Source organism: Anastrepha obliqua, chromosome 4, assembly GCF_027943255.1.
Source record: "Anastrepha obliqua isolate idAnaObli1 chromosome 4, idAnaObli1_1.0, whole genome shotgun sequence".
In the NCBI taxonomy this organism is placed as follows: Eukaryota; Metazoa; Arthropoda; class Insecta; order Diptera; family Tephritidae; genus Anastrepha; species Anastrepha obliqua.
The window spans coordinates 72,659,614-72,789,659 of NC_072895.1; the positions used below are offsets into that span (position 1 = coordinate 72,659,614).

A 130,046-nucleotide genomic window follows, 5' to 3' on the forward strand; every position below is an offset into this window, starting at 1 on the left:
AGTTACGAAACCTCCAATGGCATCAAAGTCGAAAACGCTGGTTACTTGAAGAAAATACTAGTGCCAAAACAGGAATCCACCGATGGTCAGGTGATTGAGGAACACGAAGAATTGGTGTTGGTGCAGACAGGCTTGTACTCCTACTCGGACCCAGAAGGAAATATCATCACCTTGCATTACGTGGCCGATGAGAATGGGTTCCAGCCCCAAGGGGATCACTTGCCAGTACCACCAGTTTAAAATCAGAAAGTGAATTGGATGAGAGTTAATTATTTGCTCCGACACACTCAAGCAAATACAGCTCAAAAAGAGAAAGTAAAAACAATTAAGTTGTAAGCAATAAGTATTACATTTAACTAAGTTAATTAGAAGCAAAAAGGTTAATAAACCATAAGTCAATAGTTATATAAATTTAAGTTAATTAACAAACGACAATGCTGCCATTTAATGATAAATAAAAAATATGAAAAATAAAGTTTGGAATCTATGAACCTATGTATGATGTTGTTTAATATAAATATGTCTTACTGTGAAAAGCAAAGTATATGCAAGACCGGAACAGACTGGCACACATACCTATTATGTAGACCCATAGAAAAAACTATAATTCCGTTTTGACCAGTTTTGTCCACTTTTCCTTTGATTTCTTAATTTATATTAATTTTGTATAAAAACATGATTCAAACTCCGCTTTGATTTTTAATCATTTTTCTCTCTGACGGAGTTATGCATTTTCTCCATATAAAAATGTTGCACATTCGTTATTATTATTAAATTAATGAAAATTAATAAGAGGAAAAATTGTCAAAAATTATCAAAATGTTGTGGTACTATGAATGGTATTCTACCAATTCAATTACTACCCTCTATTTTTTGTTTTCAACAAATATGTGAAGGCTATAAAATAATGATCAAAATGACTTAAAGCAAAAATTTAAAAATAAATAAAATTAAAAGTAATTGCAAATCAAGGAAAGCTTGAAAGTAAAAAAAAAATTATTCCCGCTAATTTTTTTAACCTTCAACAACAGACTACGGTGCCTATAACCTTCAGCACTGACTCATTTCTTCTGATTCAATTTTTGGATAACTATTAAACTCGCATTACTGCAAATAATCTTATTAAATTGTCCTTGTTGTAGCTTTTCGTGCCATCTTCGTAAACTCATAAGCATAGGCGCGTTATATTATTGTAAATACATAAATTACTAATAAATTAAAAAAAATAACCGCAATAATAAATACGCATATTTACATATGTGTATGTGGCTTGTAGATGCTTCCCACACATATCTATTCATTCATCGAGTCAACGGCATTCCAGCGAAAAGTGCGGCACGCACTTTTCAAATTACCTTAAAATAAATCGCGTGCTTGCGTTTTTTTTTTTTGCCCTTTTCTTCTCTCTTTTTTGTACTCGTATTACGACCACAACCAAAAGGCCAAAGCTAGTAGAATTGTCGATGTGGGAGCAAATGTATGTTTATATCTATATTGACAATAATCGCACCACTTAGTAGATTCAATTAACAGCGTTCATAAAGCATATGCAAATATGTATACATCTATGTTTGTGTATGTGCTGCTTTAAGCATCTTGCTGTTGTGGCTTTTTCGAAGTGGGACTTTTCTGCATTTGCGGTAAACATATTTTATTATACATACTTATATATATGTATATTTCAGTTGAATCGCCCATTTTTTGCTATTGATATGTCATCTGCCATTGGATGCATCAGTTAGTTATCGAAAAAATGGCACAAACACATTAACATTGATGCAAATAAACGTATACGATTTCGAGGTTCCCAGCGTGCTCTTGAGTATTAAATTGTAATTATATATATTATTATTATTGTTTTTTTTTAATTTCAGTACAGATGGGCCTTTCCAAATTTTCAAGTTTTTTGATCGGTACAAAGCCTATGCGGTATGTTCATACACCAAACTCGTGACCCAGTGTGGGAGGCTGAAACAAATTAGCAGTTTTTACAGATTCAACTGGAAGAATCATCTATTTATCCCGATTCTGGTGGCGCTAACATCGAAAGTCAAAGGCATATCTATACAACCCTCATGTGTCTTATTATCGTTTTCACCGCAGCTTACTTTTAGGTTTGCTACCGAAGCACAAACACTTGCCAACTCCCAAATAAATATTAAACTCAAACTCATTTCAAACCCCTCTGTCACAGCGTGCTATGCTGAGTTCGCATACATTTTTATATTAAATGGTGGAAAAAGTATTTGTCTAGGTGATTTCTTATCTTTTGTTATTGTATCCGTATCCGTTTTTAAGTAATATGTTTTCCCCCCACCGTCTATTATTTTAAATAATACGTAATATATTATACAGCATAATAATTTCAATTTTATGAACTAATTTAGAATTGCAGCAATTTGCACTTCACGATAAAAAAGTAAACGAAAAAATTACAAATTAAACAGCATTTCCATGAAAAATGCAATGGAAACATTTGACAATTCTCTCAATCGCAAAACCTGCACACCCAGAGTTTGTCTTCTTTGGAAATGTACTATTACGTGCATAATTATAGTGATATGGAGCTGGTCAAACCTGCCTTAAATTATTTGAAATTTCTGAGCTACTGAGCGCAAAGACGCCCTACAGTATGGAATCAAAAGCTACTCTGAGTGACCACCCTCTAAAATGAGTTCACTCGATGACCTTTTTTATACCTAGAAAAGAAATATGTTTGTGAATCCCCCTATTTGTATCGAAATAGGTTACCACATCCCTCAACAACTTAACTCCGGCTGCCTTAATTCTCGTGATCCCCCATATATCTGAAGACCGTTCTACACAACCTCGCCAGACAGTCACACCAAAAGTACTGAAAACACTTTTTAATCTTAACAACTCCTACATAATTCATTGTGTAGTGCTTTGAACTTGTCAGCCAGAATACCAATAGTTCGGGTCTGCATTATAAGTAGTATGGCCAAATGAAGCCGTATTCTATAAAAGTTTTAGTCAAACTTAGTAAGTTCGCAGTTCCACATTTGTTAAGTGCCGGTCAAAGTGGATGCGATTCTCTTCAGCCCCTGTTAGCAGCTATTTGAGCTATTTTCTCGGTAAGATCGCGTTGAAATCTAAATGAACTTGGGCTTAGACCATTACTCTTTAGCACAAAGTAGAAATTATTGTAATATTAAGGTCTTAAACAAGTTTAAATCACGCCTGGCTTTCCACAACAAAAGTGAATAGTAATGTCGAAAAAATGTGCTACAATTACACTGCGTTAAAAAAACGAACTTTTTTTCGGTCCAATGAACCAAGTATACTTTTTTCGGAAAGGGGAGAAAAAATAAAAATACATGTATATCGGCGATTTTCATGTACACGTCAGAATTTTTTTTTTCGGTGTCGTATCAAATTTTGTTAAAAAACTGGATCGTGAGGGCGAGGCGATTGTAAGTTTGCGCAATATTTTTCTGAAACTGAGCGGCGCAAAGATTCATGCAGGTATTTTTTTACGAAGGCTTTTAGTAACTTTATTTTTTTTATGATGTGTATAATTTAAGGTGTTTTCGGTGGTCCGCAGATAAAAAAAATGGGCATATTAATGTCGCTAAAGATCTATTTGCTTCACAATCATTTAGATTGTTTCCCTGGTGATTTAGGAGCTTGTAGCGATGAACATGGCGAAAGGTTCCATCAGGACATTGCGGCTATTGAAAAGCGCTTTAAAGGACAAGACATTACGCATATGCTGGCGAATACTGCTGGACTATTTGTCGCAATACTGACACAAATGCTTACAAACGCAAAAATAAAAGGCCTTAGTTTCTTTAAAAGCATTAAAATTTTTAATGTAACAATTTTTAATTTTAATATAATAAAATTAATAAAAAAATTCGGGGTTTTATATCTCTATTGTAATGCGGAGTGAAATACCTTTCTTTTGATACCCACATCGGCATATCTCATGCAATTTTTTTTTTTTTAATTTGTGAGTGGCAACACCTAGGTGAAAAGTCGAGAAATGTGATACACTATCTATGTGCCCAATTTCATTCAAATCCGTTAAGCTAATCCTGAGATCGTGTGGCTATACAGATATGCATATGTACAAGAATTGCTCGTTTAAAGTTATAAAATACAAAAAAAAAATTGTGACCTGTACATGAAAATCGCCGATATACGTGTATTTTTATTTTTTATCCCCTTTCAGAAAAACTATATTGGGTTGATAGGACAGAATGTGTGTATCGCGGTGTTATCATTCAGTTGAAAGCGAAGGCATGTCTTCTATCCGTTACACACATCTGAGGAGCTTAGGTTAGTTAGCTCGGCTTATAAACATTGATCTCGCACACAGAATTGGCAACTAGTGTTTCCAAGTGAAGGGGTGGAGGCATAGTTTCCAAATATGAATTCTAGTGCGATTCCTTACGCCCCTTGATCAGCAATAATTCTCAATTAAGGAAAGAAGGCAAAACCAAATTCATTAAGTCGCTGTTTTCAGAATACTAGCCAGTGACATAAAAGTTATTCCAGTATACCCTCGACGACAATCTCAATCTGTCCTGTGCATTTTTCATTTTGCAGCAGTTCCAATTTAGCCCCAGAGGTGGTGTAATACATTTTCTCGTAAAGCAAATAAATTAATAGTTTGCTTGTACTATCCAAGTCTTGAAGTTTAAAATGATAATTGGTTATTTTCTTCTTGTATGCAACTTCAAGGAATTTACCTTCTTAAATAACTTAGCGAAGTAGATTTGTAATAATAAGCGGTATAAGTTGTTATACTAAGTATTTATAGACAGATACCTTGCTTCTTATCCAGGATCCTTGAGTTCAATGGGATCATTACTTCTAGAAATAAAACCATTTTGTGAACTAGTAAGCCTTGAAAATTCATGGATAGTCGCTGAATTTGGTTAATTGGGTAGGAAAGAAGAGCCTCCTTGCTCACGCCAGACAGATAGAGCTTCCACTAATGTTCGACATTTCCGAGTTCTCCTCCGTCACGAACAACTTACTCTACTAGCTTGCATCCCCAGTGGCCAGTGCTTGTTCTAGTCACTTCACAAGGAATAGGCTCCCCATGTAAATGCGATGGTCAGATTTTTTCTTAACAGTTTGCGGCCTTTTGTTTGCCTCTTCGATGAAGTTAGCTGTAAACTATAGTAGAGTTTTTAAGCAGTTATCGGTACGCTCGAATTACGAAAGGCATTGATAGAGGTTCACATATGGAAATACGGCTCCTCAGCAATTCATCCGCTAAGCAGTTAAATGCTATATATTTATGAACTGGCCAGTTCACTTAAAGCTAGTGAAAGCCTCTAAATGCAGTTTTATCCTTGCTTTCCACCACGAAGTATTCTCCTAGTCTTGGCTTTTCGTGTGTTTGCTTTCATTTTTTCCGTTCTGACATCACGGGTGCTGGATGGCACAATCTTTTATTCTACTATTCTTAAATTTGATTGATCTGGTTATAAGTTGCGGGACAGTCGTAGAACTTTTTCGAGCGCTTAAATCTTAAGTTTCCCAATAAATATATAAGTTTCTATGGTTCCGCTGTCTTCAGTGATAGCCAGGCTGCATTGAAGGCCCTGGAGAACGCGAAGCAAACCTCAAAGATTGTTCAAGAATGTAAGAAGAAGCTTAATTCCGTCGCAAGACAAAACAGGCTTGTACTTATATGGGTTCCGGGACACTCCGGTGTTCAAGGAAACGAAGTTGCCGACGAATTGGCCAACGGTGGATCAGCGGTGCCCCCACAGGGGCCAGAGCCAATAATCGGAATCAGTCCCGCAGGAATCAAGAATTGGATCAGCGATTATGTAGGCAATCTACATAAAGAGCGATGGTCCGGTCTGGAACGCTGCAGAACTGCAAAGTGTTTTGTGACAAGTCCGAACAGAAACTGTCAAACTTTCTACTTTCATCATTACAGGACACAACCCATGGGGTCAGCATATGATCACCATTGGAATCATCGAGAACCCGGTATGCCTGTCATGCTTGGAGGAGGCGGATAGCACGGAGCACTTTCTCTGTGAGTGTCCTGTCTTTGCTAGAGCAAGGCTACGAGTATTGGGTTCCGATGTCATGAGAATGAGAATATTACTCATTATTATTCTCTAAAACTGGAGGATATTTACAGATTTGCCTAGCTCTTTCTCTGATACTTTTCTCCTTCCCTTCTTGACTATCTACCCCCTTTCCAGAGCTATTAATACAATGGACTCTTTAGCCTGAGTGTTTTAGGAGCCACCAAATCTCCCGGTGCTCCTTGGCTCGACCTTTTCAAATTTCAATTTTCATGGTTCCGCGAGGGCACAAAAGGGCCACTGTATTGAGTTTCACAGCTTTATAATTTGCCTGAAGTTTTAAATATAGTATACCAGGGCGATAGGTAAAAGATATGTAAGGTTTCGAGAGCTTTCGTCGATGTTAAGTCTTTAATGTAGAATAATATTAGGGGTATTACTACTGTATGCCTCCACCCAGTGAACTATGTGGCACCCTAATTTTCTTAATGAACTTTCAACTTAGAAGCCCCTTCACAATGGCTGCATTGTCATATGAAACACTTTATACTTAGAGAGATTAAGTCTTACGCCCGCAGTGTTCTATATCGATGTATTTCCTAAATAACCGGTAGTTGTATCCTCTAAACCTTACCAAGTGCTTACGAGTGGTACTGAAAGATACTCAACGTTTATTATGAGAATATTAAGCATTTTATTTATCCTTAGAGTACTAATGTAAATATACTTAGTAGTTTATACTTTCTAGCACATTTTTTTCATCACTTTGGCGATCACTTTCAATTTCGTGTAGTCCCAGTTTCCGATGTTTTGCTAGTAGTCATATCGTAGCAGAAAGTGTTGTTGTTCTGTAGTTATGAAGCTCGTGTTAGTCAATCCGCCTAATAATTAGCATTCACGTAACTTTTTATCTTTTTAGAAGGTTGTTGTTTCCATGTTCATGAGTTATTCGACCATGATAAAAATATTGTGCGGGATAACAGCTGAAAGACAGATTTAGCATATTTGCTGCTTGTCTCACACTCCCATTTCCATTGTTTGTTGTTCCATTTAAATAAAACAGATCAAACATATTTTCATGAAAATCTACTTAATTCCTTTTACATGACGATAGCATGCTCCCTGGTGAAAGGCGTTATAGAGCTGGTAAACTTCAAAAAGAAAATTAAGGGGTAACACCACTGTAGAAATTTCAAAAAATTGATTTTTTTTATAAGCTTAAAAAATTCTTTGAACCTTTTAAAATACAGAACAAAAAGTGTTATACGTTACCGAAGCTTATTTCATAAATATTTGAAGCTTTTAACCAAGCGTTAGTGACTGCTACCTAACGACTTCTCCAAATTTCCAAACTTTAAACGCATTTTTCTCAAAACACGTTTTCTGATATTGGCACGCAGCATAACTCAAACAATTTATATATTTTTAATCAGGTTTTTCACTACGTCTGTATAATAACCTTCTTAAGAGAAGAGCGTAGGGGATTTTCGATAGATTAATTTAAACGCTTGTTATAATTATTTAAGTGCCATTTTTTTAGTCCAAAATAGAGTGTTTTCCTTCAAATGCTTGTTAATTCCACAAAAATAAATATTTTTTAAATCCCCTACGTGTTTCTCTAGCTATTCTTATCTAGATTAGGAAAAAAATGTTTCTTTGTTCCAGATTAAAATTTCCACCCTCTATGCTGCGTGCCGCGGAGCTCCTTCAAGAGAAACCACATTACAAAAATGTCTCCAATGCCGCCATTTTGTAAAATTTTTGTAGTTTTGTCTTTTAGTATATAAGTAATAACTTCCCAAATCAGAGTGATTGTTTTACCTTCCCTTCTAAACAAAAAAATTCTTTAAAAATCGTGTTTATTTTACGCGTGTACAGTGGTGTTACCCCTTAAGGTTCTTCATTTGTTTTCAAATATTCTACTTACACAATCGTATCATGAAGAAATATTAGCGAAAAATGTAATCAAATAGCGAAAATTTAATCACACATGTAAGGTTCTATCGTAGCCGTCGTTCACCAAATGCAAAAGCATCCTAAATGTAGGCAACACTTGCTACGCTTAGCTAAATCAAAAGCTTCGTGTCAGAAATAAACAAAAACACTAACTGTAAGCAATTTTAATTTAAACTCATGTATTAAAGTTTACGTACTGACGAACAAATGTTCAAAACCTACCCAAAAAAAAATGTTGTAAGCTTCTTGCTCATCTGATATACGTTTGGTAAAAATTCTTTGGCACACCATTAAAAGTCCAACGACCACCACTGTAAAACAACTACTCAAAAGCCAACGCCCAGCAGCCAAACGGACAATTCAACCAGAATCTAGAAGAATTTAAGCAATAAAAGCAATCCAACTTTTTTGCACGTGTTACTTTTAAATATTGTGTAAATATGTACATACCCGCCGGCATGTGTGCGGATGTCTGCATATGTTCTTAGGCAACGTGAGTGCGCCACTTTCGTATGCAGTTGGCATTTGACATTAACGAGCATTTCTGTTTCGATTCCTACACGTGACTAGTATTAATTATTAGTTATTGGATAGCAATCTTCGTACTATCAAACGGTAGATTTGATGAGCATTTACATGTCACTAGGCTAGCAATAGCAGCGACAAGAAATAATTTTCATATACCTATACATATGTATATCCCCATCACATATGGTATACCATCACACTACATTTTGTAATGCAGGTATATACAATATATATACTTATATATATATAATTGGCGCGTACACCCGTTTTGGGTGTTTGGCCGAGCTCCTCCTCCTATTTGTGGCGTGCGTCTTAATGTTGTTCCACAAATGGAGGGACCTACAGTTTCAAGCCGACTCCGAACGGCAGATATTTTTATGAGAAGCTTTTTCATGGCAGAAATGCACTCGGAGGTTTGCCATTGCCTGCCAAGGGGCGACCGCTATTAGAAAAATCTTTTTCTTAATTTTGGTGTTTCACCGAGATTCGAACCAACGTTCTCTCTGTGAATTCCGAATGGTAGTCACGCACCAACCCATTCGGCTACGGCGGCAGGTATACATGTATGTAAATATGTATGTGTGCACAGATGCCAACTATATAGTTGATATGTCACGTTGATTTATATGAAATGCAGTAAAAGTTGAGGCGGGAACTACGCCAGCGCAGGCAGCGCTAAAGATGGTTGTGATGGTAAAGCTGGCGTTGTCTGCGTCAAGTTGTCATCTACAAAAGCACCAATAGGTGCAGCAACTTTTAGAGCAACAAGATATTTCGCATGTGTTGCTGTTGCTTTACTTAGTTAATGAAATGGAAATTGTATTGCGTGATTCCCGGCATGAAATTCTGTGACGCCTAGCTTTAGTTGGTGAATGAGTAGACTTCTTGAAAGCCAATGTGTTTGTCTGCATGACGAAAATCTTAAATCGTGGAAGGTCTTGGTATTTGCATGCACTTGTTGGTTTATTTAAGTGCAACGCTTGGGAACTTGTCGGCAGCTTTGGCTTTGCGATAACGCATCTGGTGTCAGAATGTCACGGAGTGATATATGAGATGCCTTTACCGGTGTATTTTCGCAGAACGCATTTGAATGTAGTATAGCACATTTTCTCCCTTTATCAAGCCAGGTTGGTTTTCAATTCTGTGAAATATATATCTTTAGAAAAGTAAAACAAAATGTCCTTGTCAATGTTGTCAATAAATTTTTAATAAAGCAACCTTTCCTAAGCTTCAATGAAGAATATAAAAGAGTCTTGAGTTAACCCCAAACACCACCGCTCATGTAAAAGTAACAATACGGACTTTGATGAAAATATTTTACAGTTGTTACTTGAAAGCGCCGTAATTCGATTGTGAATTTCAAAACCGACTCATTTTTACCTTGTTGCAACCCTCGAGGTCAGAGTGTAAATCCCAAAAATAAAACAAGATCTCTATTTACCATATCATTACAAAATAATATCTTAAATAGTGTACCATAGATGATAGTACAGATCCTGGATAAGAAATTTAATAAGGGTCATCGTCGACGAACCCACCTTCCAAATTACATAAGAACTTTGAGAAGACATAAAATGTTTACTAATATCGTCACGTAATTCATTGCCCGCGGACTAAAAATTTGTATAAAATTAGGCTCAATAAGAGGCCCGATGTGAGAGTGGCACACGATTTAATGCAGAAATGTCACGAAGTCGATCCATTTTTGAAGCGCTTGTAAACAACGATGAAAAATGTGTCACATACAAAACTAAAAGCTGATCTTGGCGCTGTGCCGTTCCAAGCGATTGGCAAGGCGGGAGTAACGAGCAAATAAAGAAATGTCCACTTTGAGCTGCTCCAACATCTGACTAGATTTAAGCAGCTAATTAGAAAAAAATTAACGAATAGGAAGTAAGTTGGATTCTATCAAGATACTGGCAGGCCGCACAAATCTTTGACGAGGGAACGGTCGTTTGCATCTGTCCTATATTTTAGATCTGACACTAAGCGATTATTACCTACAAGTATTTTAACAATTTTTATAATAGTACAAAATTTTCCTCAAGATAGGATGGTGAAAATAAACTGGTAAACTTTTTTACCAATAGGACAAGGACTTCTTTCATCCCGGCATTTTAAATTTTTGTCCAAATGGATTAAAATTATAGAACAAAGGACATTATATTTGATCACTTTGAATGAAATTGCATTAACACCACTTTCTTCATTCATTTTACTAATCTTAAAATCTGATAATAAGAAACTTTTCTAAACATACAGAATGATTCTTAAAAGTTCGTATTTTGCTTGTTACAAATATATGTATCAAAGGATAGGAGCATATATAGTATGTACATAATAATCAGTCGACGCTTTGGAAATTGTTTGCTATTTTCGAGTCTCCTATTGTGGAATTCAGCCGAGAAGGAGGATTGTTATAGTGTTAGTGGGAGTAGGCCCCACTTACCACTGCTGGTTTGAGGATGTTTTTGATATTTTTATTTTAACCTCCATAAAAAAAAGACTGCCTGTGTATAGTCTCAGTAGCTTCTTTCGATCAAAGCCCAAAAGGTATTTAAAAGCTGTTTATGACTTGGCATTCATGCATTAGAGTTTTGTGAATCGCATATATCTTGAAATTTACTTCAATTTACACTTAAAGGGTGATAATTTTAGAGGCATCGGATTTTAAAATGAAATAAAACAACGAAAGTTCAAATTTATTGTACAATCTTTACTATTTTTGTGTAGAACCATTCGTCACATTTATTTTTTTAAGATAATCCATTTCCCTTACGACGCCGCAGTAAATCCATTGTTTCGCGGGCTGTATGGCAAGTAGCACCGTCTTGTTTGAACCAAATGTTGTGGAGATCACGGGCTTCAAGTATCAAGGAGTCGTTTATCATGGTGCGAAAGCGTACGCCATTCACCGTTACATTGGCGATAGCCTAGTGATTGAAAAAATATGGGCAGATGATTCCTCCAGCCCATAAGCCCTGCCAAAAGGTTGTTTTCAAAAGATTTAATGGCTCTTCTTGAATGGCTTGGGGTCGCTGTTCAGCCCAAATATGGATATTTTACTTATTGGCGTAGCCTCATCAATGGGCCTCATCGCTATACACCGCTATGTCCTCAGCGCGCGATGAACACTTTTCACGGAGCGCCGAATTTTGTAATATAATTGTACAATTTGCAAACGTTGTTGAGGCGTACGTTTTTCTATGATCAAATGTCAATGAATACTGAAAAAAATCATTAATTTAGTTTGACAGTAGTCACGCGTGAACTGTCAAAAACCTCCTATTGGAAAGAGTACCCCCAATCTGATATACGAGTATAAGATATAATACGAACGTAAAATCTTGACAAACTTTCAAAATTTTTTTTTCTTGTTCACTCCTCTCGGGAGCATAGGGCCTCGCCAAGACTCAGTCTTGCTTTGGTTTCGTTAATCCATTTTGTTTTCTGACAGGGTAGGTGATTAGACTGCCGTCCAGTCCTAAGTAGTGGAAATGCCCACCTGTCGTTGCTTAGAAACACAACGCTTTCTTACTGCTTGAAACGCCATCTGTGTTTTATTTTTTTCTGGCGGAAGGATCGCACAGATGGTTGATGACTTCGCTAAATTTCGTGTGTTTGCGCTATTACCGCGATCGCCCGCTTTCTCATGCTGGCGCCACTTATGGAATGTGTAATTGTGTGTTTTTCTTTCGTTTTGCTTGTTATAGCAGCCACAATTCAATTAATGTGTTGACTATTGTGCGGGAGTATCGATGGAAAGGATAAGTTTTTGCAGTTGAGGAATGAATTTTTATTTTTTTTTAGAGTACCGTGCTTTACGTGGGATTCGAAACCACAACCTCAAAACTTCGAATAAGTTTCACTAAATTTTTAATTATATTGACTATGACTCGTACTCCCCTCGAAACCTCATTTGCGCTCTAACTACAAATTTATTTATTTTTTCCCGTTTCTTATCAAACAAGTTTAATGAATCGAACGTCAAAAACTTTTTGTAATGGTATTTCTGCTGCTGAAATTAGTTGTGGTAGTAATTCGTTTTTAGCTTTTCCAAAGCATAGTAGCTAGAAAACTATTCATTGTAAACATAATTAACTACCGAACGCAAAATATTATGCCTTTTTTGAGATACATTTGCTTAAACTAAGCTGTGCTTCTTACCATTTTTGCCGCCAATCTGCTCTATTTGATTTTCTATTTTTTGACAGTTTTTAACACTTTTTCTGGAGACTTTGATGACATCAATTCATAAGCTCTTCACCTTTCGGCTCTGAAGAAAGACTCTTCATGATCAACATTAGGACTTCTCCTGTTTTTGTTTGGCTCCACATCTGCATCCTCCTTTGAAAGCTAAACTATGTGTTCAGCCAAGCACAATTCTTCCGTTTATATAATCCTTCCATTTTAAAGAGAATTTCATAACCATTTAGTAATTTGAAAGCTCTTCATTCGCTCTAATTTCACACCAATGCCAATAACTTTTGCAGAGGACCTTACTTATGAAAAAAAAAATATACTTGAAAGTTACAATTACCATTACCCATTTGTCTTTTTTGCTTTGGTTTATAGCTTTCCTCAAAGGCGATTTACCATAAGAATGTGCAGATGGGTGAAAAATGAACCCTCCCTTAAATAAATACATAAAGTACGTAAAGTTTGCTTGAAATAACTTTAACTTAACTTAACATTTATTGTTGTGCCTTCTACGTTTTAATCAGCTGGCATTTCGTCACCTATATGACGCATTACAAAAACCGAAAGCAAGCCACGGATCGCAATTGTCATCTTGGCAATACAGTTGGATTAATGTGAAAAACTGCAGATTGTAACTGATGCTATGCTCTCTAGCAGAGGGGTTTAAGCAAACGAAATATGAAATATGAAGAGTTTATTCCAAAAAAAGTTTATTGAGGATTAATAGCTCAAATTAAAAATAAAGAGTCTCGAAATCCATTTTAGAATTTTGATTCTATGGCCGATTTTGCTCAGAGTACACATATCTATGTGTACACATTAATGCTATTTAAGAATTTTTTGTATGAGTCTTCAAAATCCTCTTCTGAAATTCTATTTCCTTATTACTATCGGAAGACTACTGCATTACTTTGAAAGCTTGGTGCTGCATAACCATAAGTTTTCTTGCTTTAACCAAGTCGAAATATATAAAAATAAAAAATGTCTTGGAAATAAAAAATTGTGTAATGAAAATATAGTCATAAAATCAATTTAGTGCATCATTTAACACGCATCATTTATTTCACGCTACCAAAACCACACTGCTGATCTCAGCTCTAAGAATTCCGCCAGCATAAGCAATAATAAAACCAAATTTGCGGATCTAATTGTAGGTGGTCATTGCAAAACCGTCGTCCATAAATAAAAAAAACCTGGGGTAATTTCAATATTTTCCATTTAGCTACAACTACTATGCATGGCAAATCAAATAAATTGGCAACGCAAGTTATTTATTTTATGGCAATTCAATAAAATGCTAGATGCATATGAAAAACACAAAAAATAACACAAACAAAACCATAAACAGAACAGAGCTTTTGATGTTGCCATATGTACGTCTCACGCGCTCGCTTCACCTATGTTGCGCCAAAGTGTGGTAAATGAAGAAAACCATTTGCAACTAGCAAAAAAGCATTTGCTAACGAATATCTAATAAAATTAAATAAATTTGTTTGTGATCGCGACGCACAGAATGGCATTCCGTAAAATGGCAACGCCCCAAATCTTGAAGCAGCCTCATCGCAGCAACAAATGTCAAACGTGAGACGCCTGCTGCTCGCTCAGGCTCAACGGCATTATTTGGAATTCGCTTTTCTACAAAGTACTCATTCAATGGTAAAAAATATACACTTTACAAATCGCTTGAATAGGAAAAAAAGATAAAAATGCCTATATAAAACGTAATCGGCAGAAGGCTTGTTAACCTAGATTTGTAGACAACTTCCTATGCTGACGGTAAAGACTGCAGACTGTCGGCTTACACGGGTTGATGCACAAGTAGAAAATGCTACATCATCAAAGTAGTGGTGAGGTCTGACAATAAAATTTACTTGTAAATTGTTGTCAGTAAGTGCTTATGCGAGTACCTATGTATGTATATAGCTGTAATATACCTTTGAAAAAAATTCATATGAAACACACACAAATGTATTTCCACTTACATATGATAATAACGAGTATTTACAGTTGCAGTTACTGTTACAGTTCAAAAGTGGCTTTGAATTCTAATTTACTTTTGCCTTTCAAAACACCAAAGCGAAAGATGTACTTACATATATAAGTACATAAAATTATGTATGCAAGAAAATAATCGTAGCTTAGCTATAAAAGTACGAGCGTCCTAATTTGATTTTAAATTGTGAAAGGTTTCATAAAGAATCTGGTTTGTATCATATAAACCGTGTTATAGAAACTTTGGCAATTGAAGAAACGAATATCCATTTTGGAACTCTGCTTTATTGGAGAAAAAATATACGCATCTTTAAAAGAAACATTAATTTTTATAAGTTCTATGAAAGATGTTAGTGCTCGTCAGTACACTGAAGAGGGAGGGAGTATGCAGATTTTGCCTTCTCTGTTGCAAAACGTTACAAAAATTATTTTAAAAGTTACCTATGGCATGTAAGCAGATTCTGATATCCTCAAGTATCACTCAACTGATAAATGCAACCTTGAAGACGGACAGCAGATTGATTGGTTGATGTTGTAACAGCATAAAATATTCAGACATAAACTTTTTGCGCATGCTATTGTAGTGCCAGCTCTTCTCCGGATATAAATCCAGACTGACGTACGAACGGGGTCGTAACTAGGTTTAGTCAGCTGATAATCTTACCAGCTGTTTCTCATTTACTGGGAATGCCTGATGGTAAGTAAATATGATTTTAGTAACTAAATTGGCTTGTCTCGGTTCTCATTCGATTTTTCTTGATTGGATTCGATCCTATGTAATAAAGAGGTGTAGTGCTGTATTATCGATGTGGTTTCTTCGAAACAGTTTATTGCCACCTCTGGTGTGCCTTAGGATAGTATTTTAGAACCTTTGTTATTTGATTTGTTTATTAATAATATCTGTTCGTGTTTTTCCTTTGCTAATTTCCTTCTCTATGCTGATGAGCTAAACGCTTATGCTGAAATAAGAAATTCTAGTGATTCAGCCGTCTTACAGCTGAATATTTGTTTTCCTGGTGCCTTATGAATACAGGGTGAACGATATGAAGTGTTACCTATTCAAAACACCATAACTTTTTTGTGTGAAATTAGTTTTTATTGATTTCAAAGACAAAATAGTTCAAAAATGATAACAATTTTAACATATATTCACTTTAGCTCGATATGACCACCTTTTGCCTTGACTATAGCCCATTCTCGTATAATCGCTTTTTTCAGCGCATCCATACTGGCATATTTTTTAGTCCTCACCTTGCTCTCCAAAATGGACCAGATGGAATAGTCCATCATATTTGCGTCTGGCGAATTCGAAAGCCATTGTGTGGACGAAATGAAGTGTGGAACATGATCTTTTAACCATTCTTGGTTCACACGAGCTTTATGACACGGTGCCGAGTCCTGTTAGAAAGTCCATGGTCTACGACCGAAATGTTTGCGTGTCCACGGCTCTAAAGCAGCTTCTAAAACATTTTCCCGATAATAAGTCGCATTCACTTTAACACCAGGCTCGATAAAAACGATTGGAGAGTGTCCATCAGCGGTCACTGCGGCCCAAAGCATTACTTGCATTTTTTTCATCAGAAAACACAATGTTAGGAAATTCGCCACGTTCGTGCAAGCGCAACAACTCCTTTGCTCTTTCGCACCGAACTTTTTTTTTGCTGGGGTGAAAGATTGTGTACTTTTTGGAACTTGTAAACCTTGACCTTGAGCTCATTTTTGAATATGCGTCGAATGCTGTCTTGTGATATTTTCAGTTCTTTGGTCATTTTTCTTCCACTTCGACGTGGATTTCGTTCAAATCGAGCCTTCACTTTCCGAACGATTTCTGGCGTTGTTGCGGTTTTTTTGGTCCATAGCATTTTGCACTTCTACCAGTATCATTGTAACGTTTTATAGTGCGATACACAAACATTTTATTCACTTTAAGGTGACTGAGCTCACGAACAATGGCTGGTTGTGATTTTCCAGCCAAATATAACGCAATCACACTATTATGTTTGAGTTCCATCACAGAAAAAAAAATTCATCAAAACTGAGACGCAAATGCTTTTAATGGCTTATAAACAATATATTGAACTGCCATTAGAACAATTTTGACGTTGATGTCATGAGCTGTTTTACAGATACAAGCAGTGTGAACTTGGTAACACTTCATATCGTTCACCCTGTAGTATATTCTTAATATTGAAAAATGTTTTAAAAAATATAGTTTAATGCTCCTAGCAGAAATTTTCCGCGATTTAAGATTTTTCGCGTTGGCTTTAGTAGGAGATTATATAGTGCACATGCGCCACTCGTTAGAACGTTGTCTGAGTTGAATTATCTCTCAACTTTTTTGGATTTGGACCTTTCTGCGACCAAACAAGTATTTCAAATGCAATTAAAAAATTACTTTCCATAAAAAAAATCAAAGTAATACTTCGTAAGTTTTGTTAGGTTTCGTTTTCGTTGTTTTGCTATTAATTTCGTTAAAATTCAATTTTAACTTATATATATTTTTAGCATTTTAAGGGTTTCTTATGTTGATAATCTAATTGTCCTGCATTTTTTAATCTTAAATATTGTAAAATTTGTATTTCAGCTTTGAATTAATTCTGCATTTTGTTAGACATTAATGAATAAATAAAAAAGTGAAAAAATGAAAAAATGGAAATTGAAAGTGGCCTAGTAGCTTAGCCCAAGCAGCCACGATACCCTTGCGTAGTTACTGCTACTCCATCTACCACTACGTTTATCGTTAAAATGTAATAGGTAAACTGCTGGGGCTATCAGCTGCATGCTAACCTGTCGGTCTTTAAATATTGATGTTCTTCTTCGGTTCATATATTATATACTAGAGATGTAAATGGAGCGAAATGCAGTGAGATGCTAAACTGTCTGAGATTGCGATTAGGTTGTATTTTCAAGATTAGGTTGCCATAAAATTGAGCTTGAATGGCAGGAATATCAGCAATTTGTGGTTGCATTCTCTTATTTGTAATATAAGCAATATTTTCCGCTACTTCCAGGATCGATGGAATGAGAATTACTTTCAAAAATCAGACAATGTTTGATTTAACCTTCCCAACTCTCGGATAACTGATATTTCTCGGCTCAAAACTAATGCTAATCATAATTTTTTATTTATTTATAAATATTGTCTCTCACATTTTAATAATTTATTACAATAATTTTTGTAACAATTAGGCGGCCGCCGTAGCCGAATGGGTTGGTGCGTGACTACCATTCGGAATTCAAAGAGAACGTAGGTTCAAGTCTCGGTGGAAGATCAAAATAAAGAAAAAGTTTTTTCTAACAGCGGTCGCCCCTCGGCAGGCAATGGCAAACCTCCGAGTGTATTTCTACCATGAAAAAGCTCCTCACTAAAAATATCTGCCGTTCGGAGTCGGCTTGAAATTGTAGGTCCCTCCATTTGTGGAACAACAGCAAGATACACACCACAAATAGGAGGATAATTCATTTAAATATATAGGGTTTTTCAGTAAGAGCGCTTCAACTTTTGAACTTTTTTGAATAAAACACAAACGGTTTGACTTTTTTAACTAATTTTTTTTTTTATTATCGAGTTTGAATATATACATTTAAGTATGCGTGCACCACCGCGTGCACGTTTTACGAAGTCCAATCGTTGAACCCAATTTTCAACCACTCTTTTGCATAAATCGGCCACTGTACCTCTTTTTTTTTGCCGCTTGCTGCAGTGTACAAAAATTGTATCAAAACATTAAAAAAAAAACAAAATTTTTTTATACACATATTTAATAACATATCAGAAAATCAAACCGATTGAATTTTATTTTCCCTTCCAAAAAATGTCCCAAACATGGCCTCAAAAAACGTGTAAGTTACCAGACTACTACCTTATGTCTGCAATGTTGCATTTCCTGATGTCATTCAGATATTTAAAATATAGCTCCGTAGCATTAAAACATTGAACTTCAACGATGTATTTCCAAAAATGATGAATCAATAAGTCTTACAAGTACGAGTATTATACCTGCTTTCGCACGGTCCTTGAAAAAACTTCGTAAAGCTGTTCCCAATGTGTAGATTTATAATTAAAATTTATTGCTTTTGGGTCACAAAAATCGATTCTTTAGGCTTTACCCTTGCGAGTAACTATTATATTTATTGCGGGATATTCTTATTGTTCTCTTAAATTGTCTACATATATGTATACATATGTTAGGTTAAAGAAAAGAGCAAACAAAAAATAGAAAATTTGTTTTCTTATATACTTTTTACATTATAAACAAAAAATTTTCATAATTTTGCAAAAAGAAGATATTTTTTTTTACTTTGTTATTATCTTTTTTATTTAGATTATTCATTTTAGAGATAAGATAGGCAATTAAAAATTACTTTCGCTTTCGTTTATTTTTGGTGTTGTTAATGGCATTGTCGACTGTCCAGATCTACTTGGGCGGATAAGTTTTAATGTTCCCCAAATAAGTATTCGCAATTTTTACCCTTTTTATGGGGAAGGTTTTAAGACTAAATTTGCCATTATTAAATTCATTATATAATATCAGTATGCTTGATTTTGCTTTATCTAGATCCAATGTGTAAAAAAAAATTAGTTACTTAATAATGTATTTATTATAGTTGCCATATTTGGTTTGCTTTTCTTTACATTTGTGTATACTCCGTAAGGTAATTTGTCCTGTAGATTATTAAAATAAATAAATTTAATTATCTTCAAATTCATATATCACTTATTATGTTAAGTTAACTGATTCTCCAGATATTGAAAATTTAAATGGTCTGGTTCTTGAATTTTTTGACTGTAAACTAGTTTTATAGGCCAATATTTTCGCAACCTACCTACGGTTGCTGAGCTGATATATGTAGCGTATGCATTATAATAATTAAAAAAAAAACTCAATTAACACTGAGTATGATTGATAACTGAGTGTAATGAGATTGTGCCAACTGAAAGCTTGACCAATTCCGGTATTGTTCTATTTATTATAAAATAGGATTGGATAGATTTGTCCTCCCTACATCTAATCAAATCATAATTAAGTCAAAGCCATTTGACTTCGTTGGCCATTAGGAAAGTGTTATTCCTCCGTTTACTACATTATATCCTTTGAATTAATTTTTGTAGGTTTTAGCAGTTTTTCCACATCTTAAAACAACTTTGGCAAATAAATAAGAAGTTGAATAACCACTTACCGGCCTAAAAAATAAGTTTGGTCATTATGCAGTTTCAACTTTTTTAACACTCTATAATCAATTGTAACAAAACGCTTATTTTTTTATTTTATTGATGTTTAAACTACTCCAACAAACATCAGAAGCCACCACTACTGAGGCGCAGTGCGCAACGATGAGTTGCAAAAGCTTTCAAGTTGGTGTTGTTTCTTAAATGATGGCGTTGAAGTTGCTAAACTGGCTGGAAACCCTCTACGAATGAAACAGCCCAGCTGCTGCCAGCCAGCCAGTCAAATATCCTCCACTTCATTGAACTATGGCTACCTATCCACTCGCTTTGTTATGTTAACGAGCATCTTCCGCACCCAAACGAAAGACTTAAGCCAGCAACCCGCCAGTGCTAAACAAATTGCAGCAATCACTTCAGCAATGAAAACAAAAGTAATAACAGTTTTAAAAATGCCTTGCAATTGTTGCTGACTCATCTGACTGGTAGTACAATAACTGGATTTTGTATTTCTGTCAGCGCCACTTCGTTTGTTTGCCACTACATGAGCATCTCTTACTTAGCGACTGAGTTCAATGCGCGAGAGCGCGTTTTGTTCACATTTGCCCTAAATAACGTCTTCTGGGATTCACTGGGTAGTACCAAAAATCATGTATTGCATAATATTTTTCGCTGTTAACCAGATTACCGAACTGAAATTTGTATATTTATACTTGCTTGCATTCGTTAGGCTGTTTGCTTTTCTTTTCTTTTATTCCTACCGAATACGAAATACATATTTAGAAAGAGAAAGAAATGTTTAAACCTTATTAATGTTAATGCAAATCCTTGCTATGTTTGGCTCAAATACCCAACATCGTCAGCAAAATAATTGTCAGCACAAAATATCCGGTTCAAACTTATATATATACAATATATATATATATATAATTGGCACGTACACCCTTTTTGGGTGTTTCGCCGAGCTCCTCCTCCTATTTGTGGTGTGCGTCTTGATGTTGTTCCACAAATGGCGGTTCAAACTTACTCTTTATTATAACAAAAAGACTATTATACTTCTAAGGACTAAAAACTGCTGACTCGAAATATTTTTAAAAATTCTGAAAGACAAATGTGAAATTTTTAAAATTTTTTTACTGTGCACATAGTTTGAAACTTGGATTTATATAGTTGATATGGTATATTTTTTAGATTTTTAAATAAGAAGCAAATGAGTTGTCAAAACTCGTTAATAAGTCCCTAGATAAGAAACTCATTGTTTTGATAATATTCAATTTCTGTTCAAATAATACTCAATTACTGCGATCACTATCATTATTTGCTCAAGGTTAATATTTATAGGTTCAAAATATCTCTAAGACGTCTTCGGTCTAATATAGTATTTTCCAACAGAGGATCGCGAACTTTCGCCTTGTTTTAAGCCTCAATATACTGTATTACAGAAAATATTATTGAAATCTGTATTACAGCTCTATAAACTTAAACTGGTTTCGTTAAAGTTTACAGTTTACAAATGGACCTAATCAGCCACAAAATGAGATCGTTCAAAAACATGGTTTACTAAGGCTTAAAAAAATATAATTCTTGACATGTGCATACATACATAGCGTAGGAAATTTCAGTCTATATCAGTGTAAAGAGCATCACTTAAAAATTACTACATTTGGGTGTAACACCCATTTCAGCCAAATTTTCGTGTTTACAACTATCCGCAATGTCAACCACAATGTCACATAGCAATTCCCTATAAACGTTCTGTCAAAAAGCTGCCGGGAATCTGTAAACAAAACAAAGAATGTTTATTATTCATTCAAATTTACCATATTATCGCTAAAGTAGGTATCTTTCGTAACAACACCCAACGAATAATACAACCATGAAATCATTTTTCAAACGTATTTATTGGAATTGAGTTTAGTTCTCGTCGCGAAATTCTCCGAAGTTCTCTGGAAAGAAAAAAGTCAGCGAAAGTCATATGATAAATGTTTGATCATACTTTCTGAGTTTTGGTCCAGAAATTATTTCACTGGTCGATCAGGCACATTCAAGAGTTCCTGAAGAAGACTTCTAACAGAGTTCGAAATGTCACAATAAATAAATTTGTTGTTTTATTTCTTTATTGTTAAACCGGGCTCGAACTTTCAAAACAAAAACACAAAACCTAATTTTTGGGTGCAATTAAAACTTTTTAAATCATTTTCCATTTTTTGGTGCGAAACCTTTCAAGAATTTGAAACGTTGCATAATGCGAAGAAAATAATCTATATTTGTTGTCTCACTTTTTCCTGTTTTGGATTTTAACAATACCTTTAAATATACTTTTAAGTATATAATAGAATGGACGGCTTAAGAATAGACGGATCTGAAAATGTTAACAGTTATACAAATTTAAATTTAAAGAAAAACACAACACAGACAAGATATAGTAAAGGGTGATCAATTTACAGGTATCGGATTTTAAATTGAAATAAAACAACGAAAATTTAAATTAGTTGGACAGTCTTTATTATTTTTGTGTAGAACCATTCATCGCATTAATTTTTATTTATTTAAAGATAATCCCTTTCAAATGTCGACGGCAACTTTGCCGTAATTCGGCCATCCCTAAACGGCAATCGGCATCTCGTGAATAACTTTAGTAATGTTGGCTTTCAATGCCTCAATTCAAGCTGGTTTAACCACACATAATTTGGACTTTACATGCCCCCACAGATAAAAGTCCAAAGGTGTGATATCACACGATCTTGGTGGCCAATCCACTGGTCCGAGACGAGAGATAAATAAAAACGATGTGGCGGTAAATCCCTTGTATCCCGGGCAGTGTAGCTTGTAGCGCCGTCTTGTTGGACCCACATTTTGTGGAGATCACGGTGCATATGGGCCACACTAAAAGGGTGTTTTCAATGTATCTAATGGCTGTTCTTGAATGACTTCAAGTTGCTTTTCAGCCTAAATAGGGCAATTTTGCTTATTGACGTAGCCATTAAGCCAAAAATGGGTGCCATCGCTGAACGCTTTTCACAGACCGTCTATTTTCGTAATACAATTGTACGTTTTGTAAACGTGGTTGAGGCATACGTCTTTCCATGATGAAATGTCAATGTGTACTTAAAAAAATTTGTATTTATTTTGACAGTAGTCACACGTGATCTGTCAAAAACACCATATTGGAAATAGCACTTCCAATCTAATCACCCGTTAGAATAAGAACTATGTAAAAATGTGTCGGTATTTCTGTTGAAAAATTAATCACTGACTCCTCAGTCGCTCAGCTTTTATTTAACATTAAGCGTTGTTACTAAATATCACACTTACAAGTTTTGCTTGAAGATGTCTATACGGCTATATGAATTTTAAATTTAAAAGTATTTTTGTATACCAAATTTGTATTAAAATTTGGAAAAGGATATCAAAAAAAATTACAAACCTCTAGTTTTTATAGAAATTTCAATGTTTTCTACATTATTGAAAGGTCAATGACATTGTAATCTTATTAACCAAATTTGGTTTGATTTAGTATTTTTCTCTTTGTCGTATTGTAAAATTAGTTTTTATCGCCATATGGTCACTTGATTTCTGTTCATTTCACATAACAAAAACATTGCAAAAGGTAAACAAAAAGTTACCATAAAGCTTTGAAATAAGCAAAACAAATCAAGAGCATCGTATAATTAAACAAACAAGCATACACATATATGTATACATTTGGATATGTAAACAGATACACACGTTCAACATACTGATGCACTCATGCGACAAATGACCAACGGGGCCTTGAAAGTAACTTCGATTATTATCTTTTCTTGGGCTTGTTTTCATTTTCGTCTCCTTTTTATCGTGAATTGGTGTCGTTGTTTGGCTTCACATGTAACATGTAATTTATAGTTGTATGTAGGCGCAGACTCATGACACTCATGCTACTTTCGTACCGTTCATTGTACAGTTTAAATATTGCTCTGCTTGAGATCTATGTAATTTCGAATTAATAGGAGAGTAGATTTGAGAAGTTCAGAGACAGCTTGCATTGCTTCATTGCACAAAGATACTTTCCCAGCTATGCTGAGGGAAATATTCATTTTCTAGGGCGATATATGTATGTCAGAAGAGAGAAAATTTTGAATAAAAGAAAGACAATCAAAAAACATCCTCCCAGTAATATCATTCATAAAAATTCATTTCAATTTTTTTATTTTAAATGATTCTCTTGCGACTTATGATGAGAACCGCAAAACCAAATTTTTCGTGGCACTTGAATTTCAGTATTTTGGTATGAAAATTTACCAAAGTATTTTTAAACTGTTGAATAATTACTGAATAACTTTATTTAACCAATTAACCTAACCACATCTTTAAAAAAAATACTAATTACAAAATATTTAGATGGATAATTTTATTTTACAATTAATTCATTTAATTAATATAATATTGTGCTTGCAACCACAAAGGCCTAGTTAGTTTGTACGTAGCATATACGCAGTTTGACCTGAGCATGAGGCAGACAATGCCAGACCTACGAGTGTTTTTTTGCAACGAAAAATCTGAGAAAAATGTATCTTCTATTAACCAGTGTCATCAAAATGCAGATCCCTCCAACATCAGGAGCCACACTACAAAATTAGAGAAAGGAAATTGAAGGCGAAATTTGACTTGGTATATTTGTCCGTTATTATTATTATTACGTATATTAATAGTCGAAGTAATTTATGTTCCCTTTTTATTCATTTTAATTATTTTACAAGACCATCTGTATGCATATCTGTCAAACTATTATTGTTATTGTTGCTTTATTTTATTGTTTTCCGCATTAATTAAGGTACCCAGTGTAAGCGCCAAAAGCACTTGCTCAATGGAAATGGTGCCCATGTCAAAAGTTGTCATTTGTCGTCACCTCTGACACCAAGTACCGCTAATTGCATTCCTCTACTTCAACGTTGGATATGTGCAACATACAAATGTTAAGCAGATCACCCAAGGTGTGAGAAGGAAAAAGAGGAAAATATAATTTAATTTTTGTTAGTAAAGTTAATAAAAATATTCATAAAAACAATTAAATCTATTGAGAAAACTCTAAAACGTTCTGCAAATAATTTCCATGTTTCTATTTTAGTACAGAAGTTTTAAATCAAATCCAAAATCATATTTTGTAAAAATATTAATATATCATTTTAAGAAACGAAGAAAAATCAGAAAATGTGTTTTTAACCTTATAAATAATCCTCTGATCAAAAGTACTAACCGCCTGAGTCGACTTGAAAGAGAACTTAGTTACGCTATTCCACTCTTTACATGAAATCTGTACCTCCCTTGCAATTTTTGTTTTCAAATTATTTAAAAATATGGGCTTCAAAACTGTATACAAAAATACAATGTGTTGGTTCTCGAAGCATGATTTTCAGTTTAGGCGGGTACCGATCGCTTGGGATCGCAGCTTTATTACTCATCCATCCTACCGCAATTTTTTTATCTACCATTAAAGTATGTAGGTATAATCAATAATAATGTAATCTTCAATGACTCGCCACACCAAGATCCGAATCACTTATGCGCTTAAAGTTAACAGAAAATTGGCGGCATGAGTTTTTAGCAAATCTGCAACCAAACATACTGCGACATTTCTCAGTTTTTTCCTTGGAAATAATAATAAAAACTTAAAAAAAAGTTCAAAAATAAAATAAATACTTAAAAAACTATTGCAAAAAACCCGCGTAGGCTTTCCGCACCTTAAAACAGTTTGCAACTGTAAATAGATAAAAAAGAAGCGTTTAAAATCTGTATTTTTTTTCAACTTGCAATCATGCAGACAAATACACATATACACACACATGCATGTTTTTAGCTGCAAAAGTATAAGCATTACAATTCAGCATCTTCTTCAATTGCACTTATGTGCATTCTCACACAATCTCATTTCAAGTTGCACACACAAATATTTATGGAATTGTATGAAAAGCTCAAGCTGCACAAAACCAAAAAACTTGCAAAGCAACAACAATGCAGTTAATTTAGTTCAGCATAGATGGCATCTACTTGGCCACAACTGGTTGACGGTTGAGATGAAAAAAGTCTAAATAAAAACAAACAAACGACCAGTTTCACTTTTTTCTTGCAAGAAATAACGGCATTACACTGATGTACAACCACCATCTAACCAACCATCATCCAGCTAGCCGGTTAGCCAACAAAAGGCTCTCGCAAATTGAATGCCCACATATACTTCCATACATTGTAAATATGTTTGTATGTAATTACATGCACACTAATTTGGTAGACTCACCATCGTATTTTGCATCGATAGTTGCAAACAGTCGAATGAACGATCGACTAGCAGCATTTGGCGATATGTTAAAAGTTCCATTACAGTGTGAAATGAGCGAAGTAAGGTGCCTCTTATAGGAAATTTTTGGGATTAAAATGGATTAAAGAAGAACAGGAAATCAAAGTTCGGATGCAAGCAACTATTAAATGTATACTATATATAAGTACACTAGAATGGCCAAAAAATACATTTTTATTGATCTCATAATTTAAGTTTTCTTCATAAATGTCCAAAAATAAGAATTTATGAAAAAATAAGTGTTAACTATTTTTATTAGGACCCTGAAAAATTCAAAAAATGTTGAAAATGAATTTTTCCTGGTCCTTTCAAAAAATAGTTTCATATATGGTATGTAAAGTAGCTTGTGGAGGGAAATTAAAAGAGGGGTTTAAATGGTATCGACATGCATAGTATTATACCAAATTCACAGGAAAGTAAATTTTCTAAATTTCGAATTCAATGTCAAATTTCAAAGCGTTAACGGCACGGATAATGTTACAATAAACAAAAAGAAAAGTAAAAAAAGGTGTCCAATTTTGTTGACCATAGAACGAAATCATGGGATAGAATCAGGGAAAAATATTTTTTTGCCATCCCTATATGTATATGTATGTATTAATTATTATATACACATGCACATGTGCTATATAGCTACTCAAAATTATCAATGTGTCAATTTTGTAAATTTTTGCACAAATCTTTTTCGTAGGAAGTTCTTAAGATTAATTGGCATGAAACTCATTTCAAAGTTTAGCACTGCAACTCTACTAGCCCATAAATAATAAAAATCTGCTTTGGCAGCAAATTTCTATTGAGTAAATTTCTGTAGGAAAAACGTTGACTCCAAGAATGATACATTATAGAATTCCGCGATAGGAATAAAATAAGTAAACAGTTGGGTTAGGTTAATATAAACAACAAAAATAATAGGAAAAGAGAAATTTTTTGTCTATTTTATTTGTATCACAAATAAACTTTCACAATTATAATATATCAGCTCAACGACTAATTTCAGCCGTCTTCGATGTGTCATATACCTGTATTAGCGAGAGGCGAATTAATGTAGCAACTGGCAAAAACAAACATATGTTGTCAACACTGAATAGAGCTGCGAAAATGCCATTTGTTTGGAAGCACTTAGTAAGGATTAGCGAGCAGAGAAGTGGAGAATCAAAGACGGCTTCTGTCGTGTCCAGAGAGAGAGAGAGAGAGAAAGAGAGAGAGAGAGGTAGCGCGATATGCGTAACCTACAATATTCTCTCAACCATGTCTTGGCTCCAGTACTATGTAGTTTGGTATATACAAGGTGAAGTCCAAAATAAACAAGACTGAGCTAAAATAGAAACGGCAGGAGCTTTATTCTGATAACTTCGAGTTTATTTATTAAAAATAGTCCCATCTGGCCTCGATGCACTGTTATGCGCGATCCAAAAGCTTTTCGAAACAGTGTTTCAGGTCATTGGCCGGAATCTCCTTCAGGATGTCGGTACAAGCCTTTTGGATGGCATCTACGGACGCAAAACGTTTTCCTTTCTTGGCCAAATGCAATTTTCCGAATAGGTAGAAGTCACAGGGAGCCATATCAGGCGAATATGGTAAGTGACTGATAGTTACAACGCGTTTTCTAGTCAAAAAATCAGTCACAAGAGTGGATTCATGAGATGGTATTCAGGGCGAATTCGAGGAATGCGATGCAACAAACGCTTCAAAACGCCAAGATAGAAAATTGCATTGAAAATTCCATTGGCCCGAACTGTTTGTGGACAACTCCCTTGGAATCGTAAAAACAAATGAGCATCGACTTGACTTTTGACTTCTCAAAACGCGATTTTTTGGGTGGTGGCTCGTCTGGGCCCTGCCATTCGGCATTTTGACGCTTAGTTTCATGTTCGTGTTGGAAGCACCAAGATTCATCACCAGTTATAATGTAAAGGAAGCTCTTGTCTTTTCTCGCCTCTTTAATGAGGTCTTTCGAATGTTGAATTCTGAGCAATTTTTGGTCCTCAGTTAACTTGTGCGGAATGAAATGTGCACAGACCTTTCGAAAACCCAAATGATCAGTTAAAATGCCATAAATCGATGTTTTGGAGATATTCAACTCCGATTCCATGAATTTCAACGATGATTTCGGTTCATTTTTGATAAATTTATGATCAATTTCGATGGAGTTTTCGGTGATTACAGATTTTGGGCGGCCCATATGTTCATTGACATTTATGTACTCACAACCATCTTTGAAACACGTAGAGATAGACAATACTCGCCGTGAACTTTTTTCATCTATTCAAATGTTTCGGTAAACGTTTTGCCGATTATAAAACAAAATTTGATATTAGCTCTTTGTTCAAATCTCATTCTCGAGGCATCGTCCACAAGGAGTTTGTACCTCCAGGAAGCACTGTAAACGCGGCATTTTACAAAGAAGTGCTCCTTCGGCTGAAAAACCGCGTCGCCCGGGTTCAGCCCACCCTCGTCAACAATTGGGCCCTTCATCACGACAATGCGCCGGCGCACACCGCCTTCCTCTGCACCTCTGCATTGGCCAAGATGGGGGTTCCGGTGCTTCCCCACCCTCCCTACAGCCCAGACCTGTCCCCTCCGGACTTCTTCTTGTTTCCGCGCCTGAAAAGAAAGCTGAAGGGGAGGCGTTTCAACTCCATCGAGGTGATCCAAAAAGCTGTGACAGCCGAATTGTTCGCGATTCCGGCGGATGAGTTTAAAAAATGTTTCCTGCAGTAGAAGGACCGCTACCAGCGGTGTATTGACGCTCAAGGGTCCTATTTTGAAGAATATAAGTTGCATAAGCCAAACGGTTTAATAAAACTGCTTAAAAAAAATAAGTCTCATTACTTTTCAATCAAACTCTGTATATATGAGCAAGACGGGCAATACCAAAAGAGAATTCCCAATGTTGAAGTAACAAAAGAGTCTCTGTTGGAACGAGGTCTAATGAAACTCTCTTGAAATGGAGTGGGCAGCATTAAACATAGGGAGTTATACCCGTTTTATGAGTATTATCATACTCGCTAGCGGCGAGTCTTGCTCGATAACTTTGTTTTTGCTTCCATATGCAAATTTTTCGTCAAGTGTGGAGAGTTGAGAGATGTATGTTACTCGTATTTAGGGACATAGTATCACAGTATGGAGAGCATTTTGAGCAGAAGATGCCAATAAATACCCATCTATTTAGGGACTTCAACAAATTTGTAAGATTAATGGAGAGCGAGAAATTGATTTTTGGATATTTTAACAAACATTCTGAAGTTGAAAAAATTAAAAAAGGATAAATTATTTACAAAGCTGTTTTCTCCCATACACTACGATCGATTAATAAATTTGTAATTTTTATAAATTTTTCTTTTTTCTTAATACAAAAATTCTATTCTCATTGGACAGATTACAGTAAACTGATCCCAAATATTTGTATGCCAAGTTGAGTTAAGATATATAAATTGGGAGCACATTGTTTTCTGTCCGAAGCAACACAAGCCTGGAACGGGAGTCCCCTCACCATCATTATGATTTTAGTATCTTTATCTTTGTAATGAATTGGAAGTTATTTTAATGCTTTTTACAAATAAAAGATTTTGTAAACAAAAAGTATGTTTTAATTGATCAAGATATATATATGGTATATATATATATTTATTAATATTAGATCTCTCTATACAGCTATTTAAAATTTATCTTCCATAAGAACTGTGTCACCAATGAAGAAGACCGTTGTAAGAGAAACGTTTGTTTTACAATTCAATCAATATTCTTGAATTAAAATTTGTGGTTTGCTTTATTTTATATGGACTTAGTAAACCCATCATATATTTACACTATGCTTACATTTTATATGCAAAAATTCTAAAACGGTATCATTTACCGATACTCGTAATCAACGTAAAACTTCGCGGGTTATGGGTTAGTATAAATAAAGAATATTACTCATTTTCGGCATAACTTATATCTCGAGTGAATAACTGTAACGATTTTCCCATTATTCAACCCGTATTGTTCTCAATAAGCTGGGTGACGACTCGAAAAGAACCTCATCGATGTTTTTACGCGGCATATAATTTTTTCTATACTATACACTTCTCGCAGGCAGAGAACATATGGGAGGCAACAGCTTGTAAAAATCGGACTTGAAAATAATGAGTTTTCATTTTCAAAGTAGGTTTTGAGTTCATCTTATTCAGACTAACCGCCGATATAAAACGCTCAATTTCATCGGCTACTATTTAACCCTTCCTTGGGCACCCGGGTCTGACTAGACTTTTTTGACTATGGACGTGAATTTAACTTATTTCAATTATAGCTAATGACTTGAGCTTCCTGGTAGCTTCCTAAAATTTAATTTTCTATCGATTTATGGATATAACCTTTTAAAAAGGACCCTCGAACAGGACGAAAAAAGCAAGACCCAGGTGCCCAACCGAAGGTTAAATAAATAAAACCCTTTCCTGGATTTCAATCCTTTTTCTTGATATGCAAAATTAATTAAATAAGAAAATTGTAACTATCCTCTCAAGATAACAAAATAAAATTTTCTATAATAAGCCCCCTGAATTGAGCGATTGTTGTTTTGCACATAAAAATGGATGCGACGGCCGAACAACAATTACCAATTGCAGTCTTCATTTCGCAGCAATGCAGCGCAGCGATATCGATGAATTTCAGTCAAACAGAGGCACACATACGCATGCGGACATTTATACATGCACAAGTACATAAACGTGAAACAAAAGTGCACACAGCAAGAAAATGCAGCAGTAACGCGTCAAAATCACATATTCAAAAAGAATTACAAAAAAGGTGAGTATACGAAGTATTCAACGTTGAAAAGCCAAAAGCTCAACCATAGGCGCCGCATAGATTTGCGCTGTATGCATTAGTTTGATTGTATGCGCCAGTTCACATACACTATGTATGCACATTAGTAAGCATGTATTGGTGTATGCGCTCGACTTTAGGAGTCACAATCGTGCTACTATAAATAGCTTAAATAGGGCTCGCTGGTACGCAGTCTTTTTTCAAACCCGCTTTCACTCACTCGAAAACTAAGAAAATCACGTTTAAAAAACGAACGCGCTGCTTAAGTACAACAAGTGCACATACATTTTTATTTCATTGAGACCACGATTGACAATATAACATATTTGTGCAAATTATTGTAATAATTGTGAAAAAGAAGCGGCAACAATTTATATCCTGATTCCGATACATTCATTTCCTTAAATTTTTTAAAATTAATTGCATATAATTTTATTACAATTAAAAATGAACACGTTTGTAAGTTGAAAATATTTATGTATCTGCAAATATTTTTAATTTCCTGAGATCGGCAAGGTTTTTTTTTTGTTTTCGTTTTTTGAAAAACAAACAACAGTGAATTAATCCTTTTATACCTTTCTCTTTCTTTCACCTCGTTTCGTTTCGCTTCACCACTCAAACATATATAGTTGTTAGTATGCGCCATTGGCTTACTCCTTGCAGTCACATCTTGTCAGTCGCAACATCACCACGGTCACCCAAATCAGAATAATATACCGCGGGACGAAAAAGTATCTGATCATCGTGATCACCACCGCGAAAGCACCACCTGGATACCGATACTCAAATATAATAAAGAGCAGAGTGAGGATGGCAGCTATAAAACCGAATATGAGACTGGAAATAATATTGTCCATGAGGAGACTGGTTTCCTGAAAGATTTCTCAGACACGAATCCCAATGGTGTGCTAGTGCAGCATGGCCAATACTCATATCAATCTCCAGAAGGTGATGTGGTGAATGTGCAATACACAGCCGATGAGAATGGTTTCCGTGCCACCGGCGATCATATACCGACACCACCGGCTATACCAGAAGAGATACAAAAGGGTCTAGACCAAATCTATGCAGGCATAAAACTGCAACAGGAACGCTTGGAACAGCGTGCTAAGAGTGATCCTGATTTTGCTAGGAAATTGGAAGAACGTCGTTTGGCCAATAAAAATGGTCAATATATAGGGCCATTAGAAAATGCTTAAGTGCGCATGTCAACTATTTTATAGTGTATTTTGTGAAAATATTATTTTTTTTTTTTTAATATTTAAATTTATGACGAAAATTCGGAAGCGATTGTGGCGCTTTTATAAAGAACAAAGACTGTGATTTGCTACGAATACAAAATCTATGGCATTAACGTAAAACATGAAATTGGATGCAAAGTTTCGAATGCTTCAGAGAAAAGCGTAAAATTTCGGAATTTAAAACTTAAATATTCTGTTGTACGATTTAGATAACGAAAAAAATATGTATGATCTAAAGAAATTCCTTTATTAAAATTGTGTATGTATTGGCATATACTCGTTATACTTGTACCTAACTACCTAAAAATAAAAAAAAGTAATCTGTGTAAATAAAAGTGAAGATTTTACAAAAACAAAAATATTGCGTTTTTTTGTTATGCTACAAAAAGTTAGCATTTTCTTTTATTCCCATCAGTTTTGAATACCACACGCTTTGTTGAGTCTTAAAAAATACAAAATTTTACAAAAATGCGCAACCCCCTAATGGACAAGAATGCCATAAAGTAAGGTAAGAAGGAATACGTCAAGGATATAACGTTCTGTATGGGGTCTGCAGAATTTTCTGTAATTTGGCAAAATTGGGTGAAAGATAGACTTTTAGAAATCAAATGGTTTTAAAAAATCTTGAAATGTGTGGGAACTTTTTATTAACCGTTTCTTTAAACCTTGATATTTTTCAAAACATTGCACCGATGTCAATAAAATTTTATTATATTAGAGTGCAAACCAGGCTAATGAAAAATTTGAAAATTTTCTTTAAAAATTTTAAAAACATTTTTTATTTCATTTTTAGTTACTTTAGACGGATTTTTGATTTTTCTCTATACCACAACGACATTGCTTAAAATATCAGATTTCATTAAAAAAAGTGATGGTCTTTTTGCATAATAGTTCTTTAGATATTCAATTTTGGTCACGGGCTCCAGAGCTACAGCGTTAGTAATAGTGAAGATGGAGCAGTAAGAAACGAAATTAATGTGCGCAACCGCTGGTGTGGTGTAGGTATTCTGCGCAGCGCTAAATCTGTATTCCGCTCGATTCCCACCTTTACGAAAAAAGGAAGTCATAACAAACCAAAACACAAACATCGCAAAATCAACAGTAATACCAGGTATAAGTTATGCTGATGCAATAGCCTCATCAAATCCACAGGTAATAGAACCAGAACTGACTATCAAACCTCAAAACAACAAAGATATTGATGAACTCAAAGACATGATAAAAACTTTAATCACCCAAATGACTAATATGATGAACATAATTACAATGTTAATAAATAACTCGAATGGACGAAAGTAATAACACAAAACTTCTTATCTGGAATGCAAATGGACTAACTCGGCAATATTTAGAGCTGAATCTGTTTTTAATTGACAGAAAAATTGATATTGCGTTAATTGCAAAAACACATTTCACAGACAAAAGTTATTTAACATTTCCCGGATATAAATTATATGCAACTAATCATCCCGACGGAAAAGCTCATGGAGGAACAGCCATTATCATTAAAACAAACATAAAGCATACTGAACGACTGCCCTATGTGTCACCTCACATCCAAGCAACGTCTATACAAATTATTGACAACAATGGACCCATATCAATATCTTCTTCTATCTACTGTCCACCACGACACTTGATAAAGACGGATCTATATGATGATTACTTTAAGACATTAGACAACAGATTCGTTGCTGGAGGAGACTTAAACGCAAAGCATACTGACTGCCTCAAAGCATACTAAGCCTCAATCGAATAATTGCAACATAACATTCATCGCTGCCGTGAGCGTAGTTTTTACTGACCCGATTATGTATAGACTATCACCACTGTGAATACTTTCTAAGCGTTTTACTGTTGTTCTTTTCTCAAGTATTGGCCACCAAACTAAGACACCGTATGTCATGATAGGCCTTACCACTGCTGTGTTTAGCCAGTGTACTATCTTTTGCATTTATAGAGTGCTGTGGCTGCTTTTTTAACTCTATCATCAATCCTTTGGTTCCACGAGAGCTTCTTATCTAATACTAGTCCTAGGTAGCTTGCTTCTTCCCCAATTGACAGTGTGTTTCCCTCAAGGGTGGGGGTTTAGAACAGGTATCCTGTGTTTTCTGGTGAACAAGATTAGTTCTGTTTTGTTGGGAGTTACCCCAAGACGACTCGATACAGCCCACCGGCTTACATCGTTCAAAACATTTTGCATTATATTGCAGAGGGTATCTGGGAATTTTCCTCTTACAAATATTGAAACATCATCTGCGTAGGCCACTACGTGTATCCTGGTTTCTTCTAGATGCTTTAACAATTGATTCATTGCCAGTATCCACAGCAGTGGAGAAATTACACCTCCCTGAGGGGTACCCCTCCTGACGAATCTGCGTATCGTAGAGATGCTCAACGTCGAAATTAACCTGCCTAATAGCAACTGTTTTATAAATTTCACAAGGCCCTCGGCGATACCCAAATCAGTCATCATCACGCTTGTTGTGGTCTCCAGTAAGATGTTGTTGATTAACCCATAAATCTAGCTTAAATTTCAGTTTAAACATGAAAATACTCTTCCAACGCTTAAACATTTAAAAACACTTTAGCGAGAAGCGCTTGGAAAGTGAAAATTGTATAGGGAAAAAGTACGAGTGTCGTTAAAATTGAGTATTTAAGCAGGACCTATAATTCATTCAAACAATTATGGACATGGTTTTTAAAAATATATTGTAAAAAAAAAGAATAAATCTCTTAAATACACCAAAAAGCTATGGCACGTATGTATATACGCACATATATGTGTGTACAAGTGCAGCCGCAAATTCCGCCCCAAAATTAATTATATGTATATAATTGGCGCGTACACCCTTTTTGGGTGTTTGACCGAGCTCCTCCTCCTATTTGTGGTGTGCGTCTTGATGTTGTTGCACAAATGGAGCCACCTAGAGTTTCAAGCCGACTCCGGACGGCAGATATTTTTTATGAGGAGCTTTTTCATGGCAGAAATACAGTCGGAGGTTTGCCATTGCCTACCGAGGGGCGACCGCTATTAGAAAAATATTTTTCTTAATTTTGGTGATTCGAACCTACGTTCTCCCTCTGAATGCCGAATGGTACTCACGCACAAACCCATTCGTTAATTACTCCCATTACTCCAGTTCAAATTGAATATAAATTCCCATATATATAAATTTCCTTGTATATAGATGTACATTTATATATACACACATACATACATGCAGATATTATAAACAGTAACGCACAGCCAACTTCATTAAAACTTGAGAAAACGTGCGCACACGCATTACATGTGTATGTCCTATGCATACATTTTCATATATGTATATTATTATATTTAGCTACATACTCGTATGTATTATAGCTGAGAAGAAATATTCACATAGTAGTTTTCTGAATAATTTTATAACAAAAAATGTGTGTTTTTTTTTAAATCTCGATGCTAAGGCCGTCTTCATGCTCACTTGATTTGCTAATACAACTGTAATATTGCATAACATTTAGGCAAGTGGCTCAAAAGACATTGCCACACAGCATCATCCAATGGCATATGCATGCTTGTACATATATGTGCATATTTGTAAGTATGTATATATGCATCTGCAATCAAAATTTATGGAAATCTTCATAAATAATTTGCAAATAATCAAACTTAATATGTGGAAACATACATACATCCATACATACATACATACATACATACATACATACAATCACATGATTTCTTTGGTGTTGTAGGTGTTCGTATATCTGATCGTATGAACTCCTATTTCTGTTTGCAAAGAATTCATATGTTTTGCTTACATATGTTCGTCGTACTTTCCAAACTAAACAGGGCAGTGCAAGTGCAAAAGTAATTTTGTTTGGTTTGGTTATTAAATAAAGTCAATAAACTATTTTCTTACTGACTACTTAAGTTAAAGCGAGAGTTTGCAATCAAAGTAGATTATGAAAAAATAATCTTCAAGAATAGCAAATTATTGTATTTAATGTATCAAAAGGCAGAATATAATAAAGAGAGAAACGAATTTTTAGATAATGAGAAATCAAGGCAGACAGAATTCGAGATCTTGTTGAACTCGCAAAGTGTAAGGGAGCATATCTTGCATAATTAGTCGTGACTTTATCTGGAGAGAAGGGATTGAAATTACGTAAAGTTCTCAGTGGTACAACACAGGTCAGTCGACAGTCTCATCAATTATATTAAAAATAAAAGAAAGCAAGAGCCGTAAGCCCTGGCAGCTAGTGCTCCTTTTTATTGTAAAATAATAATTTATTGTTATTTTCCATATATTAAATAAATAATAAATAAAAGAAAGCAATAGATTATTTCTCTCTTTTCAAGAGGTTGAAGACTAATAAGAAGCAAATGTGAATCGAAGGAAGGTATAGGTAGTATCAGCAAAACTCAAAGAATAGAGAGTGAATTTCCAGAACACCTTTTACATATGTTTAAGTCTGTCTACAGAAAACTGGGAATAGGGTATCCAAATAAATGCAGCATATTCTAGCCTATATTGAAAATTCTAATCGAATATAACCCCAAGGTCTTTAATTTCCTCAACAGACCTCAGTATTGTACTCGAAAAGAGTAAGAATTGGGCAAAATGTTACGAACTTTTGAAAAGTAATATGAAAGCATTATATAATAGACTTTTACGTTAAGTAATCAGATTTAAGTTTGCTTGAAAGTTTGCCGAATCGGTTGCATGACTTACCACAGAGTCGTCAGCATATAATAAAATCCTGGAAAAAGAAAAACAGTCACTAATATCATTAATGAATAAAACGAAAAATAGGGGATCCAAAATATTTATTTTATGGAACTCTTGAAGAGACAGTAAAAGGTTCCAAATAGCGTCTATTGCTTAGATAAGATTCTAACCATTGTAGAAAAACGGAATGTAAGCCTAATTTAGTAAGTTTATACGCTGTATATGTTAAATGCAATCTTCTTGAGATCCTGCTGAAAATAATTATATACAACATTCACTAAACACTGATTCGCTCACATCATCGACTTGTCCATTTTTTCGAAAAATATAAAGACTTATTGTATCTTTTAGCACATATATCTTTAATGAGCCATATCTGTTTATATATATCAAAATGACTTCTTTGCTTAAATCAGTTGTGTATTCCAACGTTCCGAAATGAAGGTAAAAAGAGAAAAAACGATACATTCGTAAGATCCACTACGGCCAAGGAAAAAAGTCGGAGAAGATGGCCAAAAAAATTTGTGTTGTTTATGTACAGTATCGAGAGGTTTCAATGATTCCATTTTGGGAAAATGTACGTCGAAGATGAGATTTGCTCTGATAGGCCAATCGTCGAAAATGTCAATAAAATCATGAAAATCGTAGAGTCGTACCTGTATTTAAGCAGCTAGTCCACTGCCTAGGAAATGAGAATTAGCCATAAAACAATTTTTTAATCTAAATAAAGAAGTGGCGCTCAGAACTTCTCACTACAAATAATATAAAACTCTTAAACTTTACCACAGGTTCATACGAATTAACGAAAAACTCGATTCTATTGACTTGATCCATTCATTGAGCTCGGGATTTCGGAATTCACAGAGTTCTCTCTGGCTCGAATCTCCGTGAAACACCAAAATTAAGAAAAAGTTTCTTCTAATAGCGGTCGCCTTTCAGCAGGCAGTAGCAAACCTCCGGCGGAAACTTATTCCCATACCCAATATGTATATATTTCTTAATTTTGGCATGGAATTACTTAAATGTCATCTACCTTGCGAATAGATGAAAGTAAATACAAAAATAATATCACCTATTTTTAAAACCTTTTGAACGCATTTTGAATACCAACATACTATATAGTTGTGGATGTGCGTGCGTATGTAACAGCAGCTAATAGAATTTAAAAAATTCTAAAAACCACTAATTCACTCCCCAAAGTATTTATATTTTTACTATGTTAACATGTAATTTTTGGAACAATTCCTATTAAATTTAGCAGGTGAAGGATTAATTATGTAACTGCACACACACATTTCTTTTCTGCCTTTTTACGCAGTTTCCACATCATGACCTTCTTCTGCCTCATGAATTATGGGGAACAAATCTTTATTTGCCCTCGAATTTTTTTTAGAACAATTAAGTTTTAACGTTTTCACCTTCGCATCGCATTTTTTTAAGCAGATCAAGACATTGTCTTGCTTTATCACTCAAACCGGTTACACTGGTTGGTTTTGTGTTATGAACTGTGACCATAACTTTGACCTTGAACGTATTCTTGCTGTTCTTGTTTTGGAAAATTACTTTTGGTTTGGAACGACTTGTTACCGATACAAATATCTAGTATTTGAAATTCTTTAATAATGGCATCGATAATTTGTTTGCCAATTTCTTGCATTAGTTCAACTTCCGAATATTCTTCTCCATCCCTATTATATTCATGAATTATGGGGAACAAATCTTTATTTGCCCTCGAATTTTTTTTAGAACAATTAAGTTTTAACGTTTTCACCTTCGCATCGCATTTTTTTAAGCAGATCAAGACATTGTCTTGCTTTATCACTCAAACCGGTTACACTGGTTGGTTTTGTGTTATGAACTGTGACCATAACTTTGACCTTGAACGTATTCTTGCTGTTCTTGTTTTGGAAAATTACTTTTGGTTTGGAACGACTTGTTACCGATACAAATATCTAGTATTTGAAATTCTTTAATAATGGCATCGATAATTTGTTTGCCAATTTCTTGCATTAGTTCAACTTCCGAATATTCTTCTCCATCCCTATTATATGGATCTTTTCGACAATTCCGTAGTATAGGTACCTTTTCCCCTTATCACACGACAAAAAGCGTATTGAAAGAAATGGTCGCGGTGTTTTAATTATAAATCCAGTTTTTTCTTTGTAGATACCTCCTCCGACGTCATAGCTACCTTCTTCTACATTGGTCATGATTACTTGCTGACCCGTTGCTCTCATACCATTTATAAGTTCCAAACAAAGCTTCGATCAGTCACCGAGCAATATGGAATTTCGAATTATCGAAATTTATTTCATTATTTTTGACAGTTGCTTTTAGATGCAGTCTGTGCTGTCATGTCATGCACCTGCAACAATTTACTGTTCGAAAATAATTATGTATTGGCAGACTTATTGGAAACAATGATTTCTGTCCTACTGAAACCCCTTGCAAAATGACGACGCTACTGACAATTCATAAACACTTGAGGAATCCTCATAGATGTATATATATATATATTAGGGCAGGTCGATTTAAAAATCGCTCATTGCTCTGTGAAAATCGTATTCTAGTGATCAAAATAAGAAACTTTGCCGAAGGAACCATACCTCTAAAACGAATTCTGATGTCCCCCAATTCGGGTCGAACGAAAAATCCCATTTAGAGTGCTCCAATCGAGTCCAAATGTATGACCGACCCCCACTAACTTTGAACGGCCGATCCACCCATGCCAGTGGCACAGCCCCTGGAACTCCCCTGGGGTGTTCCTCATACAATCATTTCAAAATATCACCATTTTTGGCTTTTACATGAGAAAAGAAACTAAAAAGTTCGACCCAAATTGGGGGGCATCAGAATTCGGCAAAGTTTCTTATTTTGATCCCTAGAATATGATTTTCACAGAGCAATGGGCAATTTTTTTGCCTCCCCACAAAAGACACTAAAAGTTCGACCCAAATTGGGGGACATCAGAATTCGTTTTAGAGGTATGGTTCCTTCGGCAAAGTTTCTTATTTTGATCCCTAGAATATAATTTTCACAGAGCAATGGGCGATTTTTTTGCCTTTCCACAAATCGACCCGGCCTAATATACATATATATATATATATATGTATGTATGTAAGTTTCTTCAAAAAATTAAACTCTATCTCTATATTTACTACTTTGGACTTAAAAATTTTGGAAAACTTCGCTCACGCCTAATTTTGTATAATTTTTCAGAAATTTTCAGAAACATCGTTTCTTGGTTTCCTTACCAGCTCTTTGGCCACACTTTTATTCACTTATTTATGCCGCTAACTTAAAATCTTGTGCAAACTTGGGTCACCCTTTACGTAGCATGCCTAACTCATTTTCATGCCTTTTGGCATTATAAATTGAAAAATATACCTATACACTAACCGCCATTTCGGTACTTATGCGCGCACACTCTCAAACATATTTTCAAAGAATCTTCATGCCTTTAATGTATGCCACATAGGGCAATTCTTTTACACAAATTTCTTCAGATCAATTTTTCATCATCTTATTCACTACAATGCGCCGTAATATATTCTATAGCCCAATGTATAGCTTTATTAGAAACTATGTATAAAAAGTAAGAAAAAATATACAGCAAAACTTCTTCGTGCTAAAAAGCACTTAATTGTATTGCAAAAAATAAATAGATAAAGCATCTATTCGTTTAAGAATTCAATAACATAGTTTGTAACAAAACAAAAGTGAGAAGTATTCATGTTCGAGCAACGGCTGCGTCGATGCTGGGACAAAATATGGACGCGCTTCAGTTGCTCAACCTCTTCGAAACGGTACGGTCCATTTCATAGACAGAAGAACCTAAGAAGAAACGAAAATTAAAAACACGCAAACGTACATACATACATCTGTGGATTTTTGACGAAACCACTCAGTCGACTTTAGAAGTTTTGGCTTTGGGGTTGATAAATCTTGATATTTCACGAAAAAAATTCAATATTTTAATTAAACTTTTGTTAAGCATGATTCTGAAGTGACAGCTGTGAACAATTGATATTTTAAATATTTCACCAAATCCCAGTATTTTAGTTCTATATATGTAGAAACTGCTAAATCGACTTAAGTTGTTTTGAGAAAAGCCCACAGATATGTATAGATGAATGGTTTTCTTATTGCGGATAAAGTGTGCGAAAGACGGGATTTATTATTTATTGCCGCTCGCGAACGATTGTGGCTTTTCTATGTCCGAAGTGTTGCTAAGGTGTTATGATTTTGTTTATTGCTGTTGTTGTTGTTTGCTTGTATATTAAAGCATAATACTCGTGGCGCATGCACGCACGTTGACAGCCGTTAGACAAGTGCCTAACAACACAATAACACCAATGAAGAGAAAAGTGAAGACAAAAGCGGCGCATTAAACAAAAGCATTCCCAACTTCATAAAAAAGTTTACGGTAAAGAAATTGTTAAAAAAAGGGGCACAGCAAATAACAAATCGAAGTAGACCTAAATACATAAGAACCCAAAAATAATATTTTTTAAATACCAAAATATTTTTTTAATGCATTAAAAACTAAGTTTGACACCATGAGTCTGCGCAAGCCAACACCTTTCCACAGAGCCAATCCCACTTATGAAAACACTGATATACAGGGCAGTCCGCAAAACATTATGTACTTTTTTTTGTGCTTTCTGTTGCTTACAACATATTGCTTCAGCACCACAAAAGCAACTAACATAGTGGATTACTTGCCAATTGGCGCACATGGTGACTCCATAAAAACGGAAGCAGAGCGCATGACTATAGTGCTACCACAAGGTTTTAAACCACAAGCGCCTCCCTTTAAACCGATGCTTTTGCCTTTTGGCACACCAGCGCCCAGTAGCCCGTCCGGCGGCTGGAAACCCATTATTGGTGATGCTGTCACGCCACCTCACAACATTGTAATGCCACCTGCAGCTCCGCTGGTGCCACCGCCCCTTGTAATGTTGCAGGATCGCATTGATACAGTGTCACGCGAGCAAAGCGTCGAACCTGAGAATGGTCCAGTGTTGGAGTCGATTGTATATGGCACATGGAAACCGGAACGACCGCTCAGACCTGACGAAATGCACATGCCAGTCATGCGCCCCGCTACACCAACGCTAGCAGTCTACACCCGCAAACGACGTAAGTTTCTCACATATCCAACTACTGTAACTGCAGACATTTAAGTATTATGGCAAGCGCTACAAAATTCATGTAAATTTACAGCTACTTCTTCTTTGGAACATCTCGGCATACAACATCAGATCACTGACATGCAAGATAACGGCGCAAAATTTAATGAGCCAACCGCACATAGGCGCATATCGACAACACGCGCACATCACTCTGTCGCCACCCCACCTAAATACATAAATGTCAATATTTCTGATCCGAATTTATTGGAAATGGCTAAACAAATAAATGAGTCTTTTCGTGAAATTTTTGCACAGCCACATTCGCAAAAAATGAACACTTTACCTCAGTGGACGTCCGAAATTTCAATCGATAACGAAAGTGAAATTAAGACGGAAATACAAAAAGAATTTGAAGCTGAAACGGAGACGGAGACGGAGATGACAACGGAAACACTAACCAATGATATTGGCAAGGTGTGGCCAACAGATTTCATTGCTTCATTGGAACAAGGCACAAAACAAAAGGAGGCAAGAAAAAACCTCACTTACACTTTTCTAGGTGATAGTTCTGATCCCCCGCTAGCTTCAGACAGGTTAAATATACCCAACCCCTTGCTGCCAAAGCTACCGCCGTTTAACATCACCAAAGTAGGTATACCCTACGAAAAACAAAACTCTGCCGAGGAGCCCACGATTTGTGTACCTCTTATCGTTCTTGAGGAGTTAAGTCAGTTAGAGGTAATAGAAATGGAACGAGTTTATTGTTTTCCACTACCACCACCTCAAAAAGGGTCTCCTAAGCCAAAATATGTGACGTCAAAAGTGGAGAATTTTACAGAATATGAGGCGGTAAACGCGTCGCCAAGGATTCGTTTAAATTATATAAACATTTTAGGCATAAGTACAATTATATTAATTTTGATAAAGCTCGAATACTCTTAAAAAGAAAATAAATTTTATATTTTTATAAATAAATTATTTAATTCAAAAACGAAAACTAAAAATCATGTTCAGGTGTTTTATATACTTATAAGATTTATGTACTTATATTTGTATTAATAAATTTTATTTAATTTTAATATTTTAGCTAATGGAAAAATAACAACGCAAAGAAAAATTAAAAATTAATTTTTAGTTCTATGTAGTCATCCTATGAGCTTTTAGGTCGAATATCCACTTTTTCCAAGGCGTACAACTTTAGTACAAATATCCAAATTCAGCCATTCACGACCAACAAAATTTACTCTTTTCGCGGACATTAATTTAGGGGTAAACATATTAACTATAGTAACATGGCTACTACATATACCTATGTATGTCTAAAAAGTGCTTAAAATTTTCGTCCGTTTCTACGTTCTCTCAGTCAAATTTCAAACAGATCGATTTTTTTGATACCTTGGTTACAAAAAGAAAAAAGCAATTAATCGCCATTTTAAATTACAGCGGAAAAAAGTCATAATATATTATTTTAAAGGTGGCACATCTTAGAAAGCTTACAAAATGTTACAATTTCAAATCCATCGAACCTTTTTTAAATTTATGGTATATATACGACTGTGTATTTATTTATTTATTTTTTATTTTTTCAAAAATAGTAACACAAATATAAAGCATTTTAACGTGATAACGTCTTATAATTCGATTTAGCCGGCTGCACGCACGAAAAAATGTGTCGTTACCTTGCTCATTAGTGTTACCTTGCTCATTTGTCGTTATCTTGCTCATTGCCGTTACCTTGAATGAACTGCAAGCGAAAGCGCGGAACGAACAAAGCAAACGAACGGCAACGTTCGACATCTTGCTCTCTCCTACTTAAGTGAGGGTATATATGTATGTATATGCGCATATGTACATATATAAATTCACGTATTTGTATTTGCATATGCCTTCTTATTGATTATTATTAATTTGATTTACTTGAAGAATTTAAAATAAAACCAAGTTTGTTAATAATACCTGTTGCTTTAATATTATTATTATTAATTTTTTTATTATATATGAAGGAAAAAATGTATGGTAATATTTACCATATACCTTATAAGATATGTTGTATACTAATATATGTATATAAACATGCATATACATATACAATTTCGCGCAATTTTCAAAAAGAACAAATCTATATGTAAACATGCATACAAATCATATGGACATATCAAATTTACGAATCTATTCCGTATGCAAGCAAATGTAACCTAATGTGCTTGAACTGCAAGCGAGAGCGCGGAACGAACGACAAAGAGCACAATCGGCCCCCGCGTTCGGCAACGTTCGACAGCTGGCTCTCTCCTACTTGAGTGAGCATATATATGTATATGTATATATATGCGCATATGTATAATATATAAATTCACATATTTGTATTTGCATATGCCTTCTTCCTGTATGCATGGTAATGAACCATTTCTCTGTTGAGAATAGGACGATGATAGGAAAAGTAGGAAATGAATGGTGGTGTTTCGAGTGTAATGTGTCTTGAAAAGGCAAATCGATAATGCTGCCTCTTAGAGTTGTTGACTTATTAACGTCTGATGCACAATCGAAATTGAACATATCTTTCATGAATTTGATAAATCTTTCGTCATTTTTCACGTTTGTGTAAATGTAACTTGACCTATTCCATTGCAATTCCATTTACCTCCTTCTCTATATTATCCATACAAAATATCTATCAAACAAATAAAATTAAAATTTTGTTTTGAAAATTCCAACCATTCCATCAATATTTTTTTATGACGTTGTCACGTTAAACTATCGTCAGTAAACCGACTTTACAGACAACCTCTTTTTTAATAAAAGCTATATAATACATACTTATCTGCTTCTGTATTTTTCATTTCATGCTTTGGATTATTTTAAACATAATGAATGATTTATTTAACATTTTGTAGCTCAAGAAAAAGGATTGTTTTAGGCAACTAATCAAAAATTAATTATTTAGTAACGTAATTCAAAAATCCTCAAATGAGACATAAAAACATCATTATCAATGGAACTTAAAGAGAGCTAAAAAATGTACACGTATCCATCTTAATGCGTAGGGCGACATAAATCAGACTGACGCCGCTCATAAAGGTTAGAAAGAAGGAGCAACATCCAATGCACACAAAGGAGCAAATTCAAATGATCAAAACTTAGCGCCGGTAGATATACACAAGTTATAAGGCTATCACAATGGGTCCTTTGTGCCCGTTGCGGCAAACGTATGGCTGACGTTGCGTATAAAACATACCGTGGTGCCACAATTAAAGTATTGCCGCAAATATGTAAATAAAACAAACACTGAGGTTCTTTTCGTGAAAGCAAATACCATATTTCGTGGTGAATAAAGAGATTTTTGTTGGTTGTGAAATATGTATGTATATTATAAAATTAATGCTTATTGAAGTGAAATAGGGTTTTAATGGAATTTATGGTAGTCGTAGACGGTGGGTATTATCATAACTTCGGGATTGGGGCACACATTCATTTTGCAGGGCAACTTGGTTAAACATAGCCTTTTCATTACTCTTTGAAGCTTTTATCGAAAAGATAAGGGTGCATTTAAATTAGACTTAATTAAATTCCATTTATTTTCTGCATTTAATTTGATATAATAAAAGAGGTTGTCTGTAAAGTCGGTTTACTGACGATAGTTTAACGTGACAACGTCATAAGAAAATACTGTTGGAATGGTTGCATTTTTCAAAACAAAATTTTAATTTTATTTGTTTGATAGATATATTTTATGGATATAGAGAAGGAGGTAAATGGAATCGCAATGGAATTGATCAAGTTACATTTACACACACGTCAAAAATGACGAAACATTTATCAAATTCATGAAAGATATGTTCAATTTCGATTGTGCATCAGACATTAATAAGTCAACAACACTAAGAGGCAACATCATCGATTTGCCTTTTCAAGACACATTACACTCGAAACACCACCATTCATTTCCTACTTTTCCTATCATCGTCCTATTCTCAGCAGAGAAATGGTTCATTACCATGCATACAGGAAGAAGGCATATGCAAATACAAATATGTGAATTTATATATTATACATATGCGCATATATATACATATATATGCTCACTTAAGTAGGAGAGAGCCAGATGTCGAACGCTGCCGAATGCGGGGCCGATTGTGTCTAGAGGAGTATATCCTCATCTTAAAACTGAAAACATAACATAAACCATTATTATAACTGCATTAATCCAAGCTTCATTCCTCCAATCTTCCCAGCAACAACCATAAGGCGAAACACGATTATTTATACCCGTTTTCGGCTTGGACATACACGCCTGACCCACAGCAACCTCTTTCAAAACAACACACACAAAACCACGTTTGTCAACTCTGCAACGAAGAAATACTTTCTATCAAACACATCGTTACAAATTGTGAAGCATTACATTCAATAAGGCAATCATATCAATCCTGTCCGAAGTAAACGCAGAAAATATTAAAAGAATTATACACTTTATTTACAAAATTAATTTGTACTTTGAACTATAAATGATAGCCGCTAATGATTTTAAAATCATTGTGATTGTAATTCAATACTTTTCCAATTTTTAAATAAAAAAAAAAACAAAAAAAAGGTTATTCCTAAAACACTCCCTAACATCTCCACCAAGTTTCATTAAATAAGGCATTATAGTTTACCTAAAATTGTCCATGTTACATTATAACAAATCCCATCCTTGAAAAATATATTTTTTTATTATTATAACACAATTTAAAAATTTTTCAAATCAAAATTATTATTTTCAGTCTTCTATGCGGAAGCGCATACGTTTTTATACCCACACTATATTGGCAACCCTGAGAATATTCAGGTGTAAAACAGCTGTTCAACAGCTGTAACGATCTATTATTTAGCACAACAAGACACATTCATGGTTATCACATCATAGTTTAGCAATTTTTTTACCTCGCACTTGAACTTGTCATGCACGCACAGATGTGGGCAAAGTTTTTACATAACAATGCCAAGATGACGAGGAGGATCTAAATCAAATAAAATTCAGTGCAATTTAAATATTTAGTTTTAACCTTTGGATATACCTCAAAATTATTACGAAACATTAGTGCAAAATGCTGAAGGTGGTCGGTGTGAAATCGCGTCTAAGGCTTGCAGCTGATTTTCAGCAGTTGCTCGTAGTTCTACAACCGCAATCCGTTTCCCAAAGACGATACATTAGTCCCTTCTCAGTGTACAAGAAACGCATCGCAAACAAAGAATTGTTGCCGGATTCAGAACAAGCAGCGACTACACAGCGTTTGGAAGCACTATACAAAAATATAAAAGGTTATCAACCGACTCATACAAGCAGCGGTGGCGGCTTTTTAAGTTCATTATTCAAAGGTGGCAGCAATAAGAATGGAGTGGAGTTAAACGTTGGTAGCGATGTCCCGCAAGGACTGTATATCTTCGGCAGTGTTGGCGGTGGCAAGACTACTCTAATGGATATGTTCTTTGATTCTTGCACAGCGGCAAGTTTTTAAAATAAAAAAAAAAAAATGCATATTTAATCGAATTTAATTTCTTCGCCTCCATCAGATACAACAAAAACAGCGAGTACACTTTAATTCATTCATGACGGATGTCCATAAACGTATACATGCAACCAAAGAACAACGAGGGCCCACTGATCGGGCCTTTAATACGGAAAGTCCAACACCATACGACCCCACACGTCCGGTAGCTGATCAAATAATAGCCGAAACTTGGCTTATCTGCTTCGATGAATTCCAAGTAACTGATATTGCGGACGCTATGATATTGAAACGCCTATTCACCCACCTCTTTAACGACGGTCTAATCATGGTGGCCACAAGCAATCGACACCCAGAGGAATTGTATAAAAATGGACTACAGCGTAGCAATTTTGTGCCTTTCATCGATATATTAAAAAGCCGCTGCAAAATCAGTGAATTAAATAGCGGCATTGACTATCGACGTATCGCTCAATCGGGTGCGACAAATTACTTTGTGTATGTATAAAATGTTAAACAGATAAAAAAAAGCTGAATAATGTTCCTCTTTTTTTAAGCTAATAATATATTCTACAATTTTTTGATTACAGTAAATCTGAAACAGACGCTAATTCCGAAATGCTTCGCATGTTCAAAATTCTTTGTACACAAGAAAACGATATTGTGCGACCACGTACTATAACACATTTTGGAAGGGATTTAACTTTCCAAAAAACTTGCGGACGTGTCTTGGACAGCAACTTTAATGAGCTCTGTGATCGTGTAAGTCATGAAAGTGAACACAAGTTTAAGCTTTTTTGCTTTGAGTTTTGTTATAAAATTGTTTTTTAGCCACTCGCTGGCAGTGATTATCTGCAAATCGCCCAACTTTTTCATACAGTGTTGATACACGATGTGCCTAAGATGAATTTATTTCTGAAGTCTCAAATGCGACGATTTATTACGCTCATAGATACTCTTTACGATAATCGTGTGCGCGTCGTTATCTCAGCCGAAACACCGCTCGAATCGCTTTTTGACATTACAGACAAGCCCACAGGTCTAGCTGACTCGGAACGAACATTGATGGACGATTTAAATATTCAACAGGGTTCTGTAAGTAAAACTTAATAATAATAAATATATATAGTGTATTCTAAACTCAATTTCCACTAATTCCAGAAAGATTCGTCGGCTAACTATTTTACTGGTGAAGAAGAGGCGTTCGCGTTCGATCGCACGATTTCACGCTTGTACGAAATGCAGAAGAAGGAATATTGGGAACAGTGGGCTAAACATCGTTAAGAAGTTTTGTATATTGTTCGCACAGCCCAAAACTCTATAGTCTTCATACATATGTACTTAATTAAAATTTTGTTAAAAGTGAGTTTTGCTTTTGTCTAATCAAAAGCTTTAAATTTTTTTTCAAAAATACTCAAATTTTGATTTTGGATTGTAAACTCAAGAAACTGTCCTTTTAAGTTTAAAACTTGTATTTGCTATTTTTAGGTCTACAATTTTATTATTTATAATTTCTCCTATTTTCTTAACATCCGAAGCTAAAGCTGCCACGTTTTGAGCTGTAACAATAGTATTATACAGTAGAATCTTTATATAATAAAGCAATACTAGTTAATTCTAATATATAAATAATATAAAAAGATTCAAAAGCAATAAAATGTACATATGTAGAAATAGCTTTCGAAAAGCGAGAAACATATTATTTTTTATACAAATAAAGAACTCTCCTGAAGTTTTTGCTACTACACAACATATTTAAATTTCTCCGGATGGCATCTGTCATATTATTCCCATGGAAATGTGACATCAAACGTACCTTCTTTAACATATATTTTAAATTAAATTAAATTAGGGTAAGGTATACCAAGCTGAACTGAGAGTTTGCTTATCACCATCGAAAATACATGTTATCAGCTGGCAAGTGTTTCTACCTCTCATTTTTATTAACCTTTGTTTTGTGCATAAGTATGTATATGACAAAACCATGAAATTATAAAATTATTTATAGTAATTAAGTTACTACCACTCAAAACCAAAAAAGTTTTAATTGCAAGAATTGCGTTAAGAATAAGCCACTTCGTTTAAACTTTTACTGATCGAAATTTGATGTTTAAATGACATAGTGGCCGTACGTAACAGCAATAAAATTCAACAGCTGACTTGTGCACAGATTCTTATTGAAGTCGCCGATAATTTTACATACGCAGAAATTTCTTATCAACAAGTGGATTAATGCAAAAGATCCGAAAAGTAATACATTAGAAATGAAAGTAAATACAATTTTTCCATTTGGTATGTACAAAATCTAGCTTAAAGTAATTTTAAAGAAGAATTAACACAGGCAACCTCTTCTAGATGAGTCGCTATTCGATTGCGCGATCTCTAATCACCAATTGGGCGAAATTGCTGTAGAAATTTCCAAGCGTGGCAGTGTGACTGGCCTTAATCAGATTGTATGGGCGTTAAAAGCGCTTACCTTGACCGACTCGACGACATTGGGTGGTGACGATACAGCGGCCAACGTACGCAGTCTCTGCCAGCGTGCTGCTTTTCCTATACCAGAGCACATTTTGCTGAAGCTTGGCGTCGAACCGGCACTTCTTCCACATATACACACCGCCGCCGTGTGTGTATATCCAGCGCGTGTTGCCGATGCGGCTACGAAATTGAAAAAGTTAAGCAAATATGATGTTATACCAATAGCCTCGGTGGCAACTGGCTTTCCGACAGGACAATATGGATTGGATTCGCGTTTGCGCGAAATTCACTATGCTATTGACTCAGGTGCCACAGAGATTGACATTGTTATAAATCGTCAGTTGGCACTTATAGGTGATTGGAAAGGTGTATACAATGAGGTGTGCGAGATGCGCAAAGCTTGTGGTGAAATGGCGCATCTAAAAACTATTCTCGCCATAGGTGAACTCGGCAACATGGAGAATGTAATAATAACTCTAGTTTGCTGGTTATATGTTACAAATAAGTTGTTAGTTATGTTTTACATTCGATGCAGGTATATAAGGCGTCCATGGCTTGCATGCTAGCTGGGGCAGACTTCATTAAAACGTCCACCGGCAAAGAGAATGTTAACGCCACTTTGCCAGCTGGTCTGGCTATGATTTATGCTATACAAGAATTTCAACGTCGGAAGGGCACTTTGGTTGGTCTAAAACCAGCTGGTGGAGTACGGACTGTTCCCGATGCCATTGCTTGGTTGACACTCGTAAAAGAAACTTTGGGTACTCGTTGGTTGCAACCCAGTCTTTTTCGATTTGGCGCATCCGGACTATTGGATAAAATAGTGGAAGCTGTTAATGTGCATATTAATAATCAACAAGATGCTTATAATAGTAGCGCTGCAACCAAAGTAGCGGCATATTGAATGAAATGGATTTGTATGTACGTATGTGCATACATATATATGTATGAAATGCAAGTTCCTGAAAATATATGTATGTATGAGTGTCATAACTGCCTAAATCGAAAATCATACTTTCAAGAAAAATATTTTAATATACATAGTTTTGTTAGTGGAATAGGTAGGTAGATATTCCTAACATTCACTTAGACGGATATCGCGCGTGACAAAAGATTTGAGATTAGGCGTTTTATAAACAAAAATATTTTTGGGCTTTGACAATACTATCTTTCTATCTGTAAAACAAAAAATTTGCGAGGCTTTGGCTTAATGCAATATTTAAACCATTAATCATTCACAAATGTAGTTTATATAGTAAATCTATCTAAACTTTTTCGCCTAGATATCAGGATTTGTTAAACTAAAGTGCACAGTAAACTACGTCCGTTCTAACGACCGTCAAGTCTATATTGCGGAGATAAATCAAAATCATGTCCAACCAGCATCATAACAAAATTATTCCCTTTGCAAGGAGGGCACATTAAAGCCCAAATAAATATTTTGCCATATTTACTTACAGCGGTTGAAAAATACTTAAAAACGATGCGTTGGCAACCATATACGTGCATTTTTTGTCGAATACGGTACCGTCATGGTACATTTTACGCTTGAATGTATTTGCTGTGGTCACATTCATTGAAATGCGTTTATCTCTTGTAGGGTTCGCCTTGAGATTTTGTATTTTAGTAGGTGTACTGATATTTTTGAGAGAAATATACTTAAGAACGATTCGGTTTTCGCCCATTTGTGAATTGTTTTGTGTTTTATATTGTAACCGGTAAATAAATAAAAAAAGAGGTTGTCATGTAATGGTTTCAATTTTCAAAACAAAATTTTAATTTTATTTGTTTGATAGATATTTTGTATGGATATAGAGGAGGAGGTAAATGGAATTGCAATGGAATAGGTCAAGTTACATTTACACAAACGTGAATAAGTACGAAACATTTATCAAATTCATGAAAGATATCTTCAATTTCGATTGTGCGTCAGACGTTAATAAGTCAACAACACTAAGAGGCAACATCATCAATTTGACTTTTTCAAGACACATTACACTCGAAACACTCCCTTTCATATTTCCTACTTTTTCTATCATCGTCCTATTCTCAACAGAGAAATGGTTCATTACCATGCACACAGGAAGAAGGCATATGCAAATATAAATATGTGAATTTATATATTATACATATGCGCATATATACATATATATGCTCACTCAAGTAGGAGAGAGCCTAATGTCGAACGCTGCCGAATGCGGGGGCCGATTGTGCTCCTTGTCGTTCGTTCCGCGCTCTGGCTTGCTGTTCAAGCAAGGTAACGACGCATGAGCAAGATAATGACGAATGAGCAAGATAACGACAATTGAGTAAGATAACGACGAATGAGCATGATAACGACGATTCAGCAAAATAACGACGTATTTTTTCGTGCGTGCAGCCGGCTAAATCGAATTATAAGACGTTATCACGTCAAAAATGAAGTATTTGATGTATTCCTACAGAATTTACATTTAGTTGAAACGATACAATAATGCCGACAGGAAAAAATTGTGTGCGTCTTGATGTTGTTCCACAAAGGAAAGGACCTAGAGATTTAAGCCGTCTCCGAAGGGCAGATATTTTTTATGAGGCGCTTTTTCGTAGCATAAATACAATCGGAGGTTTTTCATTGCCTACCGAGACGCGACCGCTATTAGAAAAAACTTTTTTTATCATATTGGTGCTTCATGCACGCAGTTTCGAACCTACGCACTAGTCACGCAGCCGCCATTTCAACACAATTAAACGTTTCTAAAACGATGGTTTTTAATGCTTTGAAATATTTTTCTGAGTATAGAAGAGGAGAAAATGCTCCCAGAAAAAAGAAAGCACGAAATATTGATAGGACGATTGCCAGATAGTCCCAGAAAAATCCAATAACGAAAACAACAGTTTCCCTTCGATTGGCAAAAGCAGAACTGCATGGTCGACAGCAGCGTAAGGACAACGCCGAATTTAGTTTGCTCGAGAGTGCATATCCTGGAAACAAAATCAGTGGCGTTATATTTTATTTAGCGATGAAACGAAAGTAGATTTGGTCAAGATGGTAGGAAGTGCGTGCGGCGGCCAAAACATGCAGCATTCGACCCCCAGTTCATTTCACCAATCATAAAGCGCGGGGGAAGCTCAATAATAGTGTGGGACTGCTTTTCGTGAAACGGTGAATGCGGTCAATTACGTTCAGATGCTTCAAAATATAATGCCACTTTATGACTTTATGCGGAAAGAATTTACCGGTGATTTGGAAATTTCAACAAGGCAATGATCCGAAGCACACTTCGTTTTTCGAAGACCATTTGTTCACAATTCTAGATTAGGCATATTCGTATACCGACTTAAATATAATAGAACATCTTCGGAACGACGTGAAAAATGCACTCTGTACGCAGAATATCACAAATTTGGATCAAGATAGGAACGTTGTCAATGCAATGTCGCTGTGCAGTAATAAAACAAAAAGGATTTTCAACAAAATATTAAGGTATACCTTTATACTTTTCTTTTCCGTCTGCAGTTTTTATGATTTGACTATTATTTTGTTTCGTTGTTAAGTATTTTTCTCTATATTAAGTTGTATGTTATATGAAGTCAAAAAGTCTATGTTTTTCTTATACAAAAGACTGATACAGATTGAAAATATTTTAAACTAGCATTACCCAGTGGGCTTCGCACCACCATACATAAAATGTTTTTTTTTATATCGCAAGAAATTTTTCATATTAAGTTTTCTTTATAGAACTCTTAAAATGTTTAAACAGTTGAATTAGTTGATTTTTTTCATTCAACATACTTTCTAAAGATGTCACAATAGCCTTTTCTGTACTTTTTTAAAATTTGATTGTGGTGGTCACCTATATACAGGTAAGGTGAAAGAGCCGATAAAAACTTGTAATTAAACTTTGATTCTTTACTTTCCATTTCAATTTTTTACGCTAAATAAATTATGCTAAAATAAATAAAGTTAAAAATGTTTTTCCAGTTCCTTGAATGCTCCAGTTTTTATTATATTTTCGTCCAAAATTAATATTAACATAATACACTTACAAACACAACAGTACAACAGAAACGCTCATAAGCGGCTGTGTATTTGTTGTTGTTTTTCCCATACAGGCATTTCGTACGAGAAGAAACCATTCCTCACATAAAATGTCATAACTCAGGAACGGCTGCACCGATTTCAATCAAACTTCACACAAACCACCTCCTCAAAGATAGAAAAGAACTCTAAAATTTTTGTGTCAATCGGTTCGGCGGTTCTTGAGTTATAAGATTACCAAGGAAATGTAACTTCTTTTTATATATATAGAAAACCTAATATCCAAAGCATTTAAGTGGTTTGGCAAAAGTCTCAAATAGAGAGAACTGGGTATCATTCTTAAGTATTTTTCAACGACATATATATTTCGAAATCAAGAAACTTTAAATGTGTTGATTTTATTTGCAATAAGGCTCTACGCACGTATTGTTTACATATATTTACAACATATGTATGTACGATGTATTACAATGTGATAATAAATTATGACTGAACTCTTGTACTAAACTTTGGGCACAGTGTACTCCACTTGACCAGCTGCGGCCGCCACCAAATCCTCCTCACCGCCTTCTTCGCCCTGATTAAGAAACTCGTCATTCGCATTTGTGCCAACGCTATCAACATGCTCCTCCTTATGGAGCTGATTATTGGGAATTTTCACTTGCATATCAACGCCAAAAAAAGAGTCATCAAAATTGATACGATTACGTTCATCGTGCAGTAAATACACCGCTTTCGGCAACTGACCACTAGGGTCAGTTAATGCTTCTTTTTCGAATGCATTCAGCCATTTAATATTCACTTGTTTAGTGCCCGCGTTAAATTTTTTGGGCAATTTTTTTGGTTTTGCAGCATAGTAGTCGGTCTGATCACGCCCTTTGACCGGTACTGGCGGCGGAACAATGTGCTCCAATCGCTTACTTTTACCATCCAATTTTCCATTATTATACTCGAACAGAGGCATGTAGAAATTGAATGGCTGCACTTCAGGCGGTTGAATTTGCTGATAAGGCGTCGACACACCAGTAGCGATAACTAAAGACTGTGTTGGACCTTTTTGTGGTGACGGCGTTGTGGTTGTTTCATCTGAGAGGTAGGCATTTGGCCGAAAGAGTTCACCGGCGCGACGTAGCAACGACTCGAAATCCTCAAGTGTTATATAATGTGGTTGCATTAGTTGCATATCCTCAATTGGATATTTAGGTGTGACCGTTCCTGTTATTGCTTGAACACGATGCGTCGATTGTCGTTCAAACTGTTTTGATGGTGCTGCTGTGGAGAGATTCAACACCAAAAACCAAGAGAACTGAATGGAAATAATAGACACTTGAACCAATGAAATTTTAAAAAAATTTTTACACTCACATAAAACACAGTTCTAGTCATCGTTAACGGGTTTACACTTTTTAAACTAACGAAAATCGTATATCCGTTATAATTTTGCTTGGTAACTCGTAATACACATTCGCAACGTCGGAGCGTTAAATAAACCTCCAGCAGTCGCACAATGCCATTTATATCATAGGAAAAACGCCATGACAGAAAAGAAAGCAAATGGGGTAGTTATCCACATATGTATGTATGTAGATATGTATATGTATTTACGTATATGTGAATATGCTTGCCTAACATTTACATCTACCAAAAACGGAAGCTCGGAAGTTGAATGTAGCGCGGGCAGCTCAATTTTGACGAAAACCCGTCTGTATACGAATTGGGAAATTAAGTAAATAGCGCGCTCCTGTAGCCACAAGCTTGCCTCCCCACGGGGAAGTGGAGCTCACATCTTGGCTTGGTTATATAGCTTATTTAGCTGGTTTAAAGTATGTTTTCGTATTATTTGAAAAAAAAAAAAAAAAATACGTTAAATATATGTTCATACACATGTATATATAAAAAAAGTATGCAATCAACTCCAATGCGCAAAAAGTTTTTTTCATAAAGCTGGTCTACAAACTACGCCCAGCCAGCTTCAAACAAAATAGCAGCCAGTAATCGTAATGATGTTAATGTAACACTGGCAAAATTTACTATCAAATGCCACAAAAGCAGCCGCGAAAAGCTTGAGAAAACTGAAACCCACTGTCGCGTGTTTGGTTTGAATGCAATGCGAAGCAAAACAAAGATGCGATTGTTTGAGCTGGAGCTGGTAGATGCAGAAAAACAAGTCACACAGCTTGAGTCAATTGTTGCGGTTCAACATGCACATACATACATACATATAACTTAAAAGAGGAAAGACATCCATCTATGAATATTCATATATGCATGTACATATGTGTGCATGTACATACACAAACAAAAGATTGTAGACATACTCATATTTAACTTAAAAAATAAAAATAAACTGAATACCCAATTTAAAGAGCGATCTTTTATATCTAAATGTGGTCAGTAATTCCAGTATAAAAATGACGATTCAAAAATTTTCCTGCCTACAAGTTCGCATGAGTACGTTGACATGCTGGCTAAGCTGCATATTTACATACTTTACCATTATAATCACTCGCGAAAGTGACTATTGCATCTCACACCTGCTATAATCACAACGTCAATCTTTGTGAACTTGTTCGCATCTAACTACAAGTTCAAAGTTATTGCAGTCTGATGTTGAGCAAAATCGCTGACAACCGTGGTCCGTGGTCCGTAGTCAATGCAAAAATGTGTGTTTTGGTTTATACGCAAACAGGAAATATTTAAAATTTACACAAATATTCATACAATGCGTATATGCATTTTATAATTATGTATGTATGTACTGTATAATAATACATCCGCCAACATACACTTCTGCTTGCGCAATTAGGCCACAAAAACGACAGGGAACGAGAATTCATAAAAATTGAAATTCATTGGTAAATTAAAGTAAAAAGTTCGATATGGGTTTCGTTAAGCTCCAAAACCTTATCTCAGTGACTCGCACCTTCTTTAGACTAGTACTTTGTTGGAAAACACTTTGGTAAAATTGCTTCTCTACGCTTGCTCATTCCAAGTGTCAGTGTCTTAAATAGATCCGAAGTAGTTTTGCTACATTCATCCGTTATAGTTGCTCATAATGAAATCTCATTCGCGCAATTTTCTTAAAGCAACTACCCCTTTAATAACTCCTCGTACATTTTCTATAGCGCTTAGGTCTGCGGCTTTCGATATTGTTGATTTCAACTATTCTTTAAGACTCCTTTAGTAGTAGTTGAAGCCGTTTTCTTACTGCAAATTCCAAGCTATCGGTAACTTATCACCGAATTTCCCATGCTAAAAATTCCATGTATGCTCTGGTATGATCTGGCAACTCGTAAATTTGCTCCTGATTCGGATACGGTGAAGCATCCCCCTACCATTACTGAAGATCCACCATGTTTTACTAGCATATTACAGAATTTGAGAGATGGTCTTTGAAACGTTCGGTTTTACCGATTAAGGTAATGTTCTTGTGATGGACTGCGGACTGTTCAAACTAATATAGTTACACTATAACACTTGTCAAGTGTCGTCTTTACCGACTTTTTAATGTGCAAATTGTGCGGCCGCCGTAGCCGAATGGGTTGGTGCGTGATTACCATTCGGAATTCACAGATAGAACGTTGGTTCGAGTCTCGGTGAAACCAAAATTAATAAAAACATTTTTCTCCCCTCGGCAGGCAATGGCAAACCTCCGAGTGCATTTCTGCCATGAAAAAACTCCTCATAAAAAATATCTGCCGTTCGGAGTCGGTTTGAAACTGTTGGCCCCTCCATTTGTGGAACAACATCAAGACGCACACCACAAATAGGAGGAGGAGCTCGGCCAAACACCCAAAAAAGGTGTACGCGCCAATTATATATATATATATATAATGTGCAAATTGTCAAAAGCCATGAGCTTTAATTTGATTAAACGTACAAAAAACTAATTTAAAATAATAAATTAATGGAACGTGTCCTTTTTTTGGAAGTCCTTGGAATGGTGCTGGATCTCAGTAATTTCTGCGCAGATAATGGTTTTGGTTTAAATACAGTTAATATATACCAATGCAAAGCTACTTCAATGGTTTTTTGCTGAAACCGAATTTGTGCAGTAGCTTAACTATGTGATCACAAGTGTACGTCCATTCACCCATCAATAATTGGATTACAAAAGGATATGTATAAAAACTACTTGCATAAAAACCATAATTATAATTTCAATTAGGTGATCTAATTGAAGGCAGTGATATATAAAAACAACTGATTTAAAAATCAAAGTACTGCTGAGATAACAAAATTACTAGTTCATACAAAATAGCTGCAAGTAGAAAACTGAACAAACGTAATTGACACATAAAATATATAGTAAAAAAAATGTGTTAGATAATCTCAGTAAGACCAACCACACAAAGGATCGTCATAAAACGGTCCTCATATAGTTTTGGTTGAAGTCTCTTTGGCCGGATATAAATCCAAGAAAAGGGAAATTTTACACGATGTAATTCAATTTCTACGGATAACAATATTTACAGAACAAGCATACAAATATAATTAGTATACACATTAGGCCGGGTCGATTTGTGGGGAGGCAAAAAAATCGCCTATTGTTCTGTAAAAATTATATTCTAGCGATCAAAATAAGAAACTTTACCGAAGGAACCATACCTCTAAAACGAATTCTGATGTCCCCCAATTTGGGTCGACTTTTTAGTTTCTTTTCTATAACTCACTTAAATTAATTTTTTCATTTACATATGTTCTGACTAAATAAATTTCTTAATAGAAAAAATAGATATTATTATTAATAAATAATAAATATTATTATAAATAAATAAAAATAAAGAAAAAACATAGCCATTTAGCTGATTTTTTCATGTAAAGGCCAAAAATGGTGATATTTTGAAATTGGGGGACATCAGAATTCGTTTTAGAGGTATGGTTCCTTCGGTAAAGTTTCTTATTTTGATCCCTACAATATGATTTTCACAGAGCAATGAGCGATTTTTAAATCGACCCGCCCTAATACACATCCTTTGGTAGATGGTTGGTCGAGCTTGACCTCCAATTTCTGTTCAATGTTTTGATGTTGTGCTACCAATTGAAAAAAAAATTACCGTCAACGAACACAGCGAATATGAAACAATGGACCAACAAAATGATAGTCACACACGAAACGACTCAGCTACAGCAAGAACATTTACATTAGCTACTATAATTTTGTATTCTTCTTCATTTAATGACAACTCAGTGATTTTTTTTATTTTTGCTTAATTCAAATATAAAATGTTTCTTTAAAATTTTCTTTATTTCTCAATACTTTCCTTATTTTACAACATCCTTCATCTCAAATAGTCTTCCCCTCTCCTTAGTCATCTATCTTTGCACTTTATACAAATTAAAACCATCACAATGCCTTCAAATTTATTCAATTTAACTAATTCTCAAGGTCCTCTAAAAATTCTTTATTTTAATCTTTTAAAGAATTGTAATTGTAACTCATTGTTGCCTATAGCGTGCTCTTTTGTCCATTTCCGGATAGATACATACAACATAAGTAAATATCGTGCCGGAATGGCAATTTCTATATTTAGTGATTGTGTCGCCTAATTATATTATATGCACTTCGACATACTCCTGGGACTAACCGATGCAGCAGAGTTGCTCTTGTAACTATTATTGAGAGCAGTTTTCAGTGAAGCTCATCAAATGGGCTCTAATAACGCAAAATATAATAATAATTACCCCTTTTGTATATACCAATTTGATTTTAAATTATTCAAAATATCAGCATATTAAGCAACTTATACTCTTATATAATTGCATCTTTAAACAGTTGAGGGCGTGGTCAAGGGGCAAGATATATTCTCAGCAAATCGATGAACGATTGAACTGCTAACTCCATTATGATTGCCTATGTTTTTTTTTATTGAAAAACTCACTGCACTTGTAGTACAAGCTGCAAAAGTAGAAGCTCAAATATCGACACCTTTAGCTCCGATACAAAACCCCGAACCAGGGTGGCAAGAGTACTTCCCTGTTGACTTCAGAGATGAGAAAATGGTGTGATGAAAGATGTTTCACTATATTAACCGAAGACAAAAAACTTCTAAACTCGCACCAACTCCGGCATGCCTTCGATGATAATTTGTAAAGCTTTCAAGTCTTTTGTTACAGTATCTGTTAGTACTTCCATCGCTTTTTGCTGCATAGCCAAAAATGACTTCATTTCCTCCTCACTCTCTTTATCAATAGCATATTCACTGCCTCCGGTGAAAGCATATTGATTGCGTTGCATACGCATTTGGGATAATAATTCGCTGAGACGTCCCTGTAAAAGGCAAAATATTAATGTGACATATAACCATTGGAATAGGAAGCATATACATGCCTTAAATTGGGTTGGTGCTGAAACTAAGGCCTGCATATTTTCAAGCTTTGTTCGTAGCGCCTCCTCTTCTGGTGTCAATGCCAATCCGATTTTGCGTGTGCACTCTTGTTTTACAATGATCTATTTAACAGAACAAAAAAAATTAAATGATTACATTTTTCCCATATTAAAACCAAATTTTAATTACTTTTAATATATCATGGCTCAATTCTGCTAATTTCCGCTTGTGCTCCATTATTTTTGCTGTTGCAGCAGAATGTCGTTGTCTCAACGCGGCTAAATCCTTTTCTACTTTCTTCAGATACAGCGCATGTGTTTCCGTTTCAGTCTCCTGGCATTTTGTTCGCCATTTGAGGTCATAGAAACCAATCATTGGTACTGGTATGAACTTCGTTTTGTCTGGATTATCGACTTTAGCTTGACCCCACATACGCGGATCAATACCCTTTGGAGGGTTCTCCAAATATTCTTTTAGTTGGTCTTCGTCGGGCAGCACCAGCGCCAGCACTTCTGCGATACCAAGATTGGCTAATTGTGCTTTTACATTCGGTTGATTAAGGTAGTTTGAAACTTCGGTTGCGAGTATACGTTTTGTTTCATTGGGCGCCATTTGGGATCGCTCCTCAAGGTATATTACTATTTGACATTTTTTCTCCTCATGTTCTTTGATGGACTCAATGTTTATAGCGAGGTTTGGTTTATTACCGAAAATACTATTGAGTGAGGTGACAATTTGCTGCTGTTGGACTCTGAAAGTATTTTTTAAATAATAATTACTTGATATAGTATTTGTATAGGCAATTAATGAATGCTATTCTTACTTCACGTCTGCCAACAATTTGTTAAAATTTAAGGCGACCAATCCCATTTTATTATCTTTGCCTGGCAAGCGACTATAGCCCATTGCCTTAAAACGACATAGATAGTTTTGGGGTGTAATTTCCACCGGCACCGCATTTTGTGAGTAAAATGACTTTCCAGTACCCCACATGGCCTGCAAGTAGTTCCATTTGGCGATGAGAGTATCGCGCTCATCGCCGTATATCGAAACATTGAAAATGGACTGGGCGAAAGCTTCATCAGGTGATAGTTGGGGCACTTGTTGCTGTTGTTGTCCGAGCATAAAATTCGTTGCACCACTGAAGCCACCAAATCCTGGAGTAACAGTTGTAACGGCAGGCTTACCAAAATCTAAACATACTCTTATTAAGGAACACATTTTTTACTGTCTTAAGAAATGTGTGTATACTTGAACCAAATGTACTGCCGCCGGTGCCAAACCCTCCAAAAGCATTTGTTTGTGTACCAAATCCACCAAAGGCTGGAGCTGTAGACGTCGTTGAAGTCGCACCAAAACCCCCAAAGCCAGAACCACTAGTGGCGGCATTAGTCCCGAAACCACCAAAAGCAGGTGCTGTAGATGTGGCTGCTCCAAAGCCACCGAAACCAGTTGTATTGGTAGCTGTTGCCGTACCACCAAATAGGGAGGGTGCAGATGTTGCCGCGGCGCCAAAACCTATGCTCAAAATGTATAGTCCAAATTAAATTAAATTCAATTAAACTCTAGAATTGTGGCATTTACCAGTAGCACCAAAAGCTGATGTACCAAAGGCAGGTGCTGCTGCTGACGTTGCTGCGGTGCCAAAACCAGGAGCCGCTGCCGTACTGCCAGTGCCGAATGATGAGAAGAGGCCGCCGGCTATTGCGAGTAATGTTTAAGTATAATGCTCAAATTATATTCAAATAGATCAAGTAATGATTAAAATTAAAAAAAAAACGAGTACACTACAACCGAAACATTGCTTATCAGCTTTTACTGCAAAGCAGACTTTCATCTCAGCATTTTCAGTAGTCTTTCTATTATTCGAAGGGGTTGTTGTCGCAAGTAAAATACTGAATAGCGTCGTAATGTGTATAGTGTTATCAGTCGTTCTACTCGCATTTCTTGCACCAATTGGTTATGTTGGCTATGTAGCTTACAAAAAAGGGTAATTTTTTCACTTGTGAAATAAATTTATTAACGGAAAGTTTATTTTTAGGATCAATATAAGAGAAGTTCGCATAAACAGCATAGATGATGTGAAACGTCTGCTGATCCCACCAAGAGCGGATCGACCATTAAAGTATCTTCAAAAAGCGGCTTGAGCTCAATAAAACTTTATAATCACATTTCACAACGCAACCATTCTCTAGAAACTTACGTTTAGCGGGCGTGCTTGTAGCACCTAATGAAGTGTTCCCGCCGAAAAATGACATTTCGCCAGACTGCAACTTTCTTATCACGTCTTTATAATTTCACAATTTTCACAATGCAGTTATTTATAATTTTGTATTGCACAAAATTTCGTTATTAGCCAAAAAGTTTATTTTTACATTTATTTTTCTATTTTATCTTCAACTTTATATTGGCGCTTCCGCAAGCAAATACAAAGTATCATTTGTCGATCAGAATTTCACCACGAGTTACAAATTTATCTGAAAACCAGCTGTTCGGGTGACAATGAATCAAATTTGAAGCATACCGTTCATTATAGGGCTTTCACAACGAGCTCATTCAAGTAGTAATCATTATTTGTCAACATCTGTCGTGTATTATGTTTTGCAAAATTTGTAATTAGTTAATTGTAATTGTCAATATAGCACTTAACAAGTTGGTTGGTGGCATTTTCCTGGTTCTTAGCAAAGCTTTTGACTCCATTAATCATGGTATTCTCCTTCAAAAATTAAAATTTTATGGTTTTTCGGACAGCGCTGTCAGTCTAATCAGGAGTTACTTGAATAACCGCAAGCAATATGTTATCATTAACGGGGAAGTCAGTGACTCAAAATTTATTAATATAGGCGTTCCCCAAGGCTCCGTTCTTGGTCCCTTATTATTTTTATTACATATATTTAAATGATATCTCCAAGTTACCCCTAAGAGGAAAAATATTTTTATTTGCGGACGATTGCTCTATTTTCTATCCAGGTGGTAACACTAAAGAAATTAGACTAAACATTGAGGCGGATTTGATCATTCTCGATGAGTTCTTTAGACTAAATAAACTTTTATTAAATATTAATAAGACGAATGTTGTATGTTTCCGAAGTAGAAGGAAGCCAGTGGCCACTCTGGCATTCTCCATAACGGAATTCTGTTTAACGAGGTGAATTGTGTTAAATTCCTGGGTGTTAAAATAGGTTATATCTTGAGTTGGAATGACCACGTTAACTTTATGGAACGGAAACTATCAATGGTTAACGGTTTCCTTTATAAGGTTAGAAATAACCTCTCAACTGAAACTAAAAAATTTATCTACATACTTTGGTCTAGCTCATTGCCACATCACATATGCCAATAGTACATGAGCTTCTTATAATAACGTTCATAACATTCAAGTGATGCAAAATAGTATGCTCTACCGCATCAATACCACTCAGTAGACTTATATGCAAACTGTCGAATTTTGCCTGTAAAATTAGTGCACAGATTCCAATTATTATGTCACATCCACAAAATTATGAAAAATTATGCACATAGGTATGAAACTAGAAACAGAGACAACCTTGTTGTCTCCCGCTCGGTAAATAGGATCTAATCTCGAAATATTTCACACAACGGTGTTCGTTGGTACAATGAGCTTGATAATTCACTGAAGAATTTAAATAATATGATGCTTTTCAGGAAGCAATTAAAAGAGCACTTATTAGAAAGAGCAAGTTTACAATGAGCGTTATAAATTGAAATACATAAATTCGTAATGAAAATTCGCTATGTAAATACGTTTATAAATGTAATTATTCTTTTTTTTCCACACTAGCTAATTAAAATGTTATCTAGTTGCTTGTTTATTTAGTTCGTAAGACCCTATGGTTGAACTTTTGTTAATCTTAAGAATTACTATTGTATAAATTGAATTGGCTTCATAATAGAAAAAAAAATAAAAAAAATTTAGCGAAAAAATATTAAATACCATTTGAAGCACCTCATAAGAAACCATCTCCGGTATTCGGAGGTGGCGTACAAGTTTAGGTGTTTCGACTTTTGGAAAAAATTATAAGTCGCACTCCACAGATAGCAGGAGAAGGGCTAAACACTCGAGCAACTAAGAACCTTTCTATATTACAACTGTCAAGGGAAATACGCTGTTTTGAGCATTTTACACAACTTATAATTTCATACAAATTTTGACAGCTGTTTCAGGCTAAGTTCAAGTTTACGAGGCATTTAAGCATTTAGACTACTAATTTTTTGCATAAACCATTTTATTTAAAAGTTTTGCTTAAGTGTTTAACTCTTATATGTATACAACAAGAATTTTTTTTTTTTGTGTTTTTTGTTTATTAAAAAAATATATTCACAAGTTAACGAATAAATGGCAGGTAGGTGAAATGGTTGAAATGCCGGTCTGGCACTCCTCAAGTAGCACTAAAGCGCCGTATTGATACCATTATGAGACCTTCAACAGCCAGAGCTGTTGATATAATGGAAACGAATAACGAGTACTTATATTTTATTTATATTCAAAATATTAAGCACAATGTACCTTAGAGTTTAAAATCACATCAAACACTCTGTGTTAAAAATACACCACGATTGGTGTATAAAATTTCAGCAAGGTAATGTTTTTGCTGAAACGAACATATTTGTTTATGCTCGCAAAATTTAGTTAAGCCAACACGTTCATTCGATATTAAACAGAAAAATTAATTTGTTTATGTAACTTAATTATAATTTAACTTTTCTACATTGTTCAAAAATGTCTTTCGATACAATACCAAAAGATTTGCGTGGACTGCGTGCTTGCTTAGTGTGTTCACTTGTGAAGGTAATTAGGACATCCGCCCCATCGGCATTTTCTTCAAATAAAAAATATGTAATTTTTTAATTTTTATAATATTAGACGTTCGATCAATTCGAATGTGACGGGTGCGATAATTGTGACGAATTCCTGCGTATGAAAAACAACAAAGATAATGTATATGATCACACAAGTAATAATTTTGATGGCATTATTTCGCTGATGAGTCCAGAAGATTCTTGGGTAGCGAAATGGCAGCGTTTGGGTGAGTTAAAACTTTTGAAATACCCTAAGTTTTTTTCTTAAAGTAGGTTAATAACAATATTTTGGTGCATACACCTATGAAGGTTTTTTGATCAAGCGCTTCAAATTCAACATTTTGTTAAATCTTTGATGACGTTTGATATGTAGGTAATAGCCATGGTTTTAATTTATATGTATGTGTGTGCATGTATGTATGTAAAGTGCAGGTGATAATTTAGATACGTATACATAAATGCATAAAACCAAATTTGAGCCATTTATATCGCCTATTCTTTTTGATCGGCGTATCCATGATGGGTGATCGTAGCATACAAACGTTAGCCACACGGCTGTCGGCTTTGAGCCCTATTCACTCATATGTCCGAAATAAGCGACTTTTCTTATTTTTATGTCTGTAAGCATGTTCCTTGAAGTTATTCTCATAATTTTTCTATAGCACCACATTCCAGGGGCTTCTAGTCGGTGTATATTTGTAGTTTTCAAGGTCCAGACCTCGCAACCATATAAATGTGTCGACCATAAGTAGCATTTCAGAATTTGTGCCTTTAAATTAATTGGTTTGTCCCGCCGTGTCAGTAGTTTACTAATCTTCATGCAGGCCGCTCTAGAAGTTTCTATTAGTTTAGTTTACTGCTTTACTCTATTACTACTACAACAACAACAACAGAAGTTTGTATTCAAACTCTTTTTTCATGATCATTGTCCCATAGGCCGTTCAGCCATACTCCTAGATATTTGAAGTTGCTTATTTCCTATTGTTAGTCTCTGCGGCTTCTACTTACAATAATAAATTTTGAAATGAAGAAGGCTTTCGACACAGTCGACCACTCCACGTACTAGATGACACGCCGGGACTGAAGATATGGTCCGCGAATTATCTGAATGGTCGGCATACGTCAGTAATTTTTCGAGATCAGCTCGAAGCAGCATAAAGCAAGGTAAACCGCAGGGTTGTGTACTTTCAACCTTGCTTTTCGACTTCTACATCTCAAAGCTCTCCCAACCACAAAAGGGAGTCACACACGCTATGGCAGACCAATATCGACCGTTAACAACCCCAAAATTCTGGGTGTTACCTTGCTCTCCTTTTCAGCGCACATAAACGCAATTGTCGCTAAGGTCAAAAACAGCAACAAGGTCCTCAAATCGCTAGCCGGTAACACTTTGATTTAAAGACAAAGAAATGTTGTTAGCGACATTTAAAGCTAGTTCTGAATAATGCTGCGGCTGTCTGGCCGCCTGGCACCAATGATATGCAGTGGACAGAGTTCCAGACCTGTCAAAAACCGCAATCACGACAGCAACAGGATGCCTCCTGATGCTCCCCTGTAACACCTTCACAACGAGGCTTCCATTCTCCCGGCTATGGAGGATAGCAAGCAATTTCTACTATGGTGCTACCGAAGGTATAGCCTCTGCAGACATTTACTATAGCTTGAGCCAACCACCTCCCAGGCATATAAGGAGGCATCTCTTCAACTAATCGACAACTACTGAACGGGACAGTGTTTAGACGGACAATTAACGGGATTCATCGAGAGACACCGCCTTCTTAAGCTCCCGTCCCCCGAATGTCGTTATCGGAGTCCAACCACTACCCACCCGCTTAACCTTGGAACAATTACATTCTACTAAACTCCTACCTATCCGGAATTAACCCCGACACACCCAACACATGTCCAGCATCTAATTCAGCTTGGTTTAGTAAACTTCTACAACACCATTTCTTTCTTTTTTTACCAAATCAAAAATGACGTTTAGCGCACTTCCAATGTCAAAGTAATATTTCATTAAAGTGATTTAAAAATTTAATTCTTATTATCTTTTGCAGGACGCTTTACTCGTGGCATCTACGCTATCTCGGTATCAGGCAACCTTCCTCAAGCAACACTCCGTGAAATGAAAAGTCGCGGTATTCCCTACAGATCGAGAGACACTAGCCAGCGTTAAACTACTCTAATAATATAAGAATAATAATTAATAAAAAAAACTATGAAATGATGTACAAAAGTTATTTTTATTGTAATTATAAAGCACATTACAAAAAGTACAAATAGTAAGTACAGTAAAATTCGCAAAGTTGACCACAAAATTTAATACAAATTAAAACAAACTCATATGCGTACATATGTATGTGCATACATACATACATGTTTTCCTAAATGTGTTAATTTTTATCCAGTTTTTTCTTGAATTCAATGCAAACTCTAATTGTGTTTTTTTTTTTTTAAGTAAATTTAATTAAAACAAAACTGTTTTTTTTAACCGTGTAAACTTATCCTGGTTTTACATATTTATTCGAAATCAAGAATAGTGATAAGTATACTAAGGTGATTTTTAAATTTGAAGCAACAAGTTAATATAAAGATAGTAAGGCAAATTAAATTACTCTTCCAAAGCCAGAATACGTAAGCCGTCGCCACCAGCAGTGGTAGCCTGCACTCCAAACCCAGCAGCCTCCAATTCTTCTTTCAACTTCCAATAAACCTGATTGCTCTCGAAATTTTCTGGTAAAAGCACAATGGCAAAACCTCCCGCACCCGCACCTGTTATTTTGCTAAAAAACCCACGCTTGAAGGCAATAGCAAATATCTGTTCCAATTTGGGATGTGTGACACCAATACCTTTGAGGAGATCGTTGTTAATTTGGAACAATCGCTCAAGTTTTTCAAACTTTTCACTATCATCTTTCGCATTACCAAAGCTTTCATATAACGGTATAGCGCTTGACACTATTTCCTCACAGGCATCCCATATGGAATCCACAACTTTCGGAAATGCCTCCCACAGATGTCGTACTTTAGCAACAATATCAGCAGTGCTACGATTTACACGACTATCTACAAGCATTATATTTAATGGTCGCTGTATATTAAGTGACTGAAAGCCTTGCCCTTTAACAAAACGTAACATTCCACCGTAAGTCACTACAGTATTGTCAACGCCAGATGGTGTACCATGCATAATGCGCTCCGACTCAAACGCCCACTGAGATATAAGTGCTTTATTTTCTAATTTAATGTATGACTGCTCGTCGAAGTGACCTGTAAAAAGTAAAAATGCCGCCGCTACCACTGCGCCAAACGAAGCCGAGCTGCCTAGACCAGAACCAATAGTTAACTCTGTGTCTATGTAGACTTCAAACCCCGATTGTATAGTAAGTTCTGCACTCGGTGCCGAAAGAACTGCTCCTGCCAATAGATAATATATAGACAAAAATGATTTTTGAGCTTGCAGTTGTTTAGGAGAATTGCTGATGGATCCTTCCAATTGTTTCGCGACAACGACACGCACATCCTCAAGCAATTTAGCCGTGCAATCCAATTTACCGCCAGGATATTTGACGCGAAACTCGTTAACAAATTCATTGAACTGCTTCAATTGAATCTCGAATGTGCAATTTAGTGTGTCTAAATTAAAAACACAGACTTGATTTTCTGGTTGTGAATGGAATTTTAATTTCGTTGTAAGTCCCACAGCGGCGGATAACGCTGGCTTTTTGTAGACGACGGCATGCTCGCCGTGAAGAATTACTTTGCCGGGTGCAATAATTTCAAACTTCTTCATGGTTCACCGGCTGTTGCTAACTAGATCAATTTTCAAATTTGTTCAGTTATTCCGTTGTTTACTTGTGTTGTAAACTACAAAAGTAAAAATTCTTTTGTGAAAACAATGCGATCTGATACAGCGTTAATAATCAACCTACTTGTTTACTCACAACAACACAATCTCCTTAATGAGAGTCGGGTTTGCCACGATGGAATAAGATATTAAGATATTTATTAACTAAGCAAAGCCGTATTTTTATGCAAATGGGTTTACTTGACTTTTGGCTCACAGATCGATTATCACTGTACTTTTAGCTTCAAAGATGTCTTACGAGCACTTTGTTTTATTTCTATATATTTGATATTGGTTTCTCTTCAATCCTAGCAGTTAGATTTTCTATGTCTGATCGCGTGTGTTATTTATTACGTAGAAGCAATACTTTCACTTTCTGCTCTTTTTTTAATTTGAAGATCTGTCTTTGTTCGTGTTTTCAGCACTCTTGTTTCATTTATCCGTCCAAGCCGCTTCGTCGACCCAGCTTACTAACTTTAACTGCTGCTGTTACCTGACTGAATGACGCTATAACCTCACAGAAACTTATATTTAGAGTACATGTGTATATGTAGGTATAATAACAGCATGTGGTGACTTTATTTTTATTGCACTGTTTGCTGCACTTTCTCCCACTCTTCGGGTGTGTACGATTTTTGTGAGAATGCGTGTATCTCCTTTAGCTCGTCCGCAAGCGCACTGTTCACTAGGCGATGCTTCTGCAGCAATGTCTTACCACGGAATGCCTCTGAAACAATCGTAACGCTGAATTTACCGCCACAACCGTCTGATTCGTCAATCGCCTTTACATATAGCGCTCCCAGATTATCGGCTAGTTTTTCTTCCAAATGCTTTGCTGTATATTTGCTCATTTTAAGACAAATTTAAAATCCAAATTTCCTCCAATCCCTGCTGCGGTTTCGTTTTCAATTCGTTAGCCGACAGTTCACTACAAAACTAACCAAACAAGTACTTGTTAATCTTTGCATTGATTCTGCATAAATACATATAAATATATAAACGCAACTACAGACATAAATAACTATTAAGGGAAGTAGTTCTCTGTGTTGAACATAAATTGGTTATGACACAAGCTCTCAGTATATTTATACAAATCTACATTGGTACCAAAACCAATATTTCAGGTTTTTTCTTTTTTTTATATATTAACCATTTACCTTTTTTATTTTGGACTCCGTGGGTAACAACTTTTTTTACATTAAGAACGTGAGACGTCAGCTGGGGCTCGAGTCTCGAACTTAAGGAATAGTGATCGGAAATCAATCAATTAATCGATATATCCTAAAAAACTTTGAAATAATAATAGTATTTATATAACCACATACATAATAAGCTATGTAATAACAGATTACTAACAAGCGTAATCGTCTAAAAAATTTAAGTTTTCGTGATAAATAAACTGTTTTATTTGAACTTTATTAATACGTTCACATATGCATTAATCACCTATAAATCCACCAAATTAATCTACCCGTTCACATATGGGAGATTACCTGGAAAATCTACAATCAGCTTTCAATACCGCTTTGAGAGGTTTTTCTTCATAGGAATTATTTTGGTGGAGTATTTCGGTGTTTTTGGTTTCTTTAATTATTATTAACGATATGAAAAAAAGACAAGGAGAAGGAATAGCTAATTTAATTGCGCAATCGGGTGCTAATAATAAACAGTTGGAGGAAATCCGTATGCGACGTTTACTGATTATGATAAATTATGGCAGTAATACGCATTCGTAAGTAATAAGAGGTCAAAACGTTTACGGGCACACGCTTTTTTCTGTGAAATGAATCCCTAATTAATAATATTCAACAAATATTTTATTAGAATTATGTTTACAGACCTGTTTGCTTTGCCGGCATCCATTTCATTTAGCTTTTATTTTGATGTTTCTCCTTACATTCGTAATAATAATTATCGATAAAAAAAAAACACAGGGTTGAATGTTAATAAGTATCGTTATTTTCTGGGATTATTTTATAATCTCAGTTTTGGGAGAGAAATTTTGTATGGGAAATCGCGCTTTTTAATTACGGATTGGAAGTTAAACGCGAAGAAGTAGATCATCTACTTATATGTGAACGTATTATAAGAACACTAAGAAACTAGCTAGAAAAAAACTTATATGCATGACACCTTGTGCAATCAGCTGTGTCAGCTGGTTTTGTAAGGAGTCAGAAAATATTATTTAATATTTTGAAAGCAAGTTACTAAGTTGATTTCACAAATACAAAATTTTTAAGTATAATAATATAATGTCACAACTGCGACGAGAAGTAAGTGAGGATATTTATAGAACCGACACTATTACTCAAATATAAACTTTAAAAGGCTTTAAGGGCATTTAAAAATCTACATCGCACTAGGCAATTCGTGTTTCAAGGGGATACACAAACGCTGGAAGCTGGGCGCAAAGAGATAAACGAACACTTTCGGAAAAATTGCAATGAGACAAATGAAAATGAAATTAAAAAGGTTTAAAAAAATTTGAACGTTTAAATTAATAGTGCCATTTAAAAATCTTCATAATGCAGATGATACAGTTAGCGAACGATGTCAGCAAAGAATTACGATCAAACGTTATACAAGCAGTACAGGAAAAAGGAGACGTGTTCCGTAAGTTGACAATTTCGTTCTGCTAATTCGTATTATTATATTATTATTTACTGATTAGATTTGCGTATCACAGAAGAAACAACACGGTTGGACAATGTTGTCTTTAATCCAGACGCAATAATAGAGCAAATAACCCCACGTAAAGGCAGGACTGTTAGTGGTGCTTGCGGAGGGCAGAATATTGCAGACGACAAAATAATCGATTCTAAGTAACCTTTACAGTAAAATTAATTTAAATAAAATTCCGTTCTACTCGTCTTTAAAATTCATTTAGCCATATTAATTGAAAATCGACGTATTTTATTTCGAATGCTTTCTTTTACTTTTATGAGACTTGCTTTTAGCCTTTTTCTTTTTAACTACTTTATTTTTACGTTTCTGCCGTTTTCCTTTAGTAGATGAATCACTTGATTTATCATTGCTGGTACTGGTGTCTGTGCTGGATGATTCACTTTTCGACTCGCTACTGGAGCTATCGCTGTCATCACTTGATGATGTGCTTACTCTTCTACTGCGCTTCGATTTATATTTAGATCTTAATCTGTCATCACTTCTTTCTGAATGTCGTTTCTTATCTAGTTTACTTCCATTACTTCTGGGGTCAACATAATCCCGCTGTCTAGTTTTATCGTAAGTATACCGTTTGTCTGATGATTCTGTATATTTGTTGTGTCTTTGTCTTTCTGGTGAATATTTTTTTTGCAGTTCTCCACTACGACTAGGCGACTTTCTACGTAGATGTCTGCTGTTTTCATCAAATGATCGTTCTTGTCTGCGCCAATGACTTTCATAATTCGAACGATCTCGTATATATCTGTGATTATCTCTTCGATGGCGTTCCCTGTCTCGTTGCTCACGGTGACGCTCTTCACGTGCTAAACGACGCTCGGTTGAGTTCATACGATTCGCACGCTCCCTTTCATCTCCATTTCCAACTTTGTCGTTCGTTTTCTGTTTTTTGATAGGCTCCCGTAAGTTATCAAACTCACTGTTTTTCAACGAACCTTCAACTCCACGCCCTTTCCCCCGCCATTTCACTTTCGCAACTGACTGAGAAAAGTCCACATGTATACGACGATCGTCAATTAGTACGTTATCCATTTTAAAATAAGCCGCCTCGCACGCTTTCTGATCCTCAAACTCAACAAATGCATACTGCAATGAGTCGCCTGTTTTTCTATCACGAATTACTTCACAACTTTTTACTTTACCAAAACGACTAAATATTATTTCTAAATCATCATCGGTTGTGACTGGATTCAATTTACAAACGAATAGCACATTCTCTGGTGGCGCCATTTCTGCATCGGGCAAATCACCAACAATCTCAAGAATGGTTGCGCGTGCTTTTGCCTCACGCTCGGCGAGAATCTCTTGTAATTCTGCTGCAGTTTTATCATCTCCATCATTAATATCCTCATCTGCTGCAATACGACCATTTTGTAAGCGTTCGGCAGTGGGCGACGGCGACCGACTTGGCAATCTTAAATTACGTGGGTCTGGAAAAGGATCTTCTAATATGACGGTGTGAGTAATACGAATATCTTGATACGGCCGAAAGTTTTCATCTACAATTGCCTCATTTAATTTCCTAAGCGTCTCGTGACCTGTAATAGTGATATACTAATTAGGTATATTTAACACTATAATTTCATAGTTTTTGCTTACCTTCGACCACTTCGCCAATAACACAGTGTATACCATCCAAAGAAGATAAATTTGGTGCCAATGTGAAGAAAAACTGTGACCCTACTAAGTTTTTCCCAGCTGAAACCAGCGACAGAAGTCCAGCAGATGCATGATAAATCTTTGGTAATGATTCTGCTTCGAAAAATCGCTTTCCAACTCCGTCTAATTCACCCCAAATCGAACTACCGCCATTACTCACGCCAGTAGGATCACCGGTTTGTGCAATAAAACCTCGCTCGATAGTATGGAATAGATTATAATTGTAGTATTTAATTTTGCATAGCTTAATGAAATTCAAACAAGAAACAGGGCGTTCGTCCACAAATAGATCGACTGTAATATCACCTATCGTAGTTTCAATAACTATAGACATTTTTCCTGCATTTACTATAAAATACCAAAAAGACCAAAATTAAATTCGCAATAAAAGGGAAAGAAAATTATAACGTAGATGTTAAAATACTGCATGGAGTTGTGAAAAAGCAGGGTGACAAATTAAGTCAAGGCGAATTGAGTACTGAAGGTGGCGTCTTCCCGAAACAGTTACTTTATTTCTCGCTAGTTTGTGAAGTCTGACGTCAGACTTCTTTCCAATACAAGACAAACAAACAAAAGACGGAGAAATTATATGTTTGTGAAAATTCAGATAATGCCTTGGTTATATTGTGATTTATCAGATTTAAATCAAAGAAACGAATGAAAATGAAGTGTCGCGTATTAAATTATGAAAGCATAAATAAATATAAAACCTCCAAATGCAGTTTTTTGCGTTTTTATGCGAAAGGCACGCTGGCAATTGAGTGTGTGTGTATGCTTCCTCTGTTTCGTCTACTCTTCCTCTTCATAAACAAGTAATTCCCCTTCCTCGTGTTTATAAATTCATTGAGTCTGATGATACAGCGAATTCGGAAGGCGCAACCTTGTATACTATCATCCTTGCAAAGAAATGGTGTTCCGTTAACACGGTGCACAGAATACGAATGTATAAGCTTATAACCAAAGCTCCCTGCTTCATGCCAATTTTGTGTCAAGCAAATTTTTATCCCGATTTTGAAGTTGGTCTACAATTACGTTCCCATAACAGTTGGTTCTACGTAACGACTCAAATTCCTCATATTTGGAATGTGTATGCTGCTACAGCAACAAATAACAACAACCATAAATTATATTAAAACCTACTCTCCCTTCAATAAGCATTCATTCTAGAATATATTTCACGTCCAACAAAAACCTGTTTATACACAACCAAGTATAATATTATATTTTCTTTCAGGACAAGAACATCTGTTTTTTTATATGCGGCAATACCTTCAATGTAGCACCACAGTCCGTTTTACACAAGGTGGATTTATTAAGGTGACAGCATTCACCCCGCTGAATTTTTCGCCGTATGTATGGCTTACGTCAAAATGATATGCTTTGTTTGTATGTATTGGTATGTTTACATCTGATTACTGATTTTGACGTGATGCTTGGACCAAACGCAACAACAAATACATGTAGGGTTTTACTTATATGTGTTTGCTGTCACCTGTAATAAATTCGCCTTGGTTTTACATTTTACGTCAGTCAAACGCGTTGCCGCAACGGACCATTGGTATTGCCGTATTAGAAATCAAAGATGATTTAGAAATTAGGGCGAAACAAATTTCAAAAAAATGTTACTATCTACCATTGGATCTGCATATTTTGGTATTTAAACGTCTTTTGGTTATATAGAAATCAAATATATAAAAAAAGTTCCTAATGGAAAAGGAAAATACATCCGAAAGGGCACTAAAGCCCTCTGAAAAAAATTCGGAAAATAATGAGACTATTAAGCCGAAAGGAAACGACGCCACAACCAATGATTTTTCCTATAATCCGTCGGTCCATCCTGATGGCGGTGACCACATTGATGAGGATTTGACACGCATGCGAGGTGACGCTATTGGAAGTACGTTATACAGTGAACGTTTTGTGCTTTCCACATTGTTGAAGCTGACTAAAGTAGAGAAAGAACTCGCCAAAAATGAATCATTTGAAAGCGATCTATGCTCTGTTTGGGATATGACAATTGAAAAGGATGTTGTGTTCCTTCTATTGGAACATAATGTGTTGGACCTCTTTGCTCATTGTATCAATATAACAGAAGATAAGCGTTTAGTCGAAATTTTAGTGGGAATTTTAGGTAATTTGTGCAATTTTACGGATGCGCGTAATGCTCTTGTTGAAGACACTACCCTAATACAAACACTGCTGGGTCTAACAGGCTGCTCCGACTCACTGACGCTTTTGCAACTCACACGATTGTTTTCGGTTGTATTTATACATGCAGATCGTTCAGCAGCACTGAAATGGTATCAACACATTTGCTTTTGTCCAGAATTTGTAAAAAATATTACGTTTATACTAAGCAACTCTTTCAATGAACACCTACTACGTCAGACTGTCGAAACACTGAATGCCATACTTGCAAAATTTGCTCTAGTAGAACATGATACACAAACGGAGAAAGGTAAAGATCTTAAAAGTGTGCAGCCACTGCCAACATTTGAACAGCTCTTTGTGAATGAAGCTTTAATAAAAGCTACAACGGAGGCATTCATAGCATTATTGCCAAGAAATGATACTACCGAGTTGCAAGAAAATGAGGATGACGACGATGAAATAACGATTCTACCTACGCAGAATACTCATAACGTAATGCAAATATTCTTGAATATCCACTGCATTTTGACACAATATGGTGATTATTCTCAAAGTAGTTACAAACCGCATACCGAGTCGCTAATGCATTGCGTAAGTTATATTCTTGAACCGCTATGCAATCCAAAGCACATACAACATTTAAGCAATCGTGAACAAGACTTATTGGATAGTATCAATGATATTTTTGAGGTAATTTTTAGACCTTTGAATGTAAATTATTTTAAATAAGTTCATGTCTGATTGTCAATATCGTTATATTTGCAGTCACTAGGAGACCCTTTTGATGAACGTTGTCTGACATACGCAATACGTATATGGAATCTGATAAGGGAAGAAAATGAACGTATTGCACGAAGAAAACCAGCGAATGATTTTGAAGATAATGCAATTAAAGACGATGACTTCAATTTCGAGAGCAACTATCTAACTTTACTTGATCTTATTGTTCGTATGATCAATGCTGCTACTGAGATACAGTTGGAAAATGTTTTAAAAGATACTGATAACAATATGAAAAATCTGCAAAATACACTTTGTGTTGACGACAATAATCAACCTAGAAAAACATGCTACAGCAAAATAAAAAAGATTTTAGAAAATTTAGAGCAAGATTAGCAGGTTCTTATTAAGCGCCTGTGACCCGATTTGTGAGCCAATATTACTATTTCAATAAACAAAACAGACTATTTAACTACAGTAGATCATTAAATAACATTATACATATTATTCTATTAATATTCATTTTGTTTGGGATCTACCTAGTTGCTCCCGTAGGGAATCCGTCCAAGACAATTTTCCAAGTTTTACTGCGCCACTACTATTTATAGTTAAATTACTTTGCGTATTTGAATTTTTTGCGTTACGGAATAGAGTATTGTTTTTGTCGATACAATCATTCAAATGCGAAAGTGAGCCATCTAAAATTACAATGCGGGATGTCACTTCAATGCCAGATTGTTCTTCAATCCTGTCAGATATATTAATTACGGCTTGTTCAACTTCGTTCGCCTTGACAATATTCTCTCCAATCAATTCAGAAAGTTGCAAATTTAGTTTTCCACCATTGGTACGTACCGTAAGGTTACCATGGACTCCAGCTGGCAAGGCAATACAAAATATTAACATTTTTTGACAATGTACAAAATCGCCTACTCACTCATATTTAGCTCTCCATCCTTAAGTACTTCAACTTCAGTTTTTTTGTGAACATTTCTTAGATGCAATGAACCGGAATTGGTTATAAATTTTGACTGCTCCACATAGCAAGAATTCGTCGAAATATCGCCCGTATCCGTCTTACAGTTTAAGTGATCACCCTGCAACTTATCGAATGAAATATTCTGCGAAATATACCAATTTAAAATTATTAAAATTTATTTTTTAGTAATTTCAATGCATTTACCCCCATCTCCTTGGTCTCCACTTGAGTTACTCTTCCTAAGAGCATACCTTTACATGTAATATTCCCGCCGTTGCTATCTAGTGTTACATTATCTGCTCGAACCTCCTTGGTTTCTATGTGTTTTTGTGCCCGCACCGTTACTTCAGAGCTTAAAATATTTTGGACTTTTACACTGTCGTTAGTTTCCACATAGAGATCAGAGCGGATTGGTACCTCCAGGTTACAATGGAAATCTGTAGCGTCCGCAACTTTATTTATTACAATATTTACTCGACGCTCATCTTCGCTGACGTCGATTTTCATAATTACTGGACAATTCCGTGTATGTCCACCATGCAACTCAGCAATAAGTACATTTGCATCTGGATACTCGTGTACATCGGCAGCTTTCACACGCAAGTAAATATCGGAATGTATATTTATACGTGGAAAAGGATAAATGTAGCGCATTGTTTCCTGGTGTACTTGTTTGTTAGAAGGCATTCCTGGCACACTGCTCATCTTATTTGATTTTACTGATTTCTTGGCATATAAGCGAATATTCGTGGTCCGTAACGGAGGTGTTAGCCGACGTAGCAACAACATTTCCTACCTTTTCCGTGAAACTCGCTTTTTGCTATAAATTCTTTTTTGGGAATTTACACAACTGTCAAATTGGATTTCAGCTGATCGATAGAAAGGAAGTAAACAATGAAGAGAATTTAGATGAAAAATGCAAAATATAAACAATAAGCAGGATCTCGAAATTAACCAGCTGATTTTTTCACTATGGGTCCAAAACACAAAAATAAATTACAAGAAAGTGTATTTTTTTTTTCTGGGGAAATGTAGAGTATTTTTTACATGTTCCCAAAACTACTGCTCCACATTGTTCTTTAGAATTGCAGATAGTCCCTTTCATATTCAGTTCAAGTTCGAAAAATTGCTGCTGTTTATGTATTGTACGTTAAATTTATACGATTTCACTTAAAGTACTTTCACATATGCATTCTTAATTGGCGCGATAACCGCTTACGCGATTTTGGCCGAGTTTTACAAAGCGCGTTAGTAGTTTCTTTCTCGTGTTAACCGGCGCCAATTGGATACACCAATTGAAGTCAAGTCCTTCTCCACCTGATCTCTCCAACGCAAAGGAGGCCTTCCTCGTCCCCTGCTACCACCAGCTGATACCGCATCGGATACTTTCTGACCCGCGGCGTTTGTATCCATTCGGACGACATGATCTTTATTCGCTTAAAGCTTATACAGCTCATCGTTCCATCGCCTGCGATATTCGCCGTTGCCAACGTGCAAAGGTCCAAAAATCTTACGCACAGTCTTTCTCTCAAATACTCCAAGCGTCGCTTCATCGGATGTTGCTATCGTCCAAGCTTCTGCGCCATATGTTAGAACGGGCATGATGAGAGCCTTGTAGAGTGTTAGTTTTGTTCGTCGAGAGAGGACCTTACTGCTCAATTGCCTATTTAGTACAAAGTAGCACTTGTTGGCAAGAGAGATTCTACTTTGGATTTCCAGGCTGACATTGCTATCGGTGTTCATGGTGGTTCCTAATTAAACGAAGTCTTTTACAACCTCGAAATTATAACTGTTAACAGTAACGTGGGTGCCGATACGCAAGTGCGCCGACTGTTTGTTTGAAGACAGGAGGTACTTCGTTTTGTACTCGTTAACCACCAGACCCCTTTCGCTTTGCCTCTTTATCCAGTAAGGAGAAGGCAGAACTAACTCTTATAAAATATTGTGCCTGAGCGATTAAGTTCTGCGGCTCGTACGCTGATCTCCAACATCAGGTTAATTAAGCAAAATTTATTGTACAAAATAGAGTTCATGGCCTATAATAAAAAAAAATTTAATCGGAATTTTTGGCATAAATTATTTAGTTTGTTATGCCTATTTTTCACTCATACATGCACATTCTGTTTTTGTGCGGTTGTAACAGCATAGAATAATCCTAAAACATTGGTACTGGAGCGTACTGTGGGATAAACGAAGAGGTGAGAATAGTTAAAGGCTTCGTGGGGCTTGCCTAAACTTACTTAAATTACGAATTTCTCCGTAGTGCAGATCAAAGTAGATGAAACCTCTCATCTTTATGTATTGATTACCTCGTATTACTTTATCCGGTAAATGGTAACGTTGTAATCTCATAGATTGATGCCTATATACATATGAGCGTGCATGTGAATGTGCATATATATCATGTATTTATTTTTATGCATTTCACAGGACATTTGCCTTGTTCTCTGTTTTATTGTGCAAAGGAACAAATATGGCACTCCTGCTCTTTGTATTCCGGCAAAAGTTAAGTGCAGAGCCATTTTTACAATATAATGCACATTACTCACATCCAATTAATGTAAACAACACCCTTTAGTTTTGTTTACATTCTCGACACTTTTTAAACCAAAAGATTAATGCAATTCAAATTGAAGTAATAAACAAATTTATTATTGTATATCAATTTCCATAAAACCATCAGCATTTGTTAAATGTTGATTTTCTTTTTTCGTGCCTTCTTCTACAGCGAAACTCGGTCCGATTAAGCAGTTTTTCAGTACAGAACCACGCTTAACTACAGCTCTGCTGCCCACAATACAATTTTCAATGTTACAGCTGAATAGGAAAGAGTTTGTATAAGTACATTTATAATTAATCGATATCGTTAGCTCACCCCTCCTCAATAATAGCGCTTGTCATTATTATAGATTTGCTTATAATATTTTTAGGATTAATCGTACAATTTGCACCAAAAACGCTGAAGTTAAGCGAAGTCTTTTCTGACAACTTTGCGCTATCACCTACAGAAATTTCCTTCGTTTGTGTAGAGTTCATAACAGCGTTAGCTGAAATGAGTGCATGCTCTTGTTCATTGAAGAATTGTGGCCAAATATTGCAAATCTATAAAAAATGCATTTCATTATAAGTTTTATAGTTTGAGGCCCATTTACCTTTTGGTTAATCGCGTAAAACATCAGTGTTGTATTTACCCGCACACCAATGCTCTCTTTAGGCGCTACGACTGCATAACACCGAATTAAATCACCATTGTAAGGCTCCTTAATTCGAGAATCGTTGAATAAAGTGGCTTTTTGTATGCGTTGCTCGAGTTGTGTGTTTGGTGTATACTAAATTGTTAAAATAAAATATTTAGACTTCTATGTGCATATATCGTGATTTATTTATGTATATTAGAGATATTCTTACATGGAAAATATCGTTTTCGGGTTTCGTGCTAACACCCACTTCCGAATGTATGTCAGGCGCAGCAAATGAGCTGCCCGGCTTCTTGGACATTTGCTTTTTAACGATATAAGGTAGGAACTCACCTTTGAGTGTTGAAATGTTTTCTTTCTACAAATGATAAGCATTAAATATATGTCGTTGATTTAAAAAAAAACGCTTTATATGTATGCTGGTACCTTTACAAGAAAATCAATTGTCCATTTTTTCATTACGTAAATGTGAGAATCCATCAATCGTGAGAATATTGTAATTTTTCCGTTTTTGCGCAACAGGTGGGAATTTACGTGCACTACCTCCTCGAAATCGCTTGTCGATGCAAGGAGCAGCAAGCGACTAGAATCTGGATGAATACCTATTAGATCACGTTCAGGTTTATGCTTTGTTTTTGGGCCTGGCAATGCGCCATCCGACTCAAAGCCATTTTTAAAAAGTAGTGCGACCAGCGCAGCATCGTGTTGGCGAAATTTGTTGATTAGTGGATATAAACTAACGTTTGAAACTATATCGCAAGATAGCACCAAAAAGTCTGATTTCACTCTGCAGAGATGGAAATGAATGTCTATGAAAACACATTACATCAAACCACATATTATTATATACTTGTCATGTATTAGCCGCAAGCTGTCGGCAGTTCCGAAATCGCTTTCACTGTCAATTACCACAAAGTCAATTTTAATTTTTAGTGGTGTACGTTCTAACGCTTGTTGAATCTCGGAACGTTCACTTTCCAATACCACCACAATAACATCTGTGAGTTCCACGAGTAAGTAAGAAGTAAATAAATAGTAGTGAAATTAAGAATATTTACCTTGAAAATTGTGCTGTTGTAACATATTCAGTGGATACCATAACAGCGGGTAGGGACCGATGGGCAGAAGACATTTTGGCGAGTCAGCCAACACTTCAGGTAGTCGCGTACCACGTCCAGCTGCCAACACTACAGCCTGAAATTCTTGCGTCACCATTATAAATTATTCGTTATTTATTAATAAAAAATAAAAATAATTAAAAGCAATACTCCACTGCGAAGGAAGTTTTAATGTACGGTTAGGGACACGAAATTCGATGCGATACGAAATCAAATCGATAAGTTTGCTGTTTGATATCGATACTTTGAAAGCAATATTCCTACGGTACGAGTACTTCTACCTAATGCTGAAAACAGTGACCGACGTACGTAGTCCCTTACCGCAGCTCCTAGCGAGCACGAAATTGAGTAAAACTCATCCCATATCCCATAGAGAACAACTGCGTTCGTTTAGTTACATATTTGCACAATACATCGGTTTGTATGTGTATGTGTTTGGTTGTACCTACACAATGTTGCCATTGATATTTTAGCTTACACACTTTTTCACACATCCGCATTATCAGTTACGATTGTAATGCAGCATTTGCAGCATAATGCTGGAAACAGTCACCGACGTAAACGCAGTCCCCTGTCAGTTGTTACGATCAAACTAATGAGAATTCCATGTAAATGAAAAATTATTTCCCTTCCGTTTCGTAGTATCGTAAATTTTATAGCTGGATTTTTGAAAATTCCTCTCAGGATTGCTCTCTCACCACACAATGTTGTCAAACAGGTCATTTCGAAATCATTTACAAAAAAAAAATTGGAAAAATTTTAATTTTTGTTAAAATAGCTTAAAAACAATGCTGAATAATGTTAATTATAGATAAATGAACTATTTGCATTTGTTGGTTTTTGGCTTTGGTTTATTAAACAATGAAAAATTGTACCTGATAACGCGGATGTGTGAAAAAGTGTGTAAGCACACATATCAATGGCAACATTGTGTAGATACAACCAAACAGATACACACACAAATCGATGTATTGTGCAAAAATATATTTAATAGAACGCAATTGTTCTCTACGGGATGAGTTTTGCTCAATTTTGTGCTCTCTAGGGGCTGCGGTAAGCGGTGCCGATACGTCGGTGACTGTTTTCAGCATTGGTGTTGCCCGTCCAATTCACATAAGGTTGTTTTTGTTGTTGTTGTAGCAGTAATACAAGCCCTGTCAGTGTAGAGTATTTTACCGGTCGTCTTCGTATAACTCATCTAAAGGTAGGCCCAGGAAACATGCTGTTTCGACAGGTTGGGTCCAGAGGTAGAGGGGTGTTAGATGAGTGGGTTTTGAGGGGCATGTGAAAAGGTGGGTAGTGTCGTGCGGGGTGCCTTCACATGTAGGATATATGGTTGATATGTCGGGGTCAATTCTGGGTAAGTAGGAGTTTAACCTGCTACAATATCCAGAACGTAATTGTGTCAGTGTTACGTGGGTCTCACGGGGAAGCTGGAGCCCTTCATCTGCTGTAGGTGGAGGTTGGAGTCCGATTATGGCATTCGGCCGTCGGGAACTTAAGAAGGTGGTGATGGTCTCCCGATGAATGTTGTTTATTGTCTGTCTAAACACTGTCTGGTCCAGTAGATGTCTGGATCTCGTCGGGGTAATTGAGGAGGTGGCTCATGACGTGCCTGGGAGGCGGCTCTGGCTCAATCAGGTGTCTGCAAGGGTGAAACCTGCGGTGGCACCCTAACAGGAATTGCTTGCTGAGCAGTTTATTGTGCTCCTTTCCAGGGAGCATCTGTGTTTCGTTGTGAAGGTGTTAAAGAGAGACCATCAGGAGGCAACCCGTCGCTGTCCGAATAACAGTGTTTTGGCAAGTCTGGCGCTTTATTCACTGTGTGTCTCTAGTTCCAGGCGACCAGACAGGCGCAGCATAGCTTAGAACCGGCCGGCCAATTGCAAAGGGCGACAACAACAATTCTTTGTCTTTACCCCAAGGGCTGCCGGCAAGCGATTTGAGGACCTTTTTGCGCTTTTGGACTTTAGTAGCAATTGCAGTTGTGTGCGCAGAGAAGGAGAACAAACTGTCGAAGGTTACACCCAAAATTTCGGGATTGTTAACAGTCGGAATTGGTGTGTCATCGACTTTTACCTTGAGTTCCAGTTTGACCTCCTTTGTCAAGGTGGTAAAGAGGACCTTTGACTTTGTGGGGGAAAGTTGGAGATTCCTCGCAGTGAAAAGCAATCACCCTACGGAACACCTTGCTTGATCTTTCCCTGTTTCGATGTTTGGTCTCTAAAAATCACTGACGAGTGACGATCGCTCAGATAGTTGGCGGACCACTTCTTCAGGCCTGGCGGGTGTGTTGACTGAAAAATGTCATCTAGTAGTGTGGAATGCCTGACCGCTACTAGGACAGTCCTCTCGCAAGGGCGGTTTTGGTTAGGCCCGCGGTTAATCTCACAAATCACAATATTACCAAGCCATTCTCTGAATTTTCACAAACATGTAATTTCTCATACTCGTTTGTTTTGTATTGCGACGGTGGCTGACGTCAGAGTAAAGTGACTGTTTTTTAATGGTGCCCCCTTCAGTACTCAATTCGCCTTGAGCAGGGATGCATGCGCCTAGGGTATTCAGTCTTAAGTTAAGCGTGAAAGAGCAAACGAAAAGTAAATAAAGTGATTCACTAAAGCAAGTGCTGTTGCCATTAATTTGTGACTTTTATTTGACAATCCAGTGATCTAACTTGGAGGAAAGATTTTATTTAAATAAAAACGCAACAAATTCGTAACAATATAATAAGAATTAAGCTCTTTTACCTATTGATTTTGAAATAGTTCATTCATCAATATTGATGAATATTGTTAGTCTTTCAATTGTATGGGAAATGCTAGAAATTGGTACATTGTAGTGATCGGCCAAGTCGCGAAAACTGTACGCTTCAAGGCCGGCAAATTATTAAACAAAGCGAAACTTTTGACTGAAACTGTTGAAAAGCTTATCGGAGGGTACGACAATGTGACAAAAAATTAATCATTACTTACAATCTCAAATATTTCATTACATGGGTGTAAAAGGTTCACACTTACAGAATCTTCATTAGAACCTTTTTTAATAAATGTTAAAATTTATTCGGTTTCACCGTTTTCTGTATTTGTGATTGCAATACAGCTGCTCATTTGACACTTTTAATGATATTCCCATGGCAGCCGGCTCTACGTACCTCTTTGACTCGGGTTTCTTCCCGATCAAGGGCTGCCTCCCCAGTAAACCAGCCCTGTCTAGTGCGCTGAACGTCACACCTCATTTATCGTCACTGGAGTAGCCGCATGCAGCAAGACTGCTCCTAATACCTATCTTCAGGACTGATATTGAACTTAACCCTGAAAACCGTTTGGTTGTAGGTGACTTCAATGCGGGCCACAAATTCACGCATTCAAGTCTTCCAAACGATCGCTGGGGTCGCTGGGTCGCTTCATCCCAGCTGGAAGGATCCGGGACATATGCCCAAATTTTCCAGTTGAAGCAGCCGTTCTAGCAAACGAGCGTAACCACCTACGAAAGGCCTATCCCGGGGATCTCGGAATAAGGGATCTCAATTCGGAGATTCGGCAACTGGTCACCCAGCATAAGCGGACCAAATGTATGGAGCACCTGAAGAGCTGCAACTTCGTCTCTACTGTGAGTAAGCTCTGGCCCACCGTAAGGTCCCTATCGAACTCGATGAAGTACAACGAAAAGGTGGCTGTCATTTTTGGTTGTTATACTTCTTCGAACCGAAGAGATGTGCGAGATTCTTTAGCTGGACATTCATTTTGCATACTCCGGTCGACAGGTCCAAGCCTCATGCCACTAGACGGCTGCACAAACTGCCAAACAACTGCGCGTCACTTGCTTTCTCCAGCGACGAGGTTCTGGCAGTCATCAAGAAAGAAAAAGTTTCAAAATTCATTGGCTCCGACGGATTTAACATGCTGATGCTAAAAAAAGCTTGGCCCATTGGAAGTAGAATGTCTCACAAAGGTCCTCAAGCTGTCTGTGAGCGCTCTCGTAATTCCTGATAAATGGAAAGCGGGGAGAGTGGTCTCACTATTGATACCTGGGAAACCGGCCAGCCAAGGGGAGTCCTATTGTCCTATAACTTTTCTTTCCCCAGTAGTGAAAATACTTGAGACTCTAGACGAAACAGCTGACCCCAGTTGCACATTAGCATGGCTTCCGTTAAATGCATCCATATAGGAGTGTTGACCATACGTAGCATTTAAAAATCCTGTCTTTATGTCCCATAGGTCGTTCAGCCTCCTCTTCTTCAGAAGACTAATTGATGAATGAATGAAAATAATCGAAATCAGAGTTGCAGCCGAATTTATTTTAAATGAGGCGTGAAATGATAATTGTTCTAGCATAGGTATATCTGTTGGAATGCTTAATTAATCTGTTACATTCTTACAGGTCGTCATTGAAGATTAAAAATGTATATGAGTTTATGCTTCTTGCAAGTGTTTTCAGTGATTTTTAAGACATAAGGTATAAATCAAATAAATATCTATCTACCTATTTAATTTTCCAAAGCACCTGGTATCTGGGTGGGCTTTTTGCTTTTTGAATCGGCTATAAAAAATAATTAATCAATATTTTTTCAAACTTTTTTTTTATTTTGAAGATTGAACATTGTCATTTATGAATAAAAAATTAAATTGGTTCAAATGACTGCCACGACTGGCTTTACAGTAGGCCATTCGATCAACCCAATTTTTAAGCACGTTTTCGATTGTTTGGGCTCTAATTTCATGAATGGCAATTTCGATTTCGGGCTTAAATCACAGCTCCGAGGCCGCCAATTGATATCGGCATTCAAAAACGGTAGCCAAAAGTTCGAGTGTAACTTTGGCAGTGTGACAAGTTGCACCGTCCTGTTGAAATCAAATCTCGTCCATGTCATCCTCTTCAATTTTTGGAAACAAAAACTCGTTGTGCATGTCACGGTAACGCTCGCCATTTAGGGGGCGTCCATAAATTACGTGAGGTGTTTTTTTATATTTTCTGGACCTCCCTCCCCCCCTGGTGAGATGTCGTGAGATTTTATTCAACCCCCTCCCCCATCCCCCAATCTCACGTGAGATTTTTCAAAATGTGGGTTTCTTATGTAAACGCGTTGGATTGTTATTGTAAAAAGAGAAAAAAAATTTGCTTCGTGCTTTTCTTTACAATTAGTTAAGACTAGTAATCAATATTGCTGAGAGTTATAAGTGTAATAAAAATTTAACAATAGAAGACTTAAATCGTAACTACTGCGATTAAAAAAAATATCTACTCTAATTCAGTCAAGACCGCCCCCCCTCTCTCCAACGTAAGATTAGATGAGATTTGACTCGACCCCCTCCCCCCTTAAACATCTCACGTAATTTATGGACGCCCCCTTACTGTAACAGCGGAAGAAGAAGAAGACTCATCACTTTCGAAATAGGTATTCAATTTTTCCCAATTTTGTTCAAGCGTATAGCGTCCTATTTCGTACATGTCAAACATTTAAGTAAATTATGAACACATTTGACATGCCATTTGTGTTACCATTCTCAAAAAAATAAAGCAAACGCTATATGGCCCACCCTGTAGTTCAAATTGACTTATAGTTTGCTTTACGCTAGTGCGATTAATCCAGTCTAATTTCTCTCGACTAAATTTTCTTTGAAAACCTCCCTTCATTTTATTATTTAGACTTTGGTATTGAGTATTTTTATGTATTTTATTTAAGTTTACAAAAAATAATAAAAAATTACGTCAGTAATCTCTATCTAACATTTCGGACATAAAACCATTCATATTAAGGTACACATATAATACGAGTTTTGGGACTACTTTCAAATTCGTAATATGTAGCTGTTATAACAGTAAAACAAATAAAAATAAAATAAAAATGTAAACAAAAATAAAATTAAAATCGGTTTATAATTCGTTAGGCTTAATGCTTAAAGCTAGAATAAATTCAAAAAATTCGATTTACATTTTGAATTCAATTCAAAATGCATTTGTTAGACAAGATGAATATGAAATCATTATAGTAAGGCTAGATGCTAGTGGTACAGAATGTGGTTAGGATATCGTCGAGGTTGGATTTAATTACTTTCTTTAGTTATTACTTTTACTTTCTTCGCTCATACAAGTAATCGTCTTCATAGTAACGCGGCGTCGAGGTGGCAACGAAAAGTTGTGGACGGCGTTGCAATAGTGAAATGTTAATCTCTTCCGGAGTACGATAGACTTGGGGTTGCGGCACAGCATGATGCAACGGAGATGCAGCAGTGAAGAATCTGTAAGGATTTGGAGTAACTAGTGGAGCAATTGTTTGCGCAATGGGGCGCTGTTGAATAGGCTGAATCAATTGAGGCTGCGGATGTGGCTGAGCCGTAGTTGTAGTGCTTACTGGCTTGCGATAAACGGTTGCTTGCTGCTGTTGGGGCTGTGGCTGCGGTTGGACGGGTTGATGACGTACCTGCTGCACTTGTTGCGCTTGCTGTACCTGTTGGCGGGGTTGTTGGTAAATAGGTTGTTGTTGTTGATGCTGTTGTTGGAAGCCAACTTGAACCTGACAGAAGTAAAATATATGTTTATTAAAATTTATTTTTATTATTTGCAGTACTCACAGGTTGCCGTTGGTGGTTTACACGTTGACGAGGCGCTTCTTCTTCATCCTCATAACGCTCATTGTCGTAATAATTTTCTGGGTAGTAACGCTCCGAGTAGCGGAGGGTCACATTTGGTTTGCTTTGGTGTTCTTGGAGATTGATTGGTTTGTAGAGGTAATCGTTAACAATGTGATATTTCGACGATTGCTGGCAGATGTTGTCATGCGATGGCGGCATGCAGATGAGATGGATTTGGTGGAAAGTGAAGCCCTCGGGACAGATCCACGAATGACGTTGATTGTCTTGGCAGTAATGGAAAACTTCACAACTAAGTGACTCATCGGCATAGTAGCTGATAAAAAGATGTATAGAGAATAAAGTAAAATATAAAATAATTAAATTAAATTAATTATAATGAAATAAAAAAACAAATAAATAAATAATAAATAGTCTAAAAATATATATAAAATAAAATAAAATAAAAATAAATTAAGGATAATTTAGATTGGTACATTGAATCAATAAATATTTGGAGCTTGAATAAAATAAAATAAAATTATATTAAGTTAAGATTAATTTATATTAAATAGTTATTTATGAATAAATTATAATATAAATCAAAATAAAATAAAAGAAAAAATATATAAGATAAATTAAGATTAAAAAAATAGTTATACAAATTTACAAACCCCGAGTTTTTCGAGTTGCAATTAAACGAAGATTTAGCCAACAATTGTGACAATCTGTCTGGCTCCTCTTCTTGTTCTTCTTCGCTTTCCTCTTCACTCGCTGGTTTCTTGTTCTGCTTCAAGTAATTACTTTGCTGTTTTATATTACGGTTTTGATAGATTTGTCGCGGGGCTTCCTCCTGATCCTCCTCCGACTGACTATAGTCGTATAATTGACGTTGTTGTGGTTGTTGTTGCTGTCGGTAAGCCAAATGTGTTTGTGCTTGTGATTCAAATTCATCCTCCTCATCAGTGGCATCGATGGAGCGTGCAGCGAAGCCTTGCGGTTTGGCGGTAGTTGCTGAGGTGGTAACATCGCTGGTGGCGGCAGAGTACGCGCTGCGCAATAGGCACGTCGCCAAGACTAGTAGTATAAGACGTAAGCTATAATTGAAAAAAAAAAACAGAAATATATTCATAATCAATGTAAGCCATACTGACAAAAATCAATACAAATACGTAAAAAGATGTACATATATATACATATACATATAGATACTCAAAATATACACACTGTGTATAAATAATAAGCCAAGGAAAGGTTACATGAGAAACCAAATTTTCAAAAAATGTTATACAAAATCAATAGTTTGAAGTGTTGATCGTTTTATGTAGACAAGGTTAATCCTATGTGTAATTGCTTGTTCTTTCAAGTGTAAATTTTAAACCCAGAAATGTTTCCTCATTTAAAGAGACAATGAATTATTATTAAGCGAAAAAATCAATAATACCAAATAAATGCAAAATAAATATTTTTGTTAAATTGAAGTGCGAGTTTGGGTGAACGTTGAATTTAATTTAAAATATAATTTGTAGGTATTATTTTTTAATATGAAAAACTCCAATATTTAACCTAATTCAAAGAAATTGGCTTGAAAGATATTCATCACAAACAATATTTTTTTGATTATGACACTCTTCGTACTGTGCAAATAGTTTTACATTTTTTATATGTAGATTTTCCAAGTGCTTTATTCTAATTCGCCGGCGACAGTTGCAAAAGTCTAATTATTTGTTACTTAAATCATTTTTTTCTTTTTAATTCACCTCATTCAGTTTTAATTTCACATTATTTTTCATTTCTTAAATTTTTTTATTCCATTTTGTGAACTTAAGGTCGGAAAGGTAAACAAAGGTTAATTATAGATATAATATTATATCAATGGAAAAAGAAAGTAGAAAACAGGCAAAACATATTCGTTTGTTGCGATTGTGTTTAATTTAAAATTTATTTTTATTTAGTTTTCATAACTGTTTTTTTACCTAACAAGAGAGCTCCGATAAAAATATCTTTCTTGCAAACATGTACACAGTTTGAAAAAAAAAATAGTGTTTGCATACAAATTTCTCTATTTCTTTTCCAATTTTTTGTTGAATGTCAAAAAGAAAGAAGCGCAGTAGTACTGAAATTGTACAATACTTTAATAAAAAAAAATAATTTCTTTTTTAATTTTTTGCACGTGTATTTAAGTTATTTTTAAGTTGAGTTCACGTAGACGTTGTAAATTAGTTTAAAGTTGTGCTCTTATTAAATCTACAGTCGGATTACAGCTTTCGCTTTTATAGCAGACAAAGGCAAACCTCCCAGTGCGTTTCGGCCATGAAATAAACATCTCATGAAAATCATCCATAGTTCGGAGTCGGCATAAAATTATAGTTCCCTCCATTTGTGGAAAAATATCAAGACACACCATAAATAGAAAGGTTAAGAATTTGAAATTTGAATTTAAAATCACTTAATACAATTCAGATATCTTCACACTGCACCCATCTTGGCAACGCACTCATTTCCACAATCTTCTTAATCTGCTAACGCAATTTATTTAAAATTCTTGTTTAGAACAAAATTGTACATATTTCTTCAACTGCACTGGTGGCACCAGCGGCGGTTAAAGGTATAAGAAAAATAAAAATTATAAAAAATTGTAATAAGGTTGGTTTGAATTTAATTCTTTCTGGAATTTAATTATTTTCTACCAAGTAAAATTCTTAAATTTTATCTAAATTCGAGTGCATAGGGAAAGTAAATGATTATCTATTTCAGGTATTCCCTAAGTAAGTTAATTCCTATTGCCTTTTAAGTCAAGCGATCCAACTGTACAAACTTAGAATTAAATCAAAATTTTAGTTTTGGACGTATGTAGCAAAAAAAATCTCCTAAAGGCTGATCTAAATAAATTTACATTTATTTTCGTATCTTTTTAATATATATGCATATCATGCAAGTGGGGAAGCCATTCACTTGGGAGTGGCTAGGACGATTCTTCTGCATATGGTCCAAGTGGCTCACAACTTTCGGTCTCCGCCCAAATATACTCTGGGTAGTTCCCGAAAATCCATTTGAGAGCAAGCTAATGTGAGAAGGCGAAGTAATCTAGGATATCTGGTTGTGCGCTGGGTTTGAGAACACTCCAATGAAAAACAAAACAAAGCCTCGGATGAGAACTGCTTACTCTGCTTACCCCTGTAAACGAACTAGGTATTATGATTTGAGTACATGCACATGGAATGCCCGATCCCTTAATGGGAAAGGTGCTTCTGCTCGTCCACGTAAGTGCAAAGACTGACATCACTGCCATGCATGCGAGAAAGACTTCGTCGCGAAGTACTTTTGTTCACTCCGGTGGACGAACACCTCGCAGTAATTAGTATCAGAATGAGATTTTTTAACATTTCACTAATTTGCATCTACGCTTCTATGAGTGCCTGGAACATTCCTATGAGCGTTGCCCACGTCACGACCGTGCTAGGCGACTTCAATGCCAAGGTGAGCAAGGAGAGAATTTTTGGTCCAGAAAATTCAGCCTGCACAGCCGGTAACGGACAGAGGCTTATCCACTTCGTCGGGGCTCGAGTCATGGTAGTCTGCATCACCAGATTCTAGCATATAAAATATAAAAAGCTACGTGACTGTCTCCTGATCGAATAACGCGAAAACAGATCGATCATGTTGGGATGGATGGAAGACACGATCCTAGTGTTTTAGATGTTCGTACGATCCGAGGGCCAAAAGACTACGCAAAGAATGTACGACACGGGAAAGCGGTAATCGCAACAGGCAACGCGTTTTATCTCAATGAAGAAACGAGAGGTCGAAATTCGTGAGATGCACTCCACAACACGAAAAGGAGTTGTCGTGATGCGTCATGGTATATGTCGTGATGCATGAATTTGGTATTCTCGCAGACCTAATATGGCTATGCAAAATGGCATTGCTTTATACCAGCAGCGCCCTCAGAATTGATAAGGTCCTCTCCGAGCCACGACGTTTCAGACAGGGTGACTATCTGTCGTGTGAAATTAATCGCTCAGGTACAATTTTTATAACAGTGTATAATTATTGGCGTATGCCGATGATATTGACATCATCGGCCATAACAACCGCGCTGTTAGTTCTGCATTTCCAAACTGGATAAAGAAGCAAAGCGAATGGATCTGGTGGTGAACGAAAACAAAACGAAGTACCTCCTGTCATCAAACATACAGTCGACGTATCGGTACCCACGTCATTTTAATTAATTTTTCTATTGTAACTAATATATGCATGCACATATGATACATATATTCTGAATTCTTGACAATATTTTGCATCAAAGTACAATTTTTCGGAATATCATGAACCCAGCGTCAACTAGCAGATAGTTCCAGGTTTGTTGTTGGCATACAACTAACCAAAATTTGATTTCCAAAAAATTTACAAACAAACGTTTACATTTATGCACATATGTTAAGTTAAGTATGTATTATACTTATATATGATACAGTGTTTTCTCTGCTTAAAGGCATGTCGTATGATTGTCAGCGGGGATGTCTTTGATCCTTTTGTGCCGATAACAGAGTCACTCAGATTTGGCATGCGTAAAGCCTCTCCGTCGAAGTCTGTGAAAAATCTGATGGGAAAATCATTTAAGAAAATTTACAATGTTTTATTTGCACCGGCTCTTTCAGTATCATATTCTCCTAGTCCATTTCTTATTGGCCTCTGTTTGTGCTCGCATCACCATGCAATAAATGAAACTACTTTATGATATGGGAAAATTTCGAAAATCCGCTGGAGAACAACAAAAATCAAATATTACATACAGACAAATGTATTAAATAAAATATTTGTATGTGAAAATATCTAACTGGAAACGCTCTTGCATATACGCAAACACTTACATATCAGACAGCGTACATACCCTATGATCGGAGAGTACCGGGAATGTTTCAATAAAACAAAACAGAGTTAAATTTCAGGCAAATTTATTTTATCTATCTTCAAAATATGACCCGTCTGAAGCAACACACATGTGCCAACGTTTAACCCGGTCCCATGCACCCCTGGTAGGTCGACGAAGGGATGGCCTTTAGATCCTTCGTAGCATTCTCTTTGAACTCCTCTATCGACTAAAATCTCCTTCCACGAAGTGGTAACTTCAACTTTGGAAACTAAAAGAAGTCGCACGGAGCCATATCAGCTGAATACGGTGCTTGCACGATGGTATTTACTTGATGTTTGGTCAAATAATCCAGCACAATTTGGACTCGGTACGATGGCGCGTTATCATCATGCAAAATCAAAGAATTTTTTGCCCACATTTCCGGCCATTCGCGACGAAATTCTTCATTGTCTTACAGTCCTACCAACATAAGAAAAAATATGGACCGGTTCCCACGTGCGCGGTTCGTTTAAATTAAACATTCCCGTTACTTTTTGATCATAGGGTATGTGAATGGACATGAAAACTTAAAAACAAAAAATTTACTTAAAAACAAGTACACGGGAAAATCGTTGTGCGAACTTTGGGAATCGCAGAAGCCAGTTAGATTGGCAGCCAAATATGCATGAATGTGGGGAACAGGCGAATGGCGAATACACTGAAGATGCACCAAAGCGCTTCGCCGGCAGCTCTGATGATGGCAGTGACGACGGTCGTACGACCACTTACTTCTATTTCCAAAGAGCTAAGCAATGGAATTGAAATAGAAGAAGTAAGAGAAGATGGCAATAAAAGAAAATTGCAAACGAAGAGGCAAGCAAACATGATAACTCAACGTTAAGCAAAGTTTAAGCGGCCATCGATGTGATTATATTATATAATCGAAAACGATGCCGCCGGTGTAACAGTTGTGGAGAAGCGTCGCTCAAAAAGAGGGAAGTGACACTGGCATAGCGAGACGCTCTTGCGCATGTTGTGTTGCACAGTGGTGCTTACCTTTCTGCATTTTGGTAACTCTATGTATACATATGTGTTTATGTTGTTGCCTCCACATGCAATATGTATGTATATGCATGTATACATCTTCGGTGGTGGCATTGTTTATTCGTAATAATAAATTCTTTATATACATCTATACTAATTTTTGACTGCTGAGCTTTGCATTCAATCTGCAGTAAATGCATACATATGTATACACATAAGATATGTTATTCTTTTTGTCAAGTTTATGCCAAAGCGGAAGGTGCAACATGTGACTGACTGCCCAGCTTATGTTGTCGCACTTATCACATTTCAATCGTGGCTGGCGCATCTTATGTGTGGATGCTATAGTTAAAGAGCAAAGTGTGGGTTGATGATTTGCTACCTCAGCCGCAGTCGAGAGTGCTAGTGTGCGCTGAGTGCAAATTTTAATGACGATTGAAACGCTTTGGTGTGAAATATTTACAGATCTTATATGAACATCCACTTGGTTTGAGAAAGGTAAATCAGCTTATAAGCCCAACGCAACCTTATTAACGGAGTTGTAGAGATTTAAAGATTTACGACAAAAAGTGCGCTGTTTTGGAAATTTAAGGCTGCTTAAAGTTTGCTACTAATAATGCTAGTAATGAATAACTCCTAGACGGTACCTTGTTTTTAGTCATCTTTGACATTTGTCAAGTAGACATATCGCACCCTAAATACAAAAGGGTCACAACTCAAAATTTTCCACACTCGAGCTTGACTTGTTTACAGTAGCACAGAAAACAAACTATGTGACATATCACGCTGAAATTTGCCATGTAAGCTTATAACAGTCCTACCAAAAAACAAAAAATTTATTTTTGCCATATGTCATCCGCGGACCGTTTTATTGATAACGTCTCGTTCATATTTGAGCAGAAGGAACATTTTGAGTTGTGACCCTTTTGTATTTAGGGTGCGATATGTACCATTTTTCACGATAGATATTGCAACTTATTATGAAAATGGTCGACTTTTAAGAACAACAATTCTCAAAATTCGTGGGTTTTTAGTGGAAATAATCGTCCGAATGAGTCGACAATTCAAAGGCTGATGAAAGAGTTTCCTGAAACTGGGCCTGTCGAAAATAGAAAAAGGATTGTCATACCAAAAACTGGACGTTCTGTTGAGAATATTGCTGCTGTAGCACAAAGTGTTGATGGACAAACTTCAACATCGATATCTCAACGTTCTCAATAATTAGGCATTCATGAATTAACCGTTTAGTGGATTTTACCTGTAGACTTGCTTAGGGTGGACATTTAAATAATGATTTTCAGATATTATTTGTGATCATCAATACACTGTTGGTACTAATTCGTACTAATAATTCGATCTCATGTTATGTGACATGATGGTTTCGCCCAATCATTTCGCGCACACCTTCAACTGGCACATCAACTGATTTTGTTAGGCCTTCGAGGAATTCGTCGGTGAGCGAACAGCGACCATGAGAAAATTCACCAGTTTTTACAGTGCTAAAGAATGGTGCTTGCTCGTTTTGTAGCGATATTAGGTAGTTAGTGGCGGTGAGCCATTCTCCGTTAGACAGGGTTTCCATTACTAGATTAAGAATCACATTTTTTTACTCTTCAAAGCATATATAATAAAGACCAATAAATAAATGTTTCATGTCTTTTATTATTTTCCCTTAAAAACTCTTAAAATTAGTTTACGTATTGATACTCTAGCGGTATTTAACCTCTTAACATACTAACGAAGTGCGCATTTCTGAGAATTCTTTAAGAAAAATTAGACATTATAACTGTTACGTGAACACCACCTCTTCTTGGCGCAATACCCGCTTAGCAGTTTTGGCCATGTTTAACCAAGCCGAGTTTAAATTCTAACAGGCAGATATGCTTTCATCCGACCATATTTTGCGTAGGAACTGAAGCACGCAGCTGCCATATTTGAATAACTCAGCCGGCAGTCCGTCAGCTCCCGCGGATGTTTTGTGATTTAATCGCGTTATCGCCAACGATTGGGTTATCGAGATTTTCATATTCTCTCTTTAACGGGTTTAGAGGAGTGCTCCCTCCATAATTCAAACACCTTCTGGATGTCAGTCAACAGGTCGCCGTCTTTGTTCTTACAGAAAATCGTCCTGGTCTTGAAACCTTGAACACTACCTACTATATTAATTACTTCCCAACTACCATATCTACTTAAGTTACGCAAACAGTTTTGCTAAAGATATTAAGGGTTTTCAAACAGATACATTAGCAAGCAATAATAATAAAAATTATTCCATTTCAGTGATTGTCAGTGATCATGAATGTCTTTGACCGCTAAGTGAACATAAACTGTACATACATAATTACGTACTTGTGTATATATAGTATATTTGAATGTAAAAATACGAGTATTTCCCGACATTACACGAATGTTTATTGACCGCTAGTAGCAACATGTAAATCAATATGACTGAGATGCCAAATGTAATAAGTCAAAACTGGTAATCAATTGAGCTAAGAGTAGACGGAAATTAGTCACTATTAGTCCGTTGTTTTTTCCTATTTTTTCTTCAACGTTGCAATACGTAATTATGGCTATTACATGCAAACGAGCGGATATAAGGAGTTCAAAGCTACCAACAAGAGCGGAGGTAAAAAAGCTCACCTGACAGTTCGGCTGATATACAGTGACTTTTTATTCCACTTTATCGAATTAATAACTTTTACTTTCATTCCACTCAAGCTACGGGTGCGTAGGGGCCGTTCAATAATAATGGCGAAAAAAAAAAAAAAATTAGCAACATTTTGGTTTTGTTTTTGGTTAACCTAAAGGTGGTGCTTGCAAATTGCTGTTTGGAATTTAGCACATGCGCACATGCAGCCATGACAAAAGCAAATGCGTTTATTCGTATAGGTTTATTCAAGCTTGTGAGCATTGAAACATGCTGAAACATAGCTAACTAAGCGCATATACTGATGTAAGTAACTGTAATATTATCACATTGATTTGTAATGACCGATTATCGCATCAAGCAATTATGTAATAGGAAAAATATATAAGATTTTTAAATAATGAATTCAATACTTCGCAGTGTAATCAACAGCATTTTGAAATTACTGAATACATACATACGAACATACACAACAACATAATAATCTGCATTGAGTTTGGCACTTCATTGCATCTAAAACTACATTTGAGTGAATATTGAGCGCTCCATCTAGCATTTGAAATATGATTTTTTGACCTTGGCAGCTAAATTAATACCCATGAGTTGCCAAAAATTTATGGTTAGACACTTACAAAATGCCGGTGTTGGCCTAGCGTAGTCTGATGGTGGCCGCAGATCGCATCAAATAAATTAATAAACGTGAACGAATTCAAAAAAACTCCCTTCGTTTCGCTCTCAGATCGCTTAATTTTGTGTAACCGATTCCTTCATATGATCCGAAATGTGCTTCAATAAATTTGGACTCTTAATAAAATGAAAGGAGTATTCCCTATATCTTTGCTATCATCAGTAGTGTAAGTTGCATTCCTCTTTCTTTAAAAATAATTTATTCTTTCTAAAGAGGGTTAGAACGGTTTATGATGTCTCTTATGCTCCGACGCACATAATAATGAAATAATTTAATAAAACTGCAAATTCTTTGTTCTTTTTCATTTTATAAACCAACGTTCAAATTGTCACTGGATAAATTATATACGTAAGTATGAACTATAACGTTAAGCATTTTTGTTGTAATCTGTAAAAAATCATATTTTGATAGATTTACTAATACTACCATAAACAAATACCAACGAAAATCTTCATTGAAGTTGAGCACAACCATTTGACCAAATATTTGGGTTTTGCATAAATGTATTTGCACAGTATTAGTTAACTTAAATGAGTCTGGTGGTGAACGAATATAAATAAATAAATAAATAAATAAGTCAATAAAAAACGCAGTACCTCCTGTCATCAAACAAACAGTCGGCGCACTCGCCCATTGGCACCCAGGTTACAGTTGACAGTTATGATTTCGACGTTGTAAGAGACTTCGTTTATCTAGGAACCAGAATTAACACCGATTACAATGCTCGCCTTGAAATCCAACGGAGAATCTCTCTTGCCAACAAGTGCTACTTTGGGCTAAGTAGGCAATTGAGTAGTAAATTCCTCTCTCGACGAACAAAACTCACACTTTATAAGGCTCTAATTATGCCCGTCCTAACGTATGGCGCAGAAGCTTCGACGATGGCAATATCCGATGAGGCGTCACATGGGGTGTTCGAGAGAAAGATTGTGCGGAAGATTTTTGGACCTTTGCACCTTGACGACGACGACGGCGATGAAACAATGAGCTGTATGGAAATGTGCTTTACGACGACACAGACATAACGTAGCGAATAAAGATCCAACTATGTCGTCCGAATGGATGCAAACGCTCCGGCTCTCAAAGTATTCGATGCGGTATCAGCTGGTGGTAGCAGAGGAAGAGGAATATCTCCTTTGCGTTGCAAAGATCAGGTGGAGAAGGGCTTGATTTCACTTGGTGTGTCTAACTGGCTCCGGTTAGCACGAGAAAGAAACGACTGACGCGCTTTGTTAAACTCGGCCAAAATCGCGTAAGCGGTTATCGCGCCAATCACGAAGAAAAAGTTCATTCACAAGCGATCATCCAACAATACAATGATCGGTATTGTGTTTAAAAACCTGAATCGTTTCTGAATATGTTTTTAAAAATGTGGATAGGGTATACAATTTAGTAAAAAAATTGTTACAGTACAATATTATTAAAACAACTAGTGATAATTTCGGAAACGGTTCAAATCGCCAAAAATTTAATTATTTATTAACTTCTCTTTTGTCTGGTATGGTTCTTCACTGTAAGAAATATGTATATATCGATATTCAAACAATGTCATCTCTTATCAGACTCGATTGTCAAACGTTAACAGCACGAAATTGCAAAATATGTGAAATCGTTTTGACTTATACAGAATTATGATTTTAACCAAAAAAACATTGTAGTGTAGAATTTAGCAACGCTCCCAAAAAATGTGTTAGCATATCCCTGTAGCGTTCTCTTGAAAGAAAAATCGACCTATAATGGCACCACTCATGATTTTTTAAGCAAAACCGCCATCATGTTTTAGCTCCTATAAATTTCGTACAGATTCAAGTTAAGGGGACAGATATGTAAACGGCCATATTTTTTCTGGTTTTCATTAAAATTATTTAAAATGAAGAAGTCAATATATTTTTTTCAAAATTAGCATACAGTTTAATTATACATTAAAATAATATACAATTTTTTTTATTTTAATCATTCAAAATCAATTCTTCCGGAAGGTCGCAGCGGGGCCTCTCAATCGGCGCCACTTCGAAAAATATAGCTTTGAGAAAAACGCGTTTAAAGTCGGCAACGTAACTATACCTCTCCCAACGCAAATAATAGAGTCGACACGGTTGACGATCTATAATATACGAAATACTTAAATTTACGTTCTAAAATTTTTTTGACATATTCTTAAAGGATTATATTAACATTTTATGAAAAAAAAAGTTTTTTTCAAAGTTTTACAGGTATCTGTCCCCTTAATTAGTGGCGGTGGGATATTTTCCGTAAGACAGGGTTCCCATTTTTAGATTAAGGAAACAATAAATACATTTTGAATTTCTAATTTAATGTGTTAGCGTATCTCTGTAGCATTCTTTTTGAGGAAAAATCGACGTAAAATAGACCGGACAAAGGCTACGATATCATGCCAACTTCTCGAACTGTCTTCACAAATGTTCTTATATATACGATATACAAATCACGTTTGGTGCATTGCTTCGATCGAATTTCCCTTTTAAAATTCGCATTGTTACGTCAATACAGCACCCACTTTGGAAACACTTGTAAGTTTTCGATGTTTTGAAATGTTGATCAAACATAAAGAAATCAAAGTTTGCAGAGTGAAGATGTAATATGTACTTATAACTATGCGTTCTCGTTTAAAACCACCTAAGGACAACTTATTATGGAACGTTTTAGACCGAGCAAAAAAATTGAATACGAAATTTATGAATTTAGAATATGTATACTAATATTTTAATATAAAGGGGCATTTGTTACCTACACCATAGTTATAGGAAATACTATATATATAAATCATCAGCGTCCACTGGCATATACTTATAGATTCTGTCAAAAAGGTAAGCGAAATTGATCATTAAAAATGCCGTTTAAAGGAATTTTCAGAATTAAAAAAAGAGATATAATAATATACCTATAACCCAAACTGTAAATGAATATGTGGCATTTGAGAAAGTACACTCGTCGTCCAGAATTATAGAACAACTTTTCGCATGCATTATAACCAATCCCCTACAGACTCAACCCACATACCAATATATTCACCCAATATTAGTTTCTCTCCTTTCTAATATTCAAATTACAACTGATGCTTTCCATTTCAATTCAACCGGGCTATTCGGGTCATGTTCTTCGATTTCGATGTAACTGAAATATGTTGCTCTCTGGTCAAAATAATGAGACACGTATTTTTTTGTTCGCCCGAAAAATTTTTTTTTCAAGAGTTATCGGCAATTTTGTTTTTCGGCTCAAACTCGATTTTTTTTAATTATATAAGAAATTGTTTTTTTTAAATGTCCATAACTTAGTCAAAAATGAACCGATTTTAATAATTCTGGGTTCAAAATGATCGTCATTACTTACAGGAGCGACTTAATGTAGAAAAAATTGCAAAAAAGTAGTTGAAAATTTTTTATTTAGCAAAAAAGAAAAAAAAAATTGAGATTTTTTCGAAATTCAATATTTCAAAAAGTTTATTTTTTTTTTTATAACTTTTTTCAAATCAAAAGAACATCTCAAACTTTAATTGAGCTGAATGCCTAGTAGCTAAAATGAGTTGTTTTTGAGTAATGAATTTTTGAGTAAAAAACCTGTTTCGCACTTTTTGTTTTTTGCAAAATAAAAAATTTTCAAATACTTTTTTGCAACTGTTTCTACATGAAATCGCTCGTGTAAGTAATGACGATCATTTTGAACCCAAAATTATTAAAATCGGTTCATTTTTGACTAAGTTATGAGCATTTAAAAAAAAAATTTCTTATATAATTAAAAAAAATCGAGTTTGAGCCGAAAAACAAAATTGCCGATAACTCTTGAAAAAAATTTTTTTCAGGCGAACAAAAAAATACGTGTCTCATTATTTTGACCAGAGAGCAACATATTTCAGTTACATCGAAATCGAAGAACATGACCCGAATAGCCCGGTTGAATTGAAATGGAAAGCATCAGTTGTAATTTGAATATTAGAAAGGAGAGAAACTAATATTGGGTGAATATATTGGTATGTGGGTAGGGTCTGTAGGGGATTGATTAAAATTCATGCGAAAAGTTGTTCTATAATTCCAGATTATAATATAATTATATGACCAGAGAGCAACATATTTGAGTTACATCGAAATCGAAGAACATGTCTCGAATAGCCCGGTTGAATTGAAATGGAAAGCATCAACTTTGAAGCATCCGTTTTCAGTCGATTAAGGGGATATGGAAGAATTTTCGGAAAATATTCTGTTGACTCGATTATGCATCTGTATGCGTGTATTATTTAGAAATAGGTGGTGCAATATATTTATTTGTATGAATGTGGGAAGTGGGTTTTATGGAAACCCTGGGGACAATCAATCGCCATGGCAACCCTTTTTTCTGGCGGAGTGAGAGTGGTCCGGTGTGGACGAAAAGACGAAGCGTTTGATATATCTTTTATTGGATTTTTTAAAAACAAAAGTTAAATAAAAAACCCAAACCCATATGAATAATATTATACATTTTTATTTTTTTTTTTTTTATTGACCAATTCTTGACTTTTTTGACAGAATTCACCCATGAGATGCTCATTAAATTGTCTATAAGGAATATTTTCCTCTCAATTGTTTTTATATATCAATGTTGACGAAAGAGGCTATATACCTCTTACAAACATATCTACGTTTCACATCTACTGCGAGACTGTGGTTTACTTCACCTTTACTGTGCAGCTTAACGCATTTGGCAGTCAAAGTAAGAGGTCAAATGTACGTGGTGCAATTGGAAAATCAAGCTTGAACACACACAACAGTAACAAAAATATTAAGGAAATTCCATATAAGCAGCAAAAGTAGTAACGAGCAAACATGCTTGCACATTAATTCATTATAAATCAAAGAATGAAGCTTGATGTGCATAATTTATGACAGACAATATATTTTGAATTTTATTTTTTTCGTTGTTTTTCTCGTAGCACAATGTTGTAATGTTGTTATGTGCACAATATGGCATCGAAAAGTTATTGAAGTCAGTTAAGTTTGTCATTATTGGGTTAATTAAAAGCAACTGTTGCTATTTTACCAAACTTAGGTAGCAAATATCTAACTAAGTTTGGCCACAACCATTGGGGAATGCCTGCAGAATGGAGGAAAACCCGCCTGACCACTATCGCATTGCAACAGCGACGGTAAATGGGCTGAACGCCAAAGAAAGTGTTCAGATATGAGTGTGAGCTGCAACAACAACATTGAAGTGTTACCGTAATCGGAGCGTATACGTGATATTGCTTGCAACTTTTGATTTTTCATTTTTCTTTCTTATTTCTACTCGTAGTTTTGTATGCTGTTGCCACAAACATTTCCTACTGAACCACATAATGTGCGTCGTTGTGAATGCGACTGCGCTCGAGGCCGAAATAGCCGTCAATAGTGCAATGATTAACATTGCTAAATAAAGAGATTTGCGAACTTATACTCGTAGGCATGTACATACTTTGAAAATTGCGTATATGCATGTGTGTGAGTATAGTATATTTGTTGGTGTACTTCAAAAGGCGATGGCGACAATTACTTCTACATCTTTTTCCTATGACCTGTTTTTTTAGTTGCTCTAAAAAAAAATGGGTTAAGTGAAAATTGCGGCTACAAAACAGTGTTGCATCACTCATCATGGAGGCCGTTATGCTGCAAAAATGGCGACTGCACCACATACCACATATTACATTTACATACGCAGGAATATGCGAAACCAGCGATATGCTGATATTAATGCCGGTGTCTTAAATTTTTATATACCAACCAGCTGGACATTAATTGGTAGTGGCTGTGTTTTTGATTTTCAGTCTGGGTTTCGCCCCAACGGTTAGACAGTTTGTCATATCAACTTGATACTTCCTTATATTTATTAGATTTACATTATCTATTGATGTAACAGCCAGACTATGTGTAAGTGTATGTATGTGAAATAACGTTAATTGATATTTGGGTTACGTGACTTCTATGGAGTGTGCCTGGAGTGATTTATAGTAAATTAATAGCTCTGTTGTTGATGAATCTCAAGTAATGTAAAAAACGTAATACATGTATTGAGGAAAGTTTTTGGTAAATTATGCAGAACAAGTCAAGTATCCTTTATTAAGCGTTGAAGGTGCATATGTTGAAATACTTAATTTAGTTATTACAACTGCTGATTACCATGGGCGCATCCACTTCAAGAGTGTTATAGGTATGTCAAGGTTTTGTTAATGTTTTAGCCTAAATGGATTGGGCTTGCGCCAACTCAGCAAGCGTTGGTGCTTGGGAGAGCTTCTAAAGTTAATAAAGAGTCAGCTCTCGAATTCTGTGGGTGCCCTTGCAGGCCATTGTCCGCGAGGTATGCATGCAGTGAGACTTGACCTTACTTCGAGTCATTTTTGCACTAGCTGCATGGAGGATGAGCATCTTCTCCTTAGCTGCCCTGCTTCTGCGGTGCTAACTTTTACATAGGCATCTTGGTTCTCACTTCTTTGCTACGACTGCTGTGTAGCAGGCCTTGATATTAGCGAGCTCCACTAGCTGTTTGTAGCGGTTAGCACAGTCGTCAATCAGTTATCCTCCAGTCGTCATCCACAAATCAAAAGGTATGTAAGTTAAGTGGCAGAAAAAAAATATATAAATGTAAATAACCGCTACATAAATGCCCGTATTTTAGTACTCGCTGCTGTATGTATGTGATTGATCAATCTCTTTTAACCAACTGAAAGACAGTCAAACCCAAACGAACTCAGTTACCAAACGTCAACCAAATAACGAAATGCTTCCAGTGTTGACAAAAAGATATTTGCGATATTTGGATAACAAAATGATTTCGAAAAAGAGATCTTCTTTACTTCTTCTACGAAAGTCGCCTAACAAGATATTACCAAATGATTTTTATCAACTTAAAATGGAAATAAAGCATTTATTTTACAATTGGCCATAAAAATGCTTTATTAAAGAGATAATTGTAAGTTATTGTTGCCTGAATAGCAGCTAGCTTAAATGAAACACATTCTGCAAGTCTAATTCCTAACTTTTTCAAGCAGTTTAGACCGATAACTGACAATAGATTTGCGAATATCAACTTCCAATTCACTTTCAACAGTTCCTACGTTGCTTTTAATGGAAAAGCAGGTCATAGAGGTGAGATTACACAATCTGGAGGCTAATTCACAGCTTCACGCCATTTCAGCGGGGGAGAAAATCAGCTAATTTTTAGCGGGGCAATCAATTAATTTTCTTTTTGAATAACTTTTTGGCCCCTATTATGAGTTGGATTCGGTCTTCGATATTCGCTGGTTGTCGAAGATTGAAAATCGAATGTCAATTTAGTATTATGAGCGGTGCATGCCTGTCGAAATTTTCGTTGTCAACCGAATTTAGAATCGAGTGCAATTTTGCTTTCGATTGTGTAGCGTATTGTGGGAAAATTTGTTAAAATGTAAGTTGTTTGCGATTATTTATTGTTTTATAGTAATCAAATAATAAATATATACTAATTTTGTTAATTTTATGCAGGTCGAAAGTCGAAAGTACCAAACAGCAATTAGAAAGGCTGGTTGCATTAATGGAAGAGAATCCACAATTCGCAAAAGGGATTTACACAAAAGTTCAAAGAGCAAAAAAATGGGAGGAGTTTAAAACGGAGCTGAATTGCTTGGGACCACCTGTTAGAACGGCAGCAAAATGGATTAAGGTTAATAATGTTTTTTTTGTGATGTTTGTAGAAATACATATTTATTTTTTCTTCGCAGGTATGGGCTGACGAATGACGAATATTTGAATAAAGAAAATTTATAACAAAAATAAAAAAGAAAATATGGCGTAAAGGTTTTTATTTAATACTTTTTAGTTTTTTCCATAAATTTCTAAGAATTTCCTTTCTTATGCTTTCTGCTTCTCCCTTATTTGACTCCACTTCAATATCTCCAGCATCATCGTTGAGGGTCTCTTCGGATAACTCTTCATCCGGAAGTTGAACATTGTAAAGCAGACAAATTTTGTGCAAAGCTGCACACACATTAATAATTTGTGTTGCTTTTTTGGAGAATAGTGGAAAGCTCTTGCCTGCAACAAACATCTAAATCGGGTTTTCAAGACTCCAATTGTTCTCTCAATGATACATCTCGCTTTAGCATGTTGTTTGTTGTATCTTGTGGAGACCCTTCTTCAGAGTTTCTGAACGGCGTAATTAAAGCGTATCCAGCATCACCTGAGACAGACAAAGAATATTTAAAAACGGAATTTCAATTGGTGTTTATTATATACCGAGGAACCAAGTATTGCGACGGCCGTTGAGATGTTGCTCCTCTTTATGCGCTTGCAATGGCGACATGTTGAAAGCCATAGAATCATGAGGAGCTCCTGGATTTTTCGCATTTATATAAGTTATTTTTATTGTATGATGACAAACCAAAAATTTACATTGTTCGCATTTAGAATTTATGACTCATATTTACATACCTATATGCAAATGCCTACTTAAAGTCATAGCATTAATGTTGTAGAGTCCCTTCCTGTTGTAATACAAATGTTAAACTTCTTTCCTAGGAGCGACAATTTTAATATGCGTGCAATCAACACAGCCAATTATTCCTGGAATCTGGTATTCGCTATAAAAATGTGCTTTTGTTTGTTGCAGACCAGCCTCTGTACTACTAAATTGTATCCATCTTTGGCAAATATAATTTGCCAGAACATCTATTACTTCCCGTTGTACTCATTTTCACAAAAAATACTTTTTTTTTACTTTTAAAAATGTTGTTAACAAAGAATTTCAATACAATCGCTTTTTCTTCTACTTTGATTTGCTGTATCAGCGGAGAAAAAATTATCTATTGTAAATGCGTCGAGCGATCGAAATTCAGAATAGTCCTATTAGTCAAATGAAAATTCGTTCGATCAGCACTTTCGACTACAGTCGAAGATCGAATGTTGCTCATAATAAGGACCTTTTACTAAATAAAAGCAAGAAATGCTTTTAAGTGATGGAAATCTTTATTTTGATTTTTACGCACTTCATTGCTTGCTTCTTTGTATACTGCAACTGTCTACATAGTTCACAAGTGCCAAATTTGATTGACGTACGACGTCATTTGCAAAAATTATATTGTATATATCTCAAATTGTATAAATTAATTTTTAACGAAGTCTGGCATTTCTTTCAAGGACACTTTGTCGAACAAGCTGAACTGCAGTTTCTAATTAAGTTGAATAAATATACATGTTTTTAAAGAAGAAGTGTCCTGAATACTTGAAAAATGAGAGTTGGAGAATAATGCATTTAAAGTTTTCGATACGGGCTACGCCAAAATTCATTACTTAATCGAAATTTTATAGTTGTAAAAGTATGAGTGCATTAAGTGTGAAGGTATAACTTATCTTTTAGTTTTAAATATCCAATTAATTCCAGATTTCAGGCATGGATTGTAATTGAATTGAATTTTCAAAAAAAAAAAAAAATGAAGAGAAAATTTTATGTCAATGTAACGTTTTCAACTAAAACTACATACATATATTTGATCCGCCACGCTTGCCCGCATTCGCTCTCAGGCACATTTAACTTTAGTATAATACTTGTATTATTTTCATTTAACTACGTTAATTAAGTAAATTAACAATTTAGTTATGTTAAAACACCGTTAATTGTTTTGTGCTTTGTGAGAAGTATGAGCCTAATTAGCTGTTGAATTGTGATACATTAACAGTAATTTGCGCTAAATATGAAAGTAATGAAAGACTTAAGCAACGAGCTTAAAATATTTAACTTTTCTGTGCAATCATAAGCAGAAATATTTATAAAACAAATGCTTAAAGACAATGTACAACAAGTATGTTTAAACGTCGACAGTGAAATTAATGATATGAAGCATTAAAGAAAACTTATACAAATTGAATTTGTCGTTACACCCTAGTTATTGAAAAATGCCTGAGAAAAGGTAAATGGACTAGAAGTATGTGTGTCTAAAGTACAATTTTTTTAAATACTTTATAATTTACTCTTTTTGAATAGCACAGGAAAACTGATTCGTATTAAGTAAAACAAAAAAAAAATGTTTTCCACAAATATATATTCGGGAATTATTTAGCCTAAAACTTAATAAATCTTAATTAATTTTATAAACACATTATTTATATTAAAAGTCAAATAACTTTGCTTTTTTCGTACATAATATAGTTTTATTCACAAATTCCCATTTTATAGCATTAAAATAATTAGTGTCCCCAATTATTGTAACTAAACGGAAGACTCATTAAATGTACACTACTGACCTTGCAAATAAAATTAGCAAACTTTTCAAAAAGTAAGTTGCACTGCCATTAGCGTTTACAGTTGTATTTAAAATACATCACTCAGGCAATAATAACATTTGTTTTAATTATAACAAAATTAGGCAAACATATCACAATCACTTGGGTGTCGACCTACTTTCAAAATTAGTCAATTAGTTATCCTACTCGTATAGACATTCAACACAAGCAAATCACATACAGAAGTTTCTATGATGCATAATTATACGGATTGCTGTGATATGTATTGTACACATTTATATATCAAAGTAAATATATATGTTGATGCTCGTATAGTCTTCATAATTACAATTTACACATTTGTCATTCATGCTAATTACTTATGCCAGTAGCAGCGCTGGCATTAACTCATAAAGTAGCAACAATAATAATCTTAGTTTTATATAGGTTTTCTCATCAAAACTTGGAATAAAACTGCATGTACTTACTTGTAAATATGTAAGTTGCACTGTTGACTTATGCAACTACCCAAGCCGTGGGAATATTTTTGGATCAGCTATAGGTGCTAAATTAAAAATCGAATATTTTCCAACTATTTTGGTTAGATTACATGTTTATGAGCATGTATGAGTATGTGAATTGTGCAAGTATATGTGCATGTGCAACTAAGTACAATACTTAGCACAGTAGCCATGCATTTAAGATATTTATTTGTATACACGTGCATATACATTTAAGACGGTTAGCTGTAGCTTCACAGCGTGAATGCATCCAACTATTAATGATTGCTAGTTGGGCTTATTAGTTTATTACCACAGGCTTAATAAAACAATTACATAGGCAATGAACATGACTTTCCTCGATTGGTTGATTAGGTTCGTTTTTAATTCTAAATGACCTTAACATAATTTTAGTAAAATGTTGTAACAGTTTAGTGCTATCTGAAATTGGGAGTTATGCGTCTTATTGGGCTTCGCCGATAGTGCTTTATGTTCGTAAGGCTTGAATGACTTTATGATTATTTGCTGAAATATTGCCATAATCCAAAAAAAGGTTTGTTTTTTTATAAATATGCAGGAATCTTCTTTTATACTGGGTATATCTGTTAACAGTATCTCAGCAGATAAAAATAGAGATTTACTTTTACTTAGAGAGGTGTAGAAAATTGAATTTTTATGACGTTCTTCCAGCAAACGAGCGGCATGGTCTATAACTTGGATATGAGGGATTGTTTTTACAGTAAGTAAGGCCGTAGCCGAATGGGCGGCCGCCGTAGCCGAACGGGTTGGTGCATGACTACCATTCGGAATTCACAGAGAGAACGTAGGTTCGAATCTCGGTGAAACACCAAAATTAAGAAAAACATTTTTCTAATAGCGGTCGCCTCTTGGCAGGCAATGGCAAACCTCCGAGTGTATTTCTGCCACGAAAAAGCTCCTCATAAAAATATCTGCCGTTCGGAGTCGGCTTGAAACTGTAGGTCCCTCCATTTGTGGAACAGCATCAAGACGCACACCACAAATAGGAGGAGGAGCTCGGCCAAACACCTAACAGAAGTGTACGCGCCAATTACTTATTTTTTTATTTTTTAAGGCATAATTTCAGCTGCCAAATATTTTAATTTTTTTAAGATCAATGAGGTTCTTTGCACTGAAAGCCAAAGGAAAGTGTATTTTAATTATTTGTAGCTTCTCAACAAAAAGGTCTATAAAAGTAGCTACCATCAGATATAAATTTATTCACAATCACTATAAGGGACACAAGAGCTATGTAATAGGTAATCCTTTGCCTTTATTACCAATAACACGAAAATGGATTTTATGGAGCAATGAATGGAGTAAAACCGAAATACTCGATTTCTTATGCACCTTTTCGAAGTAACAGATTTTGTAAGGCGACGCATGAACATAAAACAAACAAAACACATAAGCCTAAATGTGGGCTAGGCAATTATCAACAATGTTGATGTTGAGCACTTTTTAACGAAATGCACTAGTTCAGCTGCTTATCGTCGACTTCAATCCACTTCACCTGCTTATGACATCTACACTAGACAGCATTAAGTGACGGCCATTTAATGTAGGTATATGAATAAATCCCCTCGTCTTTGTCTTTGATGTCAAAATTACTACTTTAGTTAGTACAATTCATGTTTTCAACGATGAGATATAAATAAAAAATAAATAATTGGCGCGTATACTTCTGTTAGATGTTTGGCTGAGTTTATTCAAATAATTTGATTTCTGCTTAAGCCATTTCGAAGAAATGAAATTTAGAAATCGAATTTAGCTCTATAAAAAACCCAACAAAAAGCCTTTAAAAGGAAAACTCGAGCTAATTCCTGCTAATTTTTACAATTCTTTACATAGCTTTGGTTTTAATCATGAATAGGTGTAAACTCACAATTCCAAACTCGTTTCGGGGCTGCCGCACAGTATATAATGTTCTGAAATTCTTTTTAATTTCACTGACAGCTGTATTCATGGTAAATTCATAATTTTTACAATGTTATTATATGCGCTAAAAACACAAAATTCGCTCATTTATTGATAAAGATATCAATATTTCTCGTAGTATAAAGTGGTGGTTGCCGAAATTCGCGATAATAACCACAATAATGCCAATAATACTTGTATATATAAGTACAACGGAATTTTGCGAGAGAGATACACAATATAATAAAGATGCCAATCAGAGAAAAAATAACTGAATGCAGATGAAATTTCCCATAAAAAAGCTTTAAAATATAACGAAATTGGGGCAATCTCATGCTGGCCAAATGAGGTATGGAATTTGCGCCAAGTGCTCGCAATTGCTCCAATTAACTAAAACCACTCAAATGCAAAAAAAAAAAACATAAAATGGAATAACATGGAAACTCCTTTCGAAAAGTATGCAATAGGGTAAAGTGAAGCGTAAAAGCAGTGAGACTGCGAAACAAATAAACTTACATGTAATATTTAAATAAAAAAATTATGAAAATACAATAAAATCAGAGGTTGTTAGACCAGACCAAATTGCATTGGAATTTATACAAGTAGTTTTTTTTTTCAGAAACGCCAGCAGCAGAGCAAATCTTTCTTTCTCGCTATATGATTTTTTGCAATGCAACGCTTTTTGTTTGCTTTATAGCCATTTAGTTTCATTATTTGTTATTTTTACCAAGCAAGCGTTGCATGAAAACAAGTCACAATATTGTGTTGCACCGATATTTTAGCTGCCACAAATGCGTGCAGACATGATCACTGCATCAAACAAAAGAGTTGTGGTGGAGGTACACAAATAAATGAAAAATGAAGCAAACACACATACGTACGTGCATATGTACATGCATACCTGGCAGGTGGTGAATGGCGACACGTACTCATACTTGAGCATAGATCAGAGCGCTGAAATCACTTTAAGGGGCTGCGACAACTCTTTGACGTTTAAGCCACAATATTCATAAGTACTCGTACATACATACACACAATAAACGCTATTGGAAATCTAACGAAAAGCCAAAAGTTGTATAGGCGGTGGCGTATTACGCACGTCTGCAAAATAACTACGCAACACTAACAAACACATTCGCTTACACGCATTCTGTCTAAATTTGTATATGTATTGTTCGTGAATTGCAATCCAATACGTGCGGCACTTAACATAAAGTTATATATGTATATTTATACCTATGACTGTTATGTTGCAAGCATTTTTACATGTCTGTATATGTATTATACATACATAGAAGCACAAGTGTAAATATATATACATATGCACAAAAATCTATATTTATATGCGCAAATACAGGATTTCATAGGCGGTTTGGTAGAGTAGGCGCAAAGAGATTGAGCTCAACTGTTGCGTGAACGCAGGCGATCACTTTCAATTTAAAACTGTCAAGCCTGCGCATGCCCATGTGTGCTTATACATACCTATTTACTCCTTCATCTAGCTATGCGTATACATATGTATGGGCTCTATAGGCACATTATGCGTGACTTGTCCCCGCAATTACTTACCATCACTATTACTTCAATAATTTAATAGCTACGCAGAAGCCAATAGTTTTTATTGCTATATATTGTGCTTTATTTTGTTGTTGTACAATAACATATTTGTTACATATTTTACTGCTTTCGTATTAAATTTCTGTTGATGCTGCACTCCATACAATTGCAAAATAAATACGCCTTTAGCCCAATTTTTTTTTCGTTTGCCGACAGATCACGTATGGAGGTATGCATGTACGTAAGTACGTAGTTATGTGTAAAAGTAACAACTCTTTCTTTTAACATTACAGAATGTGTGTAGTATTATTGATGTTGACTCTGCTATAACTTCGGCGATGGCGTTAATTACCACTCTGCTGTGTTACACTTGTCATGCTGCATGTTGGCTATTGGGCTGTGGCCAGCTTAAAAATTATTGCTCCATTTTTCCATACATAACTATGTTATCGTGTATACAGTTATTTAATCGAAATCATGGCGCTTGAAACTGTCAGTGCACTTATACATGTAGTCGAGTATACGTAATGGAGTTTTTGATGTAACTATCCGTTGGCCGCAGAAGACCAGTGGGTTTGTGCCTGCTTGTGGGTTCGATTTGAGCGTGACTCATTAAAATTATAAATATATTGTTTTTTGATTACGGCTGGTCCTTCTCAAAGCATATTTTTGTTATAAAAAAATGTCTGGAAAGCCACATCTAACTTCCGAATCGTGTATAACTTGGCCAAATTTGAGCTTGTCCTGGACAGCTTTTTTAAGTTTCCAGAATCAAATTTTTCTAACAAAGTGGCCAAAAGTGGTGAACTTTAAGCACTAGATATATGTATAGCTCGATGAATGCTTAACTGGACGCAACAACGAACAGGAACTAAAAGAAATCTATTATTTACCGGCTCATATATTCCTGAAAAATATTAAATCCAACTTCGACTCCGACAGTATGCACTCTGACGTTTGGCATTCATTGGATGAATTCACTCGATTTTCCCAAATCTATAACTTTTTCAGCAAGCTAACTCTTAAAAACCTTTTGTATCACAGTGTACAACAAATTACTTTTACGTTCTGAGCTTTGATAATAAAGCTTTCAATTTAAAAATATGTTACGAAATTATTACCAATTCCTTGAGAAAAAACAAAATAAATTAGACCTCCAGATACCTGGGTACTCGCTCGAAACTCGTTCATTGCTTAACTACTAAAATGCTTATTGGAAATTGTCGATCTTTTGAACAATTCGAAACAAAAATTGCTAATTTGATTTATCAGCATTTCTTTTGTTTTCCAAATACCTTAGCATTGGGTTTAAATAATTTGTAAAACTAAAAAAAATATGCTGGCAAAAGAATTGCTCGAAATACTTGAAAACGCTTGATAAAGTCGAGCTTGTGCTCGAAAATTTTCAAGTAATGAGCATCGAATAGGTGTGCGAGTACTTGCTGCTCATTTAGTCGGGCTGCCCGAAAATGTGCGAACAAAGTCGAGAGCTCTAAAATAATTATTCGACCATACCCATAATTTGAAAGTCATTAAATTAGTTTTGTTTTCAAGCTGAATTACATATAATTTTTAATAAGTAAAATTTTGATGAAAAATTAAGTTTAAATGTGGTATGCTTTTTGGTATTTGTTTATAAGGTTTCTCTCATGACCTAGTGCCAGCATTCTTACGAGTATTAATCGATTCGGAATCGTACTCCATATATCGCATCACCCGGAAGGCCTCTTGTTTTTATGAGAAGATCGGCAGCTGAGAAAAGGGTCAGCCATTCAACAAATATATCTTCAAATCACAATACTTTATGAGTTTGTCGATCGTCATAAAAACTGCTGCATTGACGCGAGTATTTGTGATTATGTTCTATGGCAGTTCTTTTTATGTGGTCTAAGCCCAACGTACAACGGGTTTAACTTATAGTTGCATCTACTGAAGATTTTGGTAACCCACAGCATGTTGCGTTCTCTCACGCTAGATCATTTCCAATGTCGACGTCTAAGGTTGTGAGCTGCTTGTACCGTATTGAATTGCTTACGGCCACTCCCAGATGGATAGATGGGGTACAGTCACGTAGAACTAACTAGCTCACGATTTAACTTCTCTTTTTTAAATTATTTAAAGACAAATAAGCTTTGTGTTTTAATATTCTTTCACTAAAATGCTGAGTACTCATTGTTTAATACATTCGCTTACACTATGGAAAATATTTTATAGCGCTCTAATAATCCAAAACCGGAGGGATATTTTATAGGAAATATTTTATGGAAAATATTTGATAGCGCAAATCCAAAGCCGGCTTTCTTTTTAAAGCGGATTGAAAAGAAAGCGCTTAAAAGTGTAGAACGATAAATTTATTTTACTCTTTTTAACAACGAGGCCCTCTCCACAAATTTCTTTTATAAACTTGGCGCTCTGCTTATCATAAGCAAATAGAAACGGCTTATTCTAGAAACAACTGTACAGTAACAGTAAGGGAATTAAAAGAATACTTTATTTTACTTATTTAGTCAAACATACAACAATAAGTTATGGTGTGAAATCAATAATAACAATTATGTACTTATTTAAATTGAAGTTGAGGGTGGGATATGTTAAAGGGAATAAACCAAAAAAATTATTTTAAAGCAGTAAAAGAATGCAGAGGAAGATATCACACAGAGTATGTATAATAAAAATGTACCCAAAAGAAGAAAAAAACTTATAAATATTAAAAATAAAAAAATGTTATTTAAAATCAAATATCAAAGTGCTCCAATAAATTGTTTTTATTTGTGAATTACTTTTCTTTATAATAAACAAAATGTCTGTCATTGTTGTACGAGTATTGCGTCAACAGTTAGTTATTGGATTTGAAAAAATATTTGACCCAATTTTTAAGCGTGGTAACGAATAAACACTTATGACTGACCACTTTTTGCACGCAGTTTTGGCATCGAATTGAAGGTCGTTTATAAAAACGCGTACATACACACACATATATATGTACCTATACCTATATCAAAATGTACTTGTACATAAATACTTATTGTATACCATACTAATTGTTTTCGATAGCCGGGTGCAGCAAGGTTTGGTTGTTAGCCAGAAATGGTAACGCAATAATCGAAAATAAATAATACTATTTGTTAGTGTACATTGAGTGAATTTTAATAGAGTTTTCCTTTAATTTTAGTTATTGAGTAATTTAGAGCTCTGCATGTTTTATGAAAGGGTAGCAAATTGAAAGAAATATTTAATTAAAAAATCATAACCTAAATGGGCAAAGTTTATTTGGCTGAAGCAAAGCGGTAAGAAGCATAACTATAAAAAAATGAGGCTGAAATTAATACAAATCTGTTTTGAGATGTATGAATATTATGGTGAATGACCTGATGATCATCGCAAGAGAAAATTGAGCTTATCAGTTCAGCCGCATGGCATCAAATGAAAATCGATGTGTTCAATGCATTTTTCTAACGGTGCTCACCAGCTATTTAAAATATTTTTGTTCGGTATTGGTGTTAAGAGTTCGGAAAAAAAATATGTTCGCGACAGACCTGTGAACGAACCTGCATGAAACAGTTTTATGAAATTAATTGGTATACGTTTTCCGCTTAGTTACTTATAACTTTAGATTCCTTCAGATTCCACTATTTTAATTCAAAATATGATTCTCAACAATTGTATGTAAAAAATTACAACATTTAAATGTCCCCCATGAGAACGCCTATATGTAAAATACGCTAAACAGTCGATTCATGCCTAATTGTTCAGAACGTCGAGATATCGATGTTGAAGGTTGTACATTAAGGGGTTAGGTGGGTTTCAAAATTTCAAAAAATCGATTTTTTTTTGTCTTATTAAATAGTATAATATGTTTAAAATATTCTCCTAAAATTTCAAATTGATCCGAGTAAAATTCTACGAGATAGACCCTTCAGAAGTTCCGCCCATCAGGCCATGTCAGTGCAGCGTTTCGTTTTTAAACGCGTTTATCTCAAAACTCGATTTTTTAAGTCGGTAGTCACGATTTCTCGAAAACTTATGAACCGATCTCTTTCAAATTTTGCACACTTCTTCAAAATAACATTATCTCGTGCTTGAACGAAGGAATTTTTTTTTTTCTATTCAAGTAATTTTTCAAGGGCATGAAGGGTGAAAATTCTACTCAAAATAAGGGTTTTTTGTTTTCAACGCCGCCAAAAATGTAATTTTTGTTTTTTTTTTCCTACGTCCAAGCACGAGTTTGAAACATCTACTAACAGAAAATTTTTTGTTTTTGAATTTCAGATGAATCTGTCATGAGTTATCCTGACTACGCCGAGAGAACTTTTTTTTGAGGGGTCATAGGAGACGACGTGTCCACGCCTTAATTTTCAAAATTTTTCAATGAAAATTTCACAAACTACTTATAAAATATGTATCTTTTATGTGTTAAATTGATGGAATGAAATATTCTGTTGATTAAATAAAAAAAAAATCCTAAAAATGTACCTATTTTGAGCTTTTGAAACCCACCTAACCCCTTAACACTTTGCGCTACAGCAGCAATATTCTCAACAGAATGTCTAATTTTTGGTCTGCCAGTAATTTTTTTATCCTCGACAGAACCAGTTTCCTGAAATCTTTCCACCAAATTTTGAATTGTTGACTCATTCCAATGATTATTTCGAATTTTTCGACATGTTCTTAAAGATCGACCATTTTCATAGTATGTTTCAATGATTATAACGCGTTGTTCTATCGTGTAAAATTGTACATCTGTCTGCTTGACAAATGTCAAAGATGACAAAAAAAAGAAGTTAACGTCTAGTTAACGCCAAACTTTTAAACATTTTGTACTGAAGAATTTGATACTTTTTGGATACCATGCAGACAGAGCGTATGCAAAAACAGAAAATGCGGATTTCTTCTATTCATTCTCTTCATTTCTAATACTATTAAACATTACCTATTTCTTAAGTTAAATTTTTTTTGGCGAGATTGGTTTTTGTTTTACTGATGGCTGATTTACTGTGTTCCCATCTAAAGAATGAATTGAGTTTTACTACCCAAGCCGTTAAGCTATTTGTAACTTTCAGGTGCCTCTTGGCTCTTTTCGTTTTCCCTACACCCAAAGAATAAAAATATACTATTTCGGGAACCTTTTTCAAGGCTGGCAGTACCTTAAATAATTTAAACCAAAATTAATTCATATAAGATGAGAGCAGTAGATTGTACAAAAACAAAATTAAAATATATTTTGTTTAAGCAATTCGATGGTTTGAATTTCAAAATTTCAATAAGAATGTAAATAAACAAACAAAATAACAATAAAAAATAGATCACTCTGATATTTAAACCACCAAATCGCAAGACAAAAAGCAAATCCCCAAAGTCACCTTGCGTGGATTAGCCTTGACTATACCAACATTACAACTTTCTTTTTCAGTTAGTAGAGAAAAGTGGAAAAGGCAAACGGTGTGAAAATGGACATAAAGTAAATTATTGCAGAAGCAATTATTGCCATACAGTAATCCAACTGTTATCAAAGCTTTGGAAAAACCAAACTGGTTGAAAAAGATTGACACACAAGGCAACAGTGTTGAAGAAGAGAGGATATGTCAGGTACACAAGAGCTTGGAAAAAATATTAAGCAGTGGACATTAATAGATTACAACTCACAGGCAAGCTCTACAATTGATTTGTTAGTAAGGAATGATCCGAAAGTGAGGACAGCGAACCAATTGACTGGAGTCAATAAAAAGTGGCTTGATTTTGCGAAAGATTTTATAGGAAAAGTAAATATTACATCTTACTCCAACTGTAACACATAGCGAAGAGTCGTTAAATATATCGGCTATGTAATGGAACTAAATTATATTTTAATTAAGTGGTTACTAATATCTATTCTTTTAAGTTTTTATAATTATAAGCCAACTGGCAGCACCGAGCTAAAGAACGGAAGACAATGGGAAGTAGCTTGAAAATGTTCCGTTAGAAAGAATTAAAGAAAGCGCATCGTTTTCTGATTGTCGATTCGTTCATTGGTTTTTAAGAGTGGAAGTGAGTTATTGAGTAGCGTGCTATATAGGCCTTAGAGTGTAAAGATTTGTAATAGATTTGGTACATCCGCAAATTCTTCAGATCTGAACCACATAGAAAATCAGTGGAAATTGGACGAAATTAAAAAAACAGAGTGAAACAGGATATCCATAGAAATCATTGTGTCATTAGTAGAGCTGATTACAAGCAATTTCGAAGGCAAATATCTCGATTTCGGTTACTTTTTCACTTAGGACTTAATCTCATAAAAAAATGGCTTGGTTCAATACCCAAAAAAGAGGAAATTGTGGCGTGTAATATTACTAAAACATTTGTTTTGCCTCTAGTTCTTGTTTATAAAATTTAAAACTTCACAGGTAGTAGAAAACAGATTTGTTGAATATACCAATATTAGAAGTGTTTAAAACGGTAGCGAATATCACGGTGCATCGGCAGATAAGAAAAAAGGCTGCATAACTCGGGTTACCCTACAACAGAATATGTCGCAGGTGTTACCTTGCTGTCGTAACCTCCTCTTGTAAAAGTGAGTGGGATAAGGCGTTAAATGTTTCTTATACTTATACAATTCGTATCAGGTAAGGTATGAATACGTGATAATACAGGCTAATGAAAATTTGGTCAACCTTCAAAGCCAAGACCCCAACCACACTTTTCCGCAGAAAATTTGACGTACAGAAAATTCCGGAAGAGGTTTTGCAATTTAGAATATATTGTTTTTAGGGGTCGTAATAGTAATCTTATTTGCATAAAACCTTATTGCATATTCTCTGAGATAACTGAGTCGAATCTGATAAAGAGAAGAAAATAAGTTCGAAAACATGAGGTGCTTGGGGTATTCTGAGTTCACATACGAATTTAAATTTGCGTTGATTTGGCCTGTAATATGGCTTCAGATCTCTTCAGGCTATGAGCTCAAATTTTAATTGTTTGACAAAAATTTTTTTTCACAATTTAGACACGAAGACTCTCAGACTAACGATTTTTTTACTATAACATTTTTTCTTTTAAGGCATTGTGGTAAAACAATAATCGCTGGAGATAAACTATTACACGTTTTTTAACCGTTTCCAAATGAATGAAGTGATCAGTATTCAATGATAAGCGGTTCATAAAATAATACTGGAATACTTTGGGTGATAATCATTCAAACTGAAAGGATTTTGAATTATTTTAAAACGGATATTGCCTACCATGCAACGAGTTGAAAGCGAATTGTGTACACATATCCCGATATAAAAAACATAAATAATTTATTATTGTTGCACATAAACATTTTAATTCAAATTGTTATTAGTATCGTTTGCTACTTAAAAAGTGCATTAACTTTTGCTAGTCATCACCCCTGAAGCTAAAACCATCAATGCACTCTTACATAGCTAATCACATGCATTGACAAAAAAGCCTTCATTGCCTTCAGAAGAGCGAACAATTAGACAAAATACAATTTATAGCGATGTAGGCACACTGATTGGCAGTAGATATTTTATTTGGCTGGCCAGAAAGCTTACTAGTGGGCGGATAGTTTAGGTCATAGACAAGTTTGCTAACTGCCGAGTGTCGACTGCCACCAGCAGCAACCAGTACCACTGAAGCCAACATCGACATCAACATCAACAGTACGAAGTGCAACTGCATTATGCATTAACATTAATAGGGCACAGCAGCCATGAATTGCAGAAAATAACCGACAATTAGTAAATGCTCTTGGGTCTGTCATGACTCACATAATCAGCGGCAACAATTGACTTTGCAACAACCACAGACGTAATCACAATGTACGATTTTGCCACCACGCCAGCAGCAGTCGAAGGTTTGTCACTGTTGGCATTGTACAACGCTGCCAATACTATATGCTCCTTCTGCAGATAAGTCACAAAGGAGTTTTTGTAGTCATTGTTTTTTTTATGTATTTGCTCTTTTGTTACTTTATTCATTTTTTTAGTACTGGCTGCGTGGCTGGAAGTTTGTTAACTGAATAAATAATTCACACTTACTGCATTGTTAATCGTGATTTATTCCACTTTTTCGTGCTGACAAAGACGAGTATCCACTATTGCAAATCGTAAGTAAAGTATTGGTCTTTTCCGCTCCTTGAAACAATAGGTGTCTTGAAAGAACCGGAAATGTACGTATGGTATTTTTAAAGCACGTTCTTATATTGTTTATCTAATTTTTTTGTATTTCTTTTCAATTTGGTGCTTTTGAAGTTATTTGTATGAATTTTCCAAAGCATAAATTCACAAATAGCCACTTTTGTTTCTACAGTTCACATTAATTGATTGCTTCGTTTGTTGCACCCAATAAACCGTTAATAGTATTTTTGCCAACGACCGTTAGTTTTGCACTTTTGTTTTCAACGCGCGAGCTCAAATACTTAAATGACTTACTTTCTTTGAAAAATTTATTTTTTATACTGTAAGTTTGCAGAGCGTCTTAACTACTCGCTCAAAATTGCTTTGGTGCTTGCGCTCTGACGCTCCATAAGTTGAGTGATATTTCGAGTAGTTGTATTCCCAATGGAGTGTACGTTGTGGCAGGTTTTATGTTTTATATAGCCGGTTCAGTAGTCGGCTCTCGCTGAAATGTCGTTTGATGGTAGATTTATGATTTTTACAATAAATTGCGAGTAGAAGCGAGTACTACACTCAGGCTTTCGAGCACTTTGTACTTGAATTCCTCTCTCAATTGAGTTTTTTGTTAATGTGGTTTAATTGGAGTTGTGTGTGTTATTGTTTTCTTTTAAAGCGGGTGTATGAAATATTTGTGAAAAATTTAACTATTAACTTTAATCTTAAGGTTATTTATCTGAAATTAATATATCACTTTATGTTTCCTACTTCCGATCATAATTTGTAATACTTACACATTTTATTTAACATTTTTACAATATATATAGTAATAGTGTTATGCTCTAAATAAAGGCCATATTTATGTGTTGTATGTTGAGTCTCTTAAACTAGCAACAAATTCAAGACTATTTCTATATAGAATTCAACGTAGCCTTCAGACCTATTGTATTATTTCGAACTTTTATTATATCTAAGGCCGAATGTTAAGTATGAAATAAAAATATTTATATACATTTTTTTTAATCTAAACTCATAGTAAAGCCTGCTGCCATAATAAATTAAAAGAAAAATAATGTGTAAATAATTATTTACATATCGCACCCTAAATACAAAAGGGTCACAACTCAAAATGTTCCACACTCGAGCTTGACTTGTTTACAAACTATGTGACATATCACGCTGAAATTTGCCATGTAAGCTTATAACAGTCCTACCAAAAAACAAAAAATTTATTTTTGCCATATGTCATCCGCGGACCGTTTTATTGATACGTCTCGATATTTGAGCAGAAGTACATTTTGAGTTGTGACCCTTTTGTATTTAGGGTGCGATATGTTTATACATGATTGGCGCGTAATCCCTTTATTGAGTATTTGCCGATCTTTTCTTCCTATTTGCAGTGTCTGTCTTGATGTTGTTCCACAAATGGGGGACCGAAAGGCAGATTATTTTTAATAAGGATCTTTCTAGCAGAAATACACTAGGAGGCTTGCCATTTGCATCTTTAAAACCAACCTTTCCAGCGTTTTGATGCTTTGTACCCACAAAAAAATTTAAAGAAAATTATTACACCAGTGTTCAACAATAGCAGCGCGACATACATATTGCAAAGTTTTGTCCATTTGTTTATTTTTTATTTTATAAAATTTTTTATTGAATACTTTCCAGTTTTATAAAAATATAGCTAATACTATGTTACAACAAAAACCACATAACTTAAAGCAGTTTTGTAATGAACTGACTCAGAAACCGAGTTGATTTTTGACCCTTTTTTTTGCATACGACGTTGAGCATTTCCTCCAATATAAAAGTTTTTCGAGCATGTGCCGAATAAAACCGATATTTTTTTTTGGAATTTTCTTCTTTGTGATAGATCATTTGATTAAAATGTTTTGAAACATAGTGTTCGTATCCGGCTATTAGAGTTTGTGGTTATTGGGATGGTATTTTTATGGACAAATAAATGAAAAATCTTTGGTCATTAAATTTGTCTGACCAGTGAAACTGTCTAGTTTTGAGGACTGTCCATAATGAAGAATTTTAGTGTAATTTGTTTTACATTAATAATATTGTTTCTTATTTCCCCTTTTTTGTAAACAACAAAATGGTTGTGGTTACTAAAATTCCAGTTTATTTGTCTGCAAACCTGTAGGCACATTATGGATTCGATTTCCGCCGCCGAAAACAGCATTAAAAAGTTTTTTTGTAATAACGTCCGCCATTTGGTTGGCAATGACAAATATCGAAGTGCATTAATGTGATGGAAAAGCTACTCATGGAACTCAACTGCCATTTGAAAAGCCTCATTTAAGTGATAATACCAACATGAACAACACAGGGTGAGGCTTGTTCTAATGACATCCCAATGAAACTTTTGCGAAGCATTTCAACATTTCATAAGTTTGGAAAGTCCCTACCAACTATGAAAAAGAAGCTACCCGGTATGCAGGGGTTAGAGCGATGGCGAAGGAGTTCCCGAATTTTAACTTCGTTTTAAAATGATTTCCCGTTCATTTCATTTAATATTTCGACAAATCGTGGTTTCGAAAGTCTTTTACAATCTATCAGTTTCAAGAGTCAATCATACGGAATTTTATTTAAATTGCTTGCATATAACGGTACACAGTACGTCTGTTTAAAATTTGTTGGGACGCGTCTTTTGAATAAAATATTTCATCAATTTATGCCAAGTACTCCCTGTGTAAAGTTCAAAAAGTAATGCAAGTTTAAATCAAATAAATTTTTAGCTTGAAAGCATCTTACGAGTAAAGTGTGTATTTGAGATGACTTTTCAACAATGGTGATAAAAGTGTAACTTAAAAAAAAAAAATAAATAATTGGCGCGTACACTTCTGTTAGGTGTTTGGCCCCTCCTCCTATTTGTGGTGTGCGTCTTGATGTTGTTCCACAAATGGAGGGACCTACAGTTTCAAGCCGACTCCGAACGGCAGATATTTTTATGAGGAGCTTTTTCATGGCAGAAATACACTCGGAGGTTTGCCATTGCCTGCCGAGGGGCGACCGCTATTAGAAAAATGTTTTTATTAATTTTGCTCTCACCGAGATTCGAACCTCTCTGTGAATTCCGAATGGTAATCACGCACCAACCCATTCGGCTACGGCGGCCGAGTGTAACTTAGTAATGTAAAAATTGTGTAAAATTGCGATATTGCGATAATGCATTAAATGAAATATAAAACGTTTCGCTTCGGCTTATAGGTTGTATTACCAAATTATTTGTAATTTATTGCATTGTATAAATTATAGAGGCCACAGAGAATGAAGAGCGTTGCTACCTAAATGTCATTGGCGATCTGCGCACAGCTACATATACATATGTCCTGCCAAAAAGTGAAGCTTTAATAAAATTAGATGTTAAATTATCAAAAGAACAAATAATGAATTTTTATTTTTATGATACAAAATAAAACATGAAAAAGTAGGTGCAAATTTTTTTAAATTTTAGTGAAAAATAACTGCTTATAAGTGTAGATAGTTACCATATGGCGGGAAAGTAAATGCGGGGAACTAATTTTAATTTGATGATATCATGAGCGAGATTGCAAGCACTCATACTACAGGGGCATGTAATACGTCTATTATCGTCAATTATAAAATATACTTCTGCTCAAATATGAACTAGACGTTATCAATAAAACGGTCCGCGGATGACATATGGCAAAAATAAATTTTTTGTTTTTTGGTAGGACTGTTATAAGCTTACATGGCAAATTTCAGGTTGATATGTCACATAGTTTGTTTTCTGTGCTATTGTAAACAAAGCTCGAGTGTGTTTATGACTTCAATTGTCTCAAAATGTTTTCCACGGAGCGGCAACTTGATCTTGGGAAACAGGAAGAAGTCACATGGAGCCATATCAGGCGAATACGGTGCTTGCGGAACGATATTAACATTATTTTTGTTCAAATAATTGCGAACAAGACGTGATGTGTGAGCTGGTGCATTATCGTGATGCAAGAACTATGACTTGTTGTCCCACAATTCCTTCCTTTTAAGACGAATGTTCTCGCGCAAACGCTTTAAAACGTCTAAATAATATTCAGCGTTAACCGATCGGCCTTGCGGAAGGAACTCCGAGTGCACCACACTTTCGTAATCGAAAAAAACAGTCAGCATAACCTTAATTTTTGAGCGACTTTGGAGTGGTTTTTTGGGTTGATGTACGGCCCTCTTTGAACGATTTGTACCACTGGAAAACACGTGCACGCGATAGAGCAGAGTCCCCATAGATTGTCTGCAACATTTTTAAGGCGTGTGAAGCCGAAATTTTGTTGGAATAACAAAATTTCAAACAAATTCTTTGTTCAACTTGAATTTCCATCGTTAAATTCGAAGAACACACTCGAGCTTGACTTGTTTACAATATTTGTGGAACAACATCAAGACGAACACTCGGCCAATAAGGGGGTGTAAGCGCCAATTATAATACATATTACTCCATTTTGAATGTATTTCTTAAAATACTTTACCTGTTAAAATTAATTTAAGTTAAGAGATACGATCTTCATGTCAATTGTTGTTATAAATACATTTAATTGCTGAAGAAGCACTACAACCATGCGAGAGTAATTGAAAGACTCAAGCGACAAACTTGATCTAAGAAGTGTATTCCCATAAAGCTAAATTCTAAAATTAAAATATTTTGAATTTGCGATATACAAGATTATGTTGCAAACTATCGTAATAAGGCAAATATGTTTCTAGATATGTAAATGTTTTTAATCACATCTCTTACTTGCATTGAATTTTTGCATTTTGTGATAGATGTGCATGTATGCGGGCGGTGTTAAAATACAGGTTTTGTGCTAAGAAATATGATGTCTGATCATTTGCACGAATATGTGTGCTTTTGTTTGTCTTCATATATAAGTGCATGTAGTAGAAATGTATGTGCGCGTTTATTTTCCAGATTTTACTTTTTGATTTTCTCAGCCTTCAGCGGTTTGCCTTAATGGATTGTTTTTCTTTGAACATTTATTTTATTACTTACAGTTGCGTAGTTGTTGTTATGTATTGTATTGTTACTACACAAGGTGTATCATCACATACATAAGCATATGAGCATATGTGTATTTAGTTTGAAAAGGCAGTGAAACCGCATTTGCGATACGCTCCGACGTTTCTGACACTAGCTACAGTGTCACACAGGAGTTCATATCTTCAAAAAGCTGACCAAAAAATAAAGTATTATTGAAAATAGTTTTTTAATTTATTTAAATAACACGTTTCCAAGGTGGCTGATTTTGATGGTGAATTCAAAATTAGGAAATTCCAAATGATATATATGTATGTATGCGTAATGTAGAAAATGCATGTCCTAACGGACCGAATTTAGAGAAGAGTTATTGAATTTTTATGTAACTTATTTTATTTTCACCGTCGAGACTGCCTATAAATAAATATATACTCATGTGCTAATTGACTAGAATAAATCCGTGCTGTTTCGTGCACGAAAATTCGAGCCTACACACTCCCAAATGGTAGTCACGCACCAATCCATTCGACTACGGCGGCCGAAAAAGTTCTTTTTAATACTCATATAAGCCATAATCACCGTTCAGTCTTCTTATCCATAAGCCCCAAGCATAACTCCCCCTTCGCTTTTCTTTATTTTCTCTGGCATCAATACATCCAAGAAACAGTGAATATGAGGAAGCGTCTCCAAAAAAAAAAAAAAGTTTTTTGGTGTATATCATAACTAGTAACAGAATCAGGTCAAACGAAAAAATCAAAATACATTTGTTAAATGAAATGTTTCTCGAGGTATCCATTGGAGGATGCCTTGGATGCCAAAAAGTGAAGCTGGTGTGAAAATGAAAAATCTCACAATAGTAAATTAGCAAATTTTTGTTACCGACATACTATTTTTTAGGTATTATGCACTTATTTAAGGTCTTTACTTCATTCCTTAAAGAGTTCTTTCTCTAATTCTATCCAACGTTAGCGGGGCTATATAGGTGCATTCTTAGGTCAGATGTATTTAGAATAAATCAGGTAGATTCTCTTCATCTCGACTAACTTCTCAGTGCCCATTTTTCTTTTTTGTCGGGACAACTAGCAAGTGCAGCACTCAGACATTAATTAAGTCCATTGTACTACACTTGGACTCCCTTTTAAGTTTCTTTAAATCTACCCGATCTCTGAAGAAATCTGAGTAGATCTTGTGGTGCCAAGGAGCCAAGATGGTCGCTTCTTAACACATCAGTGCCAAAGACCTCAAACCTGATTCGAGCGAAGGCGGGGCAGACACACAGGAAGTGGTCCGCCGTCTCATCCTCCTCTTCACAGGCTGGGCAGAGTACACTGTCTGAGATGCCCAACCTTTCCATGTGCTTTGCCCACAGAAAGTGGCCCGTCATCAGTCCAACCAGCCGTCTACACTCCCCTCTGCCTAATGACAGAAGGGTTTGCGACAGCCGATCGAACATGACAGGTAACATCAGTTTTGTCCATCTGCAGCCTCTCTCAGCCTGCCAAGCTCGCTTATAGGTGGTAGTTACCCATTTGCTAACCGTGGCCGTGATGGCCGCAGAGGGGAGTGGCAAAACGGGCTCTGGGCCAATGAAGTTGGCCTCAGAGCCCATCTTAGCTAAGGAGTCAGAGGTCTCGTTACCCGCGATACCCACGTGTCCCGGAACCCATGTTAGCATCAGGCTATTATGTCTACCGACATAGTTCAGCCTGGATTTACAGGACTTGACTACCCCTGATGTGGTTGGAGGGCTGTCTAAGGCCATAAGCGCAGCTTGGCTGTCGCTGCAGACACATATAGATCTGCCTCTTCATCGCTTTTCCACAACAAAGTTCATCGCTTCTTGAACTGCATACACCTCCGCTTGAAACACAGAAGCATGCATTCCAAGAGCAAAGTGCAGTTTTGTCCCGCTGGATTCCACGTAGACCCCAGAGCAGGAGCCATGCTCGGTCCTGGAGCCATCCGTAAAAATGCGAAAACAGTGTTTGCCGGGCTCATTGTCTGAGTCTTCCCACAGCTGAGCCTATCGTAGCTCAGTTCCCATACTTTCTGTATTGTGAGCCTCAACTACGATCATGAGGTCTTAACATCTTAAAGGCCACCTCTAAGGGCTTGGAACATCATTAAGGATCTACTGTTTTACTCAAATTCATCCATCCATGTATAAAATACTTCTAGGGGTACCACTATATTGGCTTCAACGATGAAAATCTTGGATTAGAAATATTTGCTCTACATATTTTAGAAAGCTTTTCCGATTTCTGAGCCACAGTGTGGCGGAAGATACTTAAATATGTATGAACATACTTGCTCACATTGTGTGCGGCATTTGCGAAGCACTAGAGAGGCTACTAGTTTCATTGTATTTATTTTCTTGTACTATGTGATGTGGCGCTTCTCTGCCAATAGCAGAAATATTAAAGCTGTTTGTGACTAGTAATTGCAGGAAGATGAGATATGAATTAAAGATTGTGTTGAATACAAAATGTACTAATAGTCTCCGCTGCTAATTCTTGACGTATCTCAATATTAATTACTTTTTGAAAATTAGACAGCTTCGCAGTTCAGTTGTTTAATAAGTAAAAAGTAGCTGTAATATATTATATTTAAAATAAATTGCAAAAATTTCTATTTGTACCACTACCTCATCGCATCCTGCGGTCATTGCACTTTCGATTGAAATTCGTTTACTTACAATAATTCTTGTTACGGTTACTGTTTATGTCTGCCGTCTACTTTCGCTTGCATTTCACTCAGCAACTCATTGAGGCGTGATGCAGCGCTCGTTGCTGAGCCGGAATTTTGGTGTTATATTTCAGCGGCGTGCAAAGATGCTGCTGCAGCTTTTGCTGCCACGACGACAGGTATAGCAACAATTTGCCAGTATTCACCGCTCACCATTGTCCATTGCACTCCACACAGCTGATTTTGGCTTCCATTGTTAGGCGCGCATGTTGTTGGCGTGCGAGCAGATAGTGGCGCGTGCACTGACCGCTTTTGCCAGTTTAGACGTTGCATGTTTCCTCAGCATTTATTTTTGTTTAAATTAAAGCATTTTTTTTTTTCTAAAGTAAAACACTAAGCGTAAAATATGCATCTCAGTTAATAAATCGAAGTAATTGCAATAATTTTGCACATAAATATTTTTGTTGAATTTTTGTTTTGCACATTGTTTTCTGTTTAAATTTCTAATTATTCCACAGCATTATTATATGCATTGTTTGAACATCTAATTTGCAATAAATACTAATACAAACGATTGCTTGCTCGCATATAATAGATGTGACGCATTTAAGAGTATTGTTTGCGAGCATTTATCGCATTGCAATCACGTTTCTGAATCACAACTAAATATTTAATAGCTGCATCAGCTTGATAAATGCTAATACATACATACATATATGTACGTTTGTATAAATGTATGCATTCCAATCTATATGCATACACATGCGTAAATACACCTACCAGCTTGGCTAGTGTATACTTACATATGTATGTATGCATGCCTTCTAATTCATATTCCAGTAACAATCATAACTTTTCGCTAGCCCCCCGTCCCAGCTGCCTATTTATCTACACACGCATTTACTTACTTGCACATTGACTGCCTTATTTTGACGAATAAGACGCACTACACAAAAAAAATGTACACATACGTGAAATGCAACGGTCAGTGTCATAAACCGTTATATTCCGAAAAAAAGTAAGTAAAACTGAAAAAATTAGCAAAGTGCAAATAAGGCATAAACTTAAAAAAGTAAAATAAAAAAATAACGCAAAGTTTGTAGCCAAATTTTCCACGCATTTGTAGTGACGTCGGAATAGGCGACCAACTTACGCCTGCCGAAACACCTTTGCCGCGCCAAGTGATTAGCCAAGCGCAGCGAAAAAAACCACAACAACAAGCGTTCAAGTTATTACTGTTTGGATTCATGTGTGTGTGTGCTGTATGTGCTTGATTGTTTGTTCGCAACTTTTGGTGCACCGTCACATCACGTCGTGAACATATCTACATACCTACATATGTACGTAGCTTATATTCGCTTTCGGCTTTTGGATCGGAAGAAATGTCATGAATGAATGTCGTCGTTACAAATGCATTGTAATTGTTGTTGCTATCGGTTGTCGGTTTTACTTATTACTGCCATTGTTTTATTTTTTATTCTTAGTTTCTCCATCCGTTTTTTGCTTGAATTTGTTTAGGTCTTGTAAAAATATTTCAACGGAAAAGAGTATTGATTACCTTGGTTACGTATGTTTGACATGTAATAGATATATATAAATATATACATACATATAAATAAATATATAAGCAATGAATATATAAGTTAACACATAATAAATCAATTTCTTTTGTTTGCACTATAAAGCAATCTACATATTTACATACTGACAATTTTGATTCCTTATAGCATAAACAAATTAACGCTGGTAATTCAATTTAATATTAACTTTCGCAATCAGAATTTCAGAAAGGTGAATTCTTCATAAGTTTTGCTAAATTACATTTTTTGCATTTCCTGTCTCACAATCGAAGTTGCGACCAATTCCACCAATTGGCGCAACAAGCCAAATATTGGTTATCAAGTTGCTGCACACGCATCCGCTATTGCTTCTGCTAAATGCTGATGTCTGCGTCTGGCGTATTAAGTGCAAGCGATTGTTGTTGCTTTTGATAATAAAATCTGTTTAAAGGAGGAGGAATTAGAAGTCAGTCTTCAGTCCACATTCTGCAGTGCTTCGATCGGGTTGATTTGAAAAATAAATTTGCCTTACTCTATTTTAAATATATATTAGGATTACCTTATAAAATAGGTTTTTTTCTTGATACTACACGCTAAATTAGTTCTATGTCTAAAAAAATGGAACCCATTTTTTATTTTTTTATTTAATTCTTCTACTTACCGTCAACACTTTGTCGACTACCATTAAATTCCCATGGAAATACTGTACTTTCCGTAAATATTCACAGAATAATGATTATTATTAATTAATCTCATTTAATTTTATTAATTAATATCTTTTAATTTCCTTTTCCAAATATCCAAACAATAGCGATCATCACACAAAAACAAAACAAAAAATAACTATTTCTCAAAGGGACTTTGGAAATCCAAAAAAGTAAAAACAAATTTAAGAATCAAATTTTCAGGGTCCATATTATTGCAATAATATTGAAATTATTTAAAAAATATAATATAATATAGGTATATTAATTTTTTTGGCAATAAACGAAATCGTGGGGGATCCGAATGCATGTACATAGGTATGTAAATATAAGTAGATATAGATACACAGTTTCTACTACATTAAGGTCACTGGATGCTCTTTTCTTAGACAGCTTAGGGCAGTGCGCC

General features: G+C 35.5%; 16 protein-coding genes across 17 annotated transcripts in view; 8 read left to right on the forward strand and 8 right to left on the reverse strand.

The window, feature by feature from the left end:
- The window catches only part of LOC129246284 (endocuticle structural glycoprotein SgAbd-4), a 3,143-nt gene extending 2,852 nt beyond the window's left edge, over positions 1-291 (forward strand). The window contains exon 2 of the mRNA XM_054884979.1: positions 3-291. Within this exon, the coding sequence (XP_054740954.1) occupies positions 3-240 (238 nt within the window). The 3' untranslated portion in view covers positions 241-291. The remainder of the gene's footprint in view (positions 1-2) is intronic.
- A 30,921-nt stretch (positions 292-31,212) lies between these two features.
- LOC129244643 (endocuticle structural glycoprotein ABD-4) lies at positions 31,213-32,603 on the forward strand. Its single transcript, XM_054882387.1, has 2 exons — positions 31,213-31,462; positions 31,633-32,603. The coding sequence occupies exons 1-2, from the start codon at positions 31,451-31,453 to the stop codon at positions 32,200-32,202; spliced, it is 582 nt and encodes a 193-aa protein (XP_054738362.1). The 5' UTR covers positions 31,213-31,450; the 3' UTR covers positions 32,203-32,603.
- An 8,686-nt stretch (positions 32,604-41,289) lies between these two features.
- Positions 41,290-43,039, forward strand: LOC129244220 (uncharacterized). Its single transcript, XM_054881834.1, has 2 exons — positions 41,290-42,104; positions 42,189-43,039. Exons 1-2 carry the CDS (start codon positions 41,522-41,524, stop codon positions 43,037-43,039), a joined length of 1,434 nt encoding a protein of 477 aa, XP_054737809.1. The 5' UTR covers positions 41,290-41,521.
- A 3,888-nt stretch (positions 43,040-46,927) lies between these two features.
- LOC129244821 (putative ATPase N2B) lies at positions 46,928-49,051 on the forward strand. The gene is made up of 5 exons (XM_054882691.1): positions 46,928-47,580; positions 47,648-48,081; positions 48,174-48,345; positions 48,415-48,678; positions 48,745-49,051. The coding sequence occupies exons 1-5, from the start codon at positions 47,182-47,184 to the stop codon at positions 48,865-48,867; spliced, it is 1,392 nt and encodes a 463-aa protein (XP_054738666.1). The 5' UTR covers positions 46,928-47,181; the 3' UTR covers positions 48,868-49,051.
- Positions 49,052-49,640: 589 nt separating this feature from the next.
- On the forward strand, positions 49,641-51,075 carry LOC129244822 (deoxyribose-phosphate aldolase). The gene is made up of 3 exons (XM_054882693.1): positions 49,641-49,875; positions 49,939-50,525; positions 50,597-51,075. Exons 1-3 carry the CDS (start codon positions 49,848-49,850, stop codon positions 50,963-50,965), a joined length of 984 nt encoding a protein of 327 aa, XP_054738668.1. The 5' UTR covers positions 49,641-49,847; the 3' UTR covers positions 50,966-51,075.
- A 3,506-nt stretch (positions 51,076-54,581) lies between these two features.
- LOC129246155 (uncharacterized) lies at positions 54,582-55,561 on the reverse strand. Its single transcript, XM_054884727.1, has 2 exons — positions 55,445-55,561; positions 54,582-55,385 (listed from the first exon to the last, which is right to left on the reverse strand). The coding sequence occupies exons 1-2, from the start codon at positions 55,463-55,465 to the stop codon at positions 54,582-54,584; spliced, it is 825 nt and encodes a 274-aa protein (XP_054740702.1). The 5' UTR covers positions 55,466-55,561.
- Positions 55,562-59,242: 3,681 nt separating this feature from the next.
- Positions 59,243-62,895, reverse strand: LOC129245360 (probable nucleoporin Nup54). The gene is made up of 7 exons (XM_054883473.1): positions 62,612-62,895; positions 61,993-62,109; positions 61,660-61,926; positions 61,232-61,601; positions 60,598-61,159; positions 60,411-60,530; positions 59,243-60,350 (listed from the first exon to the last, which is right to left on the reverse strand). The coding sequence occupies exons 1-7, from the start codon at positions 62,664-62,666 to the stop codon at positions 60,129-60,131; spliced, it is 1,713 nt and encodes a 570-aa protein (XP_054739448.1). The 5' UTR covers positions 62,667-62,895; the 3' UTR covers positions 59,243-60,128.
- A 2,127-nt stretch (positions 62,896-65,022) lies between these two features.
- On the forward strand, positions 65,023-67,592 carry LOC129244700 (transcription elongation factor SPT4). Its single transcript, XM_054882488.1, has 3 exons — positions 65,023-65,218; positions 65,294-65,456; positions 67,287-67,592. Exons 1-3 carry the CDS (start codon positions 65,150-65,152, stop codon positions 67,403-67,405), a joined length of 351 nt encoding a protein of 116 aa, XP_054738463.1. The 5' UTR covers positions 65,023-65,149; the 3' UTR covers positions 67,406-67,592.
- Positions 67,593-67,696: 104 nt separating this feature from the next.
- Positions 67,697-69,281, reverse strand: LOC129244699 (uncharacterized). 2 transcript variants are annotated; one of them, XM_054882486.1, is made up of 2 exons: positions 69,174-69,281; positions 67,697-69,096 (listed from the first exon to the last, which is right to left on the reverse strand). In XM_054882486.1, exon 2 carries the CDS (start codon positions 69,020-69,022, stop codon positions 67,841-67,843), a length of 1,182 nt encoding a protein of 393 aa, XP_054738461.1. In that variant the 5' UTR covers positions 69,023-69,096; positions 69,174-69,281; the 3' UTR covers positions 67,697-67,840. The 2 variants fall into 2 exon arrangements, with proteins under 2 accessions (XP_054738461.1, XP_054738460.1); XM_054882485.1 differs by having other exon boundaries at positions 69,162-69,277.
- Positions 69,282-69,652: 371 nt separating this feature from the next.
- Positions 69,653-70,313, reverse strand: LOC129244701 (uncharacterized). The gene is made up of 2 exons (XM_054882489.1): positions 70,234-70,313; positions 69,653-70,012 (listed from the first exon to the last, which is right to left on the reverse strand). The coding sequence occupies exon 2, from the start codon at positions 69,925-69,927 to the stop codon at positions 69,661-69,663; it is 267 nt and encodes an 88-aa protein (XP_054738464.1). The 5' UTR covers positions 69,928-70,012; positions 70,234-70,313; the 3' UTR covers positions 69,653-69,660.
- A 928-nt stretch (positions 70,314-71,241) lies between these two features.
- Positions 71,242-71,979, forward strand: LOC129245540 (complex III assembly factor LYRM7). Its single transcript, XM_054883750.1, has 4 exons — positions 71,242-71,349; positions 71,405-71,548; positions 71,608-71,689; positions 71,748-71,979. Exons 1-4 carry the CDS (start codon positions 71,329-71,331, stop codon positions 71,900-71,902), a joined length of 402 nt encoding a protein of 133 aa, XP_054739725.1. The 5' UTR covers positions 71,242-71,328; the 3' UTR covers positions 71,903-71,979.
- On the reverse strand, positions 71,969-73,847 carry LOC129245539 (peptidyl-prolyl cis-trans isomerase sig-7). The gene is made up of 2 exons (XM_054883749.1): positions 73,358-73,847; positions 71,969-73,296 (listed from the first exon to the last, which is right to left on the reverse strand). Exons 1-2 carry the CDS (start codon positions 73,749-73,751, stop codon positions 71,990-71,992), a joined length of 1,701 nt encoding a protein of 566 aa, XP_054739724.1. The 5' UTR covers positions 73,752-73,847; the 3' UTR covers positions 71,969-71,989.
- A 1,168-nt stretch (positions 73,848-75,015) lies between these two features.
- LOC129245228 (uncharacterized) lies at positions 75,016-76,788 on the forward strand. The gene is made up of 2 exons (XM_054883271.1): positions 75,016-76,258; positions 76,334-76,788. The coding sequence occupies exons 1-2, from the start codon at positions 75,125-75,127 to the stop codon at positions 76,682-76,684; spliced, it is 1,485 nt and encodes a 494-aa protein (XP_054739246.1). The 5' UTR covers positions 75,016-75,124; the 3' UTR covers positions 76,685-76,788.
- On the reverse strand, positions 76,669-78,136 carry LOC129245231 (uncharacterized). The gene is made up of 3 exons (XM_054883272.1): positions 77,472-78,136; positions 77,226-77,409; positions 76,669-77,166 (listed from the first exon to the last, which is right to left on the reverse strand). The coding sequence occupies exons 1-3, from the start codon at positions 78,054-78,056 to the stop codon at positions 76,808-76,810; spliced, it is 1,128 nt and encodes a 375-aa protein (XP_054739247.1). The 5' UTR covers positions 78,057-78,136; the 3' UTR covers positions 76,669-76,807.
- Positions 78,137-79,897: 1,761 nt separating this feature from the next.
- On the reverse strand, positions 79,898-81,774 carry LOC129245975 (translation initiation factor eIF-2B subunit gamma). Its single transcript, XM_054884437.1, has 7 exons — positions 81,523-81,774; positions 81,315-81,462; positions 80,891-81,251; positions 80,676-80,822; positions 80,420-80,596; positions 80,143-80,369; positions 79,898-80,084 (listed from the first exon to the last, which is right to left on the reverse strand). The coding sequence occupies exons 1-7, from the start codon at positions 81,677-81,679 to the stop codon at positions 79,919-79,921; spliced, it is 1,383 nt and encodes a 460-aa protein (XP_054740412.1). The 5' UTR covers positions 81,680-81,774; the 3' UTR covers positions 79,898-79,918.
- Positions 81,775-87,255: 5,481 nt separating this feature from the next.
- LOC129245853 (putative mediator of RNA polymerase II transcription subunit 26) lies at positions 87,256-119,990 on the reverse strand. Its single transcript, XM_054884276.1, has 4 exons — positions 119,619-119,990; positions 88,829-89,251; positions 88,158-88,491; positions 87,256-88,099 (listed from the first exon to the last, which is right to left on the reverse strand). The coding sequence occupies exons 1-4, from the start codon at positions 119,621-119,623 to the stop codon at positions 87,656-87,658; spliced, it is 1,206 nt and encodes a 401-aa protein (XP_054740251.1). The 5' UTR covers positions 119,624-119,990; the 3' UTR covers positions 87,256-87,655.
- Between the last annotated feature and the right edge of the window lie 10,056 nt (positions 119,991-130,046).

What these genes read in the sequence shown, in the direction of transcription:
- LOC129245539 (XM_054883749.1), bottom strand. Translation starts at nt 73,751, where the DNA reads ATGTCTATAGTTATTGAAACTACGATAGGTGATATTACAGTCGATCTA. An exon ending in TATTGGCGAAGTGGTCGAAG is followed by an intron (nt 73,297 to 73,357) that starts GTAAGCAAAAAC and finishes TCACTATTACAG; the next exon opens with GTCACGAGACGCTTAGGAAA.
- LOC129245540 (XM_054883750.1), top strand. Translation starts at nt 71,329, where the DNA reads ATGTCACAACTGCGACGAGAA. An exon ending in TGTCACAACTGCGACGAGAA is followed by an intron (nt 71,350 to 71,404) that starts GTAAGTGAGGAT and finishes AAACTTTAAAAG; the next exon opens with GCTTTAAGGGCATTTAAAAA. An exon ending in GGAAAAAGGAGACGTGTTCC is followed by an intron (nt 71,690 to 71,747) that starts GTAAGTTGACAA and finishes TTTACTGATTAG; the next exon opens with ATTTGCGTATCACAGAAGAA.
- LOC129245228 (XM_054883271.1), top strand. Translation starts at nt 75,125, where the DNA reads ATGGAAAAGGAAAATACATCCGAAAGGGCACTAAAGCCCTCTGAAAAA. An exon ending in GTATCAATGATATTTTTGAG is followed by an intron (nt 76,259 to 76,333) that starts GTAATTTTTAGA and finishes TTATATTTGCAG; the next exon opens with TCACTAGGAGACCCTTTTGA.
- LOC129245231 (XM_054883272.1), bottom strand. Translation starts at nt 78,056, where the DNA reads ATGTTGTTGCTACGTCGGCTAACACCTCCGTTACGGACCACGAATATT. An exon ending in TGGAGACCAAGGAGATGGGG is followed by an intron (nt 77,410 to 77,471) that starts GTAAATGCATTG and finishes TATATTTCGCAG; the next exon opens with AATATTTCATTCGATAAGTT. An exon ending in GGATGGAGAGCTAAATATGA is followed by an intron (nt 77,167 to 77,225) that starts GTGAGTAGGCGA and finishes TTGCCTTGCCAG; the next exon opens with CTGGAGTCCATGGTAACCTT.
- LOC129244821 (XM_054882691.1), top strand. Translation starts at nt 47,182, where the DNA reads ATGCTGAAGGTGGTCGGTGTGAAATCGCGTCTAAGGCTTGCAGCTGAT. An exon ending in TTAATGAGCTCTGTGATCGT is followed by an intron (nt 48,346 to 48,414) that starts GTAAGTCATGAA and finishes ATTGTTTTTTAG; the next exon opens with CCACTCGCTGGCAGTGATTA. An exon ending in TAAATATTCAACAGGGTTCT is followed by an intron (nt 48,679 to 48,744) that starts GTAAGTAAAACT and finishes CACTAATTCCAG; the next exon opens with AAAGATTCGTCGGCTAACTA.
- LOC129244822 (XM_054882693.1), top strand. Translation starts at nt 49,848, where the DNA reads ATGAAAGTAAATACAATTTTTCCATTTG. An exon ending in AAATACAATTTTTCCATTTG is followed by an intron (nt 49,876 to 49,938) that starts GTATGTACAAAA and finishes AACCTCTTCTAG; the next exon opens with ATGAGTCGCTATTCGATTGC. An exon ending in AACTCGGCAACATGGAGAAT is followed by an intron (nt 50,526 to 50,596) that starts GTAATAATAACT and finishes CATTCGATGCAG; the next exon opens with GTATATAAGGCGTCCATGGC.
- LOC129244701 (XM_054882489.1), bottom strand. Translation starts at nt 69,927, where the DNA reads ATGAGCAAATATACAGCAAAGCATTTGGAAGAAAAACTAGCCGATAAT.
- LOC129244220 (XM_054881834.1), top strand. Translation starts at nt 41,522, where the DNA reads ATGAGTCTGCGCAAGCCAACACCTTTCCACAGAGCCAATCCCACTTAT. An exon ending in AGTCTACACCCGCAAACGAC is followed by an intron (nt 42,105 to 42,188) that starts GTAAGTTTCTCA and finishes GTAAATTTACAG; the next exon opens with CTACTTCTTCTTTGGAACAT.
- LOC129245360 (XM_054883473.1), bottom strand. Translation starts at nt 62,666, where the DNA reads ATGTCATTTTTCGGCGGGAACACTTCATTAGGTGCTACAAGCACGCCC. An exon ending in TACAAGCACGCCCGCTAAAC is followed by an intron (nt 62,110 to 62,611) that starts GTAAGTTTCTAG and finishes TACTCGCAATAG; the next exon opens with CCGGCGGCCTCTTCTCATCA. An exon ending in CGGCAGTACATTTGGTTCAA is followed by an intron (nt 61,602 to 61,659) that starts GTATACACACAT and finishes GAGTATGTTTAG; the next exon opens with ATTTTGGTAAGCCTGCCGTT.
- LOC129244700 (XM_054882488.1), top strand. Translation starts at nt 65,150, where the DNA reads ATGTCTTTCGATACAATACCAAAAGATTTGCGTGGACTGCGTGCTTGC. An exon ending in TAGTGTGTTCACTTGTGAAG is followed by an intron (nt 65,219 to 65,293) that starts GTAATTAGGACA and finishes TTATAATATTAG; the next exon opens with ACGTTCGATCAATTCGAATG. An exon ending in AGCGAAATGGCAGCGTTTGG is followed by an intron (nt 65,457 to 67,286) that starts GTGAGTTAAAAC and finishes TATCTTTTGCAG; the next exon opens with GACGCTTTACTCGTGGCATC.
- LOC129244699 (XM_054882486.1), bottom strand. Translation starts at nt 69,022, where the DNA reads ATGAAGAAGTTTGAAATTATTGCACCCGGCAAAGTAATTCTTCACGGC.
- LOC129245853 (XM_054884276.1), bottom strand. An exon ending in TGCAACTCGAAAAACTCGGG is followed by an intron (nt 88,492 to 88,828) that starts GTTTGTAAATTT and finishes TCTTTTTATCAG; the next exon opens with CTACTATGCCGATGAGTCAC. An exon ending in TAAACCACCAACGGCAACCT is followed by an intron (nt 88,100 to 88,157) that starts GTGAGTACTGCA and finishes TACTTCTGTCAG; the next exon opens with GTTCAAGTTGGCTTCCAACA.
- LOC129245975 (XM_054884437.1), bottom strand. Translation starts at nt 81,679, where the DNA reads ATGGTGACGCAAGAATTTCAGGCTGTAGTGTTGGCAGCTGGACGTGGT. An exon ending in CCGAAAACGATATTTTCCAT is followed by an intron (nt 80,597 to 80,675) that starts GTAAGAATATCT and finishes TTAACAATTTAG; the next exon opens with TATACACCAAACACACAACT. An exon ending in AGCGCTATTATTGAGGAGGG is followed by an intron (nt 80,085 to 80,142) that starts GTGAGCTAACGA and finishes TTTCCTATTCAG; the next exon opens with CTGTAACATTGAAAATTGTA.
- LOC129246155 (XM_054884727.1), bottom strand. Translation starts at nt 55,465, where the DNA reads ATGACTAGAACTGTGTTTTAT. An exon ending in TGACTAGAACTGTGTTTTAT is followed by an intron (nt 55,386 to 55,444) that starts GTGAGTGTAAAA and finishes ATTTCCATTCAG; the next exon opens with TTCTCTTGGTTTTTGGTGTT.